Below are 144,179 nucleotides of genomic sequence, written 5' to 3'. Positions count from 1 at the left end.
CATGAAGAGCAGACTCAATTTTAAGTTGGTTTAGTTTATGATATCTAAATGATGTAACATTAAAGTAAGGAAGGATGTTGGAATAATGTACTTTAATGGTAAGAATAAAAGTTTATTTTGTTTACAATGGTGTTCTATGATTAAGTATAGGTTATGTTTTTGAAGTCAATGATAAATTAATTATGCATGACTCTCACGCGTATGTAGACAAGAAAACTGTTTGTAGAAAGCGTGCATAAAAGATTACAGAAAAATAAAAATACTATTGAAATTATTTGTATTGATTAATAAAAATTACCAAATCGTTAACCTCATGTTTGAAAAAGGGTGCAAAAGTTGAGCACACTCCTAAATTTATTATTTGATTTGCCAATCTTCGCAAAAAGAACAGCAAATCAATCAAGGAAATATTGATGTAACACCAGTAACATAAGGTTAGTTCGATTTCTAGATTCATATCACGGCACCACAGAAACTTTTCTCTATGGTTTACTTCCCATCAATTTCTTGTTGAAATATTAGGTAATGAAGGAAGATGCATATCCAAAGTTTATGCCGAATTGACAGTTTTTTTTTATAAGTCGAGTTGAATACAACTGAAGATTAATTAATTGGTAAAGGAAGACACACTTGTTTTTATAATCATATACTTAACATTTTGAATAGATTGACCGTCGGGAAATCTTATTCAAAATGATTCACCCTCCTGCTATATAATCTTTTCCACCTGCCTCCATATACGCGTTCATGTGTACGTGTATACATAAAACCAAGAAGAAGAATTGAAAACTGTCGAGGTGTTTTTCTTAGGGAATTAGAGATTATACTGACTTAACCTAGAACATCTAAAAGGGTAGAAAACGAATAGTCAAAGGAAAACTATAATTTTATATTACATCTAATGTCCTTTTATTGTACATGTTTCATTGACGGTGAGTTTGTGTTATATTGCTTCGTGTATATCAGAGAATATTAATGTGAACAAAACACTTGTGAAATTTTACGTTATTTGACGTCTTGTTAACTTTATTATCTATGTATTATTTATATTTCAGCTGACCTGATGATGGCCTAGTGCCGAAATCGATAGTCTAAGTATATGATTATAAAAACAAGTGTGTCTTCCTTTACCAATTAATTAATGATTCATCAGACACACTCATGGAGTTTTTCGTTCAAAAAATACAACTGAAGACTTGTCTCTAATCTCTCTTCTTTTTTTCTTTAGATATCCATCCTGTGCAATATTGTTTTTCAAAATAATTGCAAAGAATGGAAAGAGATTCAGCATTTGATTAATATTTTTTTTTCCTAAATACAATATTAACTATTCTTTTGTTTCAGTGGAGGACTTAATATTTCTTCCCGCACTGCAGGTATGAATTCATTTGATGTTTTTCTTTGGGCTTCATGGTATCAAAGGTGTCACATACTCAGAGCTCCTGTTATATCACTCAGATATCGTCGGCCCCATGTCAAAACCATGAATGTGCAAAATTCACCATTTTAACCTAAGTGCGCTGCAAGTCTAAAAATAACTCCCATTAACCATGACAAACTCACGAATGTGTTTACGCGCCATAACTGACAAGTCGATTATTCACGAAAATCAGTTCTCTATCGCACAAAAACCCTATTTTTCCCAATTACTACAAACTTCAAATGCAATTATCTCAAAACATTTTGCACATTCATAGTTTTGACATGGAACCAACGATATAAGAGGTAGAGTAACCTTCTATTATTATTTTCAAATTGAATCTGTTAACTAAGATGTCTAAAACATTGGTGTGTGCACTTGTCACTTTTTGCAAGCATCAACATTTCAGCAAATCGGGGATATGGGATCAGTTTCGTGGCGGCGCCACCATGTCATTTGCTTTATTCTATCCTTGTTCTGCCAAAGGAAGTCCAATGATACTCTCTCGTTTTATTTTGTTTTGCATTGATATCGAATATCGATCAACGAGTTCAAAATATGAACTGGCCCGTTTTGTCAGCTGTTAAGGAATATTTGTGCTTTACAGTTAAATTTTCGTTGTAAAAACAAATCTGTCAATATTTCAACACAATCGAATGAGGGTTCGAATGAGGATTTACTGTTTTTCTTCAAGACAAATTGTATTCATGAGGAGGGTAATTCAATATTATTTTAATAAAACACATTTGTAGTGGACTATATCCACTGGTAAAGAATATTTAAAGAAAAGAGTCGAATAGGATTAATATATTTCTGTTTCAATACATGCTCACATCACATTATGTATTTTCAATAAAATTCCCTTGAAATAATGCTGAAGTTGCCATAAAACTTAGCTATATCCGTCCCGAATTTTCGTTCATCTGATTTGGTTCTGCCTCAAATTCCAACAACACTGAATTCTTGTAGTTCTTGATTGCCCATAAAGAAAACTGAACGACATGTTGAATAGAAATGAAATAGAAATAGAATAGAAATAGAATGAATGAATGTTGTGCACCCTTTCTCGAAACTAACACATTTTTACACACCAATAATCGCTTATAAATACAACATATTCGTAAGTCGTAGAAAAGTATTCAAATTATTGTCAAATATCAATTGACAATGCTCTGTCAAATTCTAAACAGCGCTACCTAAAGTGGGGAAAACGAAACTGATCCCATATCCCCACGAAATTAAAAACAAAATCGAATCAGTGAATACACCAGAGTTTTAGACATCTTACTATTAACTAATGTCAAGTTTGATTGATACATACTAAATTTCTATAATTTTAATATTGTGTCATATTTTCGTAAGATGATAGAAAGAATTAGCTTCCTGAATTATTATTTGTTTGAATATATTTCAGAACGCAACAGCAATAACTAGTAGGTCAATCCCATATGAATGTAGTAAAAATATAGGTTGGTTGTGGTTTTTCTATTAGTGCTTCTGTCAATGGATATATGTTCCTAGCAAGGAAAATCCTGCGAACATAGTTTCTCGAGGTTTGTTACCGAATGAACTTTTGCATTGCGATAATTGGTGGAAGGGTCCATATTGGCTTTCATACGATCAATCAAGGTGGCCAAGCGAGCTACTTGAAACCAGTAAAGCGCCAGAATTAAAGTCGCAATCGTATTCGGCTCTCAAAGTCGAAAGACCTCTAAAAGTTCCATTCGACAAATTTTCGAAACAATAAAATGCGCAATGTTTCCGCCTATATGCTACCGAAAATTGCCTCAAAACAAGCAATGATAGAACCAATGGTGATGTCACACCTGGCGAACTGAAACGCGCTACTAAAAAGTTAATCATAGCGTGCCAGTACCAATGCTTTTTCAGCGACATTCAATATTTGCTAAAAGGCAATGGAAGGCCATCGAATAAACTTGCAGGTTTAACTCCATTTCTAGACGCCGAGGGTGTAGGTGGTATACTCAAATACTCGGCATATGACTTCAATAAAAAGCATCCCATACTATTACCCAGAACGCATCAGCTTACTAAGTTGATATTTCACCAAGAGCATATTCGGTCGCTACATGCCGGATCTCAATTATTGCTCAGCACTATACGAAATACCAACTGGCCTATATCCGGTCGAAATCTAGCTCGAAAGTATATGCGCTGTTTTAGACTTCGCGCCAGTACTATTCAACCAATAATGAGCGATTTTCCCAACGCCAGAGTAATGCCTTCTAGCCCCTTCTCAATAGTAGGAATAAACTACGCTGGTCCCTTTTTGATTAAAGACCGTATGGGACGCGGCTGCAAGGTAACTAAATGCTACATGGGCATTTTTGTGTGCTTCTCAACTAAGGCAGTTCATTTAGAATAGATTTCGATCCTTTCTTCAGGAGCCTTCATCCAAGCAAAATCTATTCCGACAACTAATTTCATAGGTGCTCAGGTTCTCATCTGAACAATCTATTGATTGGCAATTCATACCGCCCTATTCGCCACATTTTGGTGGACTCTGGAAAGCCGGATTCAAAAGTTCCAAACACCATATTAAAAGAGTAATGTCCAAAACACCTCTTTATTTCGAGGAATTATCGACTTTGTTGTGTCAAGTGGGGCCAATTTTAAATTGCCGTCCACTATCTCCCCTTAGTCCTGATCCAAATGGCCTAATTTGTTAATAGAGTGGCCACTATAAGACTTCCTACGGAGTAGTCAAGCGTGGGTTCCAGAAAATCTGTCCTCTCCCTCTAGATGTTTGAAAGAGGGTCCTTTCAAGGTAGGGAGGGCGTTCCCGCCGCTCCAGAGATCTTTCGCCTAGCAACAACCATGAGGAAACCATGGGAAAAAGGCCAGAATCCAGCGGGAAGACAAAAATTACCACTCAGTCGTCGACACTTAGCATTCACCCACGCACACCACCAAAAGCGTGACGATATATTCACATATTTATATCAATATCTATAAAATTTCTTGCGTTTTCTGTTAAATAAATACTGTAAAATCAGTGCTTAATAACTCTGTAATACAGTTCACCTGTACCATCAAATTCAAATTGCCTAATTATTTTCATATCGTTCCAAGGAATTTCTATAATGGATTCAGATAATTTATCAGAGGAACCTTCAAATCAAGGGGTTGATTTTGCCAAATGTCAGTGCTGTAATAAGGAAATAAACATTTCCATTGGCAAAGATGCCATAATTGCAAATGAATTAAATTAAATCTCTGCGCTATCAACAGTCAATCAGCAAAAACTAAATTAGACCAAAACATTAACACGTTGAGCGCCGCGTGCTCATCGGTGGTCATTCTTGATTCTGCGCCGTAGACCGCTTGCGGTATCCTCAAAAAAAATGTCGCATGAATATCTCACTATTCCAAATCAGAATTGAAAGGGGTAAATATTCGACCCGACCGAGCCTCGAACTCGAACGATTCTGCGGATTATTTCATTTTGGGGTAAATATAATTTATATCGAGCTCATTATAGTATTTATAAATGATTTACCTTCGGCTATATCATCTTTTGTCCTGAATGTTGTCACTATTTTGCTGTTCGTGGACGACGCAAATGCTCTTGTGAAAGATAGGGATCTCCAGTCAGGTATCGAGCGAACGCAGGTTGTCTTCGAATTGATTAAAAATTGGTGTATTGGGAATGACCTAAATTTAAATATTGAAAAAACAGAGTGCGTCATATTTAAAACTAATAGATCCAAATTGAATTTTCCGGAAAAAATAGACTTCAACAATACATCAGTTAAGATAGCACAGTCCACAAAGTTCTTGGGAGTTCATGTGGACGACCAATTGAATTGGTGTGAACATGTTCTACAACTTGGTAAAAAACTAAATAGTGCTCTTTACATGATGAGAGTGTTGTCTCGACGGGTGGATGTGAATCTTTTGAGGTCCATATACTTTGCAAGTTTCGATTCTTTGCTTCGGTATGGAATCGTGATTTGGGGTGGCAGTTCTGATGCCAGTAAATTATTTGTACTTCAGAAATCGGCTTTAAGAGCCATGATAGGATTAAAATATAGAGAAACGTGTAGGGGCCATTTCAGAAGGAATGGAATTCTTACTTTCTACGGACTCTTCATTATGGAGAGTATTCTTTATACCAGAAAAAATCCCCATTACTTTGAAGATTTCAAGAATAATAATAATACCAGGCGAACAGTTCCTTATCACTTTCCACAACATAATCTGACTCTAACAGAAAGAAACACCAAATATGTATGTATCAGATTGTATAATAGTGTCCCCAAAGCCATATTAGATATAATGGATTTCAGAAGATTCAAGAAAAAACTCACCAACTTGATCGTCGATATTGAACCTTATTCAGTATTAGAGTTTTTGAAATATGATTGTAGGAATTTTGAAATGTAATTCTAGTTTTCTCTTTGTTTGACGGTTTCTCATTTCTTTGTATTCTGGATTCTGAGAATAAATTTATTGTTATTGTTATTGTTATTGTTATTGTTATTGTTATTTTCCATTATCAGGAATGATGAGACAGAAAAGTCCAAGGGTGTAAGAATACCAATATCTTTCATTTATATAAATTACAAATAGAATTATTATGCTCCCATAATTTGATATTGAACGCAATATTCGTATTGCCAGATGTGAAATGTTTCAATAAATTCTACTACGATTGATGGTTTTGAATTTCAATCAACCATTCCCGATCTCGATTTGCTTGTTAATGAAGCTTCTGCACCCGAAATGATTCCAAAGTTTTCAAATTCGACAGGAATACTCCTCTGAGCCTTCTATCATCCGAATTACTCACGAGACTACGAGATCACTGCGAGACTCGTCTCATACGTGGAATATCAGGTCTTGTCTCGTTTTCGACGAGACGACGAGACGAGACTCTCGAAAACGAGACTCTCGTGGGCATCACTACAAAGAAAATCATAGAAAATAAAGTTATTATGAACATGTATATAAATTTGTTTTGGGACCTTCTGTGCGTTATAGTGTACATATGGAAATTTACTACTATAACTGTTGAGTCCCAATGGACTATAGTGTACACACCATATTTTTTTTCTTAATAAGAAAAAATCAAATTCTGCATAGATACGATTCCTTGATAGATTGCGAAACACTAAGGAGCAAAAAAAAAATTTTTTTTTACTGAAAAATAAAAGTCAGGTCTGAAAGGGTTAAATTTGACCGGCTGTTTACGACTTGGGTGTTTGCGTTTTGTGCAATTAGTTTTCGTCTTTTCGAAATCGAAGAAAGGAGAATGGATTTACTTTTCAAATTCAAGAACTTCAGTGGATTGAATATCCATAAAAAACTAGAAATAAAACGTAAGGGACGTCCAATGCCAGATCTCAATTTCGAAGGAGCTTCTACAAGCAGACGAAAAATTTATGTTCGAAATTCGAACATTATTCTAAAAAATAATCAAGTTCAATAATATGGAAAATTCCATCTGAATTATTCATCAAAACTGGGTCACGCCGAGCGAGCCGTAGATCTACCGAAATCTGCTGACTGGCTAGAAACAATTGATGCAACCAGGGACTCCGTCAGTGCAGCAATACCATATGGCAATGTTATTTCTATCGTCATTATTCAATTTAGTATATAAGATTAGATTATACTGAATAAAGATCATCATTCACTTATCGTTTGATCAATTTACCTTACCTTACCGGCAACTGTGGAGTTAAGACTTCCCTTGAACGTTCTGAGTCTGGTCGTTCAGTTGCCTCAAGTGTTGTTTCAAACAATAGAAGCAACATTTTATGGTCCTTCGAGCCGGACCGAGAGAAAGGATTTACGACCCTAATCTCGATCAAATCATCAACGCCTGTGGGGAAGTCTTCCAGAGCCAAATCCAGCGCCAGCAGAAGCCCTCCAGAGCCAACAACAGCATCCGTGAAGAAGCCATCCAGCGCCGAATCCGAGCCCGTGAACAAGCCTTCCGGATCAAAAATTTAAAAAAGCCAGGGAACACACCGAGTCCACTGGAAAAAATAAGAGCTAACGATTTACGACCCTAATCTCAATTAAATCATCAACGCCTGTGGGGAAGCCTTCCAGAGCCAAATCCAGCGCCAGCAGAAGCCCTCCAGAGCCAACACCCGCATCCGCGAAGAAGCCTTCCAGCGCCAACTACGAGCCCGTGAACTAGCCTTCCGGAAAATCAACGAAAAAAAATCTTCAAAGCAGAGATTTCATGAAACCTTCAACCAACATGGAAGAAAAATTGGGAGAACAAATGACTATTGGCCAAGACCTGAGCAAAATATTATCTTCACTCAAGAAAGACGGGTCTGCACGCAAAACAGAGGAATACTTCAAGAAAAAATCCATGATGGCCGCAGATCTACTGAACAAATTCCAAGAAACTCAAAACGAACTCCGGAAATCCCTTGATGAAGAGCATTCCTACTTCAAACAAGATTTAAATGGTCAGATATCCAAATGCTACCAAGAAATCAAGAACTATATCAATACATGGCAGAAGTCCACTCCGATGTCAGAAGAGGTCAGCTACCACCACCCTTCCATCCTTCAAATTCAAATAAAATTGGATTTATTCAAAAAGGAAATGGAAAGGGCCCAAGAAAAAATGAAGTGCCAACTACATCCCAAAATATACAACTTCCTCGAAGAAAACCTAACCAGGATCTGGCGGGACATAGAAGCACTCTATGAACAGATGCTAGCTATCAATGGAGAAGAAGTAATCAAATACAAGAAAACCGGAGTCTTCGAAAAATTTAGAACCAAATATGAGGAAATCATAGAAGAAATAATCACTGCTTCTCCGACTGATACTAAACAGTTCCAAAACAAAAACATTTCCATAAATTTACCACGGATCACCATCCCTATCTTCACTGGTTACTACGAGACCTGGATCACATTCCGAGATATATTCCTTCAAACCATACACCAAAACCATGAACTAGGGGACGCTGAAAAAATGCAGTACCTGAAGAGCCAAACCAGGGGTGAAGCAGCGAAGCTCATTCAACATTTAGAAGTATCATCAAGAAACTACCCCATCGCCTGGGAATTGATAAAGAGGAGGTACAACAACAACAGACTTCTCTTCAGCAAGTACGCCGACAACATCTTGAATCTACCAATTTTGCAACAAGAGTCGGCAGCATCCATTAAAAAACTTCACGACACTGTTCAAGAAAATCTGAGAGCCATTGAAAATATGGGAATCACAGCCGAACAATTGGGTAACAACATAATAGCGCATATGCTGCTAAAGAAATTAGACAGCGATTCAAGAAGGCTCTATGAACAATCTACCACAACACACAAGGATATTCAAGAACTGGCAGATCTTTTGGAGTTTCTAGAAAATCGATTCCAATCCCTCGAAGCACTTCGAGGCACAATCAAAAAATCAGATCATCCATCAACAGGACAAAGACATAAATTTCAAAACTACCACACCGACTTACAATCATGCAGTTTATGTGACAGCAACCATGAAATTTTCCGTTGCCAAAAATTCAAGTCAGTAAAAGAACGAAACGATTTTGTACGAAAACAACACCTCTGCAAGAATTGTTTGAAGCATCCGAGCAATACGAAATGCCCGAGCAAGAATCTCTGCTTCAAATGTAACAACTTTCATCACTCATCATTGCATTGGAAAATTATCGGAACTTCAAAACAAATTTAAATCAGCAAGGACAGAAGCAAGATACCTCCAAAAGTCAACGCACAAGAGAGCATGAAAATGGATTCGGGTCCCATCTAGGAAAAGCTTCAAATAACAATGATGGACCAACCATCCCCATCCTGGCCACAGCATTCGTTAATGTTAAAAACAACAAAGGGTACCATGAACTTATGCGAGTTCTTATTGATCCAGGCTCCCAAGTATCATTTATAACTGAAGGAGCCGCAAATACCTTAGGAATGCCCAAGCAAAGGCATCATGCGAACATAACAGGGTTAGGATCTTGCGACGCAGGGACTTCAAAATGGAAAATCCACACCGTGATGAAACCAAGATTCTCAAGCGACTTCAAATTACAAGCCGAGCTATACATCCTACCAAAATTGACCAGCTCCATGCCTTAACAACCGATAACTGCTGACGAAAATTGGAACAACGTAATCCTTGCCGACCCCACTTACTACAAACCCGGAAAAATCGACACTCTCCTAGGAATCGACTTATACACGGAAATCGTACAGGATGGTGTTAAAAAATCTAAAAATGGTCTGCTTGCACAAAACACTGAGTTAGGATGGATTCTCTCCGGTAGCACATCAGCTGGTCCGCAACTCCAAATAACCAGTATGATCGCCACCACTGCACCGGAAATACAGATAACAAAATTCTGGGAAATAGAAGAAGCGGATACCCTCACAAACAACAACAGCCAGGAAAGCCCCTGCCAAGAATTCTTCAAGAAAACGTACACAAGGAATCAGGATGGCACACATACTGTACGACTGCCATTCAAGGAGAAGGAACAATTGCTAGGACAATCAAGAAAAACCGCCATCGCTCAACTTTTGCAGATAGAGAAGAAGTTCGAGAAGGACGAGAAATTGGAAGCAATGTACAAAGAATTCATGTGGGAATATATCGAACTAAAACACATGACTCCAGCAAATCAGACGACCAGCACAAGATACTACGCATTCCGCATCAAGCAGTAATAAAAGAGGACAGAGAAACAACAAAACTGCGTGTCGTATTCGACGCGAGCCAGAAAACCAGTACCGGAATCAGTTTAAATGATATATTACACACTGGTCCCAAGCTCCAACAAGACTTGATTGATATATATTGTGACTTGATCGTACTTTCGCGAGAGTGAGGAGTTAGTGTTCGTTCCAGTGCATAAACGACGAATGTGCCACATTCGCGATTTCAGAGTATCGAGTTAGTGCTTATTCTAGTGCATAATCAACGAATGTACCACTTTCGCGATATCAGACTGTGGAGTTGGTGTCGTTCCATCGCAAAGAAAACGAATGTGCCACATTCGCGAACTCAGAGTTTGGTTTTAGTGTTTGTTCCAGTGCATAAACAACGAATGTGCCACATTCGCGTTTGCAGCTTATGATTGTTTGTTAGTACTGCTGAAACATTCGTGAAGGTAGTGAATTTATCTGAGCAATAAGCATGAACTCCCGAACTCTAAGAATGACGGAAAAATAGTGTTAAAGGTAAAACATAATATAATACAAAAACAATTATCTTACATTACATTTTTTCTTTCAGATAATTCTAATGAAAATGAGCTCGCAAAATGCACTATTGTCGAATCAGGATTACACCAAGAAGTTCCATTCGATCTAATCGAATATACTAATTCGGAATTAGCGATTGAACCATCAATTTTGTCCGAAGTCCTAAATCCCGAAGTTCTTCCCTCAGTATCTGGTACTAATGTTTTAGAGGATCTAGACTACTCCAGTTCATCATCACTTGACTATGAACCCTCATCGTCTTATGACGACTCATCCTCAGAAGATATTGAGAACTATAATAATAATAATATGAAGCATTCCGATAAAAACCGCGAGCAACATAAAGAGGAATCCCTGAAGGAAGAAAAAGTTTCTAAGAAAAGGAAGAGAAATGAAAACCTCTGAAAGAAAAATATAAGGAAAGATAGAAGGCTTCGAGGTGAGTCCTACATTGCACATCGTGGTGTAGAGAAACCAGCACGTCCAATTCTACCAACCCCATGTCTCACAAAACCTAAGCATAAGTGCATAACTTTAGTGAATGAACAAAATAGACTTCAAATCTATACGGATTTCCGTGAGATGAATAATATTGAGGATCAACGGGTATTTTTGCAGAGCCATATAGAGCAGAAGCAGAAAAATCGCACGACTCGAAATATTGAGAATTCTCGAAAAAAATACACATGCGTTTATACTTTAACCGTTGATGAGACAAAACGTGTAGTTTGTAGAGAATTCTTCATGGCTACTTTGAACTTGACAGATGCATTCATGCGATCTGCTTTGAAAAAGCGTTCCTCCATAGGAATACAAGAGAAAGATAAACGCGGAAAACACACCCCAGCGAATAAATTAACTGACAATATGGATGCATTAATACGCGAACATATTTTATCTTTTCCGTCAGTGGAGTCACATTATTGTAGGGCTTCAAGCACAAAAAAATACCTTGACTCATGTCTTAATGTGTCGATTATGTATAGGATGTACAAAGATATGTGCAGTACTAAGAAATTAAAGCCGGTTTCTTCAGAAAAATACCGACAAATATTCAATGAATACAATTTAGGTTTTTTCAAACCCAAAAAAGATCAGTGTAAAAAATGTCTTGCCCGGAACCAGATGACTGAGAATGAGAAGAATGCTAATCAAGATAAATTCAACAAGCATTTGGAAAGAAAAAATGCAGCCAGAAAAGCACGCGATGAAGATAAAATGGTAGCAAAAGGTGATTCCAAAATATTAGCCTTCAACTTTGATCTACAAGCTGTATTGACTACGCCAAAAGGATCAGCAGGTCAAATTTTCTATCTGAGGAAGCTAGCTGTCTATAACTTAACGGTCTACAATTTGGGTAATCAGAATGTAATCTCATCTTTGGGATGAGACGCAAGGAAAAAGGGGAGCAAACGAAATCTCATCGTGCATATACGATTTCGTTATGTCCTATACTGAGATCACGCATGTGCGTATGATGTCTGACGGATGCGGTGGGCAGCAGAAAAATTCTTTTTTTTCTGCTATGTTAATGCAGCTTCTAGTGAACCATCCTTCCCTACAGATAATTGATCATCGCTTCTTTGAAACAGGACACACTGAAATGGAGTGCGACTCCATCCATTCCAAAATAGAGCAAAAATCCAAATTTGTGCCCGTTTATACTCCCGAAGGTTGGGCACAAGTTATCCGGGATGCTCGCATAAAACCAGAACCGTTTAATGTCAAGAACATGATGTTCGATGAATTTTATGACTTCAAAGAATTTGCGACCAATTCTCTGAGTTTCAGTGGAGTTCCTTGGAGAAAAGTTTGTTGTCTCAGATACTTGAAGGAGCAACCAACGAGTTTATTTTACAAGACTGACTTCGCTGAGGAGTTTCACGTCGTCGATTGTAATAAAACCGTGAAGAGTCGAGGACGTCACAAAAAACTACTTTTAAAAAGAGCCTATAATTCTCCTCTACACATTAGTGAAGCAAAATGGAATGATTTAAAGAAAATGTACCAAGATCTTACTATCCCCAGAGTGTACCATAGTTTCTATAGCTCATTGAAAAAGAGTAATACTGAACGAGATAGATTACCACAACCAGATGCTGATGAAGATACAGATAATGACTCAAATTGAAGCAAGTGCAGTTATTTGGCATGTACCTAGTTATTTTTTCAGTATTTTTTCCAACAGAAATGTATAACTTTTATTTTAGAAGAGATATCTCCTTTTATTTTTGTAAAGAACTGTTTATATCAATATATTCATTTTCACGAAAAGTGATTATTGATTTTATTTCCAAAACTGAAACGAACGAATGTGCAATAAGAAAAAAAATCATCATTCATTTTGAATCTTAGTACTCAAATAATACAGTGTATCATCTGCTATTGCTATATGTATGAACGAAATTGGTTTAGAATTATTTGTGATTTTATAGTACTCCTCTGAATATTCAAACGCCTTTATCTCGTTACTATAATTTTTCACATTCGCGGTTTTGGCATTGCATCGACGATATTATTGAGATGGCGAAAATACGAAATCGCGTACCTGTGCTCGATCGATGATATCGACCCCCACCATGCGCTGCGCACATACTAGTTCATTCTGCAGTGACCGGAATCCTCTCGCTTTTCTAGCTAGTCTCGGACAGCGTTGTATAAACGTCTTTAAAGAATAGATTCTGACCTTGCCGAATAAAGTTCAGTTCTTAGTCAGTTATTTATCTGTGGCGATTTATAAGAATCGCTTTTTTTGTGGAGAGTTGGAACTCCATATTATTCTCGGAGAGAACTTCACATTCCTTTATTTTTCGGAGAGACACATCTTTTTGGAGAGACACACATTTTTGGAGAGAGTTAGAACTCCACATTTCTGCTGAAGATTCTTCGAGGGATTGACCTTGAAGATACAAGGAGACTGCGACAGACACATTATTTCTAAGGAGAAACAGAGAAGCTGGTTATCTTTGGCAACGACCACCAGCCACCATGGAAATTTCGACATGAAATTCCCAAGATAAGTTTCACACATATGTATAGGGATCACATGTGATTCGAACTGTGAATAATCGAACTTGTTGTTTAATTAATATTCCTTGTTTGGCCAACTCTTGAATATATTGTATAAATATAATAATTGTTATAAGAGTGGAATAAATCCCATCTGTTCAAATAGACTGTTATTGACCAGAGTAGAAGCATCCATCCATCTATCTATCAAAAACAGAAAAAAAGGTTAGGTGGTTTCATGCTCTTTGCTAGTCGGAGCTTTTCAAAGTACTTTAACCTTGCAATCATTATTTCAAAATGACTATCGGATCGTACCCAATGCTTGAGAAGAACAGACTCAAGACACTCTTTTTTATATTCTAGTGCAGAATATCGCACTTTTTCATTATGTGCTGTGCTTCTTAGTTTCATAATCGACAGTAACCTTCAGGAAGTTCTATGAGAAGTGCATACGGCAATAAATACATCACAATAATTGTTAGTCGAGATTCTCAACCACGCAATACTTGAAAATGAATTCCTCAACCGTAAGTACCTTTAAATAAAAGCGCCGTTGTTATCGATATTCATTTTTCATTAATTTCAAGTTCTGAAGGCAATGATTTTTTCAGCCTAAATCAAAACCAATGACTAAAAAAGAGGCCATGTGTTTGCTGGAATTTGTAGCATCTGATGGGGTTTTTACAAGCAGAGCTACTAATGCTATCAACAATAAATTGAAAGAGGAGAGTTGGAGGAAATTGACAGAATCCTTCAACACTTCGGTTTCAATTTTCCCACGTTGCGCCCAAGAACCGCTCTTGAAGTGGGAACTTTTGAAAAAGAGTATCCGAAAACGTGTTGCAAACATGGGGAATAGCCGTTTTGAGGTAAGTGAATTGTATATTGAAAATTATCATTTTTTTATCAAATATTTTGGACAATTATCATATGTTTCATGTATTGTACAGGGACGGTGAGGTGGATAGTGCGGACGAACTAAGACAACGCATTAAAAATGCTTGTGGAATTATTCGTGGGTAAACTGATGTGATAGTTGCTGCATACAACCATTCGCTATAACTTCGGGAATGGCGATCACTTCGAACAATTTCTGAGAAGAATTCGGAGCATCCGTATCTTCAAGAGTTGATACTCTTAAACTCTTTCACATTCGGCTTGTTTATTCAGTTTGATTGTTAGTAAGTTTCTCGTGGATTTTTTCTTTATAAGAACAGCTCGTTTTTCATAATACCCCAACGTTTTCTACATAAATTTGTGGTTCGGTACTTCAAATTATTTAAAGGAGATGCATTGTGTTCATTATAAAATATTTTTATAAATGGCAGGTAGAGGAGTTGAAGCAGGTTTTGTGAAAGCAGATTCGGGTAATCTTACTAGAGTCACAGCTGAGATGATCACAGATTACTTAACAGAAAAAAAACAACTTATAAGCGTTGAGTCGCGTGGATAAAAACAAATCAGGTAAGTATTGTAGTTTCGATGAAAACTCTACAAAATTCTCTACAAAACTAGAGAATACCTTGCAAGGCATCATTTTTCAATTATTTTCTATTTTCAGATCATCTCGACAGCATTATGGAGATTATGCCATTGGATATGTTGTAGTGAGATACTCACAGCCTGTATATCGTCGGTGGCTATGTTTGTAAACAAGTACCGATATATAACTAGCAGACTAGTCGATTCAGAAGCAGAATTGAGATTTAATATCATTGTAGTAACCAAATGCTAGAATAATAAACTGTGATCGATCAGTGTTATCTCTTCCACCTAACCACCCCCTGAACGCCACTACATGGCGATCCTGCCAGCTGCTTTGAGAACTTGACACTGCAAAAGAAATGGGGAGCAGCAAATCAAAACAGTCCGAAGTTTCATGTTCAGGTGTGGTCAATTTTATTGTGGATGAACAAGATATAAATATGCCCAACGACCTTCGAATTATGATGTACTGTATAACTGGTGCCGTTTGTGCGATCTTGATGATGAAAATCATGAAGAGACACAGGAGAGGTATGAAGAAGTACATATCTAGAAGCATGGTGTTGAGAGCCGCACCAGAGATTTAACATCCCAACAAAGAAGAAATCCGAAATTTCTGATAGGCAATTAGGTACAAGTTCGGTGATCCGTAATGAGGTATGTTGAAAAACTTTCGTGCTGACTAAAAACTTCATCATAATTAGTGCTTCAACAGAAAACAATAGTTAGGTAATATGTTTTGTTTCTCGTTAGAATCATTATTTATATTTCTCAATAACCCATAAGTAAGCATTTTTGCAACAATTCGGTGTATCGTTCTGTATGTTTACTACCTGGAATGAGGCCAAACTATACTTTGAAAATAGTTATGCTTCCGTAGTGAAGGAATAAAAAAGGGTTCTGAAAAGAGATATTCCTAAATCTATTGCTGTTAGGGAGGAAGTACAAAATAATTTAATTTTGAATTATAATGAATTCATTTCAAATCTTTTTCTCCATTGACATGATTTTGATGAGGATCAAATATATATTCTAAAAAATATTTTTTCGAAAGTAAGAGATAGAGTAGTCAGATCATTTCAGGTTTTAGAAGTAGACATTAAAGTTCCTAGTTCATGCACTAAACAAATTGATAAAAATTCTAAAGAATTACAGTTTTTAGATAACTCTGATGAAGATATTTATAAAAAAAAGGACGTACAAAATTCAGAAAACATGGCAATGACAAAATCTGAATTTTTGCAAGCAAGATTTCATCTTCAGAATTTGACGGGTCTCCTGATAGATTGAAATCATTTCTTGATGCACTATCATTATTACAATTGAATTCGAACGGAAATGAAGATAATGCGGTTGCTTATGTAAGGACGCGATTGATCGGAAAGGCTAGAGATCTCACAACTGATCAAGATTCCTTAATTGACATAATTAATAAGTTGAGAACCGGAATCAAAACTGAAGGCTCTCAGTTGATAGAAAGTTATTTGTAAGCAGACAAAATGGTAGAGATGTATCTAAATTCACTGCTGAAATGGACTCGCCACTAATAATGTTGTGAAAGCTTCAATAAAAAATTCAAATTCAGATAGGAAAAAATAATAATGGAGGCTAGTTCTTTGGCGACTTGTAACGATGCCCTTGCAAAATTTGTGAATATCAGCTCTAAAATGCCTACCACTTCTATTTTTTACTCCAGAAATCAAAATTCCAGTAGTAGAGGTAGAGGTTATCATAGATTTCAAAATTATGGCAAAATTCTTTTCAGAACACTTCTCGGAATTTCCCAAACTGTCTTCTGGGGCAGGTTTAAAGGTGTACAATATGGACCTTTCACTTTCGAATTTTGTGGAAGTGACCACTGAAATGAGTGAAAATGATAGAATTTTGTTACTTATTGACACTGGAGCAGATATTTCTTTATTCAAACGAACTGAAGTAAGCCCTTCACAAATAGTAGTTTGGTTTAAAGCGTGCAAAATTCGAGGTGTAACAGAGGGATGCACATCTTCTATTGCAACCACGAACATATTAATTTATTTAAGAAATTTCGCATTTTCACATACGTTTCACATAGTTCCAGAAACATTTCCAATTCCAGTAGATGGTATTATAGGCCGCTATTTCATTACAAATTATCAGTGTAAATTTGATTATGAAAATTGGACTATGACTCTCAGAATGAAAAGTCAAAGAATATGTGTTCTTATCAGAAATAGTTTGGACGACCGTTCCTTAGTAATTCCCAGTCGTTGCGAAGTCAATCGTTACATCAATAAATTTGAATCACTGAAGAATGACGCTGACGTTTTGAATGACGAAATTGCTACCGGAGTCTTTGTATCTGGTTCTATTATTTCAAGTTCTAACCCAATCGTAAGAATTGTAAACACTTAACTTCCAAAATGTGAAAGTGAACATAGACAAAATACAAACGCGAAATATAAATGAATATTTCATTTTCACTTCTTCAATCAATACCGGTACCAATAGAAACGAATCTCTACTGAATATTTCAGACAATAACATTCCCGAATTTGCGAAAAACGAAGTTCTGACTTTGTGCTTAGAGTTTTCTGATATTTTTTGTTTGAAAACGGATAAAATCACTAAAAGTGTAGAGCTTTGAAGAAGCAACAATAAAGTTGCGAAACGTCGCTTAAAGGAATGACTTACGTCTCTCATTTAAACTTATTCCACTCCCAAGACAATCTATCCATATTATTGAAGATAAGGAATACGATAGTGTTAGATTCACTATAAATAACTTCTATGAACAGAAATCGTATATAACCGATCGAAATCCCGTATATGTTAAAAATTATAGGACTCCACACTCACAAAAGGCAGAAAAAACACACAAGTCAAGAAAATGTTAGAAAACGATATTATCGAGCCCTCTAATGGCATTTATAACTCACCGATTATTTTAGTCCCCCGAAAGTCATCTTCTGACCAGAAGAAATACCGCCTAGATTTAGCGTCAAGCTATTATCAGATTCCTGTTCATCCTGATTCCATTGAAAAAACGATTATTATTACGCCAGAAGGATTATTCGAATCTGTAAGGACACATTTTTTGTTAACAAACGCTCCTCCAGATTTCCAGAGATTATCCCTGTCCATAATTTTCGGAACATCAATCAAATTATGAATTTGATTTGATTTATATTGATAACATTCTAATCCCATTCAATACAATTGAAGAAGGCCTAATGAAACTTAGAGCTGTTTTAGAAACATTGAAAGAATATGGGTTGACCTTGAAATTACAGAAATGTGGGTTTTTGAAAAGAGAAATAGAATACTTAGGATATAAAATATCAAAAGACAAAATTTCACCAAACAAATTGAAAACCGATGAAGTAAAAAAATTCCCTCTACCAAAATCCGTACATCAGCTACGCCAATCAGCGTGTCCAATGGATGGTGAGTACTTTTATCGATAAAATAGAGACATATGTATTGAATAATCTTTATAAAATTCATTAATCATCAAATTTTTTTGAAATCATGTGGTTTGTTTCCTGCGGTTGTTCTGTGAAACCTCTGGGACTTATCGGAATTTTTTTTTCCAGGAAAGAAGTGTTGGTCATTCAAAAATCTTTTGAGTGTGAGCGATGATGAGATTTTTCATTTGATTGAGGAAATACCATCTGCTCCTCAATCAGAAATAGATCCTGATTCAGAGACGGACGATGATTTTGAAAATCCTAATTTGAAGGACGATTCCCATTGTGCAGATAGGAGTCTCGCATCAATTGGAGCTTGCATTGAAACCCATCGGTTCCAGTGGATTCAAGCTTGGACACTGAAAGTAAGGATGAAATTCCTTTGTCTGAGTTGAAAAAAAAGCTTGTCATTCGACACGGATAATGTTGTTTGGAGTAAAACAAAAAATTCCTTCAATTCTTCCGCCGTTTGACATATTACTGCATCTCTTCCCTCTTGAAATCATATCGCATATCACAGATCAAACAAATCTATATGCACTGCAGAAATATAATGATCTGACCAAATTCAAGAAAACAAGCAATGATGAAATAAAAGCTGCTCTCGAAATAAATATACTTATGGGTATCAAATGGTTGCCGTCCATAAAATACTATTAGTCATGCAATAAAGAAATACGAGATTATCATATTTCAAGTATCATGCCAAGAAATAGGTTTGAATGGCTTCTGGCACACATTCACTTGAACGACAACCAGAAGCAGCCTAAAAAAGGCGAAAATGGGTATGATAAATTATACAAAGTCCCTTTCCTGAACACCTTGGTGATATATTTGATCAAACTGTTCCGGTAAAGATCAGCAGAAAATGTCGTTTTCCATCTTGGTACATCTCCGAGATAATTTGGTTGATCCGCTGCAAGCATAGGGCATTGAGAAATTGTAGAAAATATTGAAGTAGTTCATATATCCTGAAGCATAGGTCTCTGCGTAAGTTACTAAAATCAAAGATCAGTGTGGCGCATGAAAGTTTAATCAACTCCTCCGAAAAATTAATACGGAGCGAGCCTGCAGCTTTTTGGTCATTTATACGCGAGAATAGGGGGTATTCTCGTATACCTGGTGTTATGACTATAGATGGTAAGACTTTTTCGAAACCTCAGCAGATTGTTGATGCATTTGGTGATTATTTTTCCAGTGTGTATGAGAGTCGTATTGAAACATCAGCTGTGGGTCAGGTGATTGATAGCACTTTCATCGAAATCGGAAACATTAACGAGGATGATGTTGTTAAAGTGTCCAAAAAGCTTTCGAATAAGCGTACAGCTGGACCCGATGAAGTTCCTAGTTTCTTGGTCAGGGACTGTATTGCTGTGTTGGCTGCCCCCCTGGCACATATTTTTAATATGTCTACTTTCATAGGAGAATATCCTTCTCTGTGGAAATTGTCGAAGATTGTCCCAGTTTTCAAAAAAAGTGAGAAATCCGATATAAAAACTACCGACCAATAGCTATTCTGTCTAATTTTTCTAAATTATTTGAGATAATTATATTCAATTCAATATTTCCTTATGTTGAGCGAAGTATTAAGCCTACTCAACATGGTTTCATGCCAGGAAGATCAACATGTACCAACCTTGTATGTTTTTTCGAACAAGTAATTGATTCATTGGATTCATTCGGTCAGGTGGACGTAGTATATACGGATTTCCAGAAGGCCTTCGATAGGGTCGATCATAGAATTTTGTTGAATAAATTAAGATCTCAATTTGGAGTTGGAAATAGAGCTTTCACTAAAAGAGTAATTAATGAACTCCGTCATAAACTTATATTTCCGTCTGACATAGCAGCAGAAGATAATGCTAATTCGAGAAAGAGAACAAAGGAGGCAATCAGGTGCCGTATATCCCCGACCTTTCTCAATAAATAAGAAGATCCATTAGAATTGAGAACACGGAGCTAGTTTTTTATAATTTAAAAGCAGTGAATAACATGTATAGTAATTTGAAAGATAGAATAAGTAAAGAACACTGTTCTAACTTAATATACAGTATCCCTTGTGACGATTGCCCTAAAATTTATGTCGGACAAACAAAACAATACGAAAATGAACTTCATACATCAAATACAATATGTAACAAACAGAGCGTTCAAAATGCTCGGGTTCGTGAAAAGAACAATGAAACATCTCAAATATTCAAATGTTTTGAAAACAGTTTACTGTAGCAACGTCAGGAGTGTTCTAGAATATTCCACAATCGTTTGGTCACCGGCTTATGCTGTATCCAGAGTATCGAACGTGTTCAAAGAAAATTTTTAAAATGGATAGCCTTCAAATTAGATCTTCCCCTATCAACGGAGAGTTACGGAATTGTCCAAATCGAACTGAACTTAAGATATTGTTCGTCTGGTTTGTTCTCTGTAATTGGAAATTTCTAAAGGATAACACGTTGATGATCAAATGCGGCTTCGCTGTAATGAGATTTATTTAGATGATTGTGGTAGAAGACGTTATTTTAAATGACTTAAGAATGTTATATTTTATAGAGGTATGTAATTTGTTTTACCCTGATTAACATATAGGGTAGAAAGAATAATCAATTAGATTGTTTGCGGCTGTAACATGTTGTTTTTGTAGGCCTGAAGAAGCAGCATATAGATTAAAAGAATCCAGCTGTTGTTTTTGTCCTACACCCTACAACACACTTAGACTTAATTAATATCAAAATATGATTATGTTAATGATAAAATACCACAACATGTATATTATATATTGTGTATAATGCCAAACATACTGTATAATAAATCGAACTGAAACCGCTAATGACCTTGTTGTCGAAGGGGCAAACAATAAATAAATAAATAAAATAAATAAATGATAGATAGTGAAGTGTTATAAATTTTAGAATGTGATTAGCTCATATTCAGACATTTTAAGAATTGTTAGAAATCGAGCAGCAATCTACAACTAGAAATACCGCCATATTTGGCTATATGAAATTATGAACGTCATCGTAGAAAAATACCGACGACGTGGCTTGACGAGTTTAGTAGAAAACTTGAAGTATATTCTGCCATCCATAATAATTATTATAGATGGCACTTATTCAGCCTGGAGTGCGTATTGGATACTTCCCAGAAGTTATTACGGTTATTTCACAATCATCAATGGTTTCACTTTTTCAAGTTTCCTTTGTTTGAACCCATATCACGCTCATCGCTCAGCAGATTTTTGAACAATCGGAATTTTAGAGTCAGTTATTATTTTATCAATTATTTTGTTTGTGACAGTGCAGTTTATTTCGACGATCACAATTATAATTTTTGGCCAGTGTGATTGATATTTCGTGACTGAATAATAGCCATTTGAAAAATGAAGGAGTACAAAGTGTACGAATTTAATAATAAAGATATTGCTGCATTACCAGTTTTATGGGTGGTAAATGAGAAGGTGAAATACAATGCGAAATATGCACTGGATTATATAAAGAAAAAAAATGCCTTACAAAAAGTAGCCAGTTTATGAAGTGAATGAGGTGTCCACTCTAGTTTTTGGTAAGTCATAAAAATATCTAAAAAAAAATCTCCACATAACAACGACCATTTTCACGGATGGAAGCAAGGATTCGTTAGGTGCTGGTTGTGCCTTCTTCATTCCAAACTTGAACCTGACTAGAAAATTCAAATTGCCAAAATCTTGTAGCATTTTCACAGCTGTGGCCGTTGCAATCGAAAAGTCGTTAAAATGGTGTATTGAGAATGGCAATGGTAATGATGCAATTATCTTCTCGGATTCGAAGTCTGTTCTCGAAAATATTAACAATATACGATCAGTTAACAAAAGAAGACCACTAATCTATCGAATTAGAAACCTCCTCATGGAAACGTCACATAAAAACATGAACATTTTTCTTGTATGGGTAAAGGGTCATAGTGGAATAGACGGAAACGAAATAATCGATGCGAAAGATGCTCGCATAAGCGGAGAAATCTTGAATATTCCTTGCTACCCGGACATCTTAGCTGAATTCAAACACGGCATTCGAAAAAGATGGAAACATAGATGAAAAGAGATCGGTCAAAATAGTAAAAATAAATATTTCCTCATACACCCCGACCTCCCCAAAAAAGTACCACACATTTTTGCGTTCGATGTGAATAAGAAGTATTGTACCATAATTACGAGAATGAAAATCAATCACGGACTATTTAAAGAGCATTTGCATAAGATTGGAATCTCAAACTCTTCCTTATGCGCAGAAGACGAAGAAATCGCAGATCTAAACCACTTGATTTTTAGTGTAGCAAAACTAGAGGAAAACACGAAATGATTGAAAAACTATTGGAGACAAATATACAACTTCCAGTAAATATTCAGGCTCTTCTAGCCTCCGAGAACAAAAACGTCTACGATATCTTGGTAGAACACATTATTAAAAATGGCATATTAATATAAAACACCTAGTGTCAAAATTTCTTGTGTGTGGCTGAAGAACTATGTTCAGTGCCAACTAAGAGGGAAACAAAATCTACTTTACCTCTTACAATCCTTACAATACCTCGTACAAATGATTACTTCACCTACTAGGATAACAGATCAATCTTCTACATTGGTGGACTATGTGCTGGTTAATAATAGTGGCATTGCTGATCAAAGCCACTAAGTGCAAAGAACTCCCAAAATAAGTGATCATTCCCTGTTGTCAGTAAGTTTTTGTCATAAAACTAATGCTAGTGTTTCACTCTGTAAGAGGTTCAGAAATCTGTGTGAGGAGAATTTATACAGGATTAAATCTGAAATTATTACTTGTAGTTTTGATAGCAACTCAATCGATGTGGATGTCATATTACATGAATTTGAAACTAAGATTGATAATATTGTAAATAAAATATCACCCATTCAAGAACATAGGTATAGATCTAGTCTTCCTTGGTGCGACTTTGAGGTTCATGAAAAGATTATGGATCGTGATAGGGCATATAGATTGTTTTGTTGTGCTACAGGGGAGGATAGGAATATAAAATGGGATTTATTCAAGATTAAAAGAAATAATGTTGTTAACACCATAAGGTTGAAGAAGTCGCAATACTATAGTCAAAAGATTGATAAACACAGGAATAATTCAAAACTTATGTGGAAAACATTGAAAAATTTAGTTAATACTAAACATAAGGCTACATCCACTTGTATAAGGTTCAGTTCTGGTTCACTGAGTGATTGCAAATGAATTTAACATGTTTTTTGTTGACAGTATAAAGGAGATAATTGATAGTATAGAATATACAGTGTGGAAGTCTGACAACTGTAACCTTTATTTGAAATTCAAAGAATTCAAGACATTATCTCTAAGTGAACTTAAATGCATAGTCAATTCCCTAGACGATAAATGCAGTACTAGTGAGTTACTGAACTCTAAAATATTGAAGTCGATTTTTGAGACAGCTGGGCATGTTGTTTTAAACTTGGTTAATATATCCTTAACAACTGCTAAGATTCCGGACAAATTAAAAATTAGTACGATAATACCAATTCTCAAAATACCTAATACTGATAGAGCTGAAGAGTTTCGTCCTATTAATACACTTCCCGTATTAGAAAAAATACTTGAGATTGCTGTCTATAACCCGATCATTGAGCACATTGAGAGAAATAATATTATCCATCAGAATCAGTCGGGATTCAGAAAGGGATATTCCTGTGAGGGGGCTCTTCAATTGGCGTTGAGCAATTTCAAGCAAGAAATTGATAAGGGTAATTATGTTGTCGCGGTTTTCCTGGACCTCCGAAGAGCATTTGAAACGGTTGATAGAACTATTTTGATTTCTAAACTGCGAGTATATGGGTTTGATGGTTTGGTGTTGGACTGGATAGTGGATTACCTCACAAATAGGAAGCAAAAAGTTAGATTTGAACAAGGAGTGTCAGAGGACATTTATAATGGGTTTGGTATACCACAGAGTGGTGTACTGGGCCCAGTTTTGTTCTTGTTATATTTGAACGATATTGGACTGTATGTAGTGTGTGACTTCGTTAACCTCTTTGCTGATGATACTCTTGTGGCCTGTTATGGTCCAGTCCTAGAATATGTTCTGGGGAGAATGAATATAACATTGGCGCAGGTAAACCGATATTTGGTTGGTAATAAGCTGAAACTCAATGTTCATAAAACTAAAGCTATGATCTTTACTACCAGGAGAAAACTGGAATGTATAGATTCAAGTATCCTGTCTCTTCAGTTGAATAATGAAGAAATCCAGTTTGTATCTTCAGTGAAATATCTAGGCTTCCAATTGGACAACCTGGTGACCTTTGCTGAACACTTTTCGTACATTAAGAAAAAAATATCCAAAAAACTATATTTTTTTTGCAAGGATCAGTGAGTGCTTGTCAATGCAGTCGAAAATTACCGTGTACAACTCAATTGTTCAGCCTCATTTCGATTATTGCCCATCAGTGTTGTTTCTATTTAATAAAACCCAGAAAAATGAACTGCAGAAGTTGCAGAACAGGGGAATGCGGATCATACTAAAGTGTGGCAGGCTTACACCTGTCACGTGCATGTTGGAGTCGTTGCAATGGATAAATGTCGAGCAGAGATTATACTACATGACAATGTTGTTTGTTTTTAAGATTCTGCATGGCACTTCATCACCTTACCTGAGAAAATTCATCACCTATGGATGGGAAGTGCATGGTTATCCAACAAGAAACAATTGTAATATATACATTAGGAAAACATGCAATGCTGCTGCTATGAATTCTATTTTCTTCAGAGGATTTGATTTGTTCAATAGGTTGCCTGTGGATATTAAGACCTCTTGCACCATTTCTTCGTTCAGAGCAAATTTATCCTGTCATCTCAGAAGTGGACACAGTTGGGAAGGATGATTGGACTGAATGGCATTTCCATTTTCTTTTTTTGCTGTTTATGGAGGTGTGATTGATTGTTTTTTAATTTCTTTTCTTTAAACTTTGTTGAAACATTGGGAGCCTTTTAACTTTTTCACGATAATATTTCGAGTGTATTACTGTTTATTTTTTTTTAGATTACTGTATGTATATTAGGGTTACCCTATTTGAGAAATAAAGTTATAAAGTTTTATTACTATGTAAATAACTATTTTCCATATAATTTATTCAAAATCATTCAATAATGACAATCAGTTAAATGGTAGTCCAGTTTATCATAAGTGTTCCAAACACATTGATTTGAGACATCATTTCATCAGTTGATGAGTTTTAGGAAAGGAGTTGTAAAAATAAATTGCAATGAAATGATACCAGACAAAATTAAAAAAAGTTCGTTAGAAAAACTCTCCTTGTAACATCACGCGATACGTCATCGACAACTTCCAGTCAGCGGGCTGCTAGCTCGGCCTCCTCGAAGCAACATGTTGAAAACCGTTAGAAAATAAAATAATTTCCCCGAATTCAAAATGTTGAATGTTGATGAATAAATTCCAATAGTTAAATGGTATTTCCGGGGTCAGTCAATTCAATCGATAAAAACTCGTTTATCTGATGATAGGCCAATTCCTTCAAAATCCACTTTTTCTAAAATTATTTCACAATTTCATTAATCTATATGTGTATGTGTGAAAAATCTGTCAAAAATGCAAAAATATCAATTAACTACCGAAATCCATAAATAAAAGCCGCCTGAATAGAGAAATACACGTCAGTGCACCTGTTGAGATGGATGAACTTTGTTCAAATCGATCAATCGGTTGATATGTTGACATGACTGAGAAACAGCTCGAAATATTTCTAGAAGAAACGATTACTGTTGCTATGAAGTACAAGCAAATCAGGAGATTTTTTCGAATACAACATCGAAATATTTGTGTACGTACTCAGAGATTTTCATATGATCAGGACATTTTTTATCGATGTGCCCCAAATGTTGCCAAACGTTGTATGTAGAGCTTTTTGATTATTCCAACTTTTCGTCAACTTCCGATTTATTTCGATGACATTTGGTTTCAACAGGATAATGCACGAAAAGTGACTGAATTTCTCTAAACGGCGTATCATTTCTATAAATGGTCCGATCAAGCGGCCCTCCTGATCACCAGATTTATCTCCCCGTATCTGAAAAATTTCGTTCATCCTCCGAAACTGAAAGTTGAAAATAATCCAATATTGTGATCAATATTATTCCGAATATACTCAGAGTTATGGGCGTTATCTTTTTGGGAGAGCTTTTAGTTCTTGTTTATCGCATTAGCGTGGACTTGGGTGGACTGTTTGCAAACTCAATAATTGAGATTTGTGAACCTTCGATCTACGATAAACGAGTCGATTTCGATTTTATTTTCTGTCCGGTTGTTTTTTTGTTATTTTCGAAGAATTTATTTCATTTTCAAACCAGTTTCGACAGAGGAAACAAAAATAGGATCAGATGCAATGAAATGAGGAATGTCGAAGAATATTCGGCTCAGGCCGAAATGAAACGCAAATTTATGCGTACCTTGTAAGTTGAGGGAACAGCACTAACTTATCCACGAAAAAGACTTCATTTGCTCAGTATTCAGAATGAATACGCTTGTAAGCGAATTCATAGAGCTTTGTGATATGAGTAATAAAACTCACTCAAATCAAGAAGTACAAATTAACTGCAAGAAAGCTATGGTACAACTAGGTGCTCCGAAGTAAAAACTCTATATATGAAAGAAAAACACATTTGCGTGTGAAAGTCATAAAAGAACATATTTTTAATGTTGGTTCCTAAAACCTCTTTGCACCATCTCCTTCGGGCAGTTCACAGACAAGTGCGCGTTGGAACGAACATTCGCGTTCCGTCCTATGGCCGTTGACAGCCGGGCTGGTCTAACCATGGAGGTTCCTTTACCTCCATGGTAAAAGAGAACCTTAACGGTCGCGTGCTGTTGCAAGGAGGGCGGAAGTTTTATCTATAGACTAAACACAAGAGAGACGTTTATTCACATAGGAAAGTGTTTCCTCTGAAAACACTAGACAGTGAATTATTTTGAGAGACTAATTTTTTTCATTCTTCTTTCAATCAAATCATTGCACTTTGAAATAATGATGGTTTCTTAAAATAAATATATGTATAGCAGAATTTGGTATACAGTTATCACTATACATTATACACTAGAGGCCATGGGGTTAAACAAATCTAAGCCAAACTTATGGCAAGACTGCCTATTTCTTCTCCTTATGATTTGAAGAGAAATGGAGAACGTTCAGAAGATTCGAAAGCATTCATTGCTGTATCCCGAATTAATCTACGAAAAGACATAAAAAAGAACAGACTTATAATTTCTTGGGGCTAATTGCGACTGTGTGCCTTCCTGATTCGAAAGTAACAAGTTCTCAGTAAACAAGTTGGTGAAAATATCTTATTGTTGCATTCTGCTTTTCATCTGCAACTTAGAAATCTGTAGCGTACGATAGATCTGTAAGTCCTACTCTGTGTCTGATTGACATATTCGTAAATAATGCAATTCTGGAAATGTTCCTGTAACTATCTTCTTTACAGTGTCATTTACTTATCGTAAATAGTTACGCATTCCTATAGATCACTATAGAAACATCCAGAATTGCAATTTTCCTGAATACCACCATTAATCTCCGGATTTTCATAAGCGTCAAATATTGAATATTTTATAGTTTTTCATGGTTTATCTAGCATTACACAAAATACGGTTTTCAAGTGCGAAGTTTGTGGAAAAGACAAAAATTCTTATCCGAATTTATCGTTCCATATTGTATAAAGATAATTTCGTTGACGATAGAGTGTTGATTGAAGTACACAATACTTCAATCAACGGATATAGTTGAACAACGGATATAGAAAAATCAGAAAGGCATAATATTATTGATTGATATGGCCGTTACTTGATGAAAATCCATGATTGATCTCAAAACAGATTATATGATTTTCACCAAAATTGGTTTTTAAACCACGACACGTGTTTCGCTATCACAGCATCTTCAGGTGGGTCAAGGTAAACAGTTTAACCTCGAGTTTAACTTTTACGAATTTTTGTGAAAATCATATAATCACTTTTGAGTTCAGAATCATAATGTTAATAGTATAATTTCCATGATTTCAGCTTCCCGGGCGAAGATGAAAAAAGAAAAGAATTTGGACTTCCCTTCTGGGAAGTCAAGTATCTGCCCGAAAATAATTAATATTTATTTATTGAGATCACTTCAACTGAAATGCTGTAGTGACCAAGGCACATGGAAAAATATATCTGAGGACAGATGCGAATCCGTTACCTCAGCATTTGTCAGTTGAAAATTCTAACTTGAGGTAATTAGATTAAGTAATCTAAATACAGTAAGTTGAATACAGTAATCTTTTTACTGTATTCAATATTCTACTTTTAAAATTTTTTTCCGTCCTAATTCCATAACCAAATTGGAACTCTTCAATTCTGAATGCTATAAATTATTATTCTCATAATGATATGAGCTTGTTTTCCAATGTTATATTCATATAATATAAAATGTTATAGTGACCACTTCCTGGGACAGAAAGCTGCCCCAATGAACAAGAGCAGTAAGTTATTATGATCTCTATTCTTGAAATGAAATCTTTCCTCCTTCAACAATTCACAACATTTTTTCGGAGTGTGTGACTCTATCCAATGTGCAACAAAAATAAAACATTTTGTGATGTTCATTACTCATTCTGAATTTTCTAGGGAAATGCTGGATTCAAGTTATACTACTGATGAGAACAAACCTGATCAGGCAAATTTTCTATCTACACTTACTACATCAGAATATGAAAATGAAACAAGTAAATTGGAATTCATTGAACCAACTATACACAACATGCTTACCAGAAAGAGGTAAGATTAGAAAACTTATGTTGATTTATGAACAAGATATTTTTCAATTACCGAACAGAGTCAAATTTACTTCACTTATTCGAGATAGAGGATGTTGAAATAATTTCACTAAAGTAAAGCAAAACCAAATCCCTTACTCATTTGAAATTCTCGCCAACAATAAATATGTCAAATGCGATGGGTTTATTAGTCGACAATATACAGTGAACTCTTCACCGAGAGAAAGGATTATTCATATTTAACATATCGATTCGTTAAATACTTGTCAGTTAAATATTAATATAAATATTAATATTTTACATTCATGGTTAACTTTATTTGTTACATGAAATTATCCCGCAAAAAAATTTCAGCTTTAGAAGAAATATTTGGAATGTTAAATAATTTTTTCAGTTATTACATAGTTGAATACGAACAAATTATGTTTACACAAAATAAAGTATTTTTGAGAGATAGGTTTGTTGATTAGAAAATGTTCCCATTATGCTCAGTAATATTGGTTTGTTTTCCATAAATATATCAATATCAAAGAAATATTTCTTTATCTTGAACATCGGTACCTTCATGATGAATTTATGTAAAAAATTTAAAAGAAACGCGATGATAAAATACTCTGTAAGGTACGTTTGTTTAGAGGAAAGATATTTACTCTCTAATCACATTCGGCCACGTCGTCACGTGCATCAAACTGACGAATGAAAACAGGGAAGCTCCCCGCTATGTGAGAGACTCTACACCTGCTTCGACACTTTCAGGCACAACCGCACTAATCATAACGGCGTAACTTCTATCGTATGAGGATCTTGCGTGGTTTTGGTTCAGTTTAGATTTGTTTTTGTGGTACTGTGAGTCAGGTAAGCGAAGTATTTTCATAGAGTAGATTCGTTGAATTGTTTTTGAAAATCATTCACACATTCATGTAAAAGTTATTGCAATGAGTTAATATTTGGTTTCGTTTAAGATCCTTATTAGTAACAAGATCCTATATACCTATTAACGCATGCACCCCAGACATCCACCAGTTGCTCATGCTTTGGGGCTTGGAGCATTTATGCATGAAATTTCACGGTAGGCAAGTTTTTAGTATTTTGTTCATTTCAACGATATTTTTAACTCAAGTATGTGTAAAGTCGCGTTTACGTTCATCTCCATTTTTCTCCAAGTTTAAATTGAGAAGATAGTTTAATGTCTGAAATTTAATATCATGAAAGTTTTGACGGCATGTAGACAGGAATTGAATTCTGAAAAAGTACCACCCAGAGCAGGATTCGAACCTACGACCCCCCGATTACCAGTCGGGTACTCTCCCAACTGAGCTACCCGGGCTGACGTGAGGATCCATCTGCATTGTCTGGAAACCTATCCTCAGAATTCACGTGTTTCTGAACGTAATGAGCATTAAAACAAAAAATCGAGAGGGGCCAAATGAGAAAACATTTTTGAAGTCCAGACATGTCGATTCTGGCGTTCGAAATATCATACAGTTGTTGTTATATAACATGGAACATTACTAGTAATGCATATATTTTTACATCTAAGATACGCATATTCCGAAGTATCATTATAATTTTATGATGAACGGGTAGATATTTATCATTTAGAAATGCTCATATCGCAGACCTAGATCTAAACAGAGTCAACTCAAAAATCTCAATTTTTGAGTTATTCACACCATCGAATTCCTTATTTTAGTACCCACCGACCAATAAAACAGAATCAAAAATAACACCTCTACTCGACCCTAGATGGCGCTGAATGTCCCTATTTATGAACGAGCAAGCCTCTCCTTACACCACCAAAACAGCAATATTGCTAGTAACCATCGGAACTGCAAGCGGAACAGACGTACTTGAAGCCAACAAGTTGGAGTTATTTCGAGTTGAATCCCTTTTGATGGAAATTGAACAAATTATATTTTGAGTTATCGCCGTTTTGACGACTAGTGCAGAGTTATTTGATATTTTATTTTCAGTTGAACCAGTATCGATGGCAGGGTAAGTAAAGTTTTCATTTTTATTTAGGATTGATTCCATATTGTTAGAAAACTTTTCAGTTTAGAGTTAATTCTGTTTTGTTGAGTAATTGTTTTTCGTACCTATATTTCTCCAAAGAAACGAATGAAATGAATTTCTTTTGTTGATGATAATAAAATTCTTTCTTTTCAATATAATTGAATTTTTTTTTGGCCTCCCGAGACTTTTTTCCGTTTCATACAGATCAATTTTTGAGTTAGATCCCTTTAGATGGATTCTGCCGAATCTAATTCTATAATATCGTTAATAGGATTGAATAATTCTTCTGAGAGCTTCTTGAATTAATTTGGCGAATCGGACCCCATGAGTCAATGAATGAATAATTTCTGTTTCAGGCAAAATTTGAAACGTGGCCGGTTCTTAGTGAATTTAGTAATGGAAAGAGACAAAGAAAACAACACTCCTTCTAACATACTTCCGCAACACCCACCTCTGGAAGATGTCAGTAAGATGTCATCAATTGATGAAGTACCATCTGCGGCAACCCATGCTGCATTATCCAGGTTAGATAATAACTATTACATTTCACCAATACGGAGCGAAGAAAGTGATTTCGACGACTCCGATGCAGATCCAAATTTCGAATTGTCACCGAGGAATACCGAATATAAATTTGTACCACTCTTCCCTCCTAATCCTAATGGATCATTGAGTCCGTCCAGCACCAGCAGCTCAAGCTCATCCGAATCTAATGATTCCTCGGACAGCGATAGGGACAAAGTAGTCCCTCAGAGTCCTATAGTTGCTGAAATAAATTTTCAAGAACCAGAAGTAGAAAAAAAAAGTAAAAAAAGAATAAGAAAACCAGCGAAATGGAAATCTAAGGTAGCAAAAACGCTGAGAAATTCTGGTAAAGCCTACCAGTCTTTATCAAAATTGAAAAAACTAATGCCAGAGAGAAAAGTTGGACCACCCTGTGAAGAGAAATGTCGGTTGAAATGCAGAAGTAAAATCGATGAAATGTCAAGGCAACAGCTCTTTGATGCATTCTGGGGCCTCGGCAATCTTGAAAGACAGAGAGAATTTGTAGTAAGACACTCTCAACAAATTAAGCCTAAATATCGATACTCCAGTACACAAGATTTTAGAGCGCTCAACACCGCATTTTATTTTGAGGTAAATGGATGCAAAATCAGAGTATGCAAGCCATTTTTTAAATCTACACTTGACATAAGCTATAAAGCGATAAAAACAGCACTGTCTAAGAAAACGGAATCCGGAGTTATTGATGCCGATTTGAGGGGAAAACATGCTAACCATCCCACTATTGACCCACAAATTAAAAAGAGTGTTATAGATTTCATAAATTCTATTCCTAGGATTGAATCTCATTACTTGAGAGCTCAAACAACAAGAGAATTTATTGCAAGAGATAAATCATTGGCCGATATCTATAGAGATTATAAGCAATTTCGTGAGAGGGATGGATTACCTGTTGCTACATCTTCCACATTCAACAGGATATTCAACACAGAATTCAATATTTCTTTTTTTTTCTTCATAAACTTTTTAGTGTTTTCACTCCCAATCTCTGAAACAAAATCAATTAAAAATGAAATCAACGATTTGCTCCTGCGTAAATTCTTGCACTAATTTGTCAGGAGCAAATTAATTAGAAAAAATTGTTGCCTGACAATGAACTCAAAATGAAAAACGTTGAAATTATAATTCTTTGTGACGTTTCGGAGTCTATATCAGACTCCTTCATCAGACGAAAAAATCTACTTTTTAAAAATCTTCTGAATTGTCGCTTTTTGTCTGACATTAATTGTCAACACACAGAAACAGAGACTGCACAGAAACGTTGATTCATTTAATTTTGAAATTACCGGATGACAGTTCCTTCTTTAATAAATTGATCCAAATATGATCTATTCCTACCGAACAATTTGCCAAATTATTATCTTGATCTAATAGAATACACGTAGACTCTTTAATTTTTCGTTTAAAATGGTCTGGTTCTGTCACAAAGAATTATAATTTCAACGTTTTTCATTTTGAGTTCATTGTCAGGCAACAATTTTTTCTAATTAATTTGCTCCTGACAAATTAGTGCAAGAATTTACGCAGGAGCAAATCGTTGATTTCATTTTTAATTGATTTTGTTTCAGAGATTGGGAGTGAAAACCCTAAAAAGTTTATGAAGAGATGCAAAATCCTCCCAAAATAAATTTCAATCGATTTCTTTTTTTTTTACCAAAAAAAGATCAATGTGATCTTTGCGAAAGGTACAAAAACTCAGACGGAGAAGCAAAGAGCCGGCTCAGCCAAGAATATGAACAGCATCTGAAAGAAAAGAGTTTGGCAAGAACTGAGAAAGAAAAGGATAAGAATAGGACAGATGGTACCATCACAGCAGTTTATGACTTACAAGCAATGCTGCAGATTCCGAAGGGACAAATATCCCTCTTCTTTTATAAATCTAGGATCAATTGCCTGAATTTCACCATAAGCGATTTGAAAGTAAAGGATGTAATTTGCTACTTTTGGGACGAAACTGAAGGAAAAAGAGGGGCTGTAGAAATTGGTAGCTGCATACTCCACTACATTCAATCTCAGGTAGACCAAAATCCCAATAGAGAGATTGACTTGATTTTCTACTCAGACAATTGTGGTGGTCAACAAAAAAATAAATTCCTTTTATCAGCCTATGCCTACGCTGTCAACAAATTGTCAGTTAAGTCAATCACTCATAAGTTTTTGATACGGGGTCATTCCCAAAACGAGGGTGACAATGTACATAGCGTGATTGAAAAACAAATCAAAAGATATCTGCAGTCGGGGCGGATCTTCATTCCCGAGCAGTACAAAACTTTGATTGTTACTGCAAAAAAAACCGGCAAACCATACAGAGTTATAGAAATGACTCATAATAAATTTTATGATGTCAAAGCATTACAGGAATCATGGGGAACCAACTTCAACACAGACGAGGAGAAAAATCAGATTAAGTGGCATGACATAAAGATTCTAAGAGTTGAAAAAGCACAACCTGAGGCATTTTTCTATAAGACATCATTCAGTGAGGAAGCTTATAGAAAAGCTTGTGTACGGAAAAGAGTTCCCCGCACAAGAGCAAATGGGTCACCAAGCGATGAATCGTTATTTTCAATTGGCTTAACACAGGCCTACACCGAAAAAATTGCCTTGTCTGATGCGAAAAAAAAAGACATACGAGAATTGATTGATAAGAACGTTATTCCAAAAACCTACTATGATTTGTATTATAAAAGTGTTCTGGGCGATAATGATAGTTAATAATTATTATTGCTTCATTGTCTTTGAAATTCCTTAATCATGACTTCCTCGCTCCTGAAAAAAATTGTGATGATTTTCAAAACCAAAGTTTTTTATAAGTTTCCACAGCCATGATCTCGAAGTGTCATTTTTTTAGTTTTGTAAGTCAAATATGATATATTTGATCTGAACTTGTAATCTTTTTTAGAAAAGATTGTTCTTATATTTTTGTATTATGTTACAATTTATGAATAAATTTTATTTTTTACTACATAATATTTTCAGCAGTACATAATGGGCATTATTTTTCAACAGAAAAAAAATGATTGTTTTCAGTACCTACTGATTCCTTTGCTTTCTCGCTAATTTATCATCCAACTTACACATTTCTTTTTATCAAGACCCCTTTATAACCTAGCACCTTATCCCTATTATTGGCAAAAAATCGCCCAATGGATTGAACTAAATATAAATGGCACATAGTGCTAATTCATTTTAAGTCTAAGTTGCCCTTTCAAAAAGGAGTCAACTCAAAACTAAATTCACCAATACTGGCCTAACTCGAAATAATACAACAAATACATCGAAATTGTTAAGCAAAAGGGAAATAATTACAAAAATCTAATTTTCGGCACCAAAACATGATCGAAACAATTCCCACGATATAATTGTTCTCCTAGCTACACGTAAGATGAAATAATCCATGGATGAAACATCTGCAGTGTATAGTGACGAAGAAAACAGTTTTTCGCCATTTCTGGAAAGTCAGCTTTTTTGAGTTGATTCTGTTTAGATCTAGGTGTGCGATATATTGAGTGGTGCCTTATTTTTCTGTTCAAGAAGGTGTACACCATTTTGATTGTACTTATAGGTGTAGTTAATTTGTTTTGTTTATTACTGCTTATGTATGTGTGTATGTATTCGCATTATTTTTGAATATAACTAATTTTCAGGATGAAGTCATAACATATCTACCTATCTAAAACAAACTTGCATACCTATATAATATTACATATAGTATCGTACACTTGGGCATACTAAATTAAACTAATTAATGAATTGAATTATTGCATTCAATCTTCTAGGAAAAGTTTGTTATATTTTTATGTGTTCGCTTCTTTTTGCAGAAGAAGGTATTACCCTTGATTTATTAAAAGATTTTGTCGAAGAAAAACATCTCCTGAAATGGATCCTTTAGTCAACATGTCATCGATGAGATATGAAGCTTTCCATAAAATAGGAAAAATGAATGCTCATGTTGTAACATCAAGAATTAACATATTGAAAACTTCATCACTGATTATGAAGATTTCAAAATGAGTTCAAATGTTCGCGGTGAAATAATCTGTTTAAATTGGATTGGGTTTAACGACCTAGCTATATGATATAGTATTTAAGTGGTTAAGAGGATCACAGGTCAGTTTAAACTTGTCAATAGTCTGCTGTATCACTACCTACATGCATTCATCCGGTAAATTAAAATTGATAATATCGAAAGATATAACAAAAAGAAGGCAGGAGTACTGTGTGTACAGCTCTCCAGTTTAAGCGCCTAACCGCCTAAGCGCCGGTTTTTAGACAATATTAGTCTCAAGGATAATGATGACTTCATTGACCGTGAAAGAATTGACGATGAAGCAGAAATCACAGAGCCTGAAGTTGGAGGTAGTTCTAGCACTACAAGGGACAGAAGAAATATCATTTTCGATAATATGTTCAGAAGACAAATTTAGGGTATTGAATTTCTTATGTTATGTTCATTTTATAATATCACCATGGAAAATGAAATTCATTGTCTTATCAAATGACTTTCATAATTGTTATTAGTATATATATAAACAGCCTTTCAGTATATATCACATGTAAGATATGAAAATAGTTATTTCATTAACTACTACAAAAAATTTAAAAAAATTTCTATTGAAGATTATAGGAAATATGTGAAAACAAACAAATCTGTGCAAAAAACATAATTGTTCCTATCACGAATAAGCGTGATTATTATTATTCATATCATTGTATCACAAAAACCAGTCCTTCGAAAAAATACATAAAACAAACATAAAAACAAATATCAAATCATTAAAAAACTACGAAAAAGGTGAATAACTACTAATACAAAAGGCGTAATTGCAACGTGTTGAGAACTTGAAATGGACTGCATATGAAAGAAATTTATTATATTGAAATGTAGATTTGAAAAGTGAAAACGGAAAAAAGAAAATTCTAAAAAATGAAACTTATTTCGAAAACGGTTCGGGTCTGTGAAAAGTACGTCACCTTACCTTGAAATTCTTCTTTTAAGAAGAAGACTTGGTGAAAACATAACATTTTCAACAGATACATGCCCGACTTATCAACCCGCGCGTGAGCGAATAATTCACCAGTTGATTCAGCATGGTGCAGTAACACAACGAATATATACATATAAAATATGCAACAAAAAATATTTGTTCATATCACGAGTAAACGTGATTATTATTATTCATATCACATAAATCAGTCTCAGAAAAATACATACAACAAATATAAAAACAAATATTGAATTATTGAAAAAGCTGCAAAAAAATAGAAAATAACTAATAAAATAAAAAATCTGTTAATTAATGTCGGACAGAGGAGGGGGAATATCGAGAAGGAAGGATAATAATTGAGAAACCAAAGAGGTTAAATAATTTTGAGTATTCATTTTATGTTTATCTATGTAGAATGTATTGTTTCATTTTTATGTTTATACATATTTCATTATATGTTGTTCATTTTGATCATGTCTTATTCTATTCCCATTCTGAAATATCAATGTCAATTCTTACTTACAATTTGAAAATCGTACCACCCAATTTCATATATTTCAACCAATGGATTTGATTCTAAAGAGACGGCAAATAAGTGACTGACCGATGCCGGCAATTACTGACTATAGTTCGTTACAAGCCGAACCCGAGTACAGCTGTATTCGGGTTCGGCTTTCGGACAGTCCGAGAATGGTTCTAGAACTGCGCAGAGGATTCGATACTAGGGCGCAACAGTTTGGCGCAATTCACGAACAATTCTCGGACCGTACGAAAGCCGAACCCGAATACAGCCAAATAAAAGTTCGGCAAACGCGCGGTACTGCGTAGGCCTATCTGCGGAAAACAGCACCGCGGCAAACTGTCGGCCTGGCAGTCATGGCCACAGAACAGACCCAGACTTACTTTATGGTCATGGCGAACTTTTCACCGATACGGTCATCTGCCGGGGCAATTACACTTTTTCGAATTATGTATCGGAAATGTATAAATGTTTCGGTGGCGGCGCGATCATTTGTGTTTACTGGGTATAAATGATAGAGACTGTGAAGAAAAAAGCGCCAAAGAAACTTTGTCCAGAAAGGCGAAGAGTAAACATTCCCATTTTAGTGGAAGTTATATGGGCACAATAAAAAATAGTTTGATTTAGGTGGACCATAAAATTGATACCATCGATATAATCGATCAAGAAATACGGCTGAACCAAACCAACAACTTAATGATGAATGCATGGCGGAAATAAGGAACATTGAGGTGTCCTCCGAGCAGAGAGAATTGAATTTTCAAAGATCTATTGCACAGAGGGACTCCATGATTTTGCGAGAAGAAAGAATGACAAGGTTAATTGCATCTTTTTTCTTTAAAATCTGTCGGTGTCGAGAATGAACGAAAATTAAAATTTTAGAGATATCTTGGATCCTCCTATTCTCAATACCATCGAAATTAAACATGGTATTGAGGAGTGTATGGGATAAAAGTAAAAATTGAAAAAAATTCCAAATTATAGTAGGCACGGAATATTTATTGGTGAAAGTTTTCAGGACATCTGTAAATTTTCATCACGAAAGGAAACTCACAGGTTATATAAAAGGTGTGGATCGTAAAATTATTGCGGAACGACTTGAGAGGCGAAAACTCTGGAATACAAAAAAAAATTATTGCTGAAATGCAATGATCGGCTGGTGAATAAAACAAAAAATTTAAGATCTATCGTTTCGGATCCTACACTAAGAAATATTCGGTCCGAAAAACTCGCTCAGTTTGATAGGGATAAAAACGATATTTTAGACTTTATAAAATTACAGGCAGATCACAGAGAATTTACTGAAAGACAAAAATAGAATCGATTTATATGCTGCTGTGATTATGCTGAGCACTAAAAGAATATTCCCCATTTTTTCACTTATATCTTCACAGCATGATTCCAATGCCATATTCAAGCTATTAAACGATTTTAGATAGTGCTGCGAAGAACAGAATAAATGGCTTCTTTTTTCGGGATTTGTGGCTTTCGCCACAATACACGCAGCCATTAAAGCATTCAACAGAATAACTTTGTTGGAATATCTAAACATATGTTATAACGTAACTGAGATGTCAGATAAACCTGATGAAAGTGTGATTACTATTCATTTATGCTGCGCCCATTTTATGAAAATGGTTTGCAAAGACATTGATGCGGCAGTTAAGAACGAAGATCAAAAGTTGCTCTTCAAAGGTTTATTAGCAGCTTCAATAACTATAGGTGGTTTGGTTGAGCTGGATGAATGGTTCGGAAATATAGTTGTTCTACTCAGTAGTAAAACTATGAACGAATCTACAAATAAAAGTATGAGTAAATTATGTATGGAAATTGCACCGAAAAATGATATCGAGGATATATGCGATCTTGAATTGCAAGAACATCAAACTGATGCTAGATCTCTCCATCAGAAGAGCCCTTTTTATAAGAGATTCGAAAGTCTGAAAGGGTACTCGAAAAACTCAGTCATAATAACTTTGATGAAACAGAAGAGCAGAGAGAAAATAAATATTTCAAAGAGGAATTTTTAAAGACAATTTTGAAGAAATATTTACCTAATGCTCCATTATGCACTCGACTCGTATTACGAGCTGATGAGGAGAGATTGAGCAATACCATCATTGAAAACTATTTTGGATATTTGAAATGTGGCATCCTTGAAGGCAGTAAAAACCTCAAATGTTCAAGATTTATTCGCTTTTACCAAAACGATATAAAGCCATTATGTAAACAGGTAAATATGAATATGGAAAAATCAAACTTGACGAGAAGATCGAAAAAACCGCACGCCCTATAACAGTCAAAAAGTCAACTCTTCAACAATCAAGAAGCCTTCTTCAAGTATAAATTATTATTGAGACAGTGAAGAAAAAAGCGCCAAAGAAACTTGGTCCAGAAATGCGAAGAGTAAACATTCCCATTTTAGTGGAAGTTATATGTGGGCACAATAAAAAATAGTTTTATTTCGGTGGAGTATAAAATTGATACCATCGATATAATCGATGAGAAAATACGGCCTCCATCGCAACATTCGGCTGAACCAAACCAACAACTTAATGATGAACGCATGGCGGAAATAAAGAACAATGAGGTGTCCTCTGAGCAGAGAGAATTGAATTTTCAAAGATCTATTGCACAGAGGGACTCCATAATTTGGAGAGAAGAAAGAAGGAAAAGGTTAACTGCATCCTTTTACTTTAAAATCTGTCGGTGTCGAGAAGGAACGAAAATTAAAATTGTTAGAGATATCTTGGATCCTCCTATTCTCAATACCATCGAAACTAAACATGGTATTGATAATGAAGAAGCAGCTCGGAAAAAATATTCTGAAGTTTTTAAAACTAATATTCAGTTGGGCGATCTGATAATAGATGGGACTCATCCCTTCATAGACTGTTTCCGGAAGGACTTATTGATAAAAATGGATTAATCCAAATCAAATGCACTTACTCTTTGAGAAATAAGGACCCGAATGATGTGGATTTGACTCCAATGGACTCGGTTAAGATTCTCAACATTTTTATCAAACTCAGGGTTTATTGAATGTTTCTAGTAGAGAATGGTGTGACCTCGTAATCTTCACCTTTAAAGGTTTAAAAGTAATTAGGGTTTACCGAGATATGTTGTTTTGGCGGAACAACATGCTTCTTAAATTGAAATCTTTTTTTTATTTAAACTTCGGAAATATGATATGTCTTTCGAGGAAAGGAAATGGCGAACAGTGAGGGATATCGAATTTCTTCCTAACGGTTCAGTAAATGACATCGACTTCTATCAAAATATTCCGGACCGCTGGAACATTGACAAAAGAAGTAGAAAAATAAAAACTAGAAATTATGTTGTAACCGCGTACAACCATGTTCCTTGCCTCGTACCAGAAATCGAAATAACTGATTATCTCAGTTTGAATGACGGTGAATACTTCACAAGTTTTATTATCGACAACTGCTCTTGCCTTTTTGATGAAAAAGGAATATATCAAAAAATACCAGTACAGTTGGCAAGTTTAATATTTAATTGTCCAGGAGGAAATATCAATATGACGTTAGAAAAGACGTAGATTGTTCTAAGAGAACAATAGTCATTTCATTTTAGTTATATTGGATTAAGAAACAAAATCATTCTCTTTCATGGACCCTTCAAAGACATTTTCTGTCTCTGGTCAGGAAATGACACAGACCTAAACATCTTGTTAGACTATATGAATTCAAAATTTGTGGTTAAATTCACTATTGAAAAAGCCAATGAAAACATTATAAGCTTCCTAGACCTACGAATACAAATGAGCCCAGAAGCTGAAAAGCAATGTATCTTCGACAGAAAGCCCACTCAAACAGACATAATCATACCCTACAATTCATATCATCCCCTATCCACAAAGAGCAGCATTCCTTTTCCTCCTTGACCGAATACACAAAATTCCCCTTTCAGAAGACAGACACAATAAAAAATCTTTCAATTAACAATAAGACAAAAACAAATAACGAACAAAAAAATGGGATATATAAAATAAAATGTGGAAACTGCGACAACTATTATATAGGTATGACAACACGAGCAGCCAAAATTCGCTTTCAAGAACATACAAAAAATAGACCCCCTTCAGCTATGGGAAGTCATTTGAAAGACAATAACCACCAGACCTCAATACAAAATATGGAAATTTTACACCACGAAAGAGATTTCAGGCGCATGATATTGTTAGAACAACTGGAGATTTTGAAAAGAGGCAACGACCAGAACCTCATAAATGAGATAAAGGCTTTTCCCGTAAATAACATCCTTAAAAACCTACCCTGCATAGATCGTATCTCAGAGAGAGGTCGAATTATAGAGGAAGAAGAACGGACAGAAGACAGAACCCAACTAACCTAGGAAAGATCAAAAGCTGTCATCATTTCGAATGCAAATTACATCGTGAAAAAATTCTTTAAAATATTCTTGATGCTTGATGAATTGATTGTTGTCAACCTTGTTTACTGTTGTTGATGATTAATTTCCGACATCTATATTTTTTTGGTTGTATGCTTGGCTTATTTTAATTGACGAGTAAGTATAGGAATTATTTCATACCACATGGCGAGATACTTAAAAACTTTGTACTTTCAGACAGCCCGAAAATGGCTATTTAGCCGAAATCGATTGCTAATAAATTGTATAAGAAACTATAGTGTGTCTTTGTTCACTTAATAAATATAAAATGTGTTGGTCATATTTAAATCTACAGTTCTGAACAACTTGATATTCTAATGAGAAATGAAGGTGAATTAATCACACATTTGGATTCTACAGGGAAGGTGAAAAGAAGGCCAAAATTCGTGAAAAAAGGAATTTTCTATTATGCAGGGGTACTTATAACCTCATTCAACAAAAGAGTTTGCCCAATTTTTGAGATGTTAAGTTGTGATCACGATACAACTTCGATTGGAGTATGGCTTGCTAAATTCAAGTCATTTGCAATTGAGCAAAAAAAGAAATGGCCATCGTTCAAGAGGGTGGTAACCGATTTCAGTTTCGCGCTTATAAACGCAACTATTCCTGAATAATATGACATTGGCAGATTACCTTAGTTTTTCTTTCCAATATTTGAAATTAGGAAAACAGGACTCACTGAAAAATAAAATAATCATAAATTTATGCTGCAATCATTTTATAAAAATAGTTTCAAAAGATGTTGACGAACATGAAAATAATGAGGATAATTCCTAGAAGAGATTGTCGCTTCGTGCTTAAATTTAAATAATTTGGAATACATAGAAAATTAGTTCATAAATTTGGGAATAATTTTAATTTCTCGGGAAAACTCCATATTGGTCAGAAAAGCAACCAAAACTTTATTTATGATATTATGTGGACAGTGCAAAGCCTATGACGAATGCCTAACTGAGTTCGCTTCCTCAAATCACGGGAAAAAAGTATAAGGACTCTAAGAGATAGGATTCAGAATTTGGTGAAGAAATATCTATTAAAATCAGAATCCTTGAAAGGAAAGTAAGTTCATGAATGAGAATGCTGTTCGTTAAATGTGGATTCAAGTATTGTCTGTTGGAATCGACATTCATTATCTCTGAATAGAAAATGTGTGTCGATAGATAATTTCTTTGTGAAGATACTTTAGTAATATTTATATTAAATTTCGAATCCTTGAAATAAAGCATGCTTCTTCATTACGTATATTCAAATTGCAGGTCAGGAATAAAAATTCCTGTGTCTGAACTTGATGATTTACTTCATCAAATTGAGTGCATGAAAAAAAATTTGCACAACCACTTCAACTACTGCGAACACAACTACTGTTGATGACAAAATGTGCTATCAAGAGGGTTTGGTGGCCAGAGAGAAGGCATGTGCAAATTTATTGCAGGACTGTGAAAATGGTAATATATTTCAAACCATAATACATATTTGTAAAATGAGGTCCACTGTTGATTATGAATTTTCTCTTTTGAGAATTTGCAATGTGCAGTGAATCTCTCATTATAACAATAATCAAGAGAATAAATATAGTTGTGAACAGCTATATAGAAATTGATCCTGACTTAGGGGCAAACATCAGTATAAGAGAGATTGAGGGGGAAAATATTTCATCCCCGATTGTAAAAGAGCCCACCGAAAAAAGCAGTAGAATAAGACCTTTGGCTCAAAGTAATATAATGGGTATGTGTAATCTAAGAATGAAAATAAGCAGTACTCAAACACTGAATTCCATTAATGATGGTATTAAAAATAAGAAACCAAAATTATTTCAGCACCAAAGCGGACAAGAAATAACCCTAATTTAAAACAAACTACGGTCAGGTATTTGGAAAAAAATGAGAACCAGCATGCATTAAGGTTGAGAGAATTGAATCTGGAAGAGAGAAAGCAATCATTTGAAGAGAAGAAGTTTGAAATGGCTAAAGAGGAACGTCAGAAGAGATTGGAAATGGAAGAAAGAAGATTGACGATGGAGGAGACCAGATTGAAAATAGAGATGGTTCTCTTCGCTAATCAACAGGATCTTATAAGAATGTTGTGTAGCAAGTAATTATTCCATGTTTTCCCAGAAATTTTTTTTTTATTTATAATTTGTAGAAGTAGGTTTGTTGTCAATTTAGTTGAAGCAAGAACTGATTTTATTTTTATATTCATATTTTTAATTATTCAGTTATTAGTTTTGTATGTGATTTTGCATTTCTCCAAAAAATATTATTAATTTGATATATTTGTCATTAGATTGCTTAATGCAATCTGAACTGACTCTGTTTTATAATAGGTATGCCTCAATATGTTTCTATTTATTTGTTTATAAGTAGTTTTGTTATGAATTTAGTTTTACCAAAGACCGTTATTTTTATATGTATTTGTATTTATTCTTTAGTAATTAGTTTCGTTAGGATTTTTTTTATGTACTACTTAATAATAGAATGATCACGCCTGAACAGGGAGGCAAACTGAAACTCCTTTGAATATTATTAAAAGAGGAAGTTTTTCTCCCGTGGCGGAAACCATTAGTAGCACAGAAATATTTTCTCTTCCAGCGCTACCTGTCGTCCTCGAACAAGGCAAACCCCTTCCTCCAACTACCTTTGTTTTTGATGGGTCGCGGCAAAAACTTGTTTCGTCCAGATTGAAGATTAAATGAGGCTTATCTCTGAGGCCCAGACGCGCAATTGTTTCCTGTAGTTTGTCAAAGTAACTATATATGATGAAGGGGTCCAGGCAACGTCTCCTGGCAATTTCAACACTCTGGGGTTTTTTTAGAGACAGGTTATTTCTCTTCATGAAGGCTGACAGCCAATCAGCGTTAGGCCTCGAATTTTTGAATGGTGTAGACATCTGCGTAGTTTTAACGTATTCACCAACCAAATCCAAAATTTCTTCACGAGACAAACCAAATCCATATCTCTCCATTTCAATCAAACCTCTTGAAATCAGATGTTCTTGATCTTGTGTGAAAACTTTACATCTGCCTTGTGTGGATGACTTTCCCCTCCGTCCTTTCAGATGATCATACAGAGTTTGATATGGGATGTTGTATAATTTGGAGGCTCTATATGTAGTGCTCCTACCAGTCCTCACATCTTCCATGGCATTCAATAAATCTTGTCGGCAGTACTGGTTGCTACTTTGAAGATGAAAATATCTTTCTCCTTGATCTGACGCGATCGCACGTATAACGCGATCGAAGATTCCTGGCTTGTCAGAATTCAACCTCTCTGGATCAAATTCGTCAGACTCCATTACCAAATTTTCGTCGCCGATGACAAAGTCTTCTTCGATCAAATCTGGAGAGATTTCTGGCAAAATCCTTCAAAGTTTTACCCTGATGAAGCAATACGGCTTCGATTCTACGTAGAGCGTCACGTTCAGAATAGCCCTTTTGCGTAAGTTGAATTTTTCTACGTACTTCGGACTCATGGTATACATTCGCGGAATTACCGACCATTTATGTTTTCGAAGCGACCACCGATTATGTTTTTTATCAAAGCAATAATTCAAAGGAATTTCGCAATATTTGAATTTTCGCGCTGGGGTATCATTCACATTTAATTCGAAAAATGCTTCTAAAAGTGATAATTTTGACTCTTGAATTTGAAGTGCCGTTTCCTCTTGACCTTGTTCAAAGTGTACTGTTCGTTCTCCTGGTAGATGGACAGGTAACCTAAAGATCGAGAGACTTTTACCTTGAATCCGTAAAGCCAAGAGCCTCCAAGCTGCTTTCCCCGAAGAATTATATCGTGAATGGATGTAAGCTTTAATTTAATCAAAAACGAACTCGTCCCTAACTTGCAGAACCGCGGCATCTGGTCCCTTATGAATATATTTAAAGACATAGTTAACTGCTCCAACTGATGTGATTACTTCAACATTATTGTGACATTTATACTTCATACTCAAGTAGGGATTGTACGGGACTACGTCCCTATTATCTACCTGGTATGAAATATTATTTCTCATCATTGTCGCAGTACGACCATCTTTCCTCCTTATGTATATTGGCGTACCTTGATCTATTAATGTTTCTTCCGAAAATGATTTAGGATAGCGCTTCGAACAAACTCCATCTTCCATAAAGGGCGAATTTGGAAAACCATCGCCTCAAGGTCCATGAATCATTGAGGTCAAAATTCGAGTATTTTCGCAAGGTAGCTCAGCACATGTATGCTTGTCTACATCGTTGGGCTCCCGTAGTTTATCCTCATCTGCCAAAGTAAGCCAGCAGTGTAAATGAGGTGATCCACGTTTTAGAAACTCGATCACATACACGTATGCTATAAGTGTTCCGAAAATTGTATTTATTAGGACGTCCTCGAAAAAAGCTCTCTTCAAATCAAAAACTCGCGCTATCCAAGCCGGTCTATCTTGCGCGTTCAAAAGTTTACTCCCTAAATTATCGGTAATTTCGCGCCAATCTGGATTGCAGGTGAAAGTTACGAATAACGATGATCTTCCGAATTTAGCTACGATTGCCATTGCATCTTGGTAGTTCTGTTGCATAAATCTTGGACTTCCGGCAAAAGTACTCGGCAGAATAACAAATTTTCAAATTTTTTCGTTTCCGATCAATTGTGTTGCTACTTTACGTGTGACTTAGTCTTGAAGTCCAACATAGCTATCCGTGCGTAGATTTACCTGGTGAGTGCGTAAATAATGCAACCTATCACCTTTCAATTCCACATATTTGTCAACGATGTACTGTTGCGTTAGTCGACCAGTCAGAAGTCAGACTGGCATATATTTTAATCTTGAGCCTCCACAGCTCGAACAATATTTGGGGAATTGAGTGTTGTTATGATAAATAAAAATAGTTTCAACTTCAAAGTTTCTTATTATCTTCATTATATTTCAATGAGAAAATTTTTTGTATATGTTTTGTTCTTGTTTGAAGCACGGATATTATAAAAAACATAAAAAATTATCTTTTCAGAGCAATTAAGATCACAGACGGATTTCTCACATGTATATATTACCCTCATTTGCTAGAATCACAGAATAAATTCTGAAATATTAAGAAGTACCATAATAAGGATAAATTCTGATGCATACCACCCGCCGATATGAATATCAACAAGTGTTACGATCTGAATTGAACTAGCCAACTTGCCATCGTCAAGGTCCCAGATGGAGTACGCCTTGACGATGGCAAGTTGGCTAGTTCAATTCAGATCGTAACACTTGTTGATATTCATATCGGCGGGAAAAACTTCCTCCTTTAATAATATTCAAAGGAGTTTCAGTTTGGGATAACTGGCAACCACCGAGAGAAGAAGTGTATGAAGGTTTAACTTATGCAGCCACGAAAAATGGATGGATGGAAACAGAGGTTTTCGAAAAATCATTCATTCCTTTCCTGAAGGGAGCAAGGCCAGCTCTTGTTGTGTGTGATGGTTATGCAACCCACGTATCTTTGAAACTCATTGAAATAGCCCGCGCAGAAAATATAACCATTTTAATTTCACCTCCACATTCGTCTCATATTTTGCAGCCCCTTGACCTAGCTGTCATGAAACCTTTAAAGACTGCTTGGGACAAGAAACTAGTGCAATGGCAAAAACATCACATTGGAAAAAAGTTGCCTAAAGCCGACTTCGTCAAAATTTTGAGTAGTTTGTGGATGAATTTGGATCCATTAATCGTAAGAAAAGGATTTGAGAAAGCTGGTATATTTCCCATTAACCGGAATAAAATTTCAACAGATGTTCGATCCTGAAGGTCTGAAACGATACAACACTCTCATCCTCGAATCTGAAAATTTTTCTGAGCAACAAAATATTCAAAATTGTCAAGGTAATAACGATGATCTTATACCCATTCCTGAAAATTTGTCGACGTCACAACCCTCCATCGCAGCTACTGTCACTCCACCTGCTGATACAGGAAATATCCCTTCAACATTAGCATCTGGGTTGGGATCTGATACGAAAACATTTCATCAGTTACTTCTTGAAACCATCGCTCAACACCAAACGAGTGAGAAGGTGAAGAGAACTAAAGTTGCCAGGGGGTCAGAGATTATTACAACAGATGAAGCTTATCAAAAATTAATAGCCTTGAAAGAGAAAAAAGCAGAAGAAGAAAGAAAAAAAAAGAAAGGAAAGCCAAGCAGGCTGAAAAATTAAAACGAAAGAGTGAAATTAAAGTGCTATCCACTAAGAAAACGCTACGAATAAAGAAGAAAAAATCTATGCCCGAGAATACTTCATCTGAATCTGAGGAGGACCCCCCTCTTGATGAGGATACTGATGAAGAAGAGGTAGGAGATTGGGAATCATACGTGCAACAGATGAATGGAGACCAATCAGATGAAAATGCCATAGAATTTAAAAAACTCGACGACTTGGCAGAGGATGATTGGGTGCTGACGCGGTTTATTGGGAAGAAAATGAACCGCTTCTTTGTAGGACAGGTCATGAAATTTCAAGAAGGGGATCCTATCATCAAATTTATGAGGAAATATTCAACCGGTGATAAGACTACAACATTCAGATACCCAGCCAAGGAAGACATCAGTTTAGTGGAAAAAGATGACATAATCAGTATTCTCCCGCCTCCTAAAATGGGTCGTAGAGGAGAAACAATTTTTTCCGTGTTATTTTCAGATTATAATATATGCTGAATTCATTGAGTGAATGAAGTTTTGTTTTTGAGAATTATCTGAATTGTTGTTAGTATATGTATTATATTATTATTTTTGTATTTTTTTAATAAAGCTTGTTTTCAATTAATTAAATCATTATTGCAGAAAAGACTTGGATTTTGCTTTTTAAACTTGTGCATGTGATAGGTGATGAGTTTGAAGATTTCATAAAAAAAAAACAGAAAGTATGTAATACAATTAGAGAATTTTTGAGATGTCTTTGAAAGTGAACTAAAGATTTCATATGACGCATTTGCCCCACTTCACCTTAAGACCAATTCTAAATCATTTCAACAATATTATGCGGGAAACTATGTACCAGATAAAAATATTTGTATTGATGAGTCTATGATGCTATGGCGGGGAAGATTGATTTTCCGCCAATACATAAAAAATAAGAAACACAAATATGGGATCAAACTGTATGAACTTTGTGAGTCCGATGGTCTCGTTATGAAAATAAAGATTTATAGTGGAAAATCTGAGAAAACTGACAATAACTTAGGCCACACTACTGATGTTGTTTTACATTTACTTGAGGACTATCTCGATAAAGGATACACGGTTTTCATGGATAATTTTTATAATTCTGTTACACTTACAAAACTGCTAAATACACGAAAAACGTATGTGTGTGGAACCCTACGAAATAACAGAAAAGGGAACCCTAGAGATTTGGTAAATCGTAAATTGAAAAAAGGGGAGTGTATTTGGCAGCGAAATGGTCCTGTTACTGTTTGCAAATGGAAAGACAAGCGAGATGTCCTTTGCATTTCAAACATGCATGTTGTTGAAATGATAGAAGTGCCCAATCGCAATGGAAAAATTTCTATGAAACCGAATATAATTCGAGATTACAACAATGGAATGTCTGGCATTGACCGATCAGATCAAATGCTTTCGTATTATTCATCTCTAAGAAAGATTATTAGATGGCCCAAAAAGGTTGCATTGCACATTATAGAGATTTACATCCACAATGCTCACAAAATTTTTAAAAAAGTTACATCTTCTAACATAAAACTGATAAAGTTCAGAGAGGAATTCGTGCTCGCATTGATTGGACAAGAAATTCAACACGTTACGAAAAAGAGTAAATTGCAAAGTATCCATTATTTAAAGAGTTTACCGCCTACCGAAAAAAAAACAGAGTCCAACGAAACCATGTCGCATATGTAACCAAGAAAAAAAACGCCGAGAAACGCGTAATTACTGTCCAGTATGTAATGAAAAGCCAGCTCTGTGTGTGGAAGATTGTTTCAAAAAGTTCCACAAACAGTAAATATTCTTATACTTCTGTAATTTGACTTAATTCTTACACTTACATTTTTTATATTCGTTTTCAAATAAATTGTCTTTTCATGCAAGCCAACATTGATTTTTTGTTCTTTCCCAAGAAGCCATCTATCGATATTAGCACTGATATATTACGAGTTCAATCGTAGCAACACAAGAATGGCAAGTGAATACAGTACCTACGAGATAACTCGTAGTTGACGTCCTTGAAAAGATCGCTACCTACGAGTTCTCTCGTAGTCGGCAGTCAACGTGTTAAGATCGGTCTCAGTTGAAAATGGCATAAACGATTTTTATATGTATTCCTTTATCCATGTCATAGCTCAAATTGGTTCGCAACACATTTGGATAAAGGGATCTGATAGATGGTGTGGCCTCGTGGAAATTTGTCAATAACATGCATGAGTTGAAGGATGTTGGGTTTGAGGTTAGCTAATAAACTAACCAAGGGTCAAATAAATTGGAAAGACCAGAAAATGAAGGTTAAATTAGCTGCCCAAACTCCGAGTGAATCAGTAGCGAAAGCGATTGAATTTTGCCGTCATTTAGAAATTATCTCCTTTGCAGGTAGTGAGGCAACATGCCACTTCATTGAAGGCCTTTGACACAAAAAAGATCTGCATGCAGATAATTTTGGAAGGAATAAGGAGTTCTTCAATGAAATACCTCATACATTTTAAATCTGAAAACTGTTGATGGGAGTCGACCGTGTAAAAGCAACCGAAAGGTTGGATTTGTTGGTTTCCTTGACTGCAGAAACAGTTCAATTGGAACGTATGAGGATCATCTATTGAAGAGAAAAGAATTAACAGGTTCAGCGCCGAAGTATTTCAACGAAAATTTCTTCCTGGACCATCATTTTTTTTTTACAATTTCTTATATATAAGTTCATTTGATAACATTTGTGCTTATCTAAAAATGAAAATGAGCTTTCGAAAGCGGACACACCGGTGTCCGCTGTGGCCCACAAAAAGTATCAGCGGACACCGGTGTCCGCTGATCGCCATGATTGTTGATCGGACACGCCCCTATCCAAAGTGCCCGCTTTCCGATTCAGCAAGTATCAACAAGAAAACTATCATTCAGTTGGTTCGCGTTCATTGCGTAACGTGCCCTATTTTACTGTTGTGCGAAAGATGAACAGCCGCAGCAAAAGGATTATTCAATTAGCTTTACAGCGAAATATCTCAGATGGTAAGTTTTCATGAAATTTGATTTTTCCCTATTATACCAGTAACTTCTACAGATGAAGATTCGCTTAGTGATCCATACTCTGGAGATTCGGACGACGATCCAGTTTTTGTTCCACCAGTTGGAATTTCAAGTTCCAATTATTCAACCGAAAGAAGTGAAGATGAAGTGGGAATCAATAAATCTACGATTTTTTCATCAACAAATGAAAATTTGCAAGGAGAGGAGATTGAAATGAGAAGCGACTGCAGCGAAGAAACAGAACAGCGAATTGGAAATATGACAGAACCTACAAACGAACAGATCAATGAAACATTACGTGATCTCAATTCAGCAGTTTGGGGACCCCCTAAAGGCAATCATTTGCAATTCGATGAAAATTTTGAGGGAGGCCTGAAAGAGGAACTGGAAGCCACACTGTTAGGAAGTCGGCCGATTGACTATTATTTTGGATTTGTGGATTTCAAAATAATAGATGAAATCGTAAATCAAACAAACCTATACGCTACACAATTTTTGCTGAATGATGATCGAACTTCGAATCAATCTCGTGTGAAAACATGGGAACCGACCACTAGGGCAGAAATAATTCATTTTATAGGACTGCTGGGTTACATGGGTATAGTTCGTATGAACACCCTTCGAGGTTATTGGTCTCAAAAATGGATACTCAGATCAGAAGTTGCTCGCAGTGTTATGAGTCGTAACAGATTTGAACTGCTGCTAAAGATGCTTCATTTCTCGGGTAATGAACAATGCCCTGAAGGTGACCGTTTATATAAGATACAACCACTTGTTGACATGCTCACGAAGAATTATAAATCTATATATACTCCCGGTAAAACATTTTGTATCGATGAAACCATGGTGCCCTTTCAAGGAAGATTAGTTTTCAAACAATACAATCCACAGAAGACGCATAATATATGGAATAAAGTTATTCAAACTTTGTTGTGATAAGGGGTATACCTGGAATCTAAGCATTTATGCAGGAAAAGAGAGAACCTCGGATAGCTCATTAGCCGTCTCTACACAAATTGTTTTGAAGTTAGCGAAAGATCTTCTGCAAAGTGGTAGAATATGTGTTATCGATAATTGGTACACCAGTCTCCAACTCGCACACATACTGTTAGATAGAAAAACCCATTGTCTAGGAACATTGCGTTCCAACCGAAAAGGAAATCCGACTGAAGTTATAAAAAAAAACTAAAAAAAGGATAGATTTTCGCACAAGAAAACGAAAGAGGAATTTGTATTCTAAAATGGCGAGACAAAAGGGACGTCTTACTTTTGTCAACATACCATGGAGATCAGATGACGGAAATTCAAAGAAGAGGAACTATGGTTCACAAACCAGCTGCTATTGTTCAATACAATTCTGGCAAGAGCTCCATTAACCTCTCCGACCAGATGTCGAGTTATAGTTCTTCCTTGAGAAAATCCATCAGATGGTACAAAAAATTGGCTGTGGAACTACTATTAGGTGAGTGCATTTTTTGCCTTGTGATTTGTTATTGAAACGTAATATTTCCAGGGACGTCAATGGTGAATGCCCACATAATTTATGAAACTGTTGAACAAAACCGCATTCCGATAAACGATTTCCGTATATCGGTGGTCGAAGATTTACTGAAATACGAAGAAAACCCTGATTATGGACCCGTCAATCAATCCAAGAGTCTCAGAACACATCAATTTAGTAAAATGGACTGCAAGGCTCGCCAAAATCGCAGATATTGTAGAGGGTGTTACCAAAAAAAGGTTGAGGGTAAAATCGAAAAAAAATAAGGTGAAGAAAGTTACCACATATTGTATGCAATGTGAAGGAAAACCGAGGTATTGTCTCGAATGTTTCAATATTTATCATAGTAAATGATGTATAAATTGTGTGGAAATAAAATATGTTTCATTTTTTCTTTATATATTGTCTAAAATCCGAAGTTGCTAGAAACCAAATACCATCCATATATCTCAAACAAGTCCCGTTTCAAACAACCTGGCTAGACATCCCGTTAGAGGAACGCCATAGCGGACACATTGATATGTTAAATATCGTAATATCTTGTCCGCTTGGCCAGGCGAGACAAACATATTCAGGATTATAGAGCGGACACCGGTGTCCGCCATGGCCGTAGAGGCTAGAAGCAAATCGGACACCGGTGTCCGCCATGGCGCTGAACCTGTTAAGATTCCTTTCTTTATATAAGGTCAACCAGGATCACTTGGAATCATTATTCTCTAAGATTAGGTCGAAGGGGGGATGGAATAATAATCCTACAGCAGCACAGTTTGTGAGTGCTCTAAAAAAAAATCATCGTTGCCACAGAGCTGTCAGACTTGCGATCTGGCAACTGTATTCCCCTAGAAAGTGTTGGTATATTGCATGCTACCTCATCCTCAGTTCCAAGTTCAAATCCAATGATGAACATAAATTTGACAACAGACAGAATAGGGTCTCTGTCAAATGAGTATGAACCTGATCCTCTGTTTGATCATAATTACTTTTCTGTACCTGAGGATTTGCATTTGTCTGATAAAACAGCTCAAATAATTTATTATTTGACAAATTTTGTTGTGCACCATCTGAAACAAAAAATTAAGTGTGAGGAATGCATCGCCAGACTGGAGAATGATAATTCCACGACCAATAACTTGGTATATTTGAAGAGTAAGGGTGGTCTCATTCATCCATCAAGTGATGTCTTGGAAATATGTTCTCTGGCTGAAAAACATTTCCGAGCTAAGTTCGTGTCTAAGGGTGCAAATGGAAGGTTAATTTCCTGCGGAAAAATAACCAAATTCGAGGTCCAGATAGCTTGTAATGATATTATGTTAAAGTGTATTGGAACACCAATTTTCAATTCAATCACGCACCACATTCGGGACCAAGAATTTGGTTCTAATCATCTAATAAATTTGATAAAAGTCATTAATAAAATATTTCAGTCATAAGTCAGTTTAAAAATAATTATCCGTCTAAGGAGTGGGCGTTGGGTTTTTTAAAGAGACACAAGAACCATATAACTTTACGAAATTGCCAAAATATAAAGAAAAACAGATCCGCCGTTTCAGCAGAATTGGTGGCGAAGTTTTTTGTAAATTTGAAAGAAACTATTCAGGGCGTTGAGCCAACGAACATATTCAATTACGATGAGACAAACCTGTCGGACAATCCAGGAGTAAAAAAATGTTTATTCAAACGCGGAGTAAAATATCCCGAAAAAATCAGAGATTTTTCAAAAAGTGCCATATCCATTTTGTTTTGTGGAAATGCAATGGGTCAAATGTTACCCGCATATGTAGTTTACAAGTCGGAGCATTTGTGGACAACATGGACGGAAGGTGGACCAGCAAGAACCCGTTATGGCAGAACAAAGAGTGGGTGGTTTGATGCGTTCTCATTTGAAGACTTCTACCGGCTGCAAAAAAACTGCAAGGAATCAAAGTTCTTATTGGGGATAATTTGTCCAGCCACTTCACAGAGTTGGTTTTATCGGAGTGCGAAAAATACAACATAAAATTTTGCTGTCTGCCCGCCAATTCGACCCATTTACTGCAGCCATTGGATGTAGCATTTTATGGGCCGTTGAGAAGATATTGGCGTCAGATTTTAGATGAATGGAAAATGAATGGGCGACGTAAATCACAAACACTTACAAAAGAAGAATTTCCAAAGTTACTTTTCAAGCTTTACACCAAATTATATCCAACGGGGAATGAAGTGTCATCAAATATGCAAGCTGGTTTCAAGGCATGTGGAATTTACCCATTAGACCCTCAGCATCCCCTAAAACATTTACCAGACTATCAGTCTGAGCAAAATCAAGCAACAGTACAGGAACACGTGTCTACGGCCGTAATTGAAGTGTTGAAAGAATTCCGCGGAGTTAATGTGCCAACACAAAAACAGAAGAAAAAGAAAATTAATGTCCAACCAGGAAGGAGCATATGTGTAGATGACCTCAAAGGATATCATAATAATTCATGCACAGCTGAAGAAGACATAATTCAAGAAGAAACTGAAAATGAAGAGTTTGAACAACTAGAACAGAAACCAGAGTCTATAGATGAAGCACCCTTAGAATAGAGATATACAAGTAGATAAATTTTATGTGGTTCAATTCAAAGTAAAGAGTCTAGTTCATCACTATGTAGGAAAAGGTCATCAAGACCTAGAAAACAAAAATGTTGAAATTGCATTTTTGAGAATGTCATCTAAATTAAATTATAAGTTTTTCTGGCTTCAAGTACCTGACGAGGGCATTATACCTATCTCTGAATTAATCACAGCTCTGCCAGACCCCCAGAAAGACACGAGAGGGGCCTTCTTGTTTGGTGCCAATCATCTTCGCCCTTACCTGAAAACTTTGAAATAGATAGTTTTCAAACAGTGCAACAGTGCCAAATATTAGTTTAGTTCCTTTCATTTTTTATTATGTTAGAATTCTGTTGTTGATGATAAAATACCTCGTTTTATGTAAATTGTGTATTTCTGTTGAATACATTTTTTTTCTCTCGAAAACAAGAAGTTTCTAGTTTTGAAATGTTCAAAGAAACCTTATCTGTGGAGTAACATTGAAATTGCATGGTTTCATTGAATGCTTTCAAAGTAACCCCGCAGTCGGTGTTACTTTGAAAGCAACAGCCACAAATTAATTAAAAAAAATGTTATTGATCGTTTTGAGATCTAATTTTTTTGTCATTAGAAAGGTCGAACTGACGAACGTAACATATATTTTTTTGGAATTTTTCATTCACTGCCTTACTGGAGATATATAGATTCAAAACAAAAAACCGTTCAAAGTAACCCCATTTTACGGTACCAAGTAGATGAAACTTTTAATTGTATTAACTTCATGGAGGTAAGAGGTCCCACCTCCATTGTTACCTTTGTTTTTATTGTTTCTTAGCTTATATTTTTATATAAATGAATTGAATCGAAAAAATTGGCACAAATATTCCAATCTTGATTGGTGCTATTTTTTAAAATACTTTCATTATATTACGGAAAGAGAACAACAAATTTCTTACCGCACATAAGAATATATCGAGTAGTAAATTTATAACAAAATGTTATCTATATAAACAAAGATGAATGGTCGAATCGAGGCAGTCATCTTTTACTCAGGCCCGGTACTTTCACGTGCGAATAAATAAATTTATTCGATAGATAATTCTTATTCGTAGGATAAGTTAAAATGCTGTCATTTCACTTTCAGATAGTGCTATTCATCGAATGAATCTGTCATTGAAACTTAATAATAAGAGTTTATTTGTCATAGATCGAATGTCGGTACGTCATTATTGGTTAAATTTTTTAAATTCTTGATGTATGGTTATTCTTTGTGTGAGTTTCACGAGATATTTGCTTTCTAGTTGGAATTATGACAATTTCTACAATGCGGTGTCACATTTTACATTAATCAGTGAAAAGTAGTATACCGTGCTTTCATAGAATTGTTATTCGTCAAATAATTACATCTGAAAGCACCGAAATAAGGTTTCCTTCAGATAGGAAATTATTTGACGGATACTTATTCACACGAATAAAATTTATTCGAGGGTGAAAGTACCGGGCCTCAGACAAAATGTTTTTTTGTAATTAGCGGAAAGGAGCAATTGTTATGGAAACAAATTTTTTCATCTCGTACCATTATTATTTCCAACGTTATTTCTGAATTTTATTGTCATTAAAAGTGAAACGAAGAAACTTCGAACTGAAGAATTTCAAGCATACAGAATTCCTGCCAGAGTTGGCCCTTCCCAAAATGGCGACATGTGACACTTTCGTTACAAGGGAAATTTAGAATATGCTCCCTCCCCTTCCTTAACCTCCATGGTATATACAGGGACATATAGAGACTGATATTCTTGATTAAACATAAAAAAAAAATTTGGCCGATATGAGGCTTCGTTTCCGACTTTTTGGACTTAAATGCTTCTGTATGCAACCCATTAAATTCCATAAATTACAGTAAGCCTAGAAATAAATGAGATGAATGTCACCTGGTGACAGAAAACTTATTTCTAGCCAATTTAAAAGTTGCTTTGCTGGTTTAGTCCTTCTGTTAAACATGCAGCTTTCTAACGAAGAATATGCAGATATTATTTTTGTTTACGGTTTTTGTGATGGCAACGCATTAAGAGCTTGTAGGGAGTACACCATGAGATATCCTAATAGACGACAACCATCTCGCCGGGTGTTTTCTGACGCTTATCAAAGGCTGCAACAGTTTGGAATTGGCATTTCTCGTACTGGTGCTGGTGGTGCTATAGTCAGCGAGATCACCTGATTTGAATACTTTGGATTATTTCGGATGATTTTGTATGGGGACTGCATTTTAATGCAGTCGAATCCACTCAGAATAGGCAAAGCATGCAATTAGTGTACAATTCCCTTATTCTAGATTGCCAAGCATGCATCATTCATTAACATCGATGCATGCTTGGCTTGGCAATATGTCTTTTATTTTCGTTTTCGAATAAGCACTTTTTCCCACTTCTCTACTATTATAATAATAATAATAATGTTTATTTGCAACAACAATATAAAATGTACAAATCATAGGTACATACAATATACGATGTAATAATTACGTCCAAATAAACGGAAAATATTATTAGCCCATTAGAACATCACTGTTGTGCATGGGCAATACACTTTTTATATGTTTAGAATCTTAGACGCCTATTTCTAGCGTTCGTGGTGCTTGCACCTATCTCATGTTACAACAAACACATAATTATACAACAAAATATAGTTTTATCCTCTTTTTAAATCATTGCGGCTTTCGTGTGGGGGTGACAGAAGCAAAAGGCACATTAAGAGTTTCAGTTATTCTCAATCAGCTGTTTTGTCTCGAACCTCCCCAGAAGAATGATATATTTTTTAAATAAAGATTTTATCATGTTTTCCGAGTTTATTCTATTTAAATACATTTTATAAATATCTGGTAAAGAATTGTAAACTTTCAATGCAACATTTGAAAAACAACGATGACTGACATTCCTATACAGTACTGTGACCGTGACGCTATCTTTTTGTTTGTATCTTGTATTGTAGTTGTGACTTACTTTTTCTAAAAGATTCATATTTTTGTAAGTATACATTATGATCTGATGCATATATAATTGTCTTAGGTCCATTAAACCCGTTTCTGAAAATAACACACTCGAAGAGTGTGTGGACCTTTTACCGTACATCATTTTGATAATTCGCTTTTGCATTACATCAAGCGGTCTTAGATGGGAATATACAGCTCCATATTCAAATTAATAGAAAGTATTTTGTCCTATTCTAATCATTATCAATTCAACCATTCATCCAAATAGGTATGCAACAACTAACTCATTAGTATGAGTCGTTCAAAGAAAGCTTAGCAGAATATTGTAGAATAATAGTTATACTTGGAAAACATTGAAACAAGAAATGTTAACCCAAAGTTGGTTACCATAATTTAAGCCATTTCAACAAAGTTTTTAATTTCACATTTTTTCGAATTAAAAAAAATAATTCAAGGAGGTTCAATTTGAAACATCCAACCCTGTATAGCATAGTTTCAGATTGATGCTTGTTGGCATCATATTAATGTATTAGAGCATTGAATCAATGCGTCGAATTGGTTGGGTAATGTTGACGTGTTCATTATCTCAATGTTCAGGTTATTGAATCAATGTACTGAACTCGCTTATACAATAGGCTTGTTCGTAGAGTGGTTCACAACGGTTGTGAACTGTACAGAGCAAGAGCAAATGGATTTTCGCTACCCTAAAATGGAATTGCGCTTGCTCTGTTGTTCGATATACTCATGGAAGTAAATTGATGTCTTTGGTCATTAATACAATGTATACCACTCACGTATTCTGTTGTTGAAATGAATGCCCCTGATGGATAGATATAATGTTTTGAACATTAGACAATCTATAACAGTACAGTAGAACTCCAATTATCCGAACTCCGACTATCCGAATCGCCGATTATCCGAATCACAAATGCGCGTCAAGTCTTGACTTGACTTGTCTTAACTTGCCGTTGTGCCTACACTGACTTCCCCCCGCGTGTGTAGGCACAACGGCAAGTTAAGACAAGTTCCGGCGCATTGCAGTCACGGCGCACCTGTCATTGTTTGTTTTGATTAGCCAGTGTGCTATTGACCTTGCTCGAGGACGCTATGTACTCTTTCGCTACGGCTTACTTTTGTTTGTGCGTGTACAATACTGTATTGTTTTTATACCATGGCTTCGAAAAGAAAACGTGTTGTGCTATCGTTAGCGGACAAACTGAAAATTATAGAGCAACTCGATAAAGGTGTAACGGGTAAGAAGTTGTCTGAGATTTATGGTGTTGGACAAGCAACAATTTCTGACATTAAAAACAGTAAGTCAACACTTTTAAACTTTGTTTCGGTGCTTGAAAATGAAGATGGAAGTTCCTCCAGGAAAACAATGAAGACAGCAACCAACAAAAATTTGGAAGATGCCGTGTTTAAATGGTTTTTGCAGCAACGTTCTATGGGAAATCCGATTTCAGGTCCAATCCTTTGTGAAAAAGCCAAAATCTTAGCAGGAAAGCTTGGTTATTCATCTTTTAAGGCTAGTAACGGCTGGCTAAGGAATTTTAAATTCAGGCATGGTGTACGCGAGTTAGATTTGGCTGGTGAGAAGCTTTCAGCAGACTCTGCAGCTGCTGAAAATTTTATTGAAAAATTTAAAACTGCATCAGAATCCTATGATCCGGAGTTTGTTTATAATGCCGATGAAACTGGCCTTGTTTGGAAAGCATTACCAAAAACCACTTTGGCTTCTAAAAGGGAATCTAGTGCCCCTGGACATAAGGTCAGTAAAGAACGTGTTATAGTGCTTAACTGTGCCAACTCCACTGGAAATCATAAACTGCCACTTCTTTTGATAGGAAAATCAAGAAATCCAAGAGCATTTAAAAACGTAAAAAAACTTCCACTCTTCTACAAAAGTCAACCCAAGGCCTGGATGACTGCAGCTTTGTTTACCGAATGGTATGATGAAGTGTTTATTCCTGAAGTGAAAAAGCACCAAAAATCGGTGGGAAAAGAAGGCAGTAAGGTGCTTTTAATTGTTGATAACGCACCCACTCATCCTACAGCAGAACTGTTGGAAAGAGAGAATGGGCAGTTTAAAACGACGTTTTTGCCTCCCAATGTTACAAGTTTGCTGCAACCCATGGACCAGTCTGTTATTGAAACAATGAAGCGCCATTACAGAAGGCAACTGCTGAGAAAACTGCTGATCGAAGGTGCTGAAGATGAAGAATTGGATTTGGAAAATCATAGCAAAATAAATTTAGAGGACTGCTGTTACATGGTAGCGGAAGCTTGGAGTTTGGTTACGGCAGTGACGCTAAGACGTGCGTAGAATAAACTGAAAGGCCTACCGTCTGAGAAGAACAAAAAAAGAATCTGAAGAAAATGAGAAACAAGAATATGGAGAGGATGATGATGATGAAGATGCGGTGTCACTAGAGGAAATAAGAAAAATGATTGTAAAAATTCCTGGTTGTACAGAAGTAAGTGCTGAAGATGTAGGAGAGTGGATGGCTTGTGACACGTCAGACCCTGGTTTTCAAATTCTCAATGACGATGAAATTGTTGTAAGTGTGAGAGAAGATGTTGAAGTGGAAGTGGAAGAAGAACTTTCTGCTGATGTTGAAGTAGACGCTGGACCATCAGCTAGTGAAGCATTTGCCGGCCTCGAGACTGCTTTGAAGTGGATGGAGCGTCAGCCCGAGTGTGACCACTAGCAACTGCTCGCCGTCAAGCGAATGCGTGACCTGGCTGCCCGAAAACGGTTGAAGACCGCAAAACAGCTTACATTGACGGAGATATTTAAAAAACAATGATTTTTATTTCTAAACTTGTACATACATAAGTACATTTTATTTATATTTAAAACATGTGAAAATTTCATGTTTCTTTCATTTAATTCAATAAAAAAATAGTGCAATATCAAAACGTAGCTTTTATTCTCTCCAATGGCAATTTTTTTAAAAAAAATCCGATTATCCGAATATTTGATTATCCGAATGGGTCCCGGTCCCCATTAATTCGGATAATTGGAGTTCTACTGTACATGATCCCGAGCATCGGTGGAAAATTAATGTCCCAATACATTAAAGTAATGATGTTTTTTATTACATTTACGTACATTTTTCGTTCTGTGTATCGGAAGAATTTTGAAAATTAGAGAAAATGATTATATTTTGAAAGACGAAAAACTGGAGAATAGAAAAGCTTATGGAAGATGCCCAGCCAGTAAAAGAAGATAAACAAGTAGGGGATTTATACTATGAAGGACGGTTTACCAATAGGTTCCCCATTTAGTGGCCCAATGTCTGAGATATATGTGAATCATGTTGAGAATCTAATTATACTTCTACACTTAGCACAACATGATTATAGTACTCTGGAAGAGATATGTTGATGATATTTTTTGTATATGGTCAGGAACGGAAGAAGAATTAATCACCTTTTTCAATACTATAAATTCAAAATCAAATTCACTCTAGAGAAGACAATTAATAATTCCATTAATTTTTTAGATTTAGCAATAAGCCTAGATTAGCTTAATACATTCACTTTTGACATCTATAGAAAGCCCACACAAACAGTTATTATTATTCCCTTCAGATCATTCCGCTCAACCCCCATTAAAAATTCAGCATTTAGATTCCTATTCCATAGACTTTTGAACGTCCCATTATCTATACCAATATAAAATAAATGAATACAATATATAAAATTGCAGAAGCGAATGAATATCCAAGAGCATATGTTGACAATATACTAATATCCATAAAAAAGAAGATCCTCCTCAATAAGATATACCCCCATTGTTCAATAAAACAAGATTATATTTCCATCCCATATATTGAAGAACTTAACGATAGAATGAACTCTACCTTGAGAAAGCATAACTATCAGATAGTCAATAAAAAACAACGAACTCTAGAGAACATACTGTTAAACAATAAGGGTAAAATTGATGAAACATGTCGTAGTGGTATTTACAAGATTACTTGTGGTGAATGCCCCTCCTTTTATATAGGTATGACCACTCGTTCGGCCAAAATAAGATATAACGAACATGTAAAGAACAGACCAAAATCGAACATTCGATAGAAAGTAAACATATGACAACAATATAGAATTTGTCACTAATACATAGAGAGAACCACTATAAAAAACTAATACTGCTAGAACAATATGAAAATTCTCAAAAATAGAAATAATAGTTTACTTCTAAACGATATTTCAGAGTTTACTGGAGGGCATATGTTTAAATATTTGTAAAATTGTTTTAAATTACTATAATAATATTATGTATGTTAGAATGTATTTATCCGTATAGATGTTCCTGTTTTGTTTATATTTTATTTTGTTTGACACTTGTAACTACTAGATTTGACTTACCTTTGTTTGTACTTATATTGGTTAAGAGTGATGATATCCTGTACTCAGCAATTATTTTATCACCTGACCTTGCAATAATTGTTATAAACATTTAAATGATATATCTGACTGACGTTATTTCTTGATAAGACGGTAAGTGTTTCTGTCGGAGAAAAATTGTACCCGAATCTGACTTCAGGTTTTTGTGAGATTGTTTTTTCAATGTATGCTTGGTTATATTTCAGCTGGCCTGATGATGGCAAAATGCCGAAATCGATAGCCGAAAGAAAATAAATATTACATTTTAGTGTGCTTCTTTACCTACAAAAGTAGTAGGGGAGAGTTGATTAGTTTGAACCGCCACCTAAATTTAACCACGTAAATGAATCCTTATTGAGGGAGAGGTTATGTTGGACAGTCAAACTACTGAAGTTTGTGGTCTAAAACTTAACCACAGTTACATTTCGGTGTAGGGCGGTGAGGCAAGGGGGGGCATCATGCCTCCGGCGCTACTCTCAAAGTGGCGCCAAATGGTTCGCAAAACAAAAAATTTGGCAGATAATTTTAAAATTGAATTATGCAATAATTTGACTGGAAATGGACAAACACCTATAATCAAGAATATGTAAGTTTTATTCCAATCGTTCAACAACATCTTAATGGATTTGAAATCAATTAATAATAAATTTTCACAGTAATAATAATTAATTCAGATGCATACCACCCGCTGATAGGAATATCAGCAAGTGTTACGATATTATTTGAGCTAGCCAATTTGCCATCGCCAGGGCCACTAAATGGAGAACGTTCCACCGAAAAAGTGGCCCTGACGATAGCAAATTGGCTAGCTCAAATCAGATCGTAACAATTGTGATATTCATATCAGCGGGTGGTATGCATCTGAATTAATTCTCATTACTGTGAAAATTTATTAACCAATGAGCCTATCCTCCAATACACTGATTTTTCGAAAGAATTCGTTTTATCATAATCTTTAAAACAACTCATGCAAGTTACAAAACCCCAGAATACCTAGAAATGCCAGATACAAAAGAAAACCAATAAAAACCACTAAATTCCTAGGACTACATATCAACGACAATTTAAACTGGATGGAACACACTCAGGAACTAGCTAATAAACTTTCAACAACCTGTCATTTACTAAGAGTAATAAAGCAATACATGGATATTAAATCCCTAAAAATAATCTATCAGACAACTTTTGAATCGAAACCGAGATCGAAACTAAGATATGGTATTCTATTCTATGGAGCCAGCTCAAATATTAAGAACATCTTTAAAATACAAAAAAAGGGCGCTAAGGGTAATTCTTGGCATGAATTCTAGGGATTCATGCAGGGGCAAATTTAGACAAAATGGCCTTCTAACAACAACAGCTATTCATATACAAGAAAACTTGCTTTTTGTTTTCAAAAACAGACACTACTATAAAGAAAACAATTCCCAGCATTACAGTACTAGGACATCCCATCTTTTATATCCAAAACACAGACTTACGATGACAGAAAAGGGACCACAATACCAATCCATAAAATATTTCAACCACTGCCCAGTGGAGATCAAGACTGAGAAGGATATCAAAATATACAAAAAGAAGATATACAGGATGCTGCTAAACATGGAACCCTACGATGTGAAGGAATTTTTCCAGACCTCCAGGTTGAATTTTTCTTCGATCTTGACACAATTTCATTTCTGAATGTTTGCAATGATGTATTGATGTAGCACAAGATTTGAAATAAAGATTATTATTATTATCATTATCCACAGACGCTAGTAATTTTGAAGAGCTGTAACGAATCGGTATTGAGACAGCTTCAGGACAATCAGCAAAAAATAATGACCAATTTGATCCAGACATAACTCTAAAGCTCGTTTGCAACAGACGAAAATTTTCTAGAGAATTTACTCGTGAATTCTTTACAGTTACATACGCAATTTCGGAAGAATTCACTGTTCATTTGGATACAAAATAATTTCTTGGCAAAATTCCAGAGAATATTCGGCTGTTACAAACGGGCTTTAGAGGAGAAATACTTAAAAATTTCAATAAAACCATGTCAGTCCTGCAGCACTATCAGAAAACAATTGCTTTCCAGTTCGAAGGAATTTCTGAAAGGTTCAGCTATCTCAGTGACAATTTTTATTATCATATTCAGAAAAAAAACGTAATGGATCAAATAGGAACTTTTCACAGTATTATTATTGAATTAATTGATCAAAATGAAAACGTCATAAGTTTTTGGAAACTAGGAACATTGCATCACAACATTGTCAAATTTTATGAGTGAAGATCAATTGTAACTAAAACTGCCAAGAATTATTCTGAAAATAATTCACCTTTCATGGATAAGAAAGAATATCATAAGTATTATGAATTAATCCAAGTTGATGCATATTTTGTTGAATTCAGAAAAGCATTTATTCTTCATTTCCCTAGTGTTCATCCTGAAACCTTCTCCCCTCGCTTCTCCCATTTTATCATTTGTTCTCGTGTAATGGATTAGTCAAGTCATATTTCATAAATTTTCATAATTCGAGAATAGGCAACTCAATGAACTGCAACAATTCCATTCCTTAGCCAATATCGCACATTCTTCAATCCACAGCTATTGATTGAAGTCGAATAGACTACTTTAACCCAATACAACTTCCTTAACAACAGGCTCAGCAATATTACATTTGTTAGTAGAACTGGATTAGGATAAATAGAGCATTCTTGTTGACCATGTTAGAGTAATAAAACAGTGTTGTTACTCTATAAATATAAAAAGGATAAAATAATATGGTTTGATTCCCTATCCTTACCACCAACATCACACTCGATCCCAACAAGTAATAATACAATTATTAGACAGTATCACTACACCTCTTCATCTTGTGTTAATATGCACTCAACATATTATTCCAAAATGATAAATTAATTGATGGGTCCAAAGTGAAAGATTGATTTTACCAACTGAAGAAATTCCCTCATTCATCTAGTTCAAATTGAGAAGAATTTCATTCGACAAAATGATAATGCCAGAGTCATAGCAGTCTCTCCTTTTGGAATATAAATTTGCATGGTCTGTAGAAGGACTAACATTGCTGCTCTAAAAAAAATTTTCTCAATAACCACACCAAAGGGCTGCAATTTTGAAACTACGGACGAGAAATGTTTCAACGAACAAGAAGTCTTCCAAAGCAAACCTCTCTATCTTCCAAAAATGACTAAAAATGCGAATTCAACATCCCTTGCTAAGTTCCAGATATAAATTAAAGATATATCTCTAGACCAACCTCACAGAAACAGTAATAGGATGTGTGAGGCACTCAAATACCAAATAATTTCGAAATGTGCCATCCTCAGTCCCATACTAAAACATCAATTTTTCTCTAGAAGAAAAATGTAATTATTCATTTAATCAGTATAATTCTGAAGATGAAGATATAATGAGCATTTTTTATCTGATGCAACAATGTCACTTCCATTCTCAATTTTTTTTCATACATACTTATTTTGGCAAATAATATTTGTTTATTCATTGTATAAGCTGAAATACTCACTTCAGGAACTGTCTTCAGAGAAAACTTCCCTGTCTCTGGTGTCTGCAATAATTCATTCCTCTTTCAATTCCAAAGGGAAGTCGTAACCGAGCATACCATCATTTTTATGTCGAAATTCTATCACTTCACATTTCACACAAATCATAAACTAACAGTAAAACGTAATAATTGTCTTATTTCATAATCTCAAAACAACAAACATAACATTCATAGCCCAAAGATTATTATAACCTAAATTAACCAAAACCAACACAAATAACCTAACCTAACTTAACCACAGCAGCGTGAAGTTCTTTTTCTTCTTTTCCTTTACTATGCGTCCTATAGAGTATAGCTGAAAATAACCAGAAGTAGGGATAGCAGCCAGAGGCGTACACCTATCCTTATTTTCGCCGAAATAAGACTGCAGCAATTCGGAAAAGAAATTAGAAGTTTAAAGTTGTACTGTCCTGGCCTTCAGTAACCTCTCGCTGCTCTCTTATGGTTATAGAATTCTTTTTAATTCGAAGATACTTACTAATGACAGCACTTTAAAGACACCTAACTACTCGATGGCCAAAAAAATCATTAGGTTTGTTCGTAGAGTGGTTTGAAACGGTTGTGAACTGTACAGAGCAAGCGCAAATGGATTTTCGTTACACTAAAATGGAATTGCGCTTGCTCTGTACAGTTCACAACCGTTTCAAACCACTCTACGAACAAGCCTATTATCGTGCAGTTGTGGTAGGACTCCATATTACGTAGGTAACCCAAAATACGAATTGAAAAAATGACGAGAGGTTGGGGATTCGAAAGCAAACAACACATTTGAACCCAAAAAAGAAAACGTTTATTTCGGGTTTCATTGGAAACGACTTCCAATGCCATTGCTTTAGGGCGCAGTGGAGAGAAGGAAAAAGAGCTGCGAGAAATCCCACCCTTAGAACAGCAACAATTACATATACTTTACATGTGTGTTTTCACGTAGCTACAGCAACAGGTTCAACTGGCGAGCGAATATATCATGTGAAATGCACACTTGGTGGGATCATTTACATTTGCAACTACCAACTCCTTGATGAGGACTCTTAACCGATAATTCACTGAGATGAATAATTACTTTCAGAACATACAATAGTTCTTGATTGAGCAGGGTTCAGGTTGTGAGAAAGTTTCGACTCGGATTCAATGGCATCCGCTCTTCAGGTTTCGAATTCACAACCATTGCGAAAGGAATAACATCATCGCCATGCAACAGAAAGGATGCACCAAAGACAGCTGAGGGTTTCAAAGAACAGCTAATAATCTAGTTAGTTATCTGCATATATCTATTATACTATATATATCTAGAATATAATAGATATATGGTTATCTGCAATCAAGAGTTCTCCAAGCGAAGGAATCTTTACGCTGCGTACATAGACCACAAGAAACTCAACAAACACAATATACAGCAACTGTACAAATACTGCACTACAAGTGCCACCAGAATGCAGCACAGAGATTGCTGTACAGTAAATGCACAATTTCTGTATTGATAATTCTGCATTTTCAAAATGCAGTTTTTTATGTACAGTAACTGCACAATTTCTGTATTGATAATTCTGCATTTTCAAAATGCAGTTTTTTATGTACAGTAACTGCACAATTTCTGTATTGATACTTCTGCATTTTCAAAATGCAGTTTTTGATGTACAGTAACTGCACAGTTTCTGTATTAATAATTCTGCATTTTCAAAATGCAGTTTTGATGTACAGTAACTGCACAATTTCTGTATTGATAATTCTACATTTCCAAAATGCAGTTTTTGATGTACAGTGACTGCACAGTTTCTGTATTGATAATTCTGCATTTTCAAAACGCAGTTTTTGATGTACAGTAACTGCACAATTTCTGTATTGATAAATCTGCATTAAAAAAAGCAGTATTTTATATACAGTTACTGTAAATTCTCTGTATTGATGAAACTGCAATTCAAAAATGCAGTTTTCGATATACAGTGACCGCACAGTTTCTGTATTTACAATTCTGCATGTCAAAAGTGCAATATTCGAAATACAGTTAGGTACTGCATAGTTTCTGTATTGATAATTCTGCATTTTAAAAATGCAGTTTTTGACATACAGTGACTGCACAGGTTCTGTATTGATATTTCTGCATAAAAAATGCAGTATTTGATATACAGTTACCGTACATTGTCGGTATCGACAAAACTCCATTTTAAAAATGCAGTTTTTGATATACAGTGACTGCACTGTTTCTGTATTAATACTGCTGCATATAAAAATGCAGTATTCGATATATAGTTTCTGTACACTTTCTGTATTTATAATTCTGCATTTCAAAAATTCATTATTCGTACCCATGGTAGAAGAATACTTCATCTCACCATGGTGGTACCAGAGGTAGCCAAACGATGGCATCACTGCTCTCGACGGTTGCGATCACAGGGTAGCATACACGTCTATTGCGGTGCAGCATATACCAAACGATGGCGCCACCGGCGACGCACTACTCTATACCGTCGACGTAACCGGCGTTTATAGCAGGCACGAACTACGCTGCATCGGCGATTGTCGTAGGTAGCTGCTAGGGTCATTATGTTACTGGGTAACTATTAATTATACACTTACTTCACAACGACTGCTGCACACAAAGTGCAGCTTGCCGTACCGTTTTTGCACAGCTATTGTTGCATTTATAATTTTAAAGTGCATCTTGCTGTTCAGATTTTACAGTGACTGCTACATTTAAAGTGCAGCTTGCTGTACAGTTTGAGCACGGTGACTATTGTATATAAAATACAGCTTGCTATACAGTTTTGCACAGGGACTACTGCATATAAAGTCCAGCTTACTGTACAGTTTGAGCACAGTGACTACTGTATATAAAATACAGCTCGCTGTACAGTTTTTGAAAAGTGACCAAACTGCATATAAAATACAGCTAGTTGTACGGTTTTTGCACTGAACTAACTGCTGCATTTGAAGTGTAGCTAGCTGTACAGTTTTTGCAAAGTGCATACTGCATTTAAAGCACAAATTGCTGTACAGTTTTAGCACCTAACCGCTGCATTTGAAGTGCAGCTTGCTGTACAGTAATTGCAATACCATCGCAGCTTTTAAAGTGCAGCTGTGGCTGTATATCAACTGCAGTTTGTACTGTACATTAACTGCACAGTCCACCGGGACATATAGGGTCCTTTTTGGTGCAGTTACTGCATTACCGTCACTGCAGTCAAGTGAAGCAACGATGTGCAGTTTTTGTACAGTGACTGGATTTCAGTGTTTGCTGGGAGCATTCGATTGCATACCTCACGAATGGCTCTTGACGATCTTGAATATTTACAAGGTGGATCCCAATATTGTTTGTTCCTGAAGAACGCCATGTCAACCTGGCGTACTAGTCTTCAAATGAAAGCAGCAAATGGCTCCATTACAAAAGGACCTATTCCAATAAGACGCGGAATTTTCCAAGGAGATTCGCTGAGCCCTCTGTGGTTCTGCATGGCCCTGAATCCCTTGTCTCATAGATTGAATTCTATGGACTACGGATTTTCCATCAAGAGCGGCAGTAGAACTATGATGAAACTGAATCATCTCCTTTACATGGACGATTTGAAACTCTTCGCATCTACCGAAAAAAAAATGCAACAGATGCTGATAATGGTGGAAGGATTCTCGGAAGACATCAAAATGAAGTTTGGGCTAGAAAAATGTCGATTACTTGCACATACAAGTATCTGGGCATAAAACAGAAAAGAAAAATCAATTAGAGCCAGATGAAGATTGAGAAGGATAATGAGAACTGGCCTCAACAGCAAGAATCTGATAAAAGCTATCAATACCTACGCTTGCTTGGCGCTGAGCTACTCATTCGGTATCATCTCTTGGACCACCACCGATTTAGCAGCCTTACAGAGAAAAATAAGGACGATGCTGACTAAACACAATAAACATCACCCCAAAAGCTCAATAGAACGGACCGAGCTGCCACGACATCTAGTAGAAGAATTGTTGATTTGTCCAACCGTATGACCCAGGAAATTGAAGGACTTCGAAAATATTTTCTGAGCAAGGCTACTTCATCAGAACTTCATCAAGTAGTTTGTGTTGCTGATACTTCTACACCGTTAAAGCTACAGCAGGACCACTTGGAAACCGTCGAACACTCTGCAGAAAGTAAAATGCAGAAACTGATTGGCAAACCTTTGCATGGGAGGCACCAGAACGAGGTCAACCATGATTACGTCGACATATCTGCGTCGAACTACTGGTTGACTTCCGGAAGGTTGTTTCCTGAGACAGAAGCTTCATGCTCGCCATCTAGGATCAGGTGATTCCAACAAGGAACTACATGAAATATATCGCCAAGGATGCCTCATTCTTTAAAACTTATCTGTAGTTGAGATTGATGTCAAGGAATATAGGTTTTCATTCAGTATAATTATTATGATAAGTATTGTCGAAAGGTGTTTCTATTCAGGAATGTACAGGATGGACATAATTCGGTGTCATTAATCTCCTCATTTCGCTATCTCAAAATCTGTTTACCTGTATAGAAAAACAGTATTATCATTCCTGATTATTGTATGTTTGAGCACTCTAAGGATGTATATTTTTTTAAATATTATACCATAAAAGTATGTCGACCTTTGTGAAAAATTTCACTCGGTGTATATATAATTAAAATATTGTTGCCAAATCATTCAGGTTTTCGTTCATTACTTGAAATAATAATTATCAACAATTTACATAAATCATCTGACAATCCTTGTTTCATTTTGCAGAGAAAAGTGAGAAGATCTTTCTTAGAAATATGCCTTTTTATTTTAGTTTTGCCTTTTTGATTTAGGGAACTGGCAAACACTGTCTAAACAAATCAAGAAATTCGTCTTTTGCAATTGGACAAAGGGCTTTGAATTCCTCATCAGTAAAATCCTTCTCGTCATGATACCTCCATTTAAGGGCTTCTCCATGGCATTCGCGCATTTTTTGTAGAAATGTAGAGATTTGAATTCCGTTCATTCTAATGTTTTTCTTGGTGTATCGTATAAACCAACAAGGAGAGGACGAGGTATAAAAAGATCCTCATTCATGTGGTGTCTGCAAATTCTAGCATTCTCACTAATATATATGTCATGTGCTATGAAAATTTTAACTCTGCACTTCAGTGTTAACCTGCAAAGATCACCACCGTCTTCATTGCAAATGAAGCACGCATGACTTGATGGAGTTTGACGCAAAGTATTTAATTTAACTGGTACTGTAGAATCATCATTTCTGTCGTTGATTTCTTCAGTTATCTCTTTCGAACAATTAATGCAATTAATGCACAATCTCGTTAATTGGGTTACTTCAACTACCGGTAATTTTAATACTTCACGCTTCAAAACAGCCAGATTTCTTTTATCGACATTATCTTCTCTATCTATTCGTCTGAGGTTATTTAATGGAAACTCATGATCACATTGGAAATATGCATATCTATTTCGCGCATTCGTTGCTGTCTTTTCACATTAACTTTCTATAACTTTATACCAATAATGGTCGCAACGATTAAAAAAAAACTAACTGAAAAGTACTTAACAGTAGGAAAGCTAACCAACCGTTTAAGTAGCCTAGAAAATTCATAAAAAATAAAATAATTGACAGTATTCTCAACTACAGATAAGTTTTGAAGGAAAATTGTATGAAATCCGTATTTAAACCTGAATAATTCTGCAACTGTTCTTTGTACATTAATGAAACTTCCTACAGCGGTGGACATACATCATGGTATCATATTTTGAAAAACTCAGGGTACTCCCAAAGTCACTAACAAAGTTACATTCAGTTACTCATACAGTTTCATGGAACAGCCTGTATAACGAAACTTAACGTGGTGGGCGGTGTTTGGATATCTATGATATCTTGTTATTCAGAACCCAAGGCATCATGATGAAAATTAGAAGAATTATCATCAAAATTTAAAGATTCATTTTTCCCTAGCTGCAATTTTGGAACGCCCTATAGAACAAACCGGATGTAAAACCTTCGTGAAAATCTGATATATTGTTCTTAAGGTTGGTATAAATATAATATGTAAAAATGGGGAAAATTTACTGGACCCGCTTTTCCAAAGTAAGTGTGCGGGGTCCTTTCTTTTCACAGGTGTATAGGTCTATGATTTGTTTACAAAACCAACTTTATAGAAAAAAGGGAAACTAGTTTCGACTTTATTTCATAGTCTTCATCAGGGCTCTGAAATAGAACAACACGATATACAATGAATTCGGAGGATAATGATTACAATAATAAACATTTTAGAAACACTCCAAAAAAAAAAAATTCTACACAAACAATAAATCAAACAAGTGAACAACAGGCTCGAAAATTTCAACTTACACTTTCAATTTGTGTGGATCTGTTGTCAACTATTGAAATTTTGGAAATGATAACAACTGCTTGCATGGAGGATGTTTAAAAGACTGAAGTTAACATATTGAATTTTCGGAATATGCGTGGATCATGAATTATGATGAACGTCAGCGCACCTGGGATAGAGAACCACTACATACTTTTGATTTTTCTAATTAAACTAGCTGACCCGGCAAACGTTGTTTTGCCATATAAATAATTTCCTAGACATCTGGCGGGGATAACTAATTAAATGATGATTGATCAGTTTTCGACCGGAGAGGACAAATGATTAAATTACTAAAATGGCTAAGGGTTGATCGTAGAAGGGTGAAAATTGAGGATTGTATGTATTTTTGTATGTTGTATCATAAAAAAATAGAAATTAAAAATTTTGTCTAAAAAATAAAAAAAAAATTAGGGGTGGACTACCCCTAACATTTAGGGGGATGAAAAATAGATGTTGGCCGATTTTCATAGATACCGGATAAGCACAAAAAATTTCATCAAAATCGGTCAAGCCGTTTCGGAGGAGTATGGCAACGAAAACTGTGACACGAGAATTTTATATATCAGATAATGGTACGCTGTATTTGAATTTTCTATGTCGCTTCGTTTATTTATGGAATTTACGTCTTGTTTTATCGGTATCATCTCATCCACTAACCATTTCTTTAAATTTGTTTGCCTACCTAATATTTTCACTGAATTATGATCGTAATTAAAGGAACGAAAAAAAATTTTCACATGCTCCGCCAATGCTGTGTTATTTTCTTTTTTGTTCTTTAAGGGATTAAGAATGTTAAGTGAGTCTCTTTTGTGTTCAGAAATTCTATCTTTAAGGTAGCGACCAGTTTGTCCAATATATGTGGCTGGACAATCATTACAGGAGATTTTATATAAGACGTTACTTAATAATTCTTTGGGTATTGCACTTTTAGTTTTTGTGAAAACTTCTCTTAAAGTATTATCGGATTTGAATGCGACATTTATGTTTAATTTTGTGAGAACGTTTTAATTTGCTCTCCTAAATTTTCGACGTAAGTCATCTTGAAATATTTTTGGTTTTCTTTCTCTTCTTGCAATCTGTTGTGTTCAGGTTCTCTTTGGTTCAAAATTTTTTTAATAAATTTAGTGGGGTTGTTATTGTTTTCCATAATTGTTTTTATTTTATTTATGTTTTCTTCGTGAAACTCGCTGTCCGAAAGTTTGAGAGCTCTATGTTTTAGATTGTTAATGATGTTAATTTCTTGTGCCATATGGTGTTTTGAGTTGAAATTGAAATTGAGTATTTTTCTGGAATATGTTGGTTTTTGATACCAATCTGTTAATATTTTGTTATTTCTTCGTATTAATATAGTATCTAAAAATGGTAGTGAATTATTTTGTGATTCCATTTATATGGTGAACTTTAAGCGGGGATGAATGCTATTAAAAGCTTCCAGTATTTCATCCTTTTTATCAGAAGGAATACATGTGACAATATCATCAACATAACGTTTTAAAATGGTATCATAAAACTCAATTTTTGAATGGCTGCATTTTGAACTTCTAACATAACTATGTCTGAAGTTACCGGCGCCAAATTATTCCCCATATACCTAGTCCAAAAATTTGCCTAAAAAATTTACTCATGAACACAAAATAACTATTTTCCACGCAGAAAGTGAATAACTGCAAAAACTCATCAATTGATAGAGTTGTATGAGGCTCAATTTTTTCCCATTTTTTTCTTTATTATTGCTACTGCCAGATCAAGTGGAATATTTGTATATAGTGAGACTACATCTAATGAAATTACTATGTAATTTTCCGGAACTGAGACAGTTTTTAAATATTCTACCAACTCGAAAGAATTTTTCGTGTATCTATCATCTCTTTCAAAAGCATGGGTTAAAAGTTGGGCTAAATATTTACTGAGGTTATATAAGGGACTTCCGACGTATGATACTATTGGTCTTAAAGGGTTATTCACTTTATGAATTTTTGGTAAGAAATAAATCTTAGGACATAGACCGTTAGTGCATTTTAAGAATTTGTAAGTGGTTTCTCCAATTTTTCCATCCTTGTACAATTTTGCTATAATTTTATTTAATTTAGATTGAATACTTGTGGTTGGATCCTCATTAATTAGGCAGTAAGTCACGTTATCATCCAAGATCTCCGAAGCTTTTTGGACGTATTCTTCCTTGAATATGGCAACAGTTGTTTTACTTTTATCTGCTTTAGTAACAACTAGCTGACCCGGCACACCTAGTTTTGCCATTTAAATTATTTCTAGGGCAGATAATAATAACTAACTCATCGTGATTGCTCGATTGGTCGTGAGAAAAAGGAATGCCTTTTTTTTGTTCTGTACAATTTTTTTTTTTGGGAATATTTTATTATATAAACCTTGCCCTAATAATAATAAACAAAACAAAAAAAGAATTGTCCAATTTGGTGCCATCGTTTGATCAATAAAGCATTTTGAAGTAAACCGTAGATCCTCTTTTATTGATATAGATAACTTCATCGTTAGTTTTAAGAAAATATTTAGTTTCTTTGATCCATCTTCTCAGTACATTGTTTACGTTGTCATAAGTTTGGATTTTGGATCTTATAAAGTTGGTGATGCAATTGATTATGGCATTACGTGCTAAGTTAGTGTTATCTTCATCACTGCATGTTGAAAGGATATATTCTACATCAATAATTATTTCCTTCAAATGTTGTATTGCACTAGAATAAGGTAAATCAAATTTATCACCTAAGCTCAGTAAATATTGGACGTTTTCTCAAGATGACTCACGTCGAAAATTCAAAAACGTTCTCACAAAATTAAACATAAATGTCGCATTCAAATCCGATAATACTTTAAGGAAAATTTTTCACAAAAACTTAAAATGCAAGTGCAAGTGCAAGAATTATTAAGTAACGTCATATATAAAATCTCCTGTAATGATTGTCCAGCCACATACAGGGTCTTTCACGAGGAACCTCACCCATATTTATACGGGAAACTACTGAACGTATTTTCATGAAATTCAGCACTTATAAGTATTTCACAATCCCTTGTCTCATAGATTGAATTCTATGGACTACGGATTTTCCATCAAGAGCGGCAGTAGAACTATGATGAAACTGAATCATCTCCTTTACATGGACGATTTGAAACTCTTCGCATCTACCGAAAAAAAAATGCAACAGATGCTGATAATGGTGGAAGGATTCTCGGAAGACATCAAAATGAAGTTTGGGCTAGAAAAATGTCGATTACTTGCACATACAAGTATCTGGGCATAAAACAAAAAAGAAAAATCAATTAGAGCCAGATGAAGATTGAGAAGGATAATGAGAACTGGCCTCAACAGCAAGAATCTGATAAAAGCTATCAATACCTACGCTTGCTTGGCGCTGAGCTACTCATTCGGTATCATCTCTTGGACCACCACCGATTTAGCAGCCTTACAGAGAAAAATAAGGACGATGCTGACTAAACACAATAAACATCACCCCAAAAGCTCAATAGAACGGACCGAGCTGCCACGACATCTAGTAGAAGAATTGTTGATTTGTCCAACCGTATGACCCAGGAAATTGAAGGACTTCGAAAATATTTTCTGAGCAAGGCTACTTCATCAGAACTTCATCAAGTAGTTTGTGTTGCTGATACTTCTACACCGTTAAAGCTACAGCAGGACCACTTGGAAACCGTCGAACACTCTGCAGAAAGTAAAATGCAGAAACTGATTGGCAAACCTTTGCATGGGAGGCACCAGAACGAGGTCAACCATGATTACGTCGACATATCTGCGTCGAACTACTGGTTGACTTCCGGAAGGTTGTTTCCTGAGACAGAAGCTTCATGCTCGCCATCTAGGATCAGGTGATTCCAACAAGGAACTACATGAAATATATCGCCAAGGATGCCTCATTCTTTAAAACTTATCTGTAGTTGAGATTGATGTCAAGGAATATAGGTTTTCATTCAGTATAATTATTATGATAAGTATTGTCGAAAGGTGTTTCTATTCAGGAATGTACAGGATGGACATAATTCGGTGTCATTAATCTCCTCATTTCGCTATATCAAAATCTGTTTACCTGTATAGAAAAACAGTATTATCATTCCTGATTATTGTATGTTTGAGCACTCTAAGCATGTATATTTTTTTAAATATTATACCATAAAAGTATGTCGACCTTTGTGAAAAATTTCACTCGGTGTATATATAATTAAAATATTGTTGCCAAATCATTCAGGTTTTCGTTCATTACTTGAAATAATAATTATCAACAATTTACATAAATCATCTGACAATCCTTGTTTCATTTTGCAGAGAAAAGTGAGAAGATCTTTCTTAGAAATATGCCTTTTTATTTTAGTTTTGCCTTTTTGATTTAGGGAACTGGCAAACACTGTCTAAACAAATCAAGAAATTCGTCTTTTGCAATTGGACAAAGGGCTTTGAATTCCTCATCAGTAAAATCCTTCTCGTCATGATACCTCCATTTAAGGGCTTCTCCATGGCATTCGCGCATTTTTTGTAGAAATGTAGAGATTTGAATTCCGTTCATTCTAATGTTTTTCTTGGTGTATCGTATAAACCAACAAGGAGAGGACGAGGTATAAAAAGATCCTCATTCATGTGGTGTCTGCAAATTCTAGCATTCTCACTAATATATATGTCATGTGCTATGAAAATTTTAACTCTGCACTTCAGTGTTAACCTGCAAAGATCACCACCGTCTTCATTGCAAATGAAGCACGCATGACTTGATGGAGTTTGACGCAAAGTATTTAATTTAACTGGTACTGTAGAATCATCATTTCTGTCGTTGATTTCTTCAGTTATCTCTTTCGAACAATTAATGCAATTAATGCACAATCTCGTTAATTGGGTTACTTCAACTACCGGTAATTAAATTATTCCCCATATACCTAGTCCCCATATACCTAGTCCAAAAATTTGCCTAAAAAATTTACTCATGAACACAAAATAACTATTTTCCACGCACAAAGTGAATAACTGCAAAAACTCATCAATTGATAGAGTTGTATGAGGCTCAATTTTTTCCCATTTTTTTCTTTATTATTGCTACTGCCAGATCAAGTGGAATATTTGTATATAGTGAGACTACATCTAATGAAATTACTATGTAATTTTCCGGAACTGAGACAGTTTTTAAATATTCTACCAACTCGAAAGAATTTTTCGTGTATCTATCATCTCTTTCAAAAGCATGGGTTAAAAGTTGGGCTAAATATTTACTGAGGTTATATAAGGGACTTCCGACGTATGATACTATTGGTCTTAAAGGGTTATTCACTTTATGAATTTTTGGTAAGAAATAAATCTTAGGACATAGACCGTTAGTGCATTTTAAGAATTTGTAAGTGGTTTCTCCAATTTTTCCATCCTTGTACAATTTTGCTATAATTTTATTTAATTTAGATTGAATACTTGTGGTTGGATCCTCATTAATTAGGCAGTAAGTCACGTTATCATCCAAGATCTCCGAAGCTTTTTGGACGTATTCTTCCTTGAATATGGCAACAGTTGTTTTACTTTTATCTGCTTTAGTAACAACTAGCTGACCCGGCACACCTAGTTTTGCCATTTAAATTATTTCTAGGGCAGATAATAATAACTAACTCATCGTGATTGCTCGATTGGTCGTGAGAAAAAGGAATGCCTTTTTTTTGTTCTGTACAATTTTTTTTTTGGGAATATTTTATTATATAAACCTTGCCCTAATAATAATAAACAAAACAAAAAAAGAATTGTCCAATTTGGTGCCATCGTTTGATCAATAAAGCATTTTGAAGTAAACCATAGATCCTCTTTTATTAATATAGATAACTTCATCGTTAGTTTTAAGAAAATATTTAGTTTCTTTGATCCATCTTCTCAGTACATTGTTTACGTTGTCATAAGTTTGGATTTTGGATCTTATAAAGTTGGTGATGCAATTGATTATGGAATTACGTGCTAAGTTAGTGTTATCTTCATCACTGCATGTTGAAAGGATATATTCTACATCAATAATTATTTCCTTCAAATGTTGTATTGCACTAGAATAAGGTAAATCAAATTTATCACCTAAGCTCAGTAAATATTGGACGTTTTCTCAAGATGACTCACGTCGAAAATTCAAAAACGTTCTCACAAAATTAAACATAAATGTCGCATTCAAATCCGATAATACTTTAAGGAAAATTTTTCACAAAAACTTAAAATGCAAGTGCAAGTGCAAGAATTATTAAGTAACGTCATATATAAAATCTCCTGTAATGATTGTCCAGCCACATACAGGGTCTTTCACGAGGAACCTCACCCATATTTATACGGGAAACTACTGAACGTATTTTCATGAAATTCAGCACTTATAAGTATTTCACGATGCTGATGAAATCTAAAATATTTTCAAGGCATGAGCACCTCCGGTTTTTCCGGAAATGACGTCAACTTCCGTTTTTCAAATTAGATCACCATTTTTTTATTGCAGAAATAGATTCCTTAGAAAATTTCAAGTTATTTTTATTTAACATTTTTCAGTTTTGGTTGGAAAATTCTCTCTGAGCGGGAAAATTCGAAAATAAAATCGAAAATAGAGCTCCGCTGAAACAAGAATAACTTCGAGGTTTTTGGATGGAAAATTTTCATTTTTGGGATTTTTCAAGATGTAAGATTGATGTATCTACTTAAAAAATCGAAATCGCGATTCATGATACAGGGGGTGAAAAAATCGCTTTCAAAGTTAGGGATGACAAAATCTATGAAAAATCAATTTTTTCGAATTAGAACCCCATTTTTTTATGGCAGATATTGAATCTACGTTAAAAAATAATGTGAGTGTATGCATCACACCCTTGCCCTAAAATGGATATTTTCTGAGTTATTCACAAAAAACTGTTTTTCGTCTTGAATTTTCAGCTATTTCTTTTCCCTTCACGCCAAAAAGATGAAATTTTCAGGAACTGTTATTTGAACCATGCTGTAGATTTTTCACCCCTTCTTGAAACCGACTTCAAGTTACTATTAGGAGAACCATGGCAAACTCTCGCAGTTATAACTATAATAGAGAAGATGCTCAAAGTTTTGACCGTTAATTTCTAGACATTTATTTATACTCAGGAATGCTTCGTGCGTTGCTCTTCTTATTTCATCGGGAGGAAGAGATCTGCAAAAGTGTTTAAAAACCAAATTGAGTTTCAAAACTATGAATCTAAAAATCTAAACAAACCTGAACGCATTTCTGACTCGTTCTATGCAGTCCTCTTTATCAGTCAGGGTAGTTGAGTAGACAATATTTTTTATCCTACCCCAAACATAATAGTCTAAAGGAGTTAAATCGGGAGAACGTGGTGGCCAAAGATGTGGACCATTGTTCGCCAACCATCGATCTTCAAATAGCCTGTAGAGGATATTTGACACATTGAGTGAATTGTGTGGAGGCGCGCCATCTTGTTGATACCATAAGTCATTATGGTTCTGTACTAGCGGCTCAATTATTTGAGTCAATATGTCAGAATATCTATCTCCTAAGGGAGAACATTCTTTAAATAATGCAAACATGTGTAGTGTTCTATCTTACCAGTTAAAGTCCCATCATAAATGTGAACATCGAGAATTGCATTATTTTTGATGGCGCAAAAAACATTGAAACTCCAGGTCTCTTGAAAGTTCCATTGTCTGAAGTGGTGGTTGTTCTCTTCATCCCAATAATGACTGTTATGCCTATTGAAAGAACCATTCTTTGTGAATTTAGATTCATCGGTCCAAATTATACAGTCCAAAAAGTTTTCATTCTCTTGAAATCGAATCATCATAGCTTCGCAAAACTCTGTTCTCCTGACGAAATCAGTTTCCTTCAAATGCCGAAACCCTATTGAATTCATATGGGTGCATTTTATGTTTTTTTAATATTCTCCAAACACTCGATTGAGATAATCCCAGATCAATCTCGGCATCTTTGAGAGAATTTTGAGGATTCACACGAAAATATGCAAGAACTGTAATTTTGTTGTTCTCATTTTCTACTACACTTTTTTCTCTGTGTATAGTTTTCTTAACGAAAGATCCGACATTTCTCAAGTTTGTCAGGGTTCTGTTAATGGTATCTCTCGTTGGTCTGGGTCGGTCAGGAAACCTCTCAATGAACAGTCGAATCGTTCTATCTACAACTTTATTACATTCTCCATGAAGTAGAATGAGATTTAAATAATCTTCATTGGTAAAATTAGGCATAGTGATCGATTTTATAACTTAATACGAATTATCACCAAATTAATAGTAAACACATAATGCTACTGAATAAAGAGGAATTTGGCAGATGTAATTAATGATATCTATCATTAAAAAAAAAGAATGTAAAACATGGTAAGTTTTTGCATATGGTTCATAAGGAATTATTTATTTATCACTGGAGAGAAAACCGATGGCCGATTAGTTGAAATAAAGAGGTTTCCGATACAAATTCGAATCAAAATTCGCCATCTATTTAGGAACAACCTGTAACTTTTTTTCTCTTGCATATTAGGGTAGTAAAATCTAAAACATGGTTTAAGTAACAGTTCCTGAAAATTTCATCTTTTTGGCGTGAAGGGAAAAGAAATAGCTGAAAATTCAAGACGAAAAACAGTTTTTTGTGAATAACTCAAAAAATATCCACTTTAGGGCAAGGGTGTGATGCATACACTCACATTATTTTTTAACGTAGATTCAATATCTGCCATAAAAAAATGGGGTTCTAATTCGAAAAAATTGATTTTTCATGATTTTGTCATCCCTTACTTTGAAAGCGATTTTTTCACCCCCTGTATCATGAATCGCGATTTCGATTTTTAAAGTGGATACATCAATCTTACATCTTGAAAAATCCCAAAAATGAAAATTTTCCATCCAAAAACCTCGAAGTTATTCTTGTTTCAGCGGAGCTCTATTTTCGATTTTTTTTTCGAATTTTCCCGCTCAGAGAGAATTTTCCAACCAAAACTGAAAAATGTTACATCAAAATAACTTGAAATTTTCTAAGGAATCTATTTCTGCAATAAAAAAATGGTGTTCTAGTTTGAAAAACGGAAGTTGACGTCATTTCCGGAAAAACCGGAGGTGCTCATGCCTTGAAAATATTTTAGATTTCATCAGCATCGTGAAATACTTATAAGTGCTGAATTTCATGAAAATACGTTCAGTAGTTTCCCGTATAAATATGGGTGAGGTTCCTCGTGAAAGACCCTGTATGATACGGACATATGTCATATAGTCCGTATTATGTCCATCACGGTCATCATGGATATCCGATACGGACATTGTACATAAATTGGACTAACAATGGATACCCATCTTGGACGTCCTAAGCTGTCCGGAAACGGACGTCCAAAGGACATACAAATCAATTCCATGGACGTTCCGACGTTAAATGGACATGAATTGTACGTCCCATGGACGTTGTGTGCTATTAGGGATGTCAGTAGAATGTATCAAAGATTGGGAAATTCTGTTTTTGCAATGCTCTTCCTGGACGGCATGCTTTGACTGGATGTGATTTCAACCCAGCTTTTCACAAGAAAGGTAATAAAAAAGCCTCTGTATATAATGAAGCAAAGCGAAGATTTTCAAAAAAACATTCACTGACCTTGGACTTGCAGATGAAAGCAACCAGAATAATATGTTTAATAATTCTAATTTAAAATTTTTTATCGTTTTCCAATTGCTCAACTCTGTTACCTGACTATAGAACGTTGAATATCGAAGATGACTTCACAACAAGACTATATGAAATATTTAGGTGTAATAGTAGACCCACATTTGGGATGGAATTATCAAATGGACAATGTTATAAAGAAAACACGAAAAACGATTCCTAGGTTCAAGGTTTTTAGGAGCTTCTGTGACCCTGATATGTTAAGAACATTGTACTTAGTTTTAGTTCAACCTCTTTTGATATATGGACTACTCGGATGGGGAGGGGTAGTGAAACATTATTTACTTAAGCTGGAGATAACACAGAAATGGTTGTTGAAGATTATATATAATAGACCCTATCGCTACCCTAGTGAACAGCTGTTCCTTGAATCTGCCGTTATGAAAAGCTCGATCGCAGCATCAGAGGCTAGACTCGTTATGGAAATTCATTCTTTAAAAAAGAAACTGGATCAATTAGAAAGAGAAAACTCCAACCTGAAGGAAAGCATTGAATACATGGATAGAAGGAATAAAAGAAATAATATAATAATTTTCTGATTGGATAAATCAATCAGTGAGACTACGTCAGATTGTATCTGTGCATGACGAACTGCTTCGATTATTAGGAGCTAAGTTGTATAAGAGAGATATCAAGGATTGTTATTTCCTCTATAAAAGTAGAGTTAGTTTCACATCTGCACAAAAATATTATTTTCTCTAAGGTAAAGCAACTAAAGTGAACAAATATAAGCATTGCAGACGATTTGACTGAAATTCAACGTAAGGAGTACCGGGTTTTGAGATCAAATCTCCTAGAGGCGAGAAAAGATACATCTATCAAATCGTTTAAAAGAGGAAATCGTCTCATAGTTGGCAACAAGGAATATAGTGTAGAAGACCTGGTGAACGACGGTCAAGAAAGGAAGCCTCATAGCGCGCCCCCAACACCATCAGTTCCCAGTATTCCAGGAGAGTGCGAGAAAACCGAAGAGAGTGACGATTTCGAGACAGATTCGGAAGTTGAAGAAGTGTCTGAAAGTCTGAAGGGTGTAGTTCCACTGGAAAAGCGGCAAATTCAATACCTCAAAATATTAGAAAAACACCAAAAATCCAAAAAACCGAGAAGCCGTCTAATAGAAAATCATAGAATAGAAAAGATTTTAGACCGGAAACGAGACTCAGAATTATGTCAACCAGACATAGTGGTATGTACTGCATGTTCCTTTTTTTGCTTTTATCGTAAATGGTATAGAATACATAGTTTTGTTGTTGCTGATTGGTTGATGAAGCCATGAATTCGTTTATCAGAAAATATCAGGAGGGAAAATACGATACAAAAATAATTGAAAATATGAACACTTTAAAACACAAATTTATACTCATAATGGAGGACTGAAAATTTTTCATATGAATGTAAGAAGCGACGTAAAAAATTTTGATGAACTATTAATCCTTTTTGAAATCCTTGCAGTTCAGTTTGATATTATCGTCCTAACGGAAACATTTCAAATAAGTAATATAGAGATTTTCAAAATTGATGGTTACCAGACTATATACAGCGAAGGATCATTTAATAAAAATGACGGCATCTTAGTGTATCTGGGAAAACCTAACTATACCTGTAGAATAATAAAACTGGGTGTAAGTGAATCCTTAGAAATAAGCATCAGTGGAGATGATGACATGACGTTAACTGCAATTTACAGATCACCCAAAACGTGTAACGTGTGTAAATACCTTTAGTTCAGATCTCTAAAACGTATCTGGAGAGCATGCAACATGTTAAAACACACGTTATGATAGGAGATAAATATAATTATGAATTTTGGGATGAAGACTTGGTTTTTAAAAAACACTTTATTTACAATAGAGAATATTTGAATATTCTGTGAAAACTATGACTATCGACTAAGGCTCTAGATCTATTTCTTCAATGAAGGCAAGGAAGAAGATGCTTTTATACAAATATCTTATCTATAGGATGTGACTCAGCACTGCAGGTGTTCACTGCTGACTTTGCAGGCTGTAACATACTCATATACAAAGCTTATGGTAAATCTGGATAAGTTACGTTGAATCAATATGGGGTGCGATTACATAATTCCTCCCCCCTTTGGATAAAGGTATCACCTCTTTGAGGTGTAGCTTTAAAATTATGAAAAAGTTTACAAATTACCCAAATAATTGTTAAAATTATTATAAGAATCAAAATAATCATAAATGTTGATAACGATGAATTCCATTTCCAGTCTTCAATTTCTTCTAGCTGGATATCTGGAATCTCTTCATCCTTGAAGTTGAAGTCTTCTTTCTCTTCTTCCTTGGAGTGATTGGTAAAAAATGTAGGTTTTGGTAAAACGATGTATTTTTCTTCGTTTTTAACTTGGATGGGGTAAATTTCGTTTTGATTGTTACTAATGATACACTTGGACTGGATTATAGCCATTGGCGGGGTAAAATGATACTTTGTCTGCTGTGGGCATTTTTCTTGAATTTCCAAATTATAAATCGATAAAATATTTCCATCTTCCAATGTTTTTAAATTTGGTGCTGAAGGTGATTCTCTTCTGGGACAGCTTTCTTAATGAGTTTTCAAAACATTTTTCATGCATTCTGGAGGCCTGTCGAGGGAATCTTGATCACAGAGGTAGTCTTCCTCTACTTGATGACATTGTTTCGTGGACTATCTTAGTTCTTCGTCTCGAGTGAGCATATAGGGGTTTGTGAAAGGAAGGGACAAATTCCGTTGAGGGATATAGTAAAATTTGTATAGATTATATTTTTCCTCATAAACCGTTGGAATTGAAATTAGAAATAACAATGTTTTTTCTTTAAAAATGACTTTGGTATGACATATCTGAAAATAATCTTTTAAATGATGCATTGGAATGATGGTATCGTTTTTGACAATTTCCGCAAATTTTGTGTAAGGGAGAATAGATTCATGCAGGATGTGCAATCTTGCAAAGCTCACTGCTGTCTGAATCTCATCCAAAATATTTTTGATGTCTTTAATTTCAAAAGTCATTAGATGCATTTGTTCAATACGTTCTAATTGAGGTACAGTACGAAGCAATTTGAAATTTTCAGTTAGTTTCTGAAATTTATTAATGTACTTATTTTTCAAGTCATTTACAATAGTAGCAATTTGTTTTTGATTCCTCATAAGTGTCTCTTCGTTTTTCTTTATACTTTCAAAATAACTTTGGTAAAGCTCTTCGTCATCAGAATCTAATGTTCCAAATAATATCTTTGATATTTTTCCTCCAACATTAATCGATCCTCTTTTTTCTCTAATTCTCTGAGTTAAAAGTTCTTCTAATGTTTTTACATTTATTAAATTTGAATGCTGTAAATACTGATAATGTGCTGTCTGAGAAAACCCTAGTTGTTTATTTTTAAAATGATCAATCTCTTTTTGATATCTGAGTATTAAATCTTCAATTTGACTCAAATCAATATGATAAATCAATTGTATATGCCTTTTTGTAATATAGGCTTTTCCTAATAGAATTGGAAGAATATTATTTTCTAAGGGAATAATTGTGAGGTTCGTTATTAATTCTACTGCCTCGAGTATTATGAAAATAAATGTGACGTATTTCATCTTGATCTGAAACAAAATATTCAACTACTTTTTTCTTTGTTTCAAAAATTTCTTATGATAAATGTGTTTATTTTTATTATATTGAATTCTATGTGTATCGATTTCGCGAATATCTACTTTTTTGTACACGGGATCGAGTTTACGCGTTATTGGATTTTTGATAAAAGTGGGGTTATCATTTAATTCATAGGTACTTTTTGCTGAACGTTTTTCATTTAATTTATCTAACTTTTCGGTTGCCCTCTTTTGATTTTTCTCCAAGTGTTTCGTTATATCATTTAAATTCTCAATATAATTCTCAACGTAATTTTGAATTTTCTCATTGTGAGTTTGTTCGATTGGTAAAGAATAATTTAGATCTGCTTTTATTATTTGCATAGGTGTTAATTCTAGGCTGGAATGATTTGAATTATTATAACTTAATAAGGCTTGTGCCAATTTACTTTGGAATGTGGAGTTCTTGGATTAATTTATCTAACTTTTCGGTTGCCCTCTTTTGATTTTTCTCCAAGTGTTTCGTTATATCATTTAAATTCTCAATATAATTCTCAACGTAATTTTGAATTTTCTCATTGTGAGTTTGTTCGATTGGTAAAGAATAATTTAGATCTGCTTTTATTATTTGCATAGGCGTTAATTCTAGGCTGGAATGATTTGAATTATTATAACTTAATAAGGCTTGTGCCAATTTACTTTGGAATGTGGAGTTTTTGGATTAATTTATCTAACTTTTCGGTTGCCCTCTTGTGATTTTTCTCCAAGTGTTTCGTTATATCATTTAAATTCTCAATATAATTCTCAACGTAATTTTGAATTTTCTCATTGTGAGTTTGTTCGATTGGTAAAGAATAATTTAGATCTGCTTTTATTATTTGCATAGGTGTTAATTCTAGGCTGGAATGATTTGAATTATTATAACTTAATAAGGCTTGTGCCAATTTACTTTGGAATGTGGAGTTTTTTGATTAATTTATCTAACTTTTCGGTTGCCCTCTTTTGATTTTTCTCCAAGTGTTTCGTTATATCATTTAAATTCTCAATATAATTCTCAACGTAATTTTGAATTTTCTCATTGTGAGTTTGTTCGATTGGTAAAGAATAATTTAGATCTGCTTTTATTATTTGCATAGGTGTTAATTCTAGGCTGGAATGATTTGAATTATTATAACTTAATAAGGCTTGTGCCAATTTACTTTGGAATGTGGAGTTTTTTGATTAATTTATCTAACTTTTCGGTTGCCATATTTTGATTTTTCTCCAAGTGTTTCGTTATATCATTTAAATTCTCAATATAATTCTCAACGTAATTTTGAATTTTCTCATTGTGAGTTTGTTCGATTGGTAAAGAATAATTTAGATCTGCTTTTATTATTTGCATAGGCGTTAATTCTAGGCTGGAATGATTTGAATTATTATAACTTAATAAGGCTTGTGCCAATTTACTTTGGAATGTGGAGTTTTTGGATTAATTTATCTAACTTTTCGGTTGCCCTCTTGTGATTTTTCTCCAAGTGTTTCGTTATATCATTTAAATTCTCAATATATGAAGTAGTAAAATCGTATTCCTCAATAATAATAAGTCAAATTGAAATCGTAGGTTTAGGAATCCTCAGGAAAAGAAAACATCTAATTTTCTCAAAGAGCAACGTTTCGCAACTTTATTGTTGCTTTATCAAGCTCTGAAACACACAAAAAAAGGCAGAAATAAGATGAAGGGCAAAAATTCACAAGCTATGTGCCTACCTAGACAAAGATGATGTTTTTAAAATTCCTTCATTGTCAAACATACGCTGCACGGTAAACAATGCAGGTGGACAGCGACACACTCCCTCCGTCGTCAAACCGGGTACTGACAATCATATGGTTCAATTAGTTGAATAAAAACAACATTTTCTTTACGCAGAAGTCATCGAAAATTCGACGGAGGAAGCGGCGCCCCCAGCTGGATGTTTCAAATGTATAAACGACGTACAATTAAAAATGACAAACAATAAAATAGAACAATTATATATACAGAAATTTAAAATCTAAAATGAGGTTCACGATGTAAAACAACTTCTCTGGCGAGAGTACATATTTAAAATATTACTGTAAATTACGCTAAGGTTGGCACAATCCGTCCTCAGGTTCACAGTATTAGCCATATATATCTGGATCATCTCCCCTACGTTCCTTCTGAACCAATTCTGCTCTCTATCTAAAACGGTTGCTTCGTCGAATTTAAATGAGTGACCAGTCTCAAAATGATGCGCCGCCAAAGCTGTTTTATTGGGCTTGTCTTGATTGTGATTTTTACAGTCATTCCTATGTTGATTAATTCGAGATTTGAAGTATTGTTTGGTTTGACCAATGTAACATTTTCCACAAGAACAAGGAATGCTGTAAATTAAATTCGAGAGGGAGTTCAATGGGGTCGGATCTTTAAGACGGGTGTACAAACATCTGGTGGACTTCACATTATAAAAGGCCAGTCTAGTACTGTTGTCGAACACTCTATTTATTCTTTGTGAGAGTCCATTGACGAACGGGAATCTGAAATATCTAACGCACCCAGCTTCTGCATCGCGCCGACGACCCTCCACCGCGACGAAAGAACTAATGCATCTATTGACAAAGTTGTTAGGGTAATTATTTTTCTTTAGAATGTTCTTGATAATTTTTATGTTAGAAGCTTGGAAAGAGTGATGGCTCAGTCTCATCATTCTATGTAGGAGGCCTCTAATGCTTGCTAATTTGTGACTGAGAGGGCTTGTCGAAAAATAATTTAATATTCTACCCGAACCGGTAGGTTTGAAGTACCAGTTCGTCACTAGAGTACCTGATCCAGTCCTATGTACCTCAGCATCAAGAAAGGAAAGTTTACAATTTCTCTCCCTCTCCAAAGTAAACTGAAGTTTCGGATGAAACTCGTTGAAACACTTCAGAACACTGTCAATATCTCTCTCGGGAACTGCCGCGAAAGAGTCATCCACATACAACCAGAAAAACGGGATGTCAAAAGGAAGCCTCGTCAACACCTCACCGATCAGCTCATCCATCACAAATCTAGCCAATACAGGACTCAATGGGTTCCCCATGGCACTACCATCCAACTGTGAATATATCGTCCCTCTGAATAGGAAGTAACTTGAATCGAAATAGAATTCTATCATTTCAAGAAAAAGTTTGCGAGGAATGTTTGTGTAAGCCGATATGAATGGCCACCGTTTTGATAAAATACTGACAACCAGATTCTTGGGAATGTTCGTGAACAAGGAGACCACGTCCAACGATACGAGTCTGTTGTTGACAGGTATTTGTTTACAACTCACTGAATTAACAAACTCAAATGAATTCTTAACTTCATACTTGAATGTTGTTGTCACTGGCGCTAAGATTTCGTGTAAAAAGACCGCCAAGTTATAACAGGGGGCATTAATGCAGCTTACAATGGGTCTCAAAGCGAAAGTGTCCTTGTGAGTTTTTCTTAGTCCATAAATCTTCGGCGGAACAGCATTGTGGATACTGATCATTTTACTCTTTGTTTTGTCTATGTATCCATCTTCAAGTAACCTCTTGGCGAAACCATTCACTCGTTCTTGATATTTCTTGGTTGGGTCTTTATCCATTGGCTTATATGTATTTCGGTCTGCAAGCATTTCCAACATTTTATCCTCATATTCTTTCACGAACATTATCACCGTTGAATTACCCTTGTCTGATCTCCCCACTAAAATGTCATCATGGAGTCTGAGAAAATGTTTAGTCTCGTTCACCTCTTTCATCAGTCTCCTCTCGGATTTCAGGTTTACATGTTGTCTACAAAAATTGGTTAAGATGTTAGTGGTAAAGGCTCTTATTCTATTTTTCTCAGTTTCGTCATTCTGGCAGTTGTGAATACAATATTCTAGATCTTTTATGATGCTGTGGATTGGAATTTCTGAGTTCGACAAGGGAAGGCCAAACTGTGGCCCCAACGATAAAACTCTCTGGACTGGCCCGGGTAATACAGTCTGTGTATAGTTATGTATGAAGCCATTCCCATCTGCAACAAGTACGTCCGCTGTATTCCTCAATAGGTCTTCGATCTTCCTGATATTTCCCCTCTTAATACGTTCAAATTCTACATTGAATTTGGTCTCAATGGCTTTCAGAGTGTTCACAAATATACTCTCAGGCAAGAGAAGCTTCAGTTGACCCCTCTGCAATCGTGTGGAGCTTAGGAGTTGTCTATATTTCCACTCAGTTATATCAATCTCAATATTTAAAGCCGATTTCTTAAGTTTGTTCAAGATCTTATCAACATTTTCCTTGAATGGGTGTTTCTCAGTCTGTAAAGGTAGTAAACACCCAATATTGTTGGTTATATGCTTGGGGAACACCGTTTTGTATCTGCACTGTAGTAAGAAAATGCGTCTGTTCTTCACTGCAGCCAACTTCATAGTGTCATTGAACAACTTCTTCAGTAGGTGGTGTGCCTCACTGCCGTATGTGTGTTTGATGTTAGCGAAAAAACCCATTATAGAACAGATGAAGTAGTAAAATCGTATTCCTCAATAATAATAAGTCAAATTGAAATCGTAGGTTTAGGAATCCTCAGGAAAAGAAAACATCTAATTTTCTCAAAGAGCAACGTTTCGCAACTTTATTGTTGCTTTATCAAGCTCTGAAACACACAAAAAAAGGCAGAAATAAGATGAAGGGCAAAAATTCACAAGCCATGTGCCTACCTAGACAAAGATGATGTTTTTAAAATTCCTTCATTGTCAAACATACGCTGCACGGTAAACAATGCAGGTGGACAGCGACACACTCCCTCTGTCGTCAAACCGGGTACTGACAATCATATGGTTCAATTAGTTGAATAAAAACAACATTTTCTTTACGCAGAAGTCATTGAAAATTCGACGGAGGAAGCGGCGCCCCCAGCTGGATGTTTCAAATGTATAAACGACGTACAATTAAAAATGACATACAATAAAATAGAACAATTACATACACAGAAATTTAAAATCTAAAATGAGGTTCAAGATGTAAAACAACTTCTCTGGCGAGAGTACATATTTAAAATATTACTGTAAATTACGCTAAGGTTGGCACAATCCGTCCTCAGGTTCACAGTATTGGCCATATATATCTGGATCTTCTCCCCTACGTTCCTTCTGAACCAATTCTGCTCTCTATCTAAAACGGTTGCTTCGTCGAATTTAAATGAGTGATCAGTCTCAAAATGATGCGCCGCCAAAGCTGTTTTATTGGGCTTGTCTTGATTGTGATTTTTACAGTCATTCCTATATTGATTAATTCGAGATTTGAAGTATTGTTTGGTTTGACCAATGTAACATTTTCCACAAGAACAAGGAATGCTGTAAATTAAATTCGAGAGGGAGTTCAATGGGGTCGGATCTTTAAGACGGGTGTACAAACATCTGGTGGACTTCACATTATAAAAGGCCAGTCTAGTACTGTTGTCGAACACTCTATTTATTCTTTGTGAGAGTCCATTGACGAACGGGAATCTGAAATATCTAACGCACCCAGCTTCTGCATCGCGCCGACGACCCTCCACCGCGACGAAAGAACTAATGCATCTATTGACAAAGTTGTTAGGGTAATTATTTTTCTTTAGAATGTTCTTGATAATTTTTATGTTAGAAGCTTGGAAAGAGTGATAGCTCAGTCTCATCATTCTATGTAGGAGGCCTCTAATGCTTGCTAATTTGTGACTGAGAGGGCTTGTCGAAAAATAATTTAATATTCTACCCGAACCGGTAGGTTTGAAGTACCAGTTCGTCACTAGAGTACCTGATCCAGTCCTATGTACCTCAGCATCAAGAAAGGAAAGTTTACAATTTCTCTCCCTCTCCAAAGTAAACTGAAGTTTCGGATGAAACTCGTTGAAACACTTCAGAACACTGTCAATATCTCTCTCGGGAACTGCCGCGAAAGAGTCATCCACATACAACCAGAAAAACGGGATGTCAAAAGGAAGGAATCTTTGTCTAGGTAGGCACATAGCTTGTGAATTTTTACCCTTCATCTTATTTCTGCCTTTTTTTGTGTGTTTCAGAGCTTGATAAAGCAACAATAAAGTTGCGAAACGTTGCTCTTTGAGAAAATTAGATGTTTTCTTTTCCTGAGGATTCCTAAACCTACGATTTCAATTTGACTTATTATTATTGAGGAATACGATTTTACTACTTCATCTGTTATATAATGGGTTTTTTCGCTAACATCAAACACACATACGGCAGTGAGGCACACCACCTACTGAAGAAGTTGTTCAATGACACTATGAAGTTGGCTGCAGTGAAGAACAGACGCATTTTTTTACTACAGTGCAGATACAAAACGGTGTTCCCCAAGCATATAACCAACAATATTGGGTGTTTACTACCTTTACAGACTGAGAAACACCCATTCAAGAAAAATGTTGATAAGATCTTGAACAAACTTAAGAAATCGGCTTTAAATATTGAGATTGATATAACTGAGTGGAAATATAGACAACTCCTAAGCTCCACACGATTGCAGAGGGGTCAACTGAAGCTTCTCTTGCCTGAGAGTATATTTGTGAACACTCTGAAAGCCATTGAGACCAAATTCAATGTAGAATTTGAACGTATTAAGAGGGGAAATATCAGGAAGATCGGAGACCTATTGAGGAATACAGCGGACGTACTTGTTGCAGATGGGAATGGCTTCATACATAACTATACACAGACTGTATTACCCGGGCCAGTCCAGAGAGTTTTATCGTTGGGGAGACAGTTTGGCCTTCCCTTGTCGAACTCAGAAATTCCAATCCACAGCATCATAAAAGATCTAGAATATTGTATTCACAACTGCCAGAATGACGAAACTGAGAAAAATAGAATAAGAGCCTTTACCACTAACATCTTAACCAATTTTTGTAGACAACATGTAAACCTGAAATCCGAGAGGAGACTGATGAAAGAGGTGAACGAGACTAAACATTTTCTCAGACTCCATGATGACATTTTAGTGGGGAGATCAGACAAGGGTAATTCAACGGTGATAATGTTCGTGAAAGAATATGAGGATAAAATGTTGGAAATGCTTGCAGACCGAAATACATATAAGCCAATGGATAAAGACCCAACCAAGAAATATCAAGAACGAGTGAATGGTTTCGCCAAGAGGTTACTTGAAGATGGATACATAGACAAAACAAAGAGTAAAATGATCAGTATCCACAATGCTGTTCCGCCGAAGATTTATGGACTAAGAAAAACTCACAAGGACACTTTCGCTTTGAGACCCATTGTAAGCTGCATTAATGCCCCCTGTTATAACTTGGCGGTCTTTTTACACGAAATCTTAGCGCCAGTGACAACAACATTCAAGTATGAAGTTAAGAATTCATTTGAGTTTGTTAATTCAGTGAGTTGTAAACAAATACCTGTCAACAACAGACTCGTATCGTTGGACGTGGTCTCCTTGTTCACGAACATTCCCAAGAATCTGGTTGTCAGTATTTTATCAAAACGGTGGCCATTCATATCGGCTTACACAAACATTCCTCGCAAACTTTTTCTTGAAATGATAGAATTCTATTTCGATTCAAGTTACTTCCTATTCAGAGGGACGATATATTCACAGTTGGATGGTAGTGCCATGGGGAACCCATTGAGTCCTGTATTGGCTAGATTTGTGATGGATGAGCTGATCGGTGAGGTGTTGACGAGGCTTCCTTTTGACATCCCGTTTTTCTGGTTGTATGTGGATGACTCTTTCGCGGCAGTTCCCGAGAGAGATATTGACAGTGTTCTGAAGTGTTTCAACGAGTTTCATCCGAAACTTCAGTTTACTTTGGAGAGGGAGAGAAATTGTAAACTTTCCTTTCTTGATGCTGAGGTACATAGGACTGGATCAGGTACTCTAGTGACGAACTGGTACTTCAAACCTACCGGTTCGGGTAGAATATTAAATTATTTTTCGACAAGCCCTCTCAGTCACAAATTAGCAAGCATTAGAGGCCTCCTACATAGAATGATGAGACTGAGCCATCACTCTTTCCAAGCTTCTAACATAAAAATTATCAAGAACATTCTAAAGAAAAATAATTACCCTAACAACTTTGTCAATAGATGCATTAGTTCTTTCGTCGCGGTGGAGGGTCGTCGGCGCGATGCAGAAGCTGGGTGCGTTAGATATTTCAGATTCCCGTTCGTCAATGGACTCTCACAAAGAATAAATAGAGTGTTCGACAACAGTACTAGACTGGCCTTTTATAATGTGAAGTCCACCAGATGTTTGTACACCCGTCTTAAAGATCCGACCCCATTGAACTCCCTCTCGAATTTAATTTACAGCATTCCTTGTTCTTGTGGAAAATGTTACATTGGTCAAACCAAACAATACTTCAAATCTCGAATTAATCAACATAGGAATGACTGTAAAAATCACAATCAAGACAAGCCCAATAAAACAGCTTTGGCGGCGCATCATTTTGAGACTGGTCACTCATTTAAATTCGACGAAGCAACCGTTTTAGATAGAGAGCAGAATTGGTTCAGAAGGAACGTAGGGGAGATGATCCAGATATATATGGCTAATACTGTGAACCTGAGGACGGATTGTGCCAACCTTAGCGTAATTTACAGTAATATTTTAAATATGTACTCTCGCCAGAGAAGTTGTTTTACATCGTGAACCTCATTTTAGATTTTAAATTTCTGTATATATAATTGTTCTATTTTATTGTTTGTCATTTTTAATTGTACGTCGTTTATACATTTGAAACATCCAGCTGGGGGCGCCGCTTCCTCCGTCGAATTTTCGATGACTTCTGCGTAAAGAAAATGTTGTTTTTATTCAACTAATTGAACCATATGATTGTCAGTACCCGGTTTGACGACGGAGGGAGTGTGTCGCTGTCCACCTGCATTGTTTACCGTGCAGCGTATGTTTGACAATGAAGGAATTTTAAAAACATCATCTTTGTCTAGGTAGGCACATAGCTTGTGAATTTTTGCCCTTCATCTTATTTCTGCCTTTTTTTGTGTGTTTCAGAGCTTGATAAAGCAACAATAAAGTTGCGAAACGTTGCTCTTTGAGAAAATTAGATGTTTTCTTTTCCTGAGGATTCCTAAACCTACGATTTCAATTTGACTTATTCTCAATATAATTCTCAACGTAATTTTGAATTTTCTCATTGTGAGTTTGTTCGATTGGTAAAGAATAATTTAGATCTGCTTTTATTATTTGCATAGGTGTTAATTCTAGGCTGGAATGATTTGAATTATTATAACTTAATAAGGCTTGTGCCAATTTACTTTGGAATGTGGAGTTTTTTGATTAATTTATCTAACTTTTCGGTTGCCCTCTTTTGATTTTTCTCCAAGTGTTTCGTTATATCATTTAAATTCTCAATATAATTCTCAACGTAATTTTGAATTTTCTCATTGTGAGTTTGTTCGATTGGTAAAGAATAATTTAGATCTGCTCTTATTATTTGCATAGGCGTTAATTCTAGGCTGGAATGATTTGAATTATTATAACTTAATAAGGCTTGTGCCAATTTACTTTGGAATGTGGAGTTTTTGGATTAATTTATCTAACTTTTCGGTTGCCCTCTTGTGATTTTTCTCCAAGTGTTTCGTTATATCATTTAAATTCTCAATATAATTCTCAACGTAATTTTGAATTTTCTCATTGTGAGTTTGTTCGATTGGTAAAGAATAATTTAGATCTGCTTTTATTATTTGCATAGGTGTTAATTCTAGGCTGGAATGATTTGAATTATTATAACTTAATAAGGCTTTTGCCAATTTACTTTGGAATGTGGAGTTTTTTGATTAATTTATCTAACTTTTCGGTTGCCCTCTTTTGATTTTTCTCCAAGTGTTTCGTTATATCATTTAAATTCTCAATATAATTCTCAACGTAATTTTGAATTTTCTCATTGTGAGTTTGTTCGATTGGTAAAGAATAATTTAGATCTGCTCTTATTATTTGCATAGGCGTTAATTCTAGGCTGAAATGATTTGAATTATTATAACTTAATAAGGCTTGTGCCAATTTACTTTGGAATGTGGAGTTTTTGGATTAATTTATCTAACTTTTCGGTTGCCATCTTTTGATTTTTCTCCAAGTGTTTCGTTATATCATTTAAATTCTCAATATAATTCTCAACGTAATTTTGAATTTTCTCATTGTGAGTTTGTTCGATTGGTAAAGAATAATTTAGATCTGCTTTTATTATTTGCATAGGCGTTAATTCTAGGCTGGAATGATTTGAATTATTATAACTTAATAAGGCTTGTGCCAATTTATTTTGGAATGTGGAGTTTTTGGATTCAATAGTTTGTTCGATCAGGGTTGAATGGAATCTTTCTACTAAAGCATTTGAATTAGGATTATAATTAGTAATATAATGAATTTCTATTTGATGGACTCTGCAAAAATCTTGTACTACGCTATTTTTAAATTCAAGTCCATTGTCACAAGTTATTTTTATAGGAATGCCATAATGACTGAAAAATATTATTAATTTATCTACAATTTCTGTTCCCGTTTTCTGAAGTAAAGGGTAACACTGACCCAACCTTGAAAATGAGTCTACAATGCTCAAACAATAATTTTGTTCAAATCTTATAGTATCACAATAAATGTGTGTGAAAGGTTTTGATCCTATCGGGTTTGGTTTAAACTGTAATTCAATGGGTGTTCTTTCGTACTTATTCTTTTGACAAATTTCACATGCATTAATATAATTTTGAACATCTTTATTCATATTCGGCCAATAATACTTTTTTCTCAAACTTATTAAATTTTCTCTTAAGCCACGATGAATAGTCTTGGTTTCATGATATTGTTGAATTCTCAAAAGTTGTTCTTCTTTATCTTCTATATCTTCTAGCAAAATATTTGAAATTTTGAAATTGAGGGTTTTATAATCGAATTTATTCTGTAAAATGTTTATAAAAGGTTTTTCTAATTCCTGAGACGCAAAATATATTGTGTATGACTTTTTAGGTTGTACGAATTCTTTAATAAACTGAAAAATATCTTTATCAATTGAATTAATGGAAACTCTAAATCTGAGTTTATCTCCAAATAATTTAATTTTCGTAACATTAAAATTCGATGCTGTTTTGAATATAATTTGTTACGGATAGGCATTTACGCTTCTTTCAGTGTATGGAATTTCTAAAATGGGGTTTTCAATACCACTATGAACTGTGACATCGCTGTGTATAATAACGTTTCCTGTTTTTAATTCACTTAAATCTTCATTATCTGAAACTGGTAATTCCTCATTAGGGTTAGTTAAAAGATCAACACATTCGTCTAGTTCATCATCTGATATGTGATTAGTCAAAGAAATTCGTCATTTTCGATTCCATTAAACTCTTCACTATATTCATTTTTTGTTCTTGAGAGATAATAAATAACTACATTGATTTTTGATTCGTTGAAAATATACTTGATCATATTGAAAATGCATGACCATTCCAATCTATCTAAACCACTTGCTAATCGCAGTAATGCTAAATATTTGTCATTATTATATTCGCACAATTCTTTAAGCTTGATTGAACATTCAAAAACATTTTCATAATTAGGTTTATTAAAATAAAATTCTTTCGTTATTAAATAATAAATATTCTTATTTTCTTTTCTAATAAACGCGACTTCACCAATACCCTTATTTTGTAACTTTAATTCATCTACATTTCCGTATTTATTTTTAAAAATTGACGCGATTCCTTTACTCATTTCTAGATCTCTAGATACACAGTGTGCAAATGAATACTTTTTTGGAGCTTCAAATAAATTACCTTCTTTTTCTTTAACATTATTTGGTTCAGGAATATTATTATTTTCATTTAATTTTTAGAAGTTTTCATACGTTTTCTCATTGTCAGATTTCCATATAATTCTACTCAATGAATCGGCATTATTCATGGATCCTTTTCTATACTTGATTTCATAATCGTATTCTTCTAACTTGATTCTCCAGCGCATTAATCTTGAATTCGATTCTTTTAACGAAAATAGCCAAATTAATGGTTTATGATCTGTATATATCGTGAATTTCCTTCCGTAGAGATATGGTCGAAAATGTTTACATGACCAAACAATTGATAATAATTCTTTTTCTATTGTGCTATATCGAGTTTCAGCGGGATTTAGAGTACGACTTGCGTAGGCGATCGGAAGATCATCAGGTGGTTCTCCTTGAGATAAAACTGAACCTATCGCAAAACCTGAAGCATCAGTTGTCAAAACAAAGGGCGCATTAAAATCGGGATATCGGAGAATTGGGTGATTCAATAAATTATTTTTGCATAATTCAAAGGATTCAATGTAATCAGAATTATCAATATTAATTTTTGCATTCTTCTTCAAACACATTGTCAATGGCTTAGTAATTTTTGCAAAATTGGGAATGAATTTTCTGTAGTATCCTATAAGACCAAGGAAAGATTTAATTTCCTTCTGTGTTTTAGGAATAGGATAATTTTGAATAGCTTCTAATTTATTTGGATTTGGTTTGATTCCTTCAGGGGTAATCACATGACCAAGAAATTCAATTTCTGTTTTGAAGAAATGACATTTATCTAACTGAATTTTCAGATTTTCTGATGCAAGTGTTTCTAAAATATTATGGATATCAGCTGAATGCTGTTCAATAGTTTCTGGAAATATAATTATATCATCCATATAAATATAGCATATCTTTCCAATAAAATTTTTCAAAACTTCGTTCATTAATCTCTGAAAAGTTGCGGGCGCATTCTTAAGTCCGAAAGGCATTCTTAAAAACTCATAATGTCCGTTTTCGACAGTAAAAGCAGTTTTTCTAATCGAATTTTCATCCAACTCTATCTGATGAAATCCGGATGCTAAATCTAAGGTTGTGAAATATTTTTTGTTACCGAGTTTGTCTAGGATAGAGTCAATTTGTGGTAATGGATACTTATCGTCAATAGTTTTTTCATTTAACTTTCTATAATCTATGGCCATACGCCATTTAGTTTTTCCGGATAAGTCCTGTTTTTTAGGAACAATTACTACGGGAAATGACCAAGGAGATATACTTGGTCTGATTATTTTCTTTTCTTATAAATCTTCAATTTGGTTTTTCACCTCTTCACGATGAATCTCTGGATAACGATAAATTTTACAGTGAACTGGATTTTCATCAATCGTTCTAATTCTATGTTTAATTTTACTTGAAAAATTCAATGGTTGACCCGGCAATTGAAGGACTTTATCATTGGTTTGAAAGATTTTAATAAGTTGACTTTTTATTTTGGGTTCTAAGTGACTCAAATCTATAGAAATTCTTGTTGGATTTTGACAAACTTGTTGATATTTAAAAGGGATTTGACAAAAATCATTTTCTAAAACCATATTTTTGAAATCAATTCTCAAATCGTATTTATTGAGAAAATCTGCTCCTATTAGACCATCATAATTTTTATGAAATTTGTAAAGAACAAAGGGATGACAATCATTCATTTTCAATTCGGAAAATAAAGGCAATAAAACTTTTTCATTTGACGTTTGAGATCTGAAACATGCAGTAAGAGTGGTATCTTCTCTAAAAATATTTTCTTTAAAATTATTATAAGCGAATTTTGGATCAATTAGACAAACTGAACATCCACTATCAATCAATAATTTACACTTGGGATATTCTAATTCTACATAGGGTAATTGATTATGATATTCTAACGTTTGGTTTAAGTCAACGCGAGTTTTTCGGCTGATTGACGAAAATTTTGATTGGGTTGCATCTTTGACGTAGAAGGTTTTGATTGACTATAAAAATTCTCTTTTCGCTTTTCTTCTTCAGCGTGAGTTAATTCTTCGAATGTAAAATTCGGAATATTTTCATTACGATGATTATTAACATTTGGATGATTTTCATTGATGATTATTATAGAAGTTTCTTTGTGGATTAACATTATATTGCGTGGAATAATTGGCTCGTTTTTGCGGGTAGTTTCTAGTCTGTATAGACATTTTTTCAGGCGGACTATTATTTCTATAATTAGGGTTAGGCTTGAAAAAAAAAAAATCCTGGCCATTGGGGTGAAGTACCAACCAGGCGCGTCCTTCTGCTAATGATTACAAACGAAGCTGAGGACTGTGGGACTATAAGTTGGCTCGTAGTCTTAAAAACACTACTGGTAGCCTTCCAAAATCCCATCGCGGACCAACTTCTCCTGCCCAGCTGTAGTGTCGTGGCTAAGGGCCTGCACAGGATTAACGGCGCCAACTTAACCGGACAGTCAAGGACTGGCGGCAGTTGACAAACCATGCAAACTTGTTTGCGGGGGATCTTGCCTTAATTGGCCGGAAGCCAAGCTTCCGGCAGCGGAAGCACTTAGATTCAAAGCAGGCAGAGGTTGTCCGCAAGGAGGTGTACTATCACCCCTTCTCTGGTCACTTCTGGTTGATGATCTAATTGCAATTATCAGCTCGCTTGACGTATATGTTCAGGCTTACGCTGACGACATAGTTGTTTTACTGGCGGGTAATGACGATGTAATCATCTCAGATGCTCTTCAGGAAACACTAACAGTAATTCAGGGCTGGTGTGATGGGGAGCAGTTAGGTGTGAACCCCTCCAAGACCCTGATTGTCCCCTTTACCAGGAGAAGGAAATTTCAAATCTTTCCTCCAACTCTCTACGGTAAGACCATTCCACTCGTAGAGGAGGCCAAATATCTAGGCATTACCCTGGATAGGAAGCTTCTATGGAACTCCCATGTGGAAAAAGTCGTCCACAAAGCCAGGCACTCCCTATGGGCCTGCCAAAGGATTTGTGGAAGGACATGGGGGATAGCGCCGAAGCAGCTCCGCTGGCTATACGTCACGGTGATCAGACCATTGATCACCTATGGCTGTGTCGCCTGGTGGTCCTGCACTGAACGCGTTCTAACCCAAAACAAACTTTCCAAACTCCAAAGAACGGCTTGCCTCATGATTTCGGGGGCATTCCGCTCTACTCCAACTTCGTCCATGGAGATGCTATTAGACCTCCCTCCGCTTCACATTTTTGTCCAGGGAGAGGCAAGACTAGCAACCCACAGGCTCCACCACCTTACCGTAAACGAGCCTGACAAACTCACTTTCGTGCCCAGTCGTCTGTCGGCCCAACTGGAGGCTGACGAGGTGATGGGCATGAGAACGGATCAAATAATCACAAGAACCAGCACCGAAGGAACATTCGTTTCTCTGATTCCAAGCAGAGACGAATGGCTCCATCACAGGGATTTCTATTTACAAGGACCTTGCTGGTTTACTGATGGCTCCAGAACCAGTCAGGGATCTGGAGCCGGAGTCTACAGCCGTAGACCGCTGACCAAACTCAGTGCTAGTCTGGGAAAGTCGGCGACAGCTTTTCAGGCAGAAATCTTTGCCATTGATCTGTGCGCAGGCCATTTACTTGACAGTGGCTAGGCGGGCAGATCAATAAAAATCCTTACGGATAGTCAAGCTGCGATCAAATCTCTCGCGGCAGACAAATGCAACTCGGCACAGGTATTTGAATGCAGATCTAAACTCACCAAATTGGGAAGTTCAAACAGACTGCAACTGATTTGGATACCTGGACACTCTGGCTTCAGTGGCAACGATGTATCGAATGCTCTGGCCAGGGAAGGCGCGACATCAACGCTTATTGGCCCGGAACCCAGTATAGGAATTCCCAATTCCTTAATCAGGGACCGAAACAACAGCTGGATAAGGCAAAAGGTCATGGAGCACTGGCGCAACCGTCCTGGATTGCGTCACTCGCATAGGGCTATTTCAGTGCCTCCCAGCCCATACACCAGTCGCTGGCTAGAATTTTCTAGAACTAATCTGAGATCCATAATAGCGGTTTTTATAGGACACTGCAGACTCAGAGCCCACCTCAAAAAACTCAGCATCGTCAATGACCCACTCTGCAGACTCTGCTTAGAGGAAGACGAAACAATTGAGCATATCCTCTGTGACTGCCCGGCGGCAGACAGGGTCAGACTCGGAGTTTTCTGCTCTCCGAAGATGATCCTAGAGGAACTCAAGAATCACTCCCCCTCCGACATCATCTCCTTTTTGGGTAGGATGGGACTAGAGGGAGAGATTTAGCTCTTTGAGCATGTTTGTGTGCTACAATAGACCGTTGGTCGCGGTGGCAGGTTTGGGTTAGTCCGTCCAACACAACCAGCAATCAGTAATCAGTAGGCTTGAAAACATTAATATTTTGATTTCGTTGTGGATTTGATCTTTCGAAAGTTTCACGATATGAAGGATAATGAGTTTTCACTGGCCGCTGTTGAATCTGAATCGGCTGAGACGGAAAATTATGCTGATTATTATTAAATCTATTAAAATTATTTCTCGGCTGATGATTGAATGAATAATTATTTCGGTACGTCGACTGATTATTGAATGCTTTATTCGACGGTTGCATATTCTTGGTGCGACGGCTCTTATCTAATAATTCATATTGTGCTATATTGCACAGATAATCCTTCACGGCATTGACCGTTTCGTCGAAAGAAAGTGCTGTAACGTGCGTTTCTCGGAGAAGCCTTTAATCTCGAGCGCCAGCTATTCTTTTCAATAGGAAGAATAGCAAACCTACCAGGGTAGCTGCTAGCCAGAGACAGAGCTCGATGTTGTCTAAGGCGGTAGCGACAACGAAGAAGTCAAAATCGAACTATGTAAAAGTTTATTCACACCTTCGGAAACTAATTACATGTACAAGGGAGATATGTGTGATATAAAATGTGAGTGATTCTATCAGTGAAAATACATTCGGGAAATCTTATCCGGTCACGAGCACTTTATGAAATTTGTACCGGGTGTAGTGAAAAATTAACGGTTCAATAAAAATGCGCCAACCAGAACTGACGAATGCTAAGGACTTGCTATACGGTATCGGTGTGTAGTTGTATTTCTCCGGGAATGAAACACAATAAGGGCGGATCTGTTCGAGACTTTTATTCGCTGCCCCAAGGGTTATAGCACACCATGATTGACAGCGAAGAAAATGTCTATTTTTAACGCAACTACGGGATTTCACTGACTACGTGCGGTATCTCTTATTCTCTGCCCCAAGGGTTATAGCACACCATGATTGACAGAAAAGAAGAGATTTCGGATTTAACACTTATGACGCGGAACGCGGACAGGGGGTTGACGGAACTTTCCCTTCAGTACCCCAAGGGCTAGGGCGGACCTGTTCGAGACTTTTATTCGCTGCCCCAAGGGTTATAGCACACCATGATTGACAGCGAAGAAAATGTCTATTTTTAACGCAACTACGGGATTTCACTGACTACGTGCGGTATCTCTTATTCTCTGCCCCAAGGGTTATAGCACACCATGATTGACAGAAAAGAAGAGATTTCGGATTTAACACTCATGACGCGGAACGCGGACAGGGTAAAGAACGATAAAATACAACAGGAAACGATACAGTACAGCAGTGTCAAAGGTAAAGAAGTAACGGCGTAGGTCTAACAAAGAAACTGAACGGTACAGACGGGGACCTACCTCCTTTGTTTCAAGCACTCGAAACTCAAAGGATTTAAAAGAAAAACTAAAAAATTAACTCTAAGCACTGATGTAAATAACACAAAATGATTATTCTTCAACGGCGAAAGAATAGGGAAAATCAACTGAATTTATAACCGAAGTTAGAAACCACGTTAGAAAGCGAAAAAATACTCAAGCGAAAGGAAAGCACTGAAGTAAAATTCAAAAGTGACCGTCGCGGGGGGAAAATTTGCTTTTATAGGCCTATCCCCTCCCACGGTAAAAATCTGAAAATTCCAGAATACGACAAGACTGAAAAAAACGTCGTCAGCTCCGGTTTATCGCATATCAACAGATGAAAAACGTTGAAATCTTCAGCGGCATGTAAGAAAAACAACGTGAAATACAGATAAGCGGTTTTTTACATTTACTCTGCCTGTCGGAATGAACGTACGGAATATTCGAGAATTAAAATATTTTCAAAGACGGAAATTTAAAACGAAAAAAAATACACTAAGATGAACTCCAATTTTCCTCAGAAAACTGGGGTTCATTACACCCCCTCCATCTCGGAAGAAATTAACTTACGATGAAATAGTGAGTTTAATTTCACGACTCTACTACCCCTAGAAATAATGACCTTACTTTCGCGCGCGCCACCTATACTCGTGACCAGATTACAACTTAATCAAGTACTCATCCTCTCTATGGTTGGCCACTGGTAGTTCCAATGCGCACGCAGAAACGTCAGCGTCCGTCAGCTCGGCGCAGGTCTCCGCCATCTTGTCAAAGAATTTTGTTCAGCGTTCCGTGCGTGGATGTTCAATTATTAAAGTGGAAAATCTTCTTTCTCCATGTGGAAATCCATCTTTATCGCTGGTCGGAAACGTGCCACGCTTCATCCCTCCGGTGAGTACCTAATTTAACTGTGTTTGGCGGGTGTTTGAATTCCATCGTGGTTTTGTAGGTTACCCAGGAATCGTGGGAGCTGCAACAGGTGGAAAGCCTCCAACAGCTCGACGTGGGGGCTCAATGGACCGGTTCACCCCTTTCGACCTGGCCATACGGATGTTGGGACTCTCGGAGCCGACAGGAGACTTGCAGGTGGGTAATTTCTAACAATAAACTCTCCAATCTTCATCGTTCCTCGTGGTCAACTTTTCTTCTTGGAACGGTTTTTCTCTGTACTCTGTTTTCAAGTAGACGGTGTTTTCTTCAGGTAAACAGTGTTAAATTGACGGTACAGTAATTTCGATTCGGTTCAGGACAGAAATTGGTTAGATCTATTGGATTAATAGACGGATATACTCAGTTGTAATGTGAAACAGTATCCTTTATTGGTATTCCTTACATAAATAACAGATTTTTCGGACAGTTTTAACAGGTTTGATTTATAATTGCATGTTGAACGGATGAAAAGCTGTAGATACAGTATTTTGGTCAACGGTGGTGCCTGTACGGAATTTGAACGGAATTGTTACGGTGTAATCGGTTATAACTATGCTGAATAACGTGCTTCAAATTCACGAGATTTCTCCTTGCAGGTGTCCTTGGTTTCTTGGACAGGCACGGAGGGCTAACTCCCTACTGGTTTGCATGCGGAACTTGTTTAACTTCTTCCAGGGTGGTTCTATCCGTTGATTCTTGGAGACAGATTGTCTGGATGCATTGGTTCTGGTTAATTGAGCAACTACAGTTATTCAGATAAACAGGTAAACGGAAAATAATAATATAATTGGTAACAGAAAAAATATATATTCGGTAACGGAAAAATAATATATATTCGGTAACAAAAAAAAATAACGGATTTCCTCCTTTCAGAGGTTATTTCTATAGAACGGTTAACGGATCATGACAATAATATTATTATGCATGAAATGGTTTTAAATCTTTAATGTGTATGTTAGTGATTTTTCTACCCTCTGTATCTTTCAGGTCATAGACGACAGGTGAAACAACTTTAACGACGGTAAACGGTCCGGAAAACTTCGGAGCCAACTTGGCGGCGAAACTGTCAACGGCAGAGGATAAAGGACGGTCCCGGCGTAGAACTTTATCTCCCACATGGTATCGGATTTCTCTTCGTCGAAGATTGTAGTGGTGAGCCTGTTGTTGGAAGGCACGGTATAGTTTAGTACGGACGAACTCATAAGCCTCCTGGAGATGTTTGATCTGTTGAGTACGGTAAGTCATGTCTCTGCTTTCTTCTTCTGTACGGTTGGATTCTCCGTTCATTTCATTATTGTGGGGGTTTGTCGAATAAATCGCCCTCGGGACTTCTAGTTCCCTTCCATAATTTAAAAATGCCGGTGTAAATCCAGTAGACTCCTGTTTAGCGGTGTTGATAGCAAACGTTAACTCTCCTATCTTTTCATCCCAGGTTCGTTGATCGGCTTCACAAAACTGTGCTATCATGGTCTTCAGGGTACGGTTAGCTCTTTCTACAGGGTTGCACTGAGGGGTATACGGTGGTGTGAAACGGTGAGCGATGTTCAGCTCTCGGAGACTGTTCTTGAATAGCCTGCTGTCGAATTGTACTCCATTGTCGGATATTACTAGTTTTGGGCAACCATATTTCAGGATGACTTGTTCGTAGAGGGCCGAATAAACAGTTTTGGCGGTGGCTTTCCGCAACGGACGACACTCTACCCACTTTGTGAAACGGTCTTGCATTACCACGATGTAGGAGTTTCCCTTCTTTGACCGTGGCAATGGTCCTACAATGTCTGTGGATACTTCTTGGAACGGCGCATCCGCCATTCGGTGTGGTTGCATCTTACCAGGGGTTTTCTGTTGCGAAACTTTGTACTTTTGGCACGATGTGCAGTTCCTCACGTATTTCGCAATGTCTCTAAACATCCCTGGCCAGTAATAATTTCTGGCTATCCGTGCAATCGTCTTGGCAATCCCCATGTGACCTGCTAGTTCTGAGTCGTGGTTTTCCTGCAGTACTTCTGTTCGCTGTTCGGATGGTACACAGAGTTTCCAGGGTTGGCCGGTTCCATCTTCTGTGAAGTCGGATGAGTCCCAGAAATGTCGCAACAGTTTTCCATTTTCAACGGCGTAGTCAGGAAAATTTGCTGGGTCTTTTTCCACCTCCTGTAACTTTTTGTTGTACCATTTGCACTGGGTTGTTTCTATCTCGGACAAACATACGGAATCTAGGGACGGCAACGGGTTTCGGGACAGGCTGTCGGCTACTTTGTTCATCGATCCTTTACGGTACTGGACTTCGAAGTCGAATTGCTGAAGGAAAACGGCCCATCGAGCAATTCTTCCGGACGGTGACTTGATGGAGTTAAGCCATTTCAGACTCATGTGATCGGAAATTACTGTGAAATGGAATCCTTCTAGGTACGGTCGCAGTTTCTCTATGGAAAATACTATGGCGAGACATTCCTTTTCTGACACGGAGTAATTTTTCTCTGCGGGGTTTAGTGTTCGGCTCACATAGGCGATTACTCTCTCTTCTCCATCGATCACTTGTGTTAGGGCACCTCCAAGGCCCATGTCACTGGCGTCAGTTTGCAGAACGAACGGTTGGGTGAAGTCTGGACAAGCCAGTATCGGAGATTCTGTGAGTTTTTGTTTCAGAAGCTCGAAGGCCTTCTGCTGGTCTTCTCCCCATTTCCAACGGTGTTTCTTCTGCAGCAATCGAGTCAATGGAGAAACTAAATCGGAGAAGTTCTCTATGAAACGACGGTACCAGCTGGCAACTCCAAGAAATCGACGAAGTTCTCGGACGGTTTTCGGTATTGGTAAAGACACTATCGAAGACACTTTGTCGGGATCGGTACAGATGCCATCGGAGGTGACGACATGTCCAAGGTATTTTAGGGATTTTCGCACAAAGTCACACTTGTCGGGGTTGAGACGAAGATTAGCTTCTCTCAACCGTCGGAATACTTCTCTCAAGTTCTCCAGGTGCTCCTCGAAAGTTTCCCCTAGGACAACTATATCGTCCAGGTAAGCGAACGCTTCCGGTTCCATTTCTGGGCCAATGACGGTGTCTAGGAACCTCTGGAAGGTGGCTGGGCTTGCATGTAAACCGAACGGCATCACGGTGAATTGGAACAGACCTCTTCCGGGGACGGTAAATGCAGTAATCGGACGGCTCTCCTTTGCTAATGGTATCTGCCAGTATCCTTGTTTCAGGTCCAGTGTGGAGATGTACTTCGCTTTTCGGAGTTTGTCCAGAATCCCAGAAATGTACGGCAACGGGTATGCATCTTTCACAGACACTTGGTTAACAGCACGGAAGTCGATGCAGAAACGGTACTTTCCGTCTTTCTTCTTGACCAATACAACAGGTGAACTCCACGGTGACTTGGAGGGTTCAATCACTCCCTCAGCCAACATACGGTCCACTTCCTGATTGAAGATCTCCTGCATTTTCGGATTTAGGGGTCGGTATCGTTGTTTGATCGGTTCGGTGCCCGGTTTCAGTTTGATCTTGTGTTCAATCAGGTCGGTTGTACCATACAGGTCTTCGAACTTCTTTAATTCCTCGGTCAGAAATGCCTCCAGTTCTTGTTTCTGAGATTCTGTCAGTTCCAACAGGTGTTCTTCGGCGGTGTGAACCTCTGCGGCGGTTTCGACGGGGGCCATCGGCTTTGAGATCAGTCGGCCTTCCAGGAAGCACTCGGCGGTACTGAGATTTACGGAAAACTTGAAAGTCGACAGAACATCCATCCCCAGAATAATGTCTACCGGTAAGCTTGGTACCAGTAAGAATTTCAAATCAGGCAGTGTGTAATCGGAAATTTGCACGGTGGTGGTGTACAGTTTCGGCGTGACGGTGGTTTTTCCGTTCGCTATTACTGCAAAACTGTTGTGCATTGTTTGTCCTGTGATTCCTTTACTTTCACACTGATCGGATACGGCCTGACTGCAAAAACTCCTGGTCGCTCCTGTATCTATCAGTGCTCGGAAGTGTTTGCCGGCTATTTTGACCTCTATTAACGGTCGGTTATCATTACAGGTGGTCGGTGTCAGTGGAGTCAAGATTCCGGGAGATGTGGTCGACTCCGTCTCCAATCTCCCCTTTAGTTTTCCGAACGGCAGGGACAATCTCGTGAGAGAATGTTCTCCCTCTGACATCGAGAACAGAAGATTTTCGGTGGCCTGCGACATTCTCGGCGCATGTGGCCATATCCACCACATCGGAAACACTGTGTCTGGAAGGACACTCTCCTCCCTGATGATGATTGGGTCCGGTCAGCGTGGCTATTTTCGGCTCGACGACGGGGTGGCGGTGTTGAATTTCCGGATCTACTTTCGGACCTGTCTCCAGAAGTTGGACGGTGTGATTCCTGTTGCCGAACTATTGATTCTCTGGATCTGGGTGACTTTGGACGGCTTTCCCCCTGCGGAGAAAGTCGTGTCTGGTCGGCTGGTGTCGGCGGGATTGATTTCCTATGATCAGTTGTTTGTACCTGTTCTCCGGTATCCACAGAAAAACTCGCCTGATATCGGTTCAGTTGGCGGGGAGTGTACGTTAGGTGAGGTTCCTCCAGGAAACCTGGTTTCGAGGGTGGCCGGGTGTACTGGCTCATCTGCCACTGTACCAGTTCAAACACTTTTCCCTTACGGAGAAGTTCATCATAGGTCTTGGTCTCCTGGAAGGCCAAGGCCTGCTGTAAGGGCAGGATCAACCTCTGTCGGATGAGTCGGATCTGCTCCACCTCGGATGGTTTTGTATAGGTGAGTTTCTGGAATAAGTTCTGCATCCGGGTAACATACAGAAGCAGCTTTTCTTCAGGACCTTGTGTTCGTCTTTTTATTTCCTCCAACAGATTCTCCTCATAGTTAACCGGCAGAAACGCTTCTTTCAGTTGGTTGCTGAAATCCTCCCAGTCCTCGAAAGTACCTCTCCTGGGAATAAACCAATCCCTTGCATCTTTTCGTAGTAATTCATAAACTGATTCAAAAACTTGTTCCAGGGACACTTTACGGGATTCAGCCAGCCTCTCCACCTCCTCAAGGAATCCGGTCACACTTCCAGCGCCATCAAAGGAAATGTTCCATTTGTGTACAGGGACAGTCGGTATTGTTGATCGGGACTCCGGTTCTGATCTGGCAGGTGTAGTGACAATTGGTCGGTCAGGACCCATCCACGGTGCAGGTAAGTGTGGAAAAGACACCCTTCGTGTAGAATTAATCCATCTACCCTGTGTCGGACCTTCAGGTGTTGTTGTCCCACAGTCCTGTGACTGTGTGAGAGGTATCGCTGGTAACTGTCGCAGTAATGCTCTACATGTCTGTCGTGTCTCATTCATGACCTCTTCTAATGTTGGATTCCTTACAGGTGTTCCAGTATGTGAGACATCGACCGCTACCGGAGGATCGACACCATCTCCCAAGTCGATAAGCGATGGCTCTCGGAGCCCTGAAATCCGTTCCGGTTGGATCGGTGACACACCAGGTGAACTGGGCACCTCCACATCTAAGAGAGACCTCTGATGTCGGTTAGATGGCTGCGGCTGTTCACGATTACTCTTCTGACGTAGCTCCTCTAGTGTTTCCAACGCCTTAGCTGTAGTCGCCTTCATTTGTCCAACCAGTTGTAACTGTGCTGTGTCTGCAGTAACAATAAAGTCCAGCCTTCCTTGTATGTGTATTAATCGGGTGTAAATTCGCGAAAATTCGTTAGCCGCATTCTCATGATTGAAGTTCTGAAGGGATTCCACTAAATCGGTGAGTTTATTTTGACAAATCTCAATCTCCGAGGCGGGATTCAATGACGTTGGGGGTAATAGAGGTTCATTAGACTGAAGTACTTGTCGTAGTAGACTCCGTTTAGTCATCACAGTACCCGGTATCGATTGTCCTCTCAGTTGTAATTCGTATGTAAGTTCATCACTGAGTAACCGGTTCACATCCATGTTCGACATATTATATTCAACTAAGTCCGATTCAGAACGCACCAATATTTCACACTCGGTATGTCTTTCACAATCTGTTTAAGTTCTAAGTCCAACCCGGTAAGTTAATCGCTAGCCAACCTACTCACTTAAGTTCGAAGTGGGTATCGGTGTAACTCCCCAAAAAAAAAAAAATAAAGTCTAAGTCCCGGTGTATCAGAAAAAAAAAATCTAAGTTCAAGTCCCGGCGCACTAAAATAATCTAAGTCCCGATGTATCACACCAAAAATTTTACAAGTTCAACGTTACTCGAAAAAAAAAAATTGTCAATCAGTCCCACTAAAGTCCGAAAATATTCGCGAAATACCGCACTCATTCGCAAGTCGTTTCGTATAGTCCGGAAAATTTCCCGAAATTCGAACCGCACCAGAACGCACAGGTTAGATTCCAAATAGTTTTTCAAGTTCAATATCCAGAAAATAAATCGCAATAGGTTTCAGAAAAATCAGCAATAATTGGTAAGTTTCAACAGTACAGGTCAACAGAAAATAAAAGCAGGTAGACAAGTTATCAACAGGGTAATAGGTGATTCACTATTAAACTGATAGGTAAATAAAACCTATTAAATTTTACCAATTGTTACAATAAATTTTCAATGTTCGGAAATTCACTCACCTTCACTACGAAATTAAAACAGTTCAATTCAATAAATCAGAAATAATAAGAAATCGGAAATAATTTTCACTGATACAAAGGCGCAATAACAGTTCAGTTTTCAATAACTCAATAAAGTAATCGGCAAAAGGAATAATCACAAATTAATTAAATCATTTCCAATAGATTTCAACAATAGGAAAATTTTCAGAATATAGTCCAATTCAATTCACAGTATAACAGTTCAATACAGGGTGGCAGGTAATAAAACACAGATCAAGTTTATTTTTCACAGTTCTCGGTTCAAGAAATAGTTACTCACTGTTCTTAGGTTTTACTCACTGTTTCGGGAATTCACTCACTGTCCGGTTAATGTTTCTCACCTCTGTTGTTTCCTACTGGATTTTGCACAGTCCCTGCTCGTTGCGCCATTTTTGTAACGTGCGTTTCTCGGAGAAGCCTTTAATCTCGAGCGCCAGCTATTCTTTTCAATAGGAAGAATAGCAAACCTACCAGGGTAGCTGCTAGCCAGAGACAGAGCTCGATGTTGTCTAAGGCGGTAGCGACAACGAAGAAGTCAAAATCGAACTATGTAAAAGTTTATTCACACCTTCGGAAACTAATTACATGTACAAGGGAGATATGTGTGATATAAAATGTGAGTGATTCTATCAGTGAAAATACATTCGGGAAATCTTATCCGGTCACGAGCACTTTATGAAATTTGTACCGGGTGTAGTGAAAAATTAACGGTTCAATAAAAATGCGCCAACCAGAACTGACGAATGCTAAGGACTTGCTATACGGTATCGGTGTGTAGTTGTATTTCTCCGGGAATGAAACACAATAAGGGCGGATCTGTTCGAGACTTTTATTCGCTGCCCCAAGGGTTATAGCACACCATGATTGACAGCGAAGAAAATGTCTATTTTTAACGCAACTACGGGATTTCACTGACTACGTGCGGTATCTCTTATTCTCTGCCCCAAGGGTTATAGCACACCATGATTGACAGAAAAGAAGAGATTTCGGATTTAACACTTATGACGCGGAACGCGGACAGGGGGTTGACGGAACTTTCCCTTCAGTACCCCAAGGGCTAGGGCGGACCTGTTTGAGACTTTTATTCGCTGCCCCAAGGGTTATAGCACACCATGATTGACAGCGAAGAAAATGTCTATTTTTAACGCAACTACGGGATTTCACTGACTACGTGCGGTATCTCTTATTCTCTGCCCCAAGGGTTATAGCACACCATGATTGACAGAAAAGAAGAGATTTCGGATTTAACACTCATGACGCGGAACGCGGACAGGGTAAAGAACGATAAAATACAACAGGAAACGATACAGTACAGCAGTGTCAAAGGTAAAGAAGTAACGGCGTAGGTCTAACAAAGAAACTGAACGGTACAGACGGGGACCTACCTCCTTTGTTTCAAGCACTCGAAACTCAAAGGATTTAAAAGAAAAACTAAAAAATTAACTCTAAGCACTGATGTAAATAACACAAAATGATTATTCTTCAACGGCGAAAGAATACGGAAAATCAACTGAATTTATAACCGAAGTTAGAAACCACGTTAGAAAGCGAAAAAATACTCAAGCGAAAGGAAAGCACTGAAGTAAAATTCAAAAGTGACCGTCGCGGGGGGAAAATTTGCTTTTATAGGCCTATCCCCTCCCACGGTAAAAATCTGAAAATTCCAGAATACGACAAGACTGAAAAAAAACGTCGTCAGCTCCGGTTTATCGCATATCAACAGATGAAAAACGTTGAAATCTTCAGCGGCATGTAAGAAAAACAACGTGAAATACAGATAAGCGGTTTTTTACATTTACTCTGCCTGTCGGAATGAACGTACGGAATATTCGAGAATTAAAATATTTTCAAAGACGGAAATTTAAAACGAAAAAAAATACACTAAGATGAACTCCAATTTTCCTCAGAAAACTGGGGTTCATTACAGTGCATTATTGGTAATTAAATAGGTTCTCAATTCTACAGGGGCATTCGAAATTAACACGGTTTTACAAATTTTATGAATATTAGATTTATAAATTTGTTTCTCTGGATCAGGCATTAAATCAGCATCAATTCTGTAATTTATTCTGATTTTCATTGCAATAATCTTATCAATGAAAGCTAATAAATCTTCATGAGGTTTTTTGGTCAAAAATTGTAGGTTATGAATCAAAACATCTAAATTAATATTATCACCGAATTTGCTATATAAAAAGTTCTTCAATAATCCCCAATTATCAGGAACATCAGATGTAGAAACCTCAGCTAGGGCTCTATCAGTCAGTTTTGATTTAACGACAGCATAACAATAATTTTTTACTATTTGATTTTCATCCGCAAACATCAAAAGATATTGTTCGGAACTTTTAATAAAAGAGTGAAGTTCATTTTCAATACCAGAATATTTAGGCAAGAGCATACCAAATTTTTCAGCTAGTGATAACTCTATTCTCTCTTGTGCCATCTTATTTATTTTCTTTTTACGATCCGAAAAATGTTTTATCGACGTAATCGTGAAATATAAAAATATTAAATATTATAGAGTAATTACGGTATCAAGATAAATTATCAATATTAGAATAGTAATCGGTTTTTTCTTAATAAGGAAACCTAGGAAAAACTCTTTAGTGATCGGTTTTTGTTAAAGAAACCTAGAAAAAACTTTTGAAAATCGGTTTTTTAAAGAAACCTAGGAAAAACTCTTTAGTGATCGGTTTTTGTTAAAGAAACCTAGGAAAAACTTTTTGAAAATCGGTTTTTTAAAGAAACCTAGGAAAAACTATACAAGTTTACTAATTTTTTACCAGATTAGGGAAACTGGGGAGAAATAGGAAATGCTCACCGATAGTCTTGAAGTCGTTGAGGACGCTACTCCATCAATCGGACTCTCTGGTCTTCTTCCACTGGTTCTTCAGGGTGTGCTTGATGGTTGAAACCAACAGGTATCTGATCTGGAGCTGGTACACTGGACTGGCACTATTCACTCTTCTTCAGACCTGGCACAATCCCATCACCTCGTCGCCAATTATGAATTTTGGGATGAAGACTTGGTTTTTAAAAAACACTTTATTTACAATAGAGAATATTTGAATATTCTGTGTAAACTATGACTATCGCCTAAGGCTCTAGATCTATTTCTTCAATGGAGGCAAGGAAGAAGATGCTTTTATACAAATATCTTATCTATAGGATGTGACTCAGCACTGCAGGTGTTCACTGCTGACTTTGCAGGCTGTAACATAGTCATATACAAAGCTTATGGTAAATCTGGATAAGTTACGTTGAATTAATATGGGGTGCGATTACATAATTATATAAATTTGTTGGATGATACTATGTTGATGAATATAGGAATATTTTATCTTGTTTTGTTTGTTTATATAAATTCTGATAATTTTAAGGAGAGATATACAAAATGAATCTTAGTTAGACATATATTCAGAAAAAAATGTTGATACTATGGTAGACGTTTTCATTGATACTCTGAGGAAACATTTACTTGACAACAACACCAATTCTGTTAAACTAAAAAAAATAGAAATAACTCGTAAAAAATGGATTACCCCATCGATATTAAAGGCAATTAATAGGAAGAATGAATTTTAATTGCAATTGAAAAATAACCCTGATAATGAAATCCTGAAATCACAATATTCTAAATATAGGAATGTTCACATATTAATTAAAAATTTCAAGAAAGAATATTTGAAAAAATTAGTCGATGCCAGTAAATGCGAATGAAAAGCAGTGTGGGAATGCATGAAAAATTTATGTCTCTTCACAAACCTTTTAGGGCTTTCACTCCCAATCTCTGAAACAAAATCAATTAAAAATGAAATCAACGATTTGCTCCTGCGTAAATTCTTGCACTAATTTGTCAGGAGCAAATTAACTAGAAAAAATTGTTGCCTGACAATGAACTCAAAATAAATAACGTTGAAATTATAATTCTTCGTAACGTTTCGGAGTCTATATCAGACTCCTTCATCAGACGAAAAAATCTACTTTTGAAAATCTTCTGGAATTGTCGCTCTTTGTCTGACATTAATTGTCAACACACAGAAACGTTACGAAGAATTATAATTTCAACGTTATTTATTTTGAGTTCATTGTCAGGCAACAATTTTTTCTAGTTAATTTGCTCCTGACAAATTAGTGCAAGAATTTACGCAGGAGCAAATCGTTGATTTCATTTTTAATTGATTTTGTTTCAGAGATTGGGAGTGAAAGCCCTAAAAGGTTTGTGAAGAGATGCAAAATCCTCCCAAAATAAATTTCAATCGATAACCAAAAATTTATGTGGTAGCACAAAAAATTCAAAACCAGATATAATATAACAAGCATAAATTATGAAGGTAAATACATACAGAGTGAGGAGGAAATAGCTAATTTATTCAATAAACATTACAGCAATATCGTAGAAATCTAAGCTGAAAAAATTACCTGACCATCAGTGTGCGGGTTTGATTCAGGGTAGAAAAGGCAAGAAGAAATAAAAAATAAAGCGTACCCTTCTTCGGTAGCAACCGGAGAGATTAAATGAATGAATATCGCATAGGCGATTAGGCGAATGAACAGTTAAGTGATCTAAAATGTTCTTATGATATTTATGAAATATATTTCAACAAATGAAGGGGGCTGAAAGAAGCGCACTTACCTTTGTCCGTTCCTATTAGTTGTTGAGAAGGGCCCTCCCAGCTGGAATCCCAGGGATGAATTTGCGTTGTCTCTCAAACCGCCGATACGAACTCGGAAATTGAGCAACAAACCACTCAACTGAAGCGTTCTGAAACCTTTTCTCACAAGGAGTCGTTATATATTCTCAATGCGTTTTTCACGGAATAACATTGCGACAACGTGGAGATCCTGACGGCAACTGACTTCTCTCCACCGTAGCAGGACATATGTACGAAGTACGCTTCTTTTTTCTAGCCCTTTTTCAAACTAACGAATTTACTATACCTATATCTTAGATCACTCAATAACAAGAATTTTCCCCCAAAGGTTATCAATCCCGAACATACTCCCCCGCCGAAGGCACGCCCATGGCGTGGCTTGAAAAAAAAATGAAAAAAAATTCCCATATATCCCTCAAAAAAAAAAAAATATTAAAGCGAAGCAAACCAACCAAATAATGTTATACAATACAGTCATAACAAAAATCTAAAACATTTTGAATACACCCCGTATGTCCTCAAGCTTTTACATCATCAATGGGCAACGGGCATAACTTAAGAAGCGGTCTTTTCAAGGTACCGCGTCGTGTTTTCACCGTAGCAACTCGGACTACGTTATCTAATCCAGGATGGACTTTCATAATACGTCCCATCTCCCATTGTAATGGGGGTGCATTGTCACTTTTAATGAGGACCAAAGTCCCTATCGCTGGAGGGGGGGATGAAGTGAGCCACTTACTGCGTTGTTGTAGGGTATGTAAATACTCTACTTTCCATCTCCGCCAAAAATCTTGATGTAGTCGCTGTATTAATTGCCATCGTTTGAGGCGAGGTATTGGCACATTCGTAAGCTCTTGATCTGGAATTGCGCTCAATGGTTCCAGCGTTAAAAAGTGACCCGGCGTTAATACCGACAAATCATTCACGTCCGAACTGAGGGGGGTGAGAGGCCGTGAATTCAGCACTGCTTCGATCTGCGTTAAAACAGTGTAAAATTCTTCGTAGGTGAGAACTTGTTCACCGATTACCCTCTTCAAATGTGTTTTCACCGCTTTAATTCCTGACTTCCACAGTCCACCCATATGGGGTGCGTTACCCGGGAGGAAGTGATGTTCGATAGTTTCAGCACTCGCTGTATCCCTAAGCATATTTTTAATTTCGTTGCTGGATCCCACGAAATTGGTACCCTGATCGGAATAGAGATGCGCGCATCGACCTCGCCGCGAGACAAATCTTCTCAAACATGCCAAAAATGCATCACTGCTCAAATCCGAGGCCAATTCCAGATGCATGGCCTTAGTTGACATGCAAACAAATAAACATATGTAAGATTTACATTCCTTGGCGCCTCGATATCGACTCATGAATATTGTGAAAGGACCTCCGTAGTCAACACCGGAATGCAAAAAGGGCTTTACTTGAGATATTCTGGGCAAAGGTAGATTGCCCATCTTAGGCTGCAAGGGAGATGGGCTGGTTCTCCAGCATTTGAGGCATTTCGACAAAATCGATCGTATCGCACGACGTGCGGACAAAATCCAAAATTTCCGAGAAAGAAGAAATTCTGTTGTCTGTTTACCAGCATGTAAATATTTGATATGGTGGAACTCTATCAATAAATGAACAAGACGTCCATTTCTGGGAAGCAAAATAGGATGCTTCCGATCGTAACTGAGGTCAGCGTACGTTAACCTTCCCCCTACACGTAGAATATTTTCATCATCAAAAAAAACATTTAACTTTCTCAGAGGTTTTGAAAATTTGGCTCCGGAAATTTCTGAAGCAAAACACACTGACTGTGTGCGTTTTATCAATAAATTGAGAGCGTTATTCATCTCGAGAGAAGTCATAGAGCCAAGCCGTTTTTCGCTAGGATTTCGACAATTGAAAATGAAACGCAATATCAATCCTATAACGCGTTGAAGGCGAGAAAATGAGGAAATGTTATTCATCAAATCATCCACAAAATGATGTTCTTCTGAAACAAGTCTTTAATTCTACTGTTTCTGTTTCCCAAATTTTCGTATGTAGAAATTCAGGTCCGTGAAACCAAATCTGATTGTTCAATAATTCCGAAGGAAAAAGACCACGAGAAGCTGCGTCAGCTGGGTTTAGTTGAGATTTTACATACCTCCAATGCGATGAATCGAAATTCTCCTGGATATATGCTACCCGGTTGGCAACAAACGTTTGCCAGCGATTTGGATTTGCGTTCAACCATGCTAGAACTATTTGCGAGTCGGTATAGGCGTAAAAATTGCTGACATTAATCTTATTCTGCAAAATTGACTTGACCCAAAGAACCACCTTCGTTAGCAATCTGCCCCGCAAAGTTCCATCCTAGCGATGGAAATCTTCCTTGAACAAGGAGCCACCTTCGACTTCGCGCATATAAGAAATGTTTTTACATTATCTTCCTTTATGACCCTCAGATAGACCGAAGTCCCATAACCCCGTTCGGACGCGTCCGCGAAAGCATGAATTTCCAATACGTTGTTTGTATCAAAAAGGATATACCGAGGGATCTGAATTGTCGATAAAAGGTTCAACTCTCCTTTATACTTCAACCAAACCCTTGAAATTTCTTGATCTGGAGTGTCATCCCAGCCGAGTCCTGAAAGCCATAATTTTTGGATGAGGTACTTGCATAGAAATGTGACAGGTGCGAGGAATCCCAAAGGATCGAAGATCCTTGCCAACTGTGATAAGAGATTTCGTTTGGTGATCGCGCGGTCTATTGGGTTGACCTTATAAAGAAAACAATCCTGACGTGGATCCCAATGGAGACCAAGAATTTTAATGGAATCATTTTGGTCCGATCCGAAAGCGAGGGGATTAGAGGAAATTAATTCTTGGGGTAAATCTTCTAAAAATCTGTGGTCATTGCTTGCCCACTTGCGTAACTCGAAACCCCCTTTGGCTAACATATTGATGAGATCATCGCGTAAACGCTTTGCCTCGCTTAATGAATCCCCTCCGCTGCAGACATCATCAATATACGTGTCATCTGTTAAAATATTCGATGCTGCAGGAAAGTAACCCTTTTCATCAATAGCTAGTTGGCGTAAGGTGCGTAAAGCGAGAAAAGGAGCGCAGTTGAAACCAAAGGTGACCGTCCTCATTCGAAAGTCACTAATATTGTCAGAAGGTGAAAATCGAAAAACAATTCGTTGGTAATCTCGAAATTCTGGAGCTACTAAAATCTGGCGGTACATTTGTTTGATATTTGCAGTGAAACATATTTTCTTCAACCGAAAACTGATCAAGATAGTGCTTATATCCGTTTGAAGTTTGGGACCTGTATGGAGACAATCGTTCAATGTTTTGGAATTATTTGGCAGTCTTGCTGAGGCATTGAAAACTACCCGGAGTTTAGTACTCGTCTTTTCAGGACGAAGTACAGCATGATGTGGCAAATAAAAATTATCGGTGCTCTGTGCGGGATCTACAATTTCCATATGAGATAACTCCAAGTACTCTCTCATCACCGAACAATATTCCTTGTATAAACTTGGATTTTTCAATAAACGGCTTTCAAGTGACAAAAAACGCTGCACAGCTAAATCTCTACTTCCCGGAAATAACGGGGATGTTTCCTTGAATGGAAGGGGTACCACGTAACGCCCTTCTTCATTTCTGTAATAGTTCTCGCGGAAGATTACTTCACAAACATCCGTCTCTGTACCGTTATCGAATTCCGGTACAGACTCTAAATCAAAAAAACTCTTCATTGACGCATTCCTATCACAATGACTTCCACAAAATAGTGAATGAACCGAATTCGTTGAAGCAGTATTTATCTTTCCAATTAAAACGTACCCGAATACCGTATGTAGCGCGTCTGGACCCCCGATTTGACCCTGAATGTGATTGTTTAGTAAAATTTTCGAAAATACGTCCGCACCTAAAAGGACGTCAATATCTCCCGGCCAATAATACTTAGGATCGGCCAACTTCAACTTATCCAAATAATGCCAAGACTGTGTAGTAATTTTACTCGAAGGAAGTTTTCCGCATATTTTAGGAAGAACGTTGGCGTTTATGATAAACAAAGGATCATCCGATCCGATGGATCTGATAGAGAGTTCAACTTCACCTATGTTTTGTAAATGCGATTCGTTTCCGATTCCATTGATAACTGTGCTGCATGGAGAACTACGAATGTTCAGAGCGGAAAAACATCTCTGAGAAACAATTGAAATTTCAGATCCATAGTCCAAAACAGCGCGAAATTGTTTGAAATTTCCTTTTCCTGTTTTAATTTCAACTAAAGCAGTACAAAGCAATACTTGCGATCGCGAGACCGGGGACGCAGCCGAGCACAGTACCAGCGAGCGTTGCGTTTCCATCGAGGGAGTATCTTGACCACTCGGACTTTCTGGGTTCCGGCCGTTGGCGTTAGCACTAGCAGTGGCGTCGGTTCGGTCATGTTCACGGTCAAAATGCAATGTAGTGTGATGATTTTTACTGTTACATTTTTTACAAGCGGACGTAGATTTACAACTTTTAAGGTCATGGAAGCTACTGAGACAACCAAAGCATAAATGGTGATTTCTACAAAATATATGTCGTTCTCTTGGCGCTTTTTCCAAATATTTTACGCAAGTGTAAGTGGGATGATCCGACTGACATAGGGCACACTTGGGATTTTTCGATTTAGTTTGGGTGATGAAAGAGTTCCTCTTTCTACAATCTGAATTAGACATAGATTTGTTAGGCGAACTCTTAGCATAAACGGTAGTATTTGAGTTGATCAATCCGTTGCAGTATTCTTCTAAAAATTGAAATAAGGTGTTATATTCCGGTATGGCGGTCGATCCATGTTCTCTTTCGAAAGCGCGGGATGTCTCCGGATCCAAACGAGAAAGCAACATATGCGTCAAGACAAAATCACAACTCACAGCGATGTTCGTTTTACCAAAGTTTCATAGGCGATTTGATAGTTATCTGCTGTGGCGTTCAACCTTTTTATTAAGTCCAATGGAGTGCCTTCAAGAGATGAACGCAAGTAATTAAATTTTTCCACTGGCTGGAGCTTTCTATTGGAATGAACTACAGCGTCAAACATGTCCTTGAAACTCGGAAAATCACGAATATCTCCTGAAAACTTGTTCAATTGAATTTTCGGCAATTTGACGTGAGGTAAATCTGATTGATCTGGTGGGTTTGAATTTGAAATGGTGGTGGTATTGAACGGATCTTGATCAAAGAGCGTAGTGTAAATGGATCTGATATCATAATAGTGTTCCAAAAATTGGGTTTTGATTGTGTCTTCCCTTTCCAAATCATGATCCTTATCTGATGCTAATAAAGCCAAAAGTGCACTGTGATACTTCAAAAACTCTTCTTTGATATATTCGATGGAAGAATATCGTACTTTAAATTTAGTGAAAAGTGCTTTGTTTTGTTGAGCCTCAACGGCCAATTGCTGAAGAATACCTATTTCATTCAAGGCACTCTGTCGCAATGCGTTGTTACGTCGTAATTTATCGGACATTTTCCAGAAAATCGAATGCGTAAATGTATTTAAAACTGAATTTATTTCGAACCGTTACAAGTACGCCTATGAGACGGGAGAAAAAAAGGTAGAATTCACAATAATTAACGGATGTAGCTTGAAAACATACGTGTATATATATAATAAAAAAGCGATTATTATAATATGGAGATTTGGTGGATTGACCTTCGTTTAAGGCGAATAAGTTTGAATGAATTTTCAAATTTTGGTTTTGAATTTCGTATTCGAAATAAATGATCGAAAAATTCAAACCAAGAGTGATGCGGTTGTAGAAATGCACAATATAGACTGCATTCCAACACGAATAAAAAAAAAATTATAGATATGTATATTTAAGACCCCTTCGTGAAATTTCAGAAGAAAAAAAAAACACGGTTTTTTATACGGCGCGAAGGACCATGTGCGGGTTTGATTCAGGGTAGAAAAGACAAGAAGAAATAAAAAATAAAGCGTACCCTTCTTCGGTAGCAACCGGAGAGATTAAATGAATGAATATCGCATAGGCGATTAGGCGAATGAACAGTTAAGTGATCTAAAATGTTCTTATGCTATTTATGAAATATATTTCAACAAATGAAGGGGGCTGAAAGAAGCGCACTTACCTTTGTCCGTTCCTATTAGTTGTTGAGGAGGGCCCTCCCAGCTGGAATCCCAGGGATGAATTTGCGTTGTCTCTCAAACCGCCGATACGAACTCGGAAATTGAGCAACAAACCACTCAACTGAAGCGTTCTGAAACCTTTTCTCACAAGGAGTCGTTATATATTCTCAATGCGTTTTTCACGGAATAACATTGCGACAACGTGGAGATCCTGAACGCAACTGACTTCTCTCCACCGTAGCAGGACATATGTACGAAGTACGCTTCTTTTTTCTCGCCCTTTTTCAAACTAACGAATTTACTATACCTATATCTTAGATCACTCAATAACAAGAATTTTTCCCCAAAGGTTATCAATCCCGAACAATCAGATTATAATAAACCTTGTAAAGAGACACAATGTAATTCCTTTTATTCGACTACTCTTGACTCAATAGAAATAGAAGACATCATAGCAGGACTCAAGTCAGGTAAAGCCGAAGTTCTTGACTCACTTAGGTCTGAAACATTAAAGGAAATAAAACATGAAGTATCTATTCCTTTGTTATATTTAGTAAACAAATATTTCGAGACTAGGAGCTTTCCTGACGAATTGACAATGGGTATTATTAAGCCACTATTTCAGAGCGGAGACCGTTCACATATTATAAATTATCGACCTATATCGTTAGTGTCAAACTTAGCAAAGGTTTTAAAAAAATGCATTAAAAACGCATGATAAATTATTTAAAAAAGTATAAAAACGATCGTTTTTATACTTTTTTAAATAATTTATCATGCGTTTTTTATGCATTTTTTTAAAACCTTTGCTTTTCATTAGTGGGATAGCAGTACTCTTCAATTAAGTGAACTCTTTTTTCTTGCTGGAGCTTTCGAAATTATTTATTTTTTATCTGTTCATCAGGAGAACTACAATACAATAACACGTTAGTAAAAAGGACATAAATGAATATTACAAAAGGCTTAAGAAATTGAGAATATATCAATTAGAGATGGAATAGTGTATAAATATATGGAAGATCATCAACAGATTTTAGATTTTCAATTTTGACTCAGAATGTCATTTGACAATATATCATTTCACAATTTAGAAACCTACTGTAATTAGAAATATTTTTGAATATTGACATTATTTGAGTGGTTTGAATCGAAATGAATTAAATAAGAAAACATGGAACTGAGACCACTTCTTGAGTTCATACTATTTGAATTTTGTGAAATTCTAACCATTTCAAGAAAGTTTCTCTTTGTTGAATTTCTTTCAGAATCTAATATTTCTACATTATTAAAAGTTGGTTCATGTTGTTCCTTTAGAGAATGAACAGCAAGAGCATATGCATTATTCTTGTTAGTTCTGATATATTTTTTTTTAGCGGCGGTACAGTAAAATATTTACATGTAAAATGAAAAGACAAATTCTAGATTTCTTTAAAGATATGAATAGACTTCAAGAATTTCATCACCAAATCAAGGTTCTTTGGGTCCAAGGCATCTTGAATGTTCTCTGGTAGTCCTAAGGATTCCCGCTCTTCCCAGAAGTCGAGACACTCCATCATAAGGACATCATAAAGACACTGTTCTAGGTGTGAGGAGATATTGGTAGGTAAATCTGGTATGGCCACTTCTGAGGCGAGTTAATATGACTTGATGTTTTCGTGTCATCCGTTCATAATTGAGGGGTTCACAGCTGAAGTGAACCAAATCAATGCAGCCTTGTTTTGAGATAAATGGCTTAGAAGTTGTTTATCACATCAATTCAAAAGTGACTTCTTTAGATTTTAAAAGGTTAGAATGTCAGCATATGCTTACATAAGAATAATAATAAATAAAGAAGCAACTTTTAAGTTAATTGGTGATAAACAACTTCTAAGCCATTTATCTCAAAACTAGTCTGCATGGACTTGGTATCAGCTATTTCATTTCCAATTATACCAGCATGAGAGGGAACCCAAGCAATAGCCACACGTATACCCAACTTTATCAGTTTTCCCAATTTATATTGAATGATTTTTAGCAATGCATTTTTGGGGTAGAGCTGTTTTATATGTGTGTGTAGTTGGCCCAGCAGTTTTCGATATTCGAAAAAAAATTTTTTGTGCTGATTTGTGCCGTTGAAATTTTTGTTTTATTTCACACGCTTCTCAAATTATTTTACAAAATATATAGAATGGGCCAGCCCAGTACTTATCGAAAAAATGAGTTTTGGCGTTTTGCATAGCGTCATAAATCATCAGAATGTATCACTATAACAATGTTGCCAGAATTCAGTTTTCAGGAGAGAAATCTCGTAAATTGAGCTCGATGAACTCCAGCGTGGATAGCTGATGACTAAAGAAGATTACTATTGTCTATAAGTCAATTTTCTTGATACAGATGCGTGACTCTGAAGATAGTTTACCGTTAATCTCAAAATTTTATATACATAGAAGATACGTTTCAGTCCGTGTATGAAATTAAGCTGAAAAATTAACGGCATGTAAACAAATATTAACATTATTTTTCAAAATTTTATCTACATACTGTTAAATTTTACATACCTACATACATACAATTTTTTTTTCAATTATATAAATTTATAATTAAAGAAACGTATTCCAATCCAACTTCAATTTTTCACAAAAGATGCTGCCCTTCGACTGCTTTGCAAACCTCCATTGAAAAAAATTAAACTTTCAACACCCTGTAGCTTGCAGTTGATTTCTTGATGTGGAAATATAAGCATATCTTGTAAAATGATCAACCAGAAGATGCAAGTATTTCTTTGTTGAACGTGATCCTCCAAAACCTCCAATGATTCAATTGATGTTATTTCAAATGGGCGTGTTGCAGGACCTAAATATGACATTAATCCATATTTCGATTTTCTCCTTGGTTTGTTTTTTATACAAATTTCACATTCTTCAAAAATTTTTTTGACGTTTTTGAAGATATTATTTGCCGTATAGAATGGTGTTATTTTATTTGTCATCTGGGTTTTCCCTATGTGGCTGTTAGAATCATGGATATTTTTAATTAGAGTTTTGCTGAGTTCTTCTGATAGTATGATCTTTTTCCCTGTTTTATTCTTGTTGTAGAATATTTCATTCTCCAATATGAGTTTCCTTCTGTCTAAATATCGATTGTTGTATTGGTCTTTCTTTATATCTTCAAGTTTTATTGAATTTACCACTTTTAAAAAACCGTCATTATTTTCATAATGCTCCAAAGCTGGATTTCTGCACAGAGAGTCAGCCTCTTTATTCGATTTTCCTGGGTTGTATTTGATTTTGAAATTGTATTGGGATAGATAATAAGTTAAATCTCCTAGCTCCTCATCTGTTCTAACTTTTATGTTCATATTTTCTAGTGGTTTATGATCCGACTAGACCATAAATTCTTTTCCCATGAGCCAGTGTTGCCAATATTTCACAGCTTCTTTTATTGCTAGACATTCTAGCAAGATATATTGCCTTTTTCTTCATTTGTGCTTCATTCAATTTTTTGGAAAAATAAGCAACTGGCTTTCTATCTCCATTTTCATCCTTTTGTTTCAGCACTGCTCCCACTTCTTTGATACTCGCATCTGTGTAAATTTCTATTGGTAATTCAGGATCAAAGATTTTCAGAAATGGTTCAGAACATAACATCGCCTTAATTTTATCAAATGACTCCTGACATTCTTTTGACCATATGAATTTCACGTAATAACGTAATAAATTGTGTAATGGTTCCAGGATAATTGTACTATGTGGTACAAATTTATGATAGAAATTTATTTTTCCTAAGAATTGACGTAAATTCTTTTTAGTTTCTTGAACTGGGAAGTTTTTTACTGCAGCTAAATTATCTTTTAGAGGTTTTAGAGGCCTAATTGAATTGTGTTCTATAATATGGCCTAAATATTTTGCATAATTATTGGCGAAAGTACATTTCGAAAATTTCAGTCTAAAACCTTCTGTTTGAATTGCCTTCAACAGTTTTGATAGATGTAATATATGTTCTTCAAAAGTTCCTGAGAAAATTAATATGTCGTCTATAAAATTCACCGCAAAACTGGAGAGTTTGTACTTTCTTATGATATTGTTCAATATCATTTGGAAAATGGCTGGGGCAGTCTTTAATCCAAATGGAAGGCATATCCATTGAAAATGGCCTTCTTGTGTCACAAATGCTGTTTTGTTTCTATCTTGAATTTTCAAAGGAATTGACCATAATGCTGAATTTATATCGAGAGTAGAAAAATATTTACAATTTACAGTTTTAATCATTAGGTCCTCAATTAACGGAAACGGTTGAGATTGAGGGACAACAATTTTATTTAATTCTCTAAAATCTAGAGAGAGAGAGAGAAAAAAAAACTTTATTGACCAGTCAGTCAAACGGCTATCGACCTAGGTCTTCCAGCCAGTTACATTTGCTTATATTAAACAAAAATAGTATATTATATTAAAAAAGTTATTATAACGATTTCAAATATTCGAAAGCTGGTAGCAGAGGTAATTTAGCTTTAGTTTCTCCATGGTAATGATGTATCAATGGGTCCACAATATATCTGTTCGTATGATTTGAGATGAACTTTTTGCCAAGTTGGTTTATTCTATCCAGTATAGGTTCTATATTCGTTGTGTCATATAAGAGTTGGTTTGACGGATTATGCATTGGATTGTTAGGGTTTCTCAGTTTAGTTATTTTTCTTAGGCAAGTTCTTTCTGCTACTTCGATGTTTTTAAGTGTTGTTTTCGGGGTATTCAGGAATGTCGAAGAGCCATACTCCAATAAAGGCCTGCAGATCATCTTATAAATTGTGCTCGCTGTTTTGATGCTGATTCCTGAGTTTTTGTAGGTAAGCGATCTAAAGTGTCCGGCTCTGGTGATGGCTGCTTTCTTTTGTGTTTTAATATGTGTTTTGAAGCTCAGTTTGCTATCTATTTGAATGCCAAGGTACTTGCACAGGTTTGTGGGTATGACCATGTGATTTCCGAGTTGGATATTTTTGGAGTTTGCATTGATTTTATGGTTGAAAATTATTAATTTTGATTTATTTGGATTTGGCTGTATTCTCCAACGCCTCATCCATGCTACAGTGACGTCTGTGAGTTCTTGTAATTTATCCATGCATTTGTCAATTGTTTTATCATGAGTAATTAAAGCTGTATCATCGGCAAATTGTAATATGTAAGCTTGTTCGTTGATTCGATGTTCTCTTAGGTTGTTGTGATTGTACATGTCATGACAGTATAAGTTGTATAGCAATGGAGAGAGAGTTGAGCCTTGTGGGAGACCTTGTTGTGGTGTGAACTGCTCTGAAATTTCGTTTTTTACACGAACCTGAATAGTTCTCTCTACTAAAAATTGATTAACTATTTTCAGCAGATAGATTGGACAATGAAGGTGGAACAGTTTGAATATAAGTCCGACATGCCAGACACTATCGAAGGCTTTTTGTATGTCCATGAAAAGGGCTGCCGACTTTGTTCCCTTTTTCTTGTTACACTGTATGTTTGATGTTAGGATTAGTAAAGGGTGAGTGGTTGAATTTTTGGTTTTGAATCCAAACTGGTATGGTGGAACAGCTTCTCCTAGCTTAGTACGAATCCTCTCTGATAGAATTTTCTCAAACGTTTTTCCCAGTACAGATAGCAATGTGATGGGTCGATAATTCTCTAGCTTAGAGTGGTCCGTTTTAGCCTTTGGAATGGTAATTAGAATGCCTTTCTTCCATTCGTTGGGAAAGTAAGAGTTTTGGATGCAGAAGTTGTATATTTTTATTATTGTATTGTGAATACTAGGGTCCAATTTCCTCAATATTCTCCTGGGCAAGTTATCGTAACCGGGGGCTGTGTTTTTTCCGTGGTTTAGAGCTTTATAATATTCTTCTTCTGTTATAGGTTCTATGTTAGCTTCTGTTTCTGTGCAAGGAAAGCTGTGTTGGTACCAGTACTCTACTGTTTTTTTGTGGTCTTCATCGAAATCTCTGTTAATAGTTTTCCTGTAGATATTTTGGAAGTGTTTTGCAAAGGCTTCTGTGATCTCTCTGTCGTTTGTCGTAGTTTTTCCGTTAGCTTGTATAGGGTTACTTAAGTTGTGGGTTGTGTATTTAGATAATTGCTTAATTGTTCTCCAGTATGTTCGTCCTTTCTGATCTTCAATTTCCTTACATGCTTGTAGGTATTTGTGGGATCTGTAGTTGTTGATTAGCTTTTGGATGTCTTTATTGAGATTGTTGAACTTTGTTTTCAGGTTTGAATCCTTATTGATACTGTACTCCCGATATAGTGGTTTTTTAACCCTGATTAGTTTAATAATGTATGGAGGAAGTGTTTGACTATAATACTTCTTCTTCAAAATTGGGGTTTGGTGTTTTATTATTCTTGCCAGTGTACTATGAAACAGTGTAATATATGCTGGTGTGACTTCTGCTTCTAGGTTTATTTCTTCCATTACTTGTTTGTTGACTTCCTCTGTGTTGCATTTTTCAAATATAAATTTGGTTTCTTGAGGGTATTTCAAGGGATTTTTTTTAGTATCTATTGTGAACTCAATCGCCAGATGATTCGAGCCTAAGTCAGGAGTGAGCTTAATTCTTAGGATGTTATGCTTAATATTTCTTGTGCACAATATCATGTCAGGTGTAGAGTCTGGGTTGTTTTTCATTAAGAATGTTGGAGGGTCTCCAGTATGGTGAAGTCAGAGTTTCTGAGAAAGTTGTTTAGCTGTACCTTTCTTCGAGTATTTATATTGAAGTCTCCCAAAATGATGCAATGTTTGTACTGAGATGCTTTAATGAGCAGGTTCTCTTCGATCAGCCGACTAGAGTGGTGCATGTAAATCAAGAATATGTGAATTTTATCGTCTTTGAAGGGGATGGTGAAATGTAAAACATCGTTCCAAGCATTATTCAGATGTGGTGGGTTGCTTTTTCCTATTTGAACCATTTTTTCAGCCATTACTAGTGCTCCTCCCCGGATGTTTTGATTCAAAACACTTCCGTGTTTAAATATCGTTCTCCAATCTCTGTAGTGAAAGTTGCTGTTTTCTCTTGTCTTGGTTTCTACAAACATTGCACAGTTTATGTTGTTGTTTTCTATATAATGGCGTATCAGCTCTTTTTTGTTATTGATACTGTTTATATTACAATAGACTGCCTTAATCATTGATAGCTTGATGGAGTTGTACCCCTTCTGAGGGTTCAGTGTCAATTGATCTGGGCTCTTTATTCATGTCGAACATAAGCACATAGAGACGACTCCCCACGAAGGTTGGGATAGTATTTATTCTATATGTTTCCATGAATCGCTTCTGCAGTTTCTGAATGAGTGCTTGTCTATCGGAGTTCTTAGGTTTGTTAATTTTGTTTATATATGTTACAATTATGTAATCGTGTATTGTGATGCTTTTGTGAATTCTACTCGTTTCGGTTTTGTCTTTGTCCATTTCTGAGCTTTTTTTGTTGATTGACCCTATTTTCACGTTAGGTATCCCATCTATAGGTTTTAGTGGTCGTTTGGGACATTTTGTTGTCCATGGAACGTGGTATGTTGAATTGCATGCATTACATTTTTGTGGTAAGTTCGTTTCGCATTGGTTGTCTCTATGATTCCCTCCACATTTGTTGCATTTAATTGGTTCCTTACAGTCCTCGGTTGTATGTGTGAACTGTGAGCATCTAGTGCAGGGTATGGGAATAGGGTCTGGTGGATAAGTGGGTTTTACTACATAGTGCCTGCATTTGTAATAAATCCCTTCATTAATGAGTCTCTCGTAAGATGTAATATCTCCTGTTATCATTCTAATGAACAGTGAGGGCCGGTTTGTTTTTTTTGAGATGATCCTCTTGCAGTAACGATATTATATATAAAATCTATACACAACCTTGTTTTTCTTTCATTCTCTTTTTTATAAGCCAAAGTTACTGAGGCTGCAAATGGGCTATAAGATTCCTCAATCAAATTCTTCTCTAATAATTTTGATACCTAATTTTCTATTTCTCTCCTATCTTCTGCTGTGTATCTATATGGACGCTTGAAACAGTATTTGTCCACCATCAAGTCAATATGAGCTTCATAATGTCTCACAGTACCGACGTCATATTTATCCTTCGCAAAGACTTGTTTGTATTTTTCTATCAAATTATCAATTTCTGACTGTTCATATAAATCTAAGAGGTTTATCACTATTTCAAACTCATCGTTGTTTATATGCTCATGTAATAAATCGGAATAAGAGATTTCGAATTAATTTGAGATATTCGAAAGAGGTATCGCTAGAATTTTTTATATATTGTTGCAGCCGTGCTGCAGAGGCATTTATTATACGGAAATATGATACTTTGAGGCGCTTGAGATCAGACGGTATTAAGTCGCGGGAATTTAAATAATAACCTGACCGATAAGAGTTGAAAATGTTTTTCATGACACTCAGTAAGGAGATCTTTAATTGATTTCAATATCCGGTGATAGGGACTTCGGAACAAGCGAAAATGCTTAGTCATGTAGATTAAAAAAGATTTATTAGTCTGGAGACCCTGAGAGGAAAACAGTTCTCAGAATTCGAAGTAGCCGAAATTTTCTTGTAACCACCGAGCTTGGGAACGCTGATTTTTCAATGATTGCGATTTTGGGACGTTTTGGTACCACCCATAGCGTGGGAGAGAAAGACCGGGGAAAAAGTACATCGGAAAAAGTCAGTCAGTCATACCCCTTCGAGTCGGTACGGATAAGTAGAGAAGTTATAAATCTTTTGCAGAGTCAGTCAGTAAGGAAGAAGTATAGGGACTTAGAATAATCAGGTTTTCACGAAGTAAGAGAAAAGTCTCTAGGTAGATCACGGAATAGAATCAGAGACTCGGTCGGCTCATAGATATTTGGAAAAGTTCAGTGTAGAGAAAAGTCCAGTCCTTTGTTTTTGTTGATTTTGTTCAAGTAGAACCGGAATATCAGGAATTTGGTAGTTGAAGAAATTTGGAAATAATTTGAAGTTAAAGTCAGTTTATCGGAAGTCAGTAAAGTAACATTCGAGGAGTGATCGTTAATTTTCTTGATTCGTAGTAAGACAGGATATAAACTTGTGTTGAAATTTTTAGATAGGGAAACTTAAAGCGAAAAACGTTTGCGACGGAAAAGTGCGGGAAGTTCGGTTGAGTGTAAAGAATTCGCCGATAAGTGCGGATAAAGTCTGCTGTCGAAAAGTTTTCATCGGCAGCGTCAGACAAACAGCAGTCGCAGAAAAAGGTAGAAAGTTCCAATTTTTATTCGTCCAGAGTCTTGAAAGCTCCTCTAAAATTCATTGATAAAGTATTGATTTATTATTGAGCGCTAAGTTGGGAAGTTGAATTTGAACCCAAGATTTTGGTTAGGAAAGTATGTTTTATTGTTTTGCGCTTTTTTGCATGTGTTTGAGAAATTGAAGATTTTTGTTGGTCGTCTTCGTCTGAGTACGTATTTGTAGAGAAGTTCCAATTTTATTTTGCCAATAGATTTATTTGTTAGAGTTTTTCATGAGTTTCATTCAAACATCTCCCCAGAAATAATAATATTCAACTTCAAGACCTGTCCTTCGTGCGACGGGCCGGATCCACATTTTTCCCCTTTCAAGGGCCTTCAATTTTTGTGTATTTAACATCTAAAAATAATCACCCCATGATCAGTGGAAAGCCGCTCTTCTACTGATCGAGATACTGATTGATGAAAGATACGGGGTGCATTATTACACTCATTGAAATTGATTTCATGAAAATTGTTCGAATGCTTTATTTCATCTTCATTTTGTTCACCTATTACATCAGGAATTTCATCACTTTTGTTATACACTATCTCTTGTTCTGAATGACAACACTGTATGATCTTCAAGTCTTTATTTTGCATTAATTCAAAAGTTTTGATACAATCCAAGCCAATTAAAAAATTATAATTGAAATTTTCCTTTTCTACCACAAATATATCCATTAGTCTTTCTATGTTGTAAATTTTAATTTTAAGTGTAGCTATACCTTGTGTTTTCTTCTCATCATTAATAGTTTTCAAGTTTACTATTTCTGTATCATTTATAATTTCCTGTGACTTAATTTTTAATAATTTTGCATTAATTAATGATACATGGGAACCTGAGTCGTAAATTCCATAAACTTCTAAAGTATCATTTAATAGTAACTTGACCTTTTTTAATGGTGGCACCTATAGTTTTTTGGATTTTTATCATTTAATTCTATTTCCAAGGCAGTGCTATTTACAGTTCTTAAAGCAGATTTTTTATTTTTCTCTCTGAACCAGCAATTTTCCTCAAGATGGTAACGTATCCCTTTGTTCTCACTAACACATATTCGACATAGTTTGTTTATTTCACTCTGTTTGGTTTTTTTTCCAGAATTCATAAATTCAATATTAAATTTTTTATCATACCTATTATTCCTTACAATTTGTTCAAGCTTCCCTATTTTATTGTAGAGATATTCAGTTCCTCTCAAATTTTCTCTATCAATTTTATCAGAAACATTATTAGGTAATCCAAATGCTATAAGGTCTATAAGTGTCCCAGTATCAATTGATTTTCTCACTTCCGATAATAATTTTTCTTTTTTTAAGGCATATTCAAGCAATGAACCTGCTCGATATTTAAAGGCGAGAGCATATCTGATTGGTGACCATCCTTTGTTTCCAAACGTATCTCAAAATTGTTTTTCCCATATATTCCATTCCGATTCAACTGTAAATTTCATAAGCATACAGCTGTACCACTCAATACCAGAATTTGTAAGAAAATATTTCAGAATCTCAATTTTCTTCTTATCCTCATTGATTCGAAAACGTTCACATTCTTCATTGAAATCTTCAATCCATTGAATAGCATTTGAGTATCTACCAGTGAATTTCTCTATTATGAAACCTTTTGCTATTTCCCCTAAGTTTTTTGGTTCAAATTGGAAGTACTTATTTTCAAGAAGTTTCTCAAAAATTATTTCTAATGTTTGCCCTGAGTTACTAGGAATATATTCATCAGTAATTTCTTTTTCCATAATTTCCTCCAAATAGGTATCATCAAACTGCAAGTTTTCTTCTTCATCAAAATATACTTTTGATATATCTTCTGTCAATTTTATCCATATTCTTCTCGTTTGATGTCTCTTAGTTAATGTTTTTTTTACCTTGGCATAATTTGAAGTGTTTGTTATTTCTTGGTGAAGATTTGCTGGTTGGAATTCCTCTGGTAGCCCAAAAATCTTTCCATCGGGTGTAGCTATTGAAGTTATACATAAAATATTTGATCTTCCATCTGCCGTTGGTTTCACAGCAAAATCAAATCTCAAATTTTCCATATTTCCAGAAGAAAATGTTGTTTTATCATATGTTCTTTTTATTGGGGATGAATTAAAGACCCAATTGCGTTTCTCTGTAAATATCAAAGTTTTATTCACTAATATACAAAACAATATTGTCGGTTTACTTGTAAATATCAAAGAAACAACATTTAAAGCCTTCAATTACAATATCTTTTATCGATAACGGAAATATTTTAGAAATCAAATTTAATCCGTCACAATTATATCAAATAATACGAACTTCAAATATGACAAAACTAGGATCAGGTAACACGACACATTCTTCTTGAAAAGCGATATTTTCTTTACACATATAAGAAAATAATTTTATTTTTGAGTAACTAGTTATATGATTTTATCTACCTTATATGGATTAGTAATACTAAATTTGATGTATTCATTTCAGAATTCAAGAAGATGTAGAAATTGTAATTGTTCAATGTGATTCTTTCTTCGCATTGAAGTACTGTTTTTATCGATTCCTGAAATATTTTCGATAATCTCAACTGAAAAATAATAATAAACTGTAAAAAATGAACACAGTACAACAGAATAAGTTTGATAAATCTCAAAACAAAAATAAATTGAACATGTCTTGTAACAAAAAATAAAGATTCAGTCTGTTGCATCATATATAATTAAATGAGGCTCGATTTCAACAGAATTTCCTCTTTTTCGTGCGTTTTTCACCATATCGTCGAATTCCATCCACGTTGAACGTTGAAAAGAATAGCCAACATAATGACCCATTTCAATCGAACCATATATTGCCACTATTCCAGCAAGGGTGAAAGTTTTACAATTCAAATTTATATGATGTGGGAATTATGAAAGTTTTGTCAAATCACTTTTGGATGGCTCATATTCCATCACAATCAGTGAACCATAAATCAGACTTCTTCTCATGAGATTATCACATCAACTGGTTCTGGAGATGGGCATTCCTTCAATTATTACTTTTTGCAATTTTTTGAATCCAAATTTTTTTATTATACTTGAGTTAATGGGTACTATAACTAATTTTCTAATGATTTGTTTTGAACATTCATGGCATAATTTTTATTTCAGTATAGCTAGGATCATCAACTAGTATATATTCAGCCATATTGCCTATGTTTGAAAAGCAATCTACACTTATAAGTCTACCATTCATGTTCATCGAGCAAAAAGCTTTTATTTCCATCAGCAAATTTGCCCTCTTCGAATAAATATTACTACAGCAGCCATAGTTTAGGAAATCTCTCAAAAACATCATCGTAACTGTAGTTGAAACATGAACGTGGTCTTTGAACTTTTCATTTATGCATGCTCCTGCCAAAATAGAGACAATGCTATCAAAACCACAAGTATTTCGTACTGCAACCTTTTTTCCTTTGTGAGTTATCAACGGACATTTGCTGCCATTTTGCATATTTTCAATTCCAAATTTGAGTTGAAAATTTGAACAATCGATAGTAGGACATGAGTTCAAATAGGTTTTTCTTTTCTTGATAGCTGCGTTTTAATTTCGCCAATTATGCTCACTGCTTAGACTGTCTTCCTCACTCGATATCATCCATTCATTATACTGTAAATTCTGTTTGTCGTCTCTTTCGCTACTACATATGTTAGAAGTTGAGTCCGCAGGGGGAATCCCGGGTAGAGTGGAAAGTTGTTCTTTCTCTGAAGGTACTGCAATCACTTCATTGGTGATGTTACCTGTAGATAGAGCTAATTTTGATCGCCTTCTAAAAGACAGTAGATGAGTGGCTACAAATTTGTCTGCTCTAATTGGTCGGCAATCGTTTTTAAGAAGAACGTGGTTAACATCTTTGAATTCTGATTCGACAGAAGCTGAACTAACAGTAAGCTCTCCATATCCAAAAGTAGGTATCATTACACCACTGAAAATAGGATAGTAGTAAACTTATTTTATCAGCTTCATTCTCATTTCAGGTGAATAGAAAGGGTTTATTTGATTTCCGTTTTCAGAAAGATTTACGATGTTTTCACATTGTGTGAAAATACTTTGGGTCAATATCATTATATTATCATCTACATCTTCTAATAAAAAATCTTTCTCTTCCTCATGTTCTTTTTCCTTATTTTCATCTATATAACCCATTACATTTTCATTTCCTTTTATAAAATCAACAATAAACTCGTATGACTGCTGGGCAACTACAGCTACAGCATTCTTGTTTTTTCCGAAATCTTCACTACAACGAAGTATGAGGATATGTTTTACCATCTCTTGAAATTCAAGAAAATCTGCTTGTTTGGCTAATAAACCCATTGCATGTAAGTAGAATTTCTTGACTTTAGGTTGTGCTTTTGTTAGGCAAGGCCATCGTGATATGAAGTTCATGAAATGACAAATATCTAATCTAATAAATGACTTGAGCAACTCAATTCCTTCTTTATTCAATAAAAGAGCATGGCAAATTCCGAGATAATGCTTCAAATTTTTGCATTGCGCGAATGCCTTACAAATTGCATTGAGTAGAGCCTTATCAAAATCACAAACTACTGTTCGTGAAACAGGAAAATTGGAGCTGTGTCTCTTATCTACTCTAAGGAACTCCAAAAGCCAATAATGTATTGCATTAGTATTCTGAAATGCACTCAACATTTGAAAAACTGGCATTTTGTAAGTAGGTGTCTGGGTAACTGCTTGGTACAGATATATGTGAGGTGATAATTCACCTTTTGGTAGTTGAATTTTTTTTATAAGCGATCCTGTGCCGTCAAACATACCATATCGTGGTGATCTATATACACTGCCATTTGTTTAAGCTGCCAATATTGGACGAAGAAAGGGTCAATACTAATAGTATGTATAGAACCGACAAAGGAAGAATTGATTGCAAAGATTGCAAACTCATTACAGGAGACGTCCCTTTGACACTCAGCGATTTATCTTTTTTATCCTGTTTTGCCTTCCGCAAAGTTGTGGCCTTATATAGATGTGGAGGTTCTTTATCGTAAACCTTCATCAGTTTATCTGCTTGACTCCTCCGCCACTTTGTTGCTGAAGTAGTCCCTGCTGCAAGTTGCTCCGAAGTGATTTTTCTTTTCTCTCCATTTAGCGGGCGTTTTTTGATATGTTGTCTAGACAACTAGATGGTTTGTTCACTATTTTTCCCAAAAAAGTCGCCTTGCATTTAGTACAAGAAGCTTGAATTTCCGCATAAATACCAGATTCGGACGTGGTACATCGTTTAAATATAAAAGCACACGGCAGATTTGTCTCTTTATGAACAAGTTCAAATATTGTATTAGTCCAGCTTCCTCTTTTTCGAGTGCAATAATTACGTTGTACTTTTTGACTGGATTTATAAATGGCACTTTCAGAATCAATATCTTGCCAGATTTTAAAAGGTATTTTCAAACAGGAATTTATTTCTGATGGAGCAGATGATGAGTTTGATGAATCTATTGAAGTTTCGAGAGAGCTAGTGGTTGAATTGAATGTAGCTTCAATTTCGTGGAAATCTAAAAGATAATCTCTGAGTCCATATCTATTGGTGAGAAGAATTGTTTACCTATATATACTTTGCGGACATTGGTCTTATTTCTTCGTATTCTCTTGATTTTGGAGGAATAAGTTTAGAGTCTTCACGAAAAATGTCGTTGTACTTTTGATCCATAAGAATGTTTTTTAACTCACTGATTCGCGCCTCCATTTGATCCAAAGAAAATGTTCTATATTTTTCTACTAAAAAACACTTCGCAATTTGCAATCGCACAGAACACGCACAGAACAACCGTTAACCGTTTAGATTCTGCGCATTACAACACTCCTACTGGCTGGCTGACTGCTGCGACTGCGAGATGGGTGGTTCGATTCATAAAAGGGGGTTTGGAGGTTCGAACGTTTGTAGTTGTAAAATGTTGCCAAATTTATAGTTTAGAAAGAAATAATGATAGTATGGGATAATTATGTGAGGTTCTTCTATTTCATACTTTAATGAACATGATGAATCTCTTTATCAGCCAATTCGTCTGATTTTTGTGGAACCTGAGAAGCAAATCCTCATCATACAAGTTTAAGTAATAGATAAAAATAGGATCCAGCACTTTTCTAAATCTCAGAAGCGTCATCAGGTTCTATTATATCACCGAAAATCCTAAAAAATCAATCAATAACTTGACTCTGCTCTGGGTAATTACAAATAGTTAATTAAATTTTTTCAATGAACTGTCCTTAAGAAAGTCCTAGTTAATTTTCGAACGAAGCTGAAAAATTAACTGTATGTAGATGAAATTCTTGAAAAAATAATGTTAATAATTGTTTACATGCCGTTAATTTTTCAGCTTAATTTCATACACGGACTGAAACGTATCTTCTTTGTATATAAAATTTTGAGATTAACGGTAAACTATCTTCAGAGTCACGCATCTGTATCAAGAAAATTGAGTTATAAACAATAGTAATCTTCTTTAGTCATCAGCTATCCACGCTGGAGTTCATCGAGCTCAATTTACGAGATTTCTCTCCTGAATACTGAATTATGGCAACATTGTTATCGTGATACACTTCTGATGATTTATGCACAGCCGTCTATAGAGTCCTTAAAGACGGCTGTGATTTATGACGCTATGCAAAACTTGATGAGTCGTAGGTTGTGCACGCAGGGTTGCCGAACTCAACGGTATGAATATTAGGTCTGTTGCCATTTATACTGATTTTCAGGCAATTTACTAATTTTTCTGATATCCAAAAGTTGAAAGTTTTTTCTGAAAATCTCAACGGCACAAATCAGCAAAAATTAGCAGAAATGTAGCACAAAACAAAATTAAACTGCAAAAACACGAAAGTGCTGGGCTGACTTTTTTCCAAAATTTAAATTTTTTGGTAAACTAGAAGGATTTTCGTGACAATTTCAACGGCACAAGTTAGCACACGTCTAGCACAATTTTTCACATATGTTTTCGTTGAGAAAAAACGAAAGTGCTGGCCTAACTTTTTTTCCAATTTTGCGATTTCCCGGAAAATCCGACGAATTTTCGAGAAAATATTAACGGCACAAGTCAGTACAAATGTAGCACAAATTCTTCCACTTATTTTTGAGAAGAAAAATCAAAAGTGCTGGGCTAACTTTTTTCTTAATTTTGGATTTTCCGGGAGATAAGAGGGACTTCTGCAAAAATTCGAACGGCACAACACTGTACATGCATAGCACAACCCGCTTAAGGCGCCAAAACTCATTTTTTCGATAAGTACTGGGCTGGCCCATTCTATACATTATGTGAAATATTTTGAGAACCGTGTGGAATAAAACAAAAATTTCAACGGCACAAATCAGCACAAACCTAGCACAATTCAGAACAAATTTTTTTTTTCGAATATCGAAAAGTGCTGGGCCAACTTCACACACATCTCTTTTATACCTTCTCTAGCACTTAGGGAGTCCGCAAAAATAACGGCATTTTCGTCTGCTTACCTGGTGTGAACAAGAGCTTTTTCTATAGCATACAATTCTCCTGTGTATATACTTGATTCTTGTGGTAGATCATAGCAATAGTTTCCCACTTCTGTGACTACTGCCGCTCTCACGAGTTCATCAGGTTTAGATGCATCTGTGTATATGTGGTAATAATTCGTGTATTTGGGTGCTACTTCAGAAAAGACTGTTCTTATTACTGTTGCTGGAGTTTCATGTTTTGAAAATTTAGTGAGGTAAGTATTGAACTCTGGAGGAGGAATCGTCCAGGGAGGGGGCGTTTTTGTGTCCACAGAATATTTCGATAATTGATTGGGATATTTTCGATCCTTTTAATTCAAGCATAGAGAGGTACTGATGGTTTGCTACTTCTTCTTTCAAATTTTGCAGAGAAACGATTCGAGAATATGTGGTGGTGATCAGGGTTATTTCCATTGGCAGAGATTTTGGTTGAATATTTGAGGAGTAAATTGAGATGGCGTAGTTCTAGTGGTGGTTCTCCTGATTCAACGAATAGACTTTCGAAGGGACTTGTACAGAAAGCTCCCATTGCAATTCTCATGGCTGTGTTTTGAATAACATCAAGAGGTCTTGATCCGTAGTCCAATTTGCATCGAATTAATGTACGGTAGATCCTCAGTAAGGTGATGCTATCTGCTCCCCATGTGTAATTGGCCAATATTTTCATCATGTTCAATCCCACTTGGCATTTCCTTAGTTCTCGGATGTTTGTGTCCCACTTCAATTTTCTGTCAAATATAACACCGAGAAATTTTATCTCTTACACGAAATCTAGCTTTTCCTCTTACAGTTCTATAGTGAGGATAACATCTTCAGATTTTTCAGAAAAGATAACGCATTTTGTTTTTGTTGTTGAAAACTTGAATCCTGTCCGTTGCGAACACATCTCTAAGTTGTTGAGTGAATTCTGCAGTTGGGATTGATTGCAGAGATGTTTCTTCCTGATGCATAAAGAACCAAGTCGTCTACATAAACTCCCCCTAACTGGACTTCTGTTACCCCTGAAGACGTCGTTCATGCCAACCGGAAAAAGCGTCACACTGAAATCGGATCCCTGAGGTGTGCCGTTTTCTTGGGTCCTAGATTCTGAGAATATTCCGTTGACTTTAACCGTGAATGATCTATTGCACAAATGAAATCGAAATGAAAGCAAGCATGTTTCCTTGGATTTGCCATTGCTTCAGCTGATCAAGAATCCCGCGACGCCAGACTGAGTCGAAAGGTCAATGTATGTCAAAGAATATCGCCATGAGTTTTTCTGCATTCGCGAAGGCTTCATGTATGTTAGACTGTAGACTTACCAAATTATCGGTGGTCGAGCGGTTTTTGCGAAAACCACATTGTCGGGGAATGATGATTTTTTCTTCCAGTAGGGTTCCGTAACGTATCCAATCATTTTCAGCAGCATTCTTCAGCTTCCAGGTAGGTTGAAAAGAAGGTAGATCATTCTGTATGTTGTCTCCGACGATGATGGGCAAATGGTCACTGCCATATGTGTCTGACAAAACTGACCAAGACAAAGTATCTGAGAGATTCGAATGACAGAAGGTCAAATCGAGAGCAGAGTTATTGCCTGTCACGATGTTCATTCGAGTTATTTATCCAGTGTTGAGGAGTATTAAATCAGAATGATTGTTGATTAGGGACTCTAGGTCTCTACATTTACGAGTGGTTGATAAACACCCCCCTTATGTATTATGTGCATTGAAATCTCCCAGGATGACATATGGCTTTGGTAGTTGGTGAATCAATTCGTTTAGATCAGTTGTGTTCATTTCCCCGTGAGGTGGGATGTATATGTTACAGATGCACATTTTTCTTGGGATTGTCAATGAGACAGCGATGACTTCGAGGTTATTTGAAAGCTAAGCCTTGTAAACACGTCCAAAAAAAACCTAAAATAACGCAATTCCAAACTCGACAATTGGATCACGTTGAAACTCTTGTCGCCCCAGCCAAGGAACTCTTCAAGAGTGTCCTTTCTACATCTTCTCTCGACTTTGGCGAAATAGTCAGCTTTTTGGAAAATTCTTTTGGTTCATCGGACCCTCTTAGCGTAGCCCGCAGATACACTGAGGATATTCATGAACTTCTTGGTATCCTAACAAAAATAGATCCAGTACTCACCGAGCGTAGCATTAAAACCAGAATAACAAGGTTGAGAACGAAGATATTGAAACAACTCAATAACGAATTTGAAACTGGCTCAAACGTATCATTATCGGAGTCTGAAAGTGAAAAATCTTCAGAGGTTAAATGAAATATTCCAAACCATGCCATTCATCCTGCAATGGAACATAAATGGGTTTTACACCCATTCAGAAATACTGCAGCTATGAAAGAACATAAGCCAGCAGTCATATGCCTTCAAGAAACAAATTTCTCTGACACCCGCAGTTACAATATGAAAAACTACAAGTCCAAATCCTGATATTACTTTTCTGTAGAGCAACCTTTGTTTTAATTTTGTTGTAGTTTGGCCGATATAACATTGATCACAATTTGAACAATCAATTTTGTATAAAAAGTTAGATCTATTATTGTTCTCAAGTTTATCTTTCAATTTTGTATGTATTTTTCTCAGAGGTTTGACATTTTTAATCGCAATTTTGAATTTTTTCTAGGTACCAATGCTTTGATTCTATTGGTAAGTTGTTCATGAAAAGGCAAAACTAGATAAGAAGTAGTTGTAGTAGTAGGAACTGGAACAATTTAAATCAAAACAAAAATTCATAAATTATTGATTCCTGCAATACACTCTGAATTCCTCTAAATTAAAGGGCTCACATTTCAATACCAGATCATGCAACCTCCTCTTGAAATTCACCAAGCTGGCAACTTTTCTCAATTCGGGTGGTAAAACAATGTTCAAACCGATGGCCATGTACTGTACACTTTTCTCTCTCAAAGTTGTTGTAAAGCTGGTACATTGTGAGGGAAAAATTCTCCTCGTATTATTAGAATTTTTATACACTTCAAAGTATTCACTATGTTTTCCAAAAAAATACAGAACCTTATAAATATACAAACCATGAACAGTAAGTATGTTATTCTTCTTAAAAATTCCTCTTCCTATAATTACGTTCTTCTTCAACCAATTCTTGTTGTGTATGTAAATCATCTAGGTTATTGGGTATATTGATCAGAATTTGGTTAAACCATTTTTAAGGATACCCATTTATGAGTAATAGTTCTTCTAAGATTTTTAAATTCTTCAATTGGAATTTATTATGTGAAATTCTAGATATTCTTGTTTTCAAATTACGAATCATATTAATTTTTTGTGTTATTGGTTAAAAAGACTTTTAGTAAATATATCTACCCGAAGACATTGGTTTTCTGTGCCAATCTGTAATAAGTCTATTCCCTTCTCTGATTACCAATATATCGAAAAAGGGTATAGAATCATTACATTCTCTTTCCACTGTAAATTGAATTTTCTCATTGAATTGATTAATAATTTGGAGAGATTCTTCTATCATACGTTTCGGTACAGCTGTAATTATGTCATCCATGAACTTCTTTATGAATGATACTTCAAAGGGTACTTTAGGTGGAGAACAAACTGCGAAATAATCGGAGAAAGCGTTGATTCCATAAGAGTACCATGTTTTTGTTTATATTTTGTTTATCTTCAGGTATAATTTTGTTGTTAATTAATTCTGCAAATTGAAAAGAGTCCGATACACAGAATTAATTATTAAAATCATAAGATTTAGTTAAAATTTATTTTGCTCCTGCTGTTCATTCTGTAGAGAAACAACATGAACCAAATTTTAATAATTTAGAAGTATTAGATTCTAAAAGAAATCCAACAAAGAGAAACTTTCTTGAAATAGTTAGAATTTCACAAAATTCAAATAGTATGAACTCAAGAAGAGATATAAGTGGTCTCAGTTCCATGTTTTCTTATTTAATTCATTTCGATTCGAACCACTCAAATAATGCCAATATTTAAAAATATCTAAATTGTGAAATGATATATTGTCAAATGACATTCTGAGTCAAAATTGAAAATCTAAAAACTGTTGATGATCTTCCATATATTTATACACTATTCCATCTCTAATTGATATATTCTCAATTTCTTAAGCCTTTTATAATATTCATTTATGTCCTTTTTACTAACGTGTTATTGTATTGTAGTTCTCCTGATGAAGAGATAAAAAATAAATTATCTCGAAAGCTCGAGCAAGAAAAAAGAGTTTACAATATAATTGAAGAGTGCTGCTATCCCACTAATAAAAATCGTTTTAATTCACATAACAGCAACGAATTACAAATCATATAAAAAAGTATAACATAATTGATAAAAAACAATATGGATTCGTCGAAAGAACCTCAACGGAGTATACAATAAGGGATCTCACAGGAAGATTATATGAAAGCCTAGATAAAAAAATCCATCATTGTTCAAAGTATTTGATACTGTTTGTCATGCAAGACTTCTGGAGAAATTACAAACATATGGATGTAGAGGCCCCAAACATGACCCACTAAAGAGTTATTTAACTAATAGAAGACAAGTTGTTTAGATCGGTGGCTCTGAGTTCTGAGGAGATAGTAACGTATGGAGTACCGCAAGGTACTGTTTTAGGACCAATACTGTTTCTTATATACATCAACAGTGTGCTAAAGATAAAGGAAGCTGAAGATGCAATTTGTTTCGCAGATGATGTTGTTATTCATCTTAGGAGATCTTCTTGGGAGGAGTTGAAGGAAGAATCTCAAAGAAAATTTCTTGTAGTGCCCTCAATATTTCCAAATTTTTAGCGAGAAGAATAAATTCGATGTCAACATCGGTGACTTCTTCATCATCACACTCGTTATTTGTTCTCAGTGATATTCCGGATTATTGTGCACTTTGTTTTTTTTTTCGTTTACACATTTAGTTTTTTATGAATTTTCATATACAGGGTGTGGCATAATGAATAGTTAATATGGTACCTTCGATCAGAGCACGTTGTGGATATCCAAGAAAATATGTATTATATTTGGCAAAAGTCCCTCGCTTTTCGAGATATTCACGGTTTTCGCAAAAATTACACCCTTGCAACTCTCTTTGGTCAATTCCAAATGAAGAAATTTCAGATTTTCGGATGGTATTGCTGAAAAAACTTATTATCGAATATAATTCATGATTTTAGGGGAGTGCATGCATAGTTTTTTTTTAAACAAGAACTCAACTCGAATATCGTCTTCTTAGTTTTTTCCTGTGTTCGGCCTTACGTGGTGTGGAAAAAAATGGCTTCCTGAATGCCAAAGTAAGAAAAAACATGCCTGTTTCATTAAGATTCCGAATTAGTATAACTCACCGTATTTCCAGCATTTATTACAAAAAAATTTTTATTACAATGAGTCAAGGTCAAGTTAAATGTGAATAAAGAAATGATTCATTAGAAGGTGTAGAGCATATATTAGAGATTATGGTGGCTATTATTTCAAGAAATTGAATTCGATTAAATGATACGTCTTTAAAAATGGTAATTTTCTCTGTTTTATTTCATGATTGTACTACACCGTTATGAAATCAAAACTTTCCAGTAAAGAAGCAAATTTGAGTACTTTCGTAATGAAGAAAAGAAGGCTTTCAATCATTTGTGATTTTACTTTCAGCTACAATTTTAGTTATGAAAGAATACGGGAAAAAATACCACACTCACACTAAAAAAATAATCATTTCGATTCTAATAAAACAGCTTTATTAACTTTAAGATAATGACAGTAATGACATGTAATAATTTTAATTATCTGTTTGTTTACTTCAATTAAATGATTTTATTCTCATTCAACTTTCTCTTACCATCAATTTTTTTGCAATAATTACTTATACTATAGGGCCAATAATACGAATAACCACATCG

General features: G+C 35.9%; 6 protein-coding genes, 1 long non-coding RNA gene and 1 other non-coding gene across 8 annotated transcripts; 4 read left to right on the top strand and 4 right to left on the bottom strand.

Annotated features, from left to right (window-relative positions):
* Positions 1-30,662: 30,662 nt before the first annotated feature.
* Positions 30,663-30,735, bottom strand: Trnat-ggu. Its single transcript has one exon. It is a non-coding gene; the product is annotated as a tRNA-Thr (tRNA).
* A 21,683-nt stretch (positions 30,736-52,418) lies between these two features.
* On the top strand, positions 52,419-55,186 carry LOC123320594. Its single transcript, XM_044907950.1, has 3 exons — positions 52,419-52,582; positions 52,634-52,798; positions 54,903-55,186. The coding sequence occupies exons 1-3, from the start codon at positions 52,441-52,443 to the stop codon at positions 55,184-55,186; spliced, it is 591 nt and encodes a 196-aa protein (XP_044763885.1). The 5' UTR covers positions 52,419-52,440.
* Positions 55,187-59,024: 3,838 nt separating this feature from the next.
* LOC123320593 (jerky protein homolog-like) lies at positions 59,025-60,489 on the top strand. Its single transcript, XM_044907949.1, has one exon. It carries the CDS (start codon positions 59,335-59,337, stop codon positions 60,487-60,489), a length of 1,155 nt encoding a protein of 384 aa, XP_044763884.1. The 5' UTR covers positions 59,025-59,334.
* Positions 60,490-88,834: 28,345 nt separating this feature from the next.
* On the bottom strand, positions 88,835-90,252 carry LOC123320591. Its single transcript, XM_044907945.1, has 2 exons — positions 89,065-90,252; positions 88,835-88,879 (listed from the first exon to the last, which is right to left on the bottom strand). The coding sequence occupies exons 1-2, from the start codon at positions 90,250-90,252 to the stop codon at positions 88,835-88,837; spliced, it is 1,233 nt and encodes a 410-aa protein (XP_044763880.1).
* Positions 90,253-91,948: 1,696 nt separating this feature from the next.
* On the top strand, positions 91,949-93,366 carry LOC123320590. The gene is made up of 2 exons (XM_044907944.1): positions 91,949-93,136; positions 93,322-93,366. The coding sequence occupies exons 1-2, from the start codon at positions 91,949-91,951 to the stop codon at positions 93,364-93,366; spliced, it is 1,233 nt and encodes a 410-aa protein (XP_044763879.1).
* Positions 93,367-104,107: 10,741 nt separating this feature from the next.
* Positions 104,108-105,237, top strand: LOC123320793. The gene is made up of 4 exons (XR_006538800.1): positions 104,108-104,149; positions 104,208-104,344; positions 104,785-104,952; positions 105,176-105,237. It is a non-coding gene; the product is annotated as an uncharacterized LOC123320793 (long non-coding RNA).
* Positions 105,238-115,975: 10,738 nt separating this feature from the next.
* LOC123320589 lies at positions 115,976-116,908 on the bottom strand. Its single transcript, XM_044907943.1, has one exon. The coding sequence runs from the start codon at positions 116,906-116,908 to the stop codon at positions 115,976-115,978; it is 933 nt and encodes a 310-aa protein (XP_044763878.1).
* Positions 116,909-117,769: 861 nt separating this feature from the next.
* Positions 117,770-120,331, bottom strand: LOC123320587. The gene has a single exon (XM_044907942.1). It carries the CDS (start codon positions 120,329-120,331, stop codon positions 117,770-117,772), a length of 2,562 nt encoding a protein of 853 aa, XP_044763877.1.
* Between the last annotated feature and the right edge of the window lie 23,848 nt (positions 120,332-144,179).

This window comes from Coccinella septempunctata, chromosome 9 (assembly GCF_907165205.1).
Source record: "Coccinella septempunctata chromosome 9, icCocSept1.1, whole genome shotgun sequence".
Taxonomy (NCBI): domain Eukaryota; kingdom Metazoa; phylum Arthropoda; class Insecta; order Coleoptera; family Coccinellidae; genus Coccinella; species Coccinella septempunctata.
Note: the sequence above shows the minus strand (reverse complement) of the source record. Positions and strands in the feature narration are given on the sequence as shown.

Bases quoted from the DNA above. Each gene is read 5' to 3' on its own strand.
- LOC123320594 (XM_044907950.1), top strand. From the start codon at position 52,441: ATGGTTCACAAACCAGCTGCTATTGTTCAATACAATTCTGGCAAGAGC. The intron at 52,583-52,633 runs GTGAGTGCATTT...TAATATTTCCAG, and splicing joins GGCTGTGGAACTACTATTAG to GGACGTCAATGGTGAATGCC. The intron at 52,799-54,902 runs GTAAAATGGACT...AACATTTACCAG, and splicing joins TCTCAGAACACATCAATTTA to ACTATCAGTCTGAGCAAAAT.
- LOC123320593 (XM_044907949.1), top strand. From the start codon at position 59,335: ATGGCTTCGAAAAGAAAACGTGTTGTGCTATCGTTAGCGGACAAACTG.
- LOC123320591 (XM_044907945.1), bottom strand. From the start codon at position 90,252: ATGGGTTTTTTCGCTAACATCAAACACACATACGGCAGTGAGGCACAC. The intron at 88,880-89,064 runs GTGAGTTGTAAA...TTTCGATTCAAG, and splicing joins CATTTGAGTTTGTTAATTCA to TTACTTCCTATTCAGAGGGA.
- LOC123320590 (XM_044907944.1), top strand. From the start codon at position 91,949: ATGGGTTTTTTCGCTAACATCAAACACACATACGGCAGTGAGGCACAC. The intron at 93,137-93,321 runs GTGAGTTGTAAA...TTTCGATTCAAG, and splicing joins CATTTGAGTTTGTTAATTCA to TTACTTCCTATTCAGAGGGA.
- LOC123320589 (XM_044907943.1), bottom strand. From the start codon at position 116,908: ATGGGCAATCTACCTTTGCCCAGAATATCTCAAGTAAAGCCCTTTTTG.
- LOC123320587 (XM_044907942.1), bottom strand. From the start codon at position 120,331: ATGTTGCTTTCTCGTTTGGATCCGGAGACATCCCGCGCTTTCGAAAGA.